Source organism: Polyodon spathula, chromosome 13 (genome assembly GCF_017654505.1).
Source record: "Polyodon spathula isolate WHYD16114869_AA chromosome 13, ASM1765450v1, whole genome shotgun sequence".
Taxonomy (NCBI): domain Eukaryota; kingdom Metazoa; phylum Chordata; class Actinopteri; order Acipenseriformes; family Polyodontidae; genus Polyodon; species Polyodon spathula.
The window spans coordinates 10,065,834-10,210,012 of record NC_054546.1 but is presented as its reverse complement, the minus strand read 5'-3'; the positions used below and the strand labels follow the sequence as shown (position 1 = coordinate 10,210,012).

At 36.1% G+C, this 144,179-nt stretch overlaps 5 protein-coding genes and 1 pseudogene across 5 annotated transcripts in view; 3 read left to right on the top strand and 3 right to left on the bottom strand.

Moving 5' to 3' along the window:
* Window positions 1–7,027, bottom strand: part of LOC121325609 (leucine-rich melanocyte differentiation-associated protein-like) — a 309,297-nt gene extending 302,270 nt beyond the window's left edge. Inside the window, exons 1-2 of the mRNA XM_041268416.1 lie at window positions 6,804–7,027; window positions 5,693–5,793 (exon numbers count right to left, since the gene is read on the bottom strand). Of these exons, the coding sequence (XP_041124350.1) occupies window positions 5,693–5,793; window positions 6,804–6,848 (146 nt within the window). The 5' untranslated portion in view covers window positions 6,849–7,027. The remainder of the gene's footprint in view (window positions 1–5,692; window positions 5,794–6,803) is intronic.
* Window positions 7,028–14,150: 7,123 nt separating this feature from the next.
* Window positions 14,151–17,782, top strand: LOC121326139 (zinc finger protein 503-like). The gene is made up of 2 exons (XM_041269321.1): window positions 14,151–15,114; window positions 15,740–17,782. Exons 1-2 carry the CDS (start codon window positions 14,860–14,862, stop codon window positions 17,177–17,179), a joined length of 1,695 nt encoding a protein of 564 aa, XP_041125255.1. The 5' UTR covers window positions 14,151–14,859; the 3' UTR covers window positions 17,180–17,782.
* Window positions 17,783–39,808: 22,026 nt separating this feature from the next.
* On the top strand, window positions 39,809–106,003 carry LOC121325880 (annotated as a pseudogene).
* A 7,272-nt stretch (window positions 106,004–113,275) lies between these two features.
* Window positions 113,276–118,931, bottom strand: LOC121325509 (neurofilament medium polypeptide-like). Its single transcript, XM_041268041.1, has 3 exons — window positions 117,892–118,931; window positions 117,376–117,500; window positions 113,276–116,444 (listed from the first exon to the last, which is right to left on the bottom strand). Exons 1-3 carry the CDS (start codon window positions 118,921–118,923, stop codon window positions 113,657–113,659), a joined length of 3,945 nt encoding a protein of 1,314 aa, XP_041123975.1. The 5' UTR covers window positions 118,924–118,931; the 3' UTR covers window positions 113,276–113,656.
* A 6,491-nt stretch (window positions 118,932–125,422) lies between these two features.
* Window positions 125,423–131,612, top strand: LOC121325487 (neurofilament medium polypeptide-like). Its single transcript, XM_041268001.1, has 3 exons — window positions 125,423–126,469; window positions 127,334–127,458; window positions 128,558–131,612. Exons 1-3 carry the CDS (start codon window positions 125,438–125,440, stop codon window positions 131,418–131,420), a joined length of 4,020 nt encoding a protein of 1,339 aa, XP_041123935.1. The 5' UTR covers window positions 125,423–125,437; the 3' UTR covers window positions 131,421–131,612.
* Window positions 131,613–135,279: 3,667 nt separating this feature from the next.
* Window positions 135,280–140,890, bottom strand: LOC121325888 (voltage-dependent anion-selective channel protein 2-like). Its single transcript, XM_041268966.1, has 9 exons — window positions 140,763–140,890; window positions 139,773–139,844; window positions 139,636–139,685; window positions 138,611–138,763; window positions 138,476–138,528; window positions 137,199–137,426; window positions 136,650–136,800; window positions 136,516–136,573; window positions 135,280–136,219 (listed from the first exon to the last, which is right to left on the bottom strand). Exons 2-9 carry the CDS (start codon window positions 139,837–139,839, stop codon window positions 136,128–136,130), a joined length of 852 nt encoding a protein of 283 aa, XP_041124900.1. The 5' UTR covers window positions 139,840–139,844; window positions 140,763–140,890; the 3' UTR covers window positions 135,280–136,127.
* Between the last annotated feature and the right edge of the window lie 3,289 nt (window positions 140,891–144,179).

Sequence of the window (144,179 nt, the reverse complement as noted above, 5' to 3'; positions counted from 1 at the left end):
GGCCGAATAATGCACATATTAAAATGCACTTAATGCAGAAATGTGTTTGTGCATGACAGGTGCATTAACACCAGCCAAAGACACTGATAAATAAGCATTTGCTATCGTTAAAATATTCTCCATTACAGAAGAATCTACTGCATTATAAAGTAAAACCACTTTTTAAAAAGCTCTAAATAGTAAGTGCATACTTCATTTTTAAAATATTCCAAACGTATTCCTTTTTTTTAGGCGATTTGGGCACATTAACATACAAAAGTAACACCACCTTGTTGTAAATATGAAAGTGAAATTCCAAATTTCATACTGAGTGCACATAAGAGAGTTTAAAGATAACTATAACAAACATAATGGGTCTGATTTTTGTTCTGTTTGCACCATTGTAAAGTTTGTCTTCTTTTTTTGACCTGGGGAACATTTTGTAAATGTTATAACACACATGTAACATTGTTAATTGAAGAGATTTTTACTACATTCTAAATAATGACTTATTAGTTTTTTTTTTTTACCATGCTATGTCTATGGTAGAGTCATGCTTGAAGCTACAAAGCTAAAAAGTAAAAACAGCGGAGTTTAGATAATAACTGAAATGTTCTCCATAAACACTGTAAAAATAATGACAATATTGTAGCACATCAAATTTAATACTTGGATTTTTCATATTTCATTTTTTAAATCGCTTCTTTCATCAAGTCATAAGATAAGTCACACAATTTCTATCCTCATCGGCGTCCACAACAAATTTCATTAAGCAGGATTTCTATATTTACTGCTTCCCATTCTTACTGACTGTGACAGTGAGGGCTGCAGTGGTGAGTGTGGTGACGTCACAGACCAGAAAGAAGTGCAACACAAACAGGTACGGAGCAGAAACTGCCTACGCAGTACATTTATTAAATTATAAATCAAAGAAACAAACAAAAGAAACAAAACACACAAAAGAAAGGGCATGTTGGCCAAACAAAACAAACACAAAACTATAAGTAATGTATATAATAACGAGTACCTTTTCCGCTGTGGTAGCATTAGTTCGTAATCTTTTTTTTTTTTTTTTTTTTAATTATCTCTCTTTGCCACTTAGCCCGGAGTGGGTCTTTTATATTTAAACAATTACCTCACTAAGGATCCAGCCACACTGTCACAGGCTTTTATCGTTAATAATAATAATAATAATAATAATAATAATAATAATAATATCGGATGGCTTTCATCCGTCCGTACATAAACACAAATAATAATACAAATAAATAATATATAATACACAAGGGGTGGGCACCCCTTCACACTCACTACCCTAACCCCCCCCCCCCCCCCCCACGCAGCACACATGCCCAGCAAGCAGCCACCTCCCCCCTTAAAATCCCAAAAAATCTAAGTCCATTGTCTGGGGTGGGAGCGAAGGTTTCCCCTGGCCTCCCAGTAGCAACTCCCATGGCATACTGGCAACTTCGCAGGCAGAGGCATGCAGGAAACCCCAGGCGAAGCAGAGCTGACTACACAGGTGAAGCAGAGCTGACTACACAGGCGAAGCAGAGCTGCCAACCCCAGGCACAGCACAGCTGGCGACCCCAGGTGGAACAGAGCTGACGACCCCAGACGCAACAGAGCTGATGAACCCAAGTGCAGCAGAGCTGTGTAGAAGCACGTCCCCGGGAGGCAGTGGATGCAGCGGACCGCCGGGAGGCGACGGCCCCAGTCTCCCCATAGCGGCGGCTCCAGACCTCCAGACAGCGGCGGGTAAACACAGCTCCAGGCTCTAAAAGGGAGAGACAGCGGCAGCTCCGGACCATCCGACAACGATATCTCCGGACCCTCGCAGGTGAACTCGGGAGGGGAGCCCCTGCCTATGAGGGCGGTAGCGGGAGCTCCACTTCTCCTTCTGGTGAAGGAATCAGGAACATGCGTGGTACAGGAGTTGGAGTTGGGCTCTCTGGCTGTGGCTGTGGCCGGGCTGGTTTCTGCCGTGCTCCCCTCAGCAGCCTATGTAATGGATGCTGAGGAATGCCAGAATCATGACCGGTTCCCTCATCTAGTGGAGCTCCAATTCTCCTTAGTGTGGTGCAGGCTCGGCAGCCCTCGGCAGTGCAGGGTTAGCAGCCCTAGTGGTGTGGGACAGGCAACCACAGGTGATGGCAGCAGCAGCCCCTCAGGAGGTGACAGCAGGCAGAAGGCAGGAACAATCGGCAGCACTTCCATGGAGGGGATGATAGGAGTAGCAAGCAATCCTCCTCCAGCCATAGGAAGGTGCAGGTGGTCGTCACTCCTTCCACCCAGGCACGGTGTTCCCACTCCTCCTCCTGTACAGCGGTGCAGCTGACCACCCAGTGGCCCTGTTCCCTGCAGGCAAGGCACAGGTTCTCAACCTCGAGAGCGTTGAGGCTGCCCTCCTGTCGTCCCTCCTCCTTTCCAGGCCAGGGGCAGTTGAGGATGGAATGGCCCCTCTCTTCACACAGCAGGCACCACCAGGCAGAAGTATTTGTCCCAGAAGCCCCTCCTGGTTGCTAGTTGCTTGTGCTGCTCTTGTCTGGGAGCTGAAAACTGGCGAGGTTGTTGCTGCTGCTGCCTTTTCCCATTTTTTTTTTCAGTTTAAAAAAAAAAAAAAAAAAACACTTTTCGAAAAAATAATTTAAAAAAACGCACTTTGTTGCTTCCTGGTCTGGCTCCTGGAGGCATTGTTTATCCCATTCAGGACACCATATGTGACAGTGACGGCTGCAGTGGTGAGTGTGGTGATGTCACGGACCAGAAAGAAGTGCAACACAAACAGGTATGGGGCTGAAACTGCCAAGGCAGTACATTTATTAAATTATAAATGAAAGAAACAAACAGTTTAAACAAACAAAACACACAAAAGAAATGACATGTTGGCCAAATGAAACAAGCACAAAGCTCTAAGTAATTTATACAATATCGGGTACCTTGTTCACTGTGGTAGTACTCGTTTGTAATCTTTTTTTTAATTCTCCTCACAACTCTCTTCGCCACTCTCAGCCCGGAGTGAGTCTTTTATATTGTGGCTGGAACCTTAATTACCCAATTAAACAATTATCTTATTAAGAATCCAGCTACATTCCAACAGGCTTTTATAAGACCTTTTTTTGACAGTCTCAAATAATAAATAATATCGGATGGCTTTCGTCCGTTCATACATCAAAACAAATAATAATACAAATAAATCATATATAATACACAAGAGGCGGGCACCCCATCACACTGACGCTCTGAAAAAAAGCACTCCTTATCGATGAACTCTGCCATCGCAGCAAAACAAACAAGCATTGTCTCAGCATGCCATGGGAATTCAAAGAACTGTTTCAGAAACTTCCCCAGACTAGGTGCTGTATCCTATTTTCAGCTTATTTAAACCCACGAGCACTAGCGTGAGCAATGCTACTTTCTTTTATTAAATTAAATATTTAAAAAAGGACAAAAAGTATATACTTTAAAATGATGATGTACACAAACCGTCACTATCATGGTGATATAAACTCAGAAATCAGTCCCACCAGTTTTTTTCTTGAATCTGTTTTACCTAATACACAATTTTCTACATTTTACACATCTCACTTTTGTACCGTAATTAATCAACCAATTTACTTATTTTTGTGTAAGCATGTTTTTCTTCTGATGAACTGCACACTACATCTTTTGTTATCTATAACAAAAACACTGCCTATTACACCAAGGATGGTCTAAATCTTATTGCAGTTATGCATTTGTTCTTCAAAGGGCAACTTACACTGGTAACTTGTTTACTGGTAAATAAACGTCACACTTCAAAATAGGCAAAAATGTTTTCTTCTCATCAAGCATTGTAGAACACTGGTTTAGAGCAAAAAAAAAAAAAACATTGCTGTGTAGCTAGCCCACAAATATCTTGTTTACCTTATCAAAAATGTATGAATATTATTATTCATGTACCCTGGGTCATTAATCAACTACAAACAATTATGATATGAAATAAACCCACATGAATGACAAATTATTGTAACAACTCGTGAAATCTTTGCCTCAAACCCACTTGGCTAGTGTTTGTCTTTTATTTGCTATTTTAAGCATATATGTTAGTAACATTTACTACCACAGCTATAAATATAATATTAGAGCAATCGGTATTTGAAAACGTAAAACATGATGTTGACATACTTCCACAATACAAACATATATCAACAGTTTATGATATGTTAAATAACTAATTTATCCCAATTGGATAAGTGATGCTTTAGATATAAGTCAAAATAAAAGTGTGACCAGGAATGTTTATGTAACTTAGACCAAGCGGTAGCTGCAAGGCTGGTGATGGAAGAGGTGTTGAATTGAAATGATCATGAATGTATGGAAAACTGCGTTATATTTAAATGTTACAAGTTTATTGAGAGAGTTAAACAGTATATCATGTATTAGGGCTGTACCTGTTCCTCCTCATTTAAATACGTTTTGGAGAAGCGGTTACAACAGAAGTTGATTATAAAAATGTGCAGGAAGCTTTTGCAATAGCAAGTTATGACAGCAGTTTCTCAAGCAGTTACAAATAACTAAAAATGAAATGCAAATTTCAACATTTAATTGTGCTTTTATCTTATATCTATTTACTAATAATTAAAACTATCTGCGTATTTATCTATGAGTCATTTACAATGTCCTAGGCTAATATTGTATTTTTAAATAATAGATTAAAAAAAGAAACTATACAGGCACTTAAACATCTATGGGGTATTGTAGAACATATGAATACTGTCACCACGCAGATAACCTGAGCAGTTTTTAGTCTTCTTCTACCCCCTCCAAGCCCCCTGCGTTAATTAAACCAATTATAAAAGATGAATCCTCTGCAACCGAGTGAAACAGACAGACCTACTCAAAATTGATTTAAAGCGTCTAGATAATACAGTGTAAATTCATTGTTAAGTATGGTATATATCCAACCTCTTTCAGTCGTTACAAATGTAAAAAGCCTGAGTAATGTAACTTAGTACAGCAACCACAATATACATTAGACTACAGAAAACATTCACTGTGAAAATCCTTTTCTTAGCTAAATATGAATTCTTTATCTTTCTGAAGTGTGTCATTACATTTATTAAGGTAGTATTTTTAACAGGAGTACTGAACTTTTGACAAACCAAATTGAAACATATTTTTTTACAGGAGTTTAGTCAGGTAAGCAGCAGGTAATTTGACGATATTCCTGTTACATTTGAAAGGGTTCAAAAACACAGTCTTATACCTGCTGATTCCCATCATTAAAAAAGAAAATCTTCAAAGAGGGTAAATGCTCCAGCTGATTTTTCCCATTGAAAGGTGCAGAGTTGGTATAGCATTTGGAAAAAAAAAACATGGAGGGACAATAGGTTGTAAAAATTAACATAACAAGGTATCAAAGAAAAGCTCAGTTCAACAGGTTTTGTTGCGAAAGAATTGGGCGTCAACTACATAAACCAATCTACATCTGAAATACAGTATCTTAGCCATAGTGTTTGTATTTTTTGTAACATTAGAACACTAACAAAAAATGACAGATCTAATTATAAAGCTTCTCCGTTTGTGATGTAAGCTCTCACTCAAAGCTTTACTTCATATTATGTATGTGTCTGTTTGTTTATTTGTTTGTATGGTTGTGTGTTTGTTTGTTTATTTGCCAAGACACAAAGATGGCTTCAGAATTACGGGGTGTTTTATATTGATTTCCTACCTCAGTAGGTTGAAGCTAAGATCCAGTCTCTTGGCGAATCCCCCATACTGCTCTCCTATAAATGCTGGAATTTCTTCACAATCTTGCCCAATGTAAGAAACCTACAAGAATAATGTATTTTTAAAATGTGCTAAAAAAAAACAAGTATGTCAGCAACATGCATTCCCTTGCACTGCTGTAAATACACAATTAAAGCAATCACCATCGTCAAAAGGTGAATGAGTATGACTTACGTCTACTGTATGACAAAACTTGAGTTTGACAAAGATTAAAACATGGTATTTTTTTTTTTTTTACAAGTTGTATATCTATTGGCCAAAAAAAATAAAAATTCTACATATTGGTAGAAAAAAGTTAGACATGCATATAGACTGATGGAGAGGTGGACAGACAGACAGCCTCAATATACCCCCAGATTATAATCCTATCAAAGAACTGCCCTAGCACCAAGGATATGCATCCCCAGTGAGGTATAATAAAACCTACAAGTGTTCTAGAAGAACTGGGCATTATGTTTGAATCATTGACCTAAATACTGTTGTGTGTGTCTGGTTCTATTTATATGCACTGATATTTGTGTAGATGTATTGGTTTATTGTATTAATTTCCATGTTTTTACATGAATGTCGTGTCTGCATTGATGTGTAAACATTGTATTATTTCTTCTAGTTACGTATCTTAAAATGGCTTAAAGAAGCGCAGAATAATCAAACTGACACTAAATCCATTGCATCTCACTAACAATAACACACATACTGATACAGGTGAGTGTTCAAAAATGTGATACCCGTCTAGACTTAGGGAAGGTTTCTAATAGGATACTGTTGTTTCTTATTCTTCATAGAACAGTACAGAATTGTATAGTGAGACTCCATGCAGCACTATATTTCTTATTTCTTATCATTTAATTATCAAGTTGCAAACTTGCAACCGAGTCACCTGACGTTGCACAAGCACAGTGACAGAAAGTAGCCTACTCGTCGGTACAGCACCATTACTTATGGCAAGCGGTTTTTACTAATAAAATCACGACTCGTGAGACGCTACAAACTTAAGTCTCACCCGTGCCACACAAAGCTAATGTTCAGTGCTTGGAATAGTTCACACTTACTTGAGTTCCATTCATCACGACCCTTGACTCGCTGCCTGCCATCATTGTGTAAGGACAATTCGGAACAGCTGTGGGAGAAATTTGGGAAAGTTGCAGGCAAACTGCTCTATTTTAAAAGTATGAGACAAAACTAGGCTTTCCCTATGTCATTTTAAATGAAGAGGTCTTATGCTTTTTCATGCTACCGCTGAATGTGTTTCGCTTCTTCCGCACTCACCAGTCAGCTGATCTCCTGCGGAAGCACACGCTACTACTGAATTTACAGACACACTAATAAAATATCTGATGTTTGCTCACAGCTTAGGCATGCGTTGATGTTGTTGCTTTTTGTCAAAAAGAACTATCAGTTGTGTCATATTGAATCAGCTTATCACAGCTACACTTTGACTGACCAGTTTGTTTAAACTCCTGTAGTCATATAAGTGCAAGCTTACTCCTCCGAAACATGCCTGCGATTACACCACTCAGACTGTAGCCAAACAGAGTTTATATTAAACGTTCAATTGTATTGTAATATGTGCACCACTCGTATGACTTACTAATCAGTTTAATGTTTGTTTGTGGGTTTTTCAATCTTTTGTTCTCAGTTGCGCAGAACGTTGCTTTTTTCTAAAATGAAAATGGTTATTTGTTATAAAGATCGCATTACATTTATTAATAGTCTGTGTCTTCTATGTGTACTTTCAGGTGTCATTAATGGAAACATGTGGCAGTTTAACAGTATCTCTTCCTGCCGTGTAAAACTATAATTTACCTTAAGGCTTTACAATTAACTAAAGTAAAGATGATTTCAGACCCCGATGAGCAGTATTTACAGCCTGTGTGTGACGTCATTAAGACACCTCCCTTAACGGAAGTCTTTTGCTGAAATGGTTGCCATCTGCTCTCAGGTCTGCGGCGCAGAAACAGATTATTTGACTGTTATTTGTATAAATGCTTGTTGTTTGTAAATTACCCGTACTGGCCCTAAAAGGAATACATTCACTTGGGTGGTGTTTTTTGTTCATCCTTCTGTTTAACACCGGAATATAGTAACTATAGCCTATGTTTTCCAGGTAATGTAGTTTAACTAACTTGTATTTCTTAATACTTTACATTTAGTTTGGTTTTCTCTTCGTCATATTTTCTTAAAATACCGGTAGTCGTTCATGTTAAGACTAGAAGTATTTGCGTATTGAATAGTTGGACAATATAGCCTTGGATATCACAGCGGGTCATAAACAGTGGCGCTTGTAGCATGTACAATGTTTTACATGTTTTAAACTATGTTGAGGTTTAATAGATAGGCTATAGCGTTCATTTTTGTTGGCTATGTGAATGACTGGTTATTCAAAGCCGAATATATATATATATATATATCACTATATATATATATATATATATATATATATATATATATAAAAGTAGCCTAATATGTGCAGTGGGGATTTGTTTTTTAATAATTTGGTCTTTTTAACAAGCAGGGCTAACTCACAAGTTATAGACATTTGTTTTTTTCGCAGTTTAGACTTTATTTATCATTTAGATTGTTTGTTTGTGATGAGAAACTGTTCACATTTGTTACTATAATAATATAAAACATTATTTTATCATAACTATTAAAACCATGATAAAAAAAAGAGAACGTAGGCTACTGAAAGTATACTATTGTGTAACATTTTGTGAAAATGACCAAAAGCGTGTGACTGCATTAGTTGGTTTGATTAAAACTGACTTTCTATATTTTATGTACAATTTTCCGATTTTAAAATACTCCAAAATGGGGCGCTTATCCAGTACAAATGGCTGAAGCATTTGTAACACACATGGTACTTCTGTGCTGTAAATAATTATATTTGCATGTGGGGAGTGATTCATAAACATGTCATTGGCATGAAATATAGGTAGGCATTTCAAACCTTCTATTTAAATATCGTGAATTATGGCCACGAAAAATGTGTTCCCATTTAAGGGTAATACCGAGTATTTGGTGTCTGGTATAGAAACCCATCCATCATGCAGACAATAAAGAGAGTTTTTGCCTGACGTTGGAAATTTATGGTTGCCCTTCTCTGCCCTAATAACTCAAGCACTGTGTCAGTCTTTGACAGGCTTTGCAGAAAACAGCAACCCTGTTATCAATCAAAAAACCTTTTTGCATATTTCTAGCTTACCCTGATCAGCAAGACATCCTTTTAATGTTTGAATTATATTATAAACCGGTTTTGGTACTTTTGAAGTCTTTCTGAAAGTGATATATCCCTTTTTGCGAGGAGTGCAGGTTGGTTGTGTTTCCCTCTATTTCTGAAATACAACTGTATGAAAACATTTCATTCACTTTATAAATCGAGGCAGCTTTGAAAGTCAAATGCAGTATTTAATTAATAAGATCCTACCCCCCCCCCCCCCCCCCCCCACCCCACGGGACTTTATTTCACTGCCATACTTTTTTACGCTCAAAGTGCACAACTTAAAAACTGAACAGCGTTGCATTACATTTAATATTAACTTGTAGAGAAAATATTTCAACCTGAACAAAAAATGCATTCAACAACACCTCTGCCGATTGCGTTGTAATGATTACCGATGTGTTTAGGAATACTTTAAGAAGTTAGGAATGGAATTACAAAAACAAATTGAATCCATTCATATAGAACATCAACAAACGAAATATAAACTATATTTGTATGCATATAAACTATGCATATTATTTGACGCTACCGGCAATTTTACTTTACATAATAACCTCTAGTCGTTTTATACAATACAAAAAGTCAGATATAAACTAGTCGGAGGATAGAATGGCTAAATCTTACAAACAGCATAGCCTACCTGATGGACAGGTACATTAGGGGATTTGCGGCCCCATAAACTAGCCTGGTTCAATTTGAAAAATATGCAATTTACAAGAGGTCTATATCAAACAATACACTAATTATTGTGTAGGCCTAGTTTTTTGAATAATGAAATTATTTTGAAAAAAAATGGGCCTTTAATTACGATGAATAAAGTAATTATAGGCAATTATATCGCATTTTGTATACAGTTTAAACGTTTTGAAAATACCTGTATTGGTATTGCCTAAATGAAACTAAACTGAATCAAACTAAACTGAATCGTTAGAGCTAGCACTATATATATATATATATATATATATATATATATATATATATATATATAATTGTGGTGATTCTATAAACATTTTACAGTATTGTAAGATCTGATTTCCAATTTAAAATAGAACAATCTGTGTCGAGTTATATACAGAGTAGGCTAAGGTACCTCGCAGTTATCTGAAGCCGTTGCTTAACCGTAGAGGCCAAATATGTCATGGTTGGTTTACTTAAACCATTAAAACTTTGTTTAAAAAAAAGGAAAGTCTGTTTTCAATTGAATGTGGACGAGTGGCTATCGATGTGTTTAAAAACATGCCATTTCAATTTCATAAAGATTCGACAAACAAATTCAACTTGTGTAAACTTGTGATGACTCTTCTTTTATTTTTTAATAGTTCCATAATCCTTTCCAGTGATTGTCCACTCCAGGGTTTTTCACTTTCCCGGTTGACCTGTCAAGCCGATTACCGTAGAGAGAGATTAATAGGGGAGGCGGGCTGCAATAATAATCGTTTTGTTTGATGTGACAACTTTGATAGGCGTTGATTTACTTACAAACTGATAGGCTTTTAATTGAGCGCCTCCATCCAGCTTCAGATGAAAGGAAAACCGCATTGAAAGGCTGCCCGATTGCCCCGGAGCCTCAATACTGATTAGCCATCTCAACAGTGAAGAGTTCAAGGCATTTTAAAACTTCTTTTCTCAAAGATCTGGCGGCCTTTTCATTTTTAAAGAAAATAAATCATTTCCATTGTGTGCAAATAAAATCGACTTGACATCCCTGTCAACAGCTGGTAGGTGAAATAAAGTTTAGGTAGGGGTTGTTAATTATATTTGCTTGCCGCTCTTCCATTAATAAAATTGACAGCTTCGGTGTTTAAAATATATTGAATACTTTTTTAAAACGTGTTTTGCTAAAATGTTATCAACCTGTTAGCCTAGATCCGCAGACTCATACATTTCTAGCAAACATTTATCAAAAGAAAATACATGTAAATGATGCACTTGTAACACTGGAAGGTCATTTTAGAAAAAAAAAAAAAGTGTATCGAACGAAAAAAGCAGCCTTTGTGGACTTCAACAATTGTTTTCAAAAAACAAGCTGTAAGTTAACAATATATAAATCGATATATATATATATATATATATATATATATATATATATATATATATATATATTTTTTTTTTTTTAAAAAAGCGACGTTTGTGTATTTTCGATATTAAGATGTTTAACTTATTAGTGGTCCAATCAAAACAACGCTGTTAATACGAAAACATCATGCCATAACAATACATATCGCAGTATGTCAATGACGCCCTTTCGGTATTGCCACTGTTTGTGATGGTTTGGGTTCCATTTATTTTGAAAGTGATATAAGAATTTCAAAACTCTTCCCACACTAAACTCCTCCTATATACAATGAATCTTTTAGTCTTTCACAACAGGAGGCAGGACAAATACAACTAGAAAACAGATAGCAGCCTCTCTGGTCCTGTAAAGAAAACAGCTGTTCAAAGCACTTTAATGCAAATGAACTCGAATGAAGGTTTCAGCTTCTTTTTCGGGTTTCACTGCATTTAATCAATCAATATGACTAGTCATTAGAGAAAAAGAAAACGGATGGGTTATGCAGATAAAATCAAACGCACTGCACAACTATGAAATCTCTCTCTCTCTCTCTCTCTCTCTCTCTCTCTCTCTCTCTCTCTCTCTCTCTCTCTCTCACACACACACACACACACACACACACACACACACACATATATTTGTGTGTGTGTGTGCATGTATGTATGTGTAATGAAAATGTGAAGGTTATAGAGCCGCCGATTGAAAGATCGGTCCCTTTTGACTCTAGGCCGGGATTTATATCCGACCCCTCAGCACTTTCCATGTTCCCTCACTTGTCAAATGTGTTTTTATCTCCAAGTGACCTTTTGTTAATCTAGATTGTGTGGGCAACCAAGTTGAGCCGGAAACAAAAGCAAAGATTGATTAACACATACAATTGCTTGTGAAAAGAAGGGGGGAAATAAAACTGCTGAAGTAAAAATAATCTCCAGCCTCCAGGTTTACAGATCTACTGCATTCTTTTTTTTTTTCTAATCATTTCCACTTCTAGCCATCACTGCCGTGGATTGCAAAATATACTTACTAAATGCAAGTGTGCTTTATTTATGATACACCGATACAGAAAGAACGCTGTAATTAGGCGGTTAGTGTTATTTTCAGGTACAGGGATAAAACGTGTTACGCAGCGCACTGCGCTCGCTTAAATAACGTGTAAACAACTTTTTTTTTTTTTCTTTTTACAGAAATTGATTGTCTGTTTCTAGTTTGTTTGCAAAAAAAAAAAAAGTATAATTAAGTTAACATGTTTGTGTTTTTACTATAAACCTTATGGCTTTATAGGTTCATATGGAGGCCGCTAAATCTCACGATATAAAATAATCTCGGGATAGAAATAAAACGTAGACTGTACTGTGTGCAAAGAAAATGTACCAACACATAAACTCCCGCAGAGAATTACATGTATCAACTTTTTCCAACACTTTTTGTGACTCATGGTGGAAAACATTCCATTAACTAAGTTATCAGGTATATATTTCTTACTACTGATAACAATGGAATGAATAACCTATTAGTTATATATATATATATATATATATATATATATATATAGAGAGAGAGAGAGAGAGAGAGAGAGAGAGAGAGAGAGAGAGAGAGAGAGAGAGAGAGAGAAAATAATCGAGAGTAGTGTCCATTACTGTTGTATTATGTCATTGCAGTCACTCAGGTGAAACAGTGTCTTGTAATTTGCCCAAACATCAATATTTTTCAACAAAACTTTCAGGAAGTATTGTAACGTCATTCGGGTCACAGAGTAACACATTTTTATCCATGTATATCTAAGCAGAATAAATAATAAAAATACACAAAAATAAAAACGAAATTTTTAGTGAATTTTTATAGGAAAAGTCAAATACAGCAAAAAAAAAAAAAAACTGAACTGGTCTTGGGGGAGCATCCCGCTTGGTCCTGTAAGGGTTAAATGCCACTTATGCACTGCTGCACACACTCATTAGAAAATGATGTACCTCCTTTTCAATTTCGCATTAGCACAACACGCATCATTTCGCAATTGATTGCACATGTACCAAAATATGACAAAGTACCACTTGCTGACATTACACAAGTGATATTTTGGTAGGTGCACTACTTTCTGACAATGTACCTCTTTCAAACACTACATCTGTACTGCAAAAACTGTAACTTAATGTCATTAACTAGAACAGGCCTGACTGGAAAAAGATCAAGACTCACGTACGGCTTCGGTCTTATTTTCGACACTTCGAGGCGTGGCTGATTAACTAATGGCCTAACAAAAAAAACTATAATAATAATAATAATAATAATAATAATAATAAAGCTTTGTTGTTAGTATTGGAACAAATCGATATAAATATTTGTTAGGTTTCATTTGAAAATAAAGGCGGTATATATACATCGTTCGCGTAAACCGCAGCCCGTCTACTTCTTTGTTGCCATACAAATTGAATTTACTCTGAGAACGATTTAGTTCCTTAAATTGAATGGATCTTTCAAAAGAGCCGTCTTTTTCCTCTCTCTCTCTCTCTCTTTTTCTTCCAGTCACACCAGGCTTGTAATCAGCAACAAAAGCTGACATAAATGAAGGGCGGATTGACAGGGCCTGACAAATAACTGATTGATTGCGGTCGACTAGAATTGACAGTTGACTGAGGGGTGGAGATAGAAATAGAAGGGAGGGAGGTGCATATAATATTGAAAACATGTGACATTCACATCCCTCGATCTCTGCATTGGCCCTCTTCTGTCAACGCAGGCCTGATTGGAGACAAAAAGGTTGATCTTTTGTTTGGTGTACTTTTTTTTTTCTTTTAAATCCCAAGAAGGCAGCTGTTGTATCTAGACTTCTGCAGAGCATTCCAGTTATATATAAGCCTATGGGGGTGGAGTGGTCTCAATACTGGAACCCGAGCACGCTATTGGAAATTATCTGGAGCTGTGTGAAACCGAGTACTCTGTGAGAGTATTATAATAGTTCAAAAATCATGTTTACACTGATCCCATTAAATGCATTTAACCTTATTATCCATATATTTGTTTACTTTAATAATACCGAGGTCTTGTGTTTAGCACGGTTGCATTGAACTTTGCTTAAAATAAATACCAGTTTGTTTGTTTGTTTTTAAATAGTATTACTTTGTAGCTAATGGTAATGCTATAAAAAAAAAAAAAAGAATGTATAGCCTGGAATGGCATATTTGGAAAATATATTGGCAATGTACTAGCAACCTAACTCATTGATACCAAGGAAGCGCTGTAAAGATAAGGTTGGCTACAATACAAATAAATATATAACCTAGGTTATGTTTTAATAAGATTCAGAAACAAACGCGTGTGTGTAGTTGCTATGCATGCTCTCACGACTGTTCGTAGCTGTTTACAATTAGAGGTTGTTAAGGCGTATATAAGAAACAAAATATTAAATCCAGCCTCCCCCTAGCGAACAAAATAGAAGTTTACAAAAAAGGAACGTCACATCCCCTTGACCCTCCAATCACCTCTGGGTCCCATTTGATTGGAAGGCGGCAAAGGCTTTAATCTCAGACTAATTCAGCTGCTTTTGAAGTGACTGTTTTCTGCCAGATCTCGGGGTGGAAGAACTACTTCGCGGATCTGTGAAGACACGCAGAGACAACAGAGCTTCTGGTGCAGCAAGAGCTTTAAACTGATAGTCGCACATCTGCCGCCTGACTGTACGCTTCTACCTAAGGATTACACCGATTTTGTTGATCTGGGACTGGTCGTACTCTTATAATTTAAAATAAAAGGAACATCTGATTTTTTTTTTTAATTTTTTTTATTTTTTAATGAATCTGATAAATGCATTTTCAACAATTTCTATGAGAATTGGGTCATGATCACATCGCCCTCGGTCTCAGCTCTAAGAAATAGTAATAATCAAACCTGGGAGAGCAGCGGATCTTTGAATAACAGCTCCGCGACAAATCTCAACAAGCCCTTTCTCCACTCCGTTCCTCCTTCGGATCCAATAAGGCAAGCTAATCGCCTTCCCATCAAGGTGTTGAAAATGCTTACGGCACGGACAGGACACATTCTGCACCCAGAGTATCTCCAGCCCCTGCCGTCTACACCCGTTAGCCCAATCGAGGTGAGGATTTTAAATTACAGTCTATCAAAATATGATTGTACAAAAAATTTAAATGATCTAGATAAAAAAAAAAAAAAAAATGCTGACTATTTCTATAAACTGGTAATAGTCTACATACAATTGAAAATGCGATATATATATATATATATATATATATATATATATATATATATATATATATATATATATATATATATATATATATATATATATATATATATATATATATGCCGGAACCCAAATTTGCAAAATGGTCATTGCATTATAACCATCCAAACTGTTTATAAAATTTGTAACTGTACATCACAGGAATACAAGAAATTAAATCAGCCAATTATAAGAGTTGGAAAGTGTAAAATGTTTTATTTTGTTGTGTAGTTCAAGGCATTGCGCTGTAGTGTCTGTGAGTAAGATGGTTTGTGCTCCCGTTTCTTCTCAACATTCCACTTGTGTAGCCATTTTCTCGGAATTATTAAATGCATAAATTAATTAATTAATGCGTTTGATCTATTTGAACCCTGTGTTTTCGACGATGTGAAAACTATTTTTTTTAAAATATATTGCATATTGTATTAAGCACGTTCTTCTTAAACTAATTTATACTATTTTTGCTTGTTTCTCGAAGCTTGATGCCAAGAAAAGTCCACTGGCCCTTTTGGCTCAAACTTGCTCGCAAATCGGAAAACCAGACCCTCCAGCCTCTTCTAAACTCTCCTCAGTAACATCTAATGGATCTAGTGACAAAGACTCCAAATCCGGTCCATTGAAACTGAGTGACATAGGAGTGGAAGACAAATCGAGTTTCAAACCATACTCAAAACTATCTGAGAAGAAGGACTCCGGGGTTTCCAGTGGAGAGAAATCTGGTTTCCGCGTGCCTAGCGCCACCTGCCAGCCATTTACTCCAAGGACAGGCAGTCCCAGCTCCAGCACTTCTGCATCCCCGCTGCCATCAGAGGGCAAACCAGGAGACAGTCAAGACAAGAAAGACTCCGAATCTAATAAAAATAGCACATCTGAGGGGTCTGGAGCCTCTAGCATCAGCCACAGCAGGATAAGTGTGAGTTGTGCTGGAATAAATGTAGAGGTCAACCAACACCAGGATACTAATTCGGGGTCAAAATCTGCAACTTCAGACTCTTTATCAGTATCTTCAGCCTCATCTGCATCAGTACTTGGATCTGGTCTTGTAGCTCCTGTTTCACCATATAAACCAGGACAGACTGTTTTTCCACTTCCACCGGCTGGCATGTCATACCCTGGGTCTTTGGCCGGGGCCTATGCTGGCTATCCACATCAGTTCCTGCACCACGGAGTGACTTTAGACCCAACCAAGTCCAACAGCCTAGTCAATGCCCAGCTTGCCAGTTCACTAGGCTGCAGTAAGGCAGGATCTAGCCCCTTAGCTGGAGCCTCACCACCTTCAATGATGTCTGCTAGTATTTGTAGAGACCCTTACTGCTTGAGCTACCACTGTGCAAGTCACCTGACTGGGGCTGCCAGTGCACAGTGTGCACACGACTCTGCAGCTGTAGCAGCTCTTAAATCTGGATACCCGCTGGTATACCAAACGCACCCATTGCACAGCGTCCACTCCTCCCCACCATCATTTGCTGGGCACCCCTTATACCCTTACGGCTTCATGCTCCCCAACGATCCCCTGCCACACGTCTGCAACTGGGTGTCGGCCAATGGACCTTGTGACAAGCGTTTTTCCTCCTCTGAAGAACTCCTGAACCACCTGCGAACCCACACAGCTTTCACTGGAACAGAAAAGCTCATATCCGGTTACCCAAGCTCATCATCTTTAGCCAGTGCAGCAGCAGCAGCTATGGCTTGCCACATGCACATGCCCCCAACAGGAGCCCCTGGGAGCCCCAGCACATTAGCACTCAGGAGCCCACACCATGCTTTGGGACTGAGCAGTCGCTACCACCCTTATTCAAAGAGCCCCTTACCAACTGGTGCACCAGTGCCAGTACCTGCGGCCACAGGACCATATTACTCTCCATACGCACTGTACGGACAAAGACTGACCACAGCATCTGCACTGGGATATCAGTAAAACAAAAAAGACTAACAAATTTATATAAAGAAAATACAAATATAAAGACTTTTATATTACTGTCCACTTAAGGACTGGATCCGTGGACACTGTATTTATTTATGTTAGCTTCAAGCAGGACAATAAAAACGAAAAAATAAATCTCAAAAGTGCATTACTTTAAAACTGAGCTCTATAAATAAAGTGAAACGCCCATGGTAGAATATTAATGAAAAATGAGGGGTTTTCTTTTCGATGTTTATTTGAAATTGCTATGATTGTATTGTACGTTCCTATTTAATGTCTCCTTGGAAGAAAATAATAATTTACATGCATGTCTGTTACTAAAATCCCAACTTGTCATTTATAATTTTAAATTGCAGTTATTTTTAAGGTGTATACCATGGAGAGAGAATTGGTATTTTTTTGTATGTATTCTGAAAAAAAAAAAAAAAAGAAACGGTTCTATTCCAAAAAATAAACTATCGTCTTTGATTTCTTGCGTTGCACTAAACATACCGGTTTCACAATGTAAGGAAGGTTTGTGGTATCATTTATGTAAGCTGGTGTGAAATTCTTCTGGGTATAACATAACTAAAACGGACATTATGAAATAAACTAAACTTGTTATTTAGTTATTTAGTTATATATTTTGACGGCAGGCTGGTGAGATTATTATTATTATTTAAAACATTTTATAAACACAAACGGGAATTGTAGTTTTTAAAAAAAATTGTAGAAATCTGAACGCTAGTTAATAGGTAGGGCGGCTAAATCTTTTTTTATTATTATTATTTTTTTATTTTTTATTTTTTTATATATATAGGCTGTCTGAATATTTTGATATACCAAGAAAGTGAAGAGTCAATAATAAATACTAATACGACAGTGTGTGGATTTCTTGTGAACAGTAAGTTCTGTAGACGTGCGTTTAATAAGCTTTTTACGCATATTGAAATACTAAACCTTTAAGAATCAATGTAAATTTTACGTCTTGAATTATTATGGTGTTAAGGGGTACTTTTATACTTCTATTTTCACCGTTTATAGTACATTATTTTACTTATGTTGCATTTTTTATTTAAAAAAAAAAAGTAAATTAATGTATGCGTTATTAGTCTTCATCTGTGCAAATATGTTGCACATTTGCCATTGGTTCAATATGTTAAATGTGCAAGATTCAATGATAAATATTGCATTTTGAAACGAAAGAACATTTTTAAATAATATGGAGGGTGGTATAACCCACACTGAACAACGAACGCACCATTTTCTTCATCAAACAATAAAGTGGCCTACTTTGTAATGTTTAAAAATACGTCTAAATCGGGGTATTGAGAGAAGACAAGACAGAAAACAAAACGTTAAAGAAGCTGAAAATATGTTTTTAAATCATGACTGGGGACAGTCGGTACCAGTCATTCTCATTAAAGGATTAGCCTATACAGCGAAAGAATAACAGCGTTTAGAGTGAACACGGTGACAAGGCAGTAGGCTAGAACCATGCTGTAGGAGAAATGAATTCAGAACGTGTAAATTGAAAACATACTTGTTGTAAATTTAAAGCAGAGCTATCGTTCCTTTTTTTAGCCCAGTGTGACACACATTTTTCGTTTTAAAACCAAATAATGTCCGATTTGCGAGTGTTATTTTCTGATGTATAACCCGAACATTGAGTTGTCAATGGCAATTACCCGTTAAAAATAACTTTTTATATCGCAATAAAAAAAAATAAAATAAAAAAAGCTGTGTGTAGGCAAAGTGCTTACCTTTCTGAATACAATATATGATCCAGTGTGTTTTTCTGCTACTTTCAATTTTCATATTGCGCCATCAAAGTGAACACATAACATTGCAGTGTTTTTTAAATATGGTTTTGTGTCAGGACACAAAGGCTAAGATGAGTTTCAGACGGTAATGCGTGATTATGTCTTCACAATTTGACGAGATCAAATTCATACTTTAAGTTTATAAGAGGCCTATAAACAAAACAAAATGTTGTTTTTTTTTTTAACCCTTCATCTTCTGGTGTATCTATTCAACAGGGAATGCGTTTTGATTAAAAGTCAATGGTTGAATTATAATGATAGTTAATAATTATGATTTTAAAATATGATGGCAGCCTATGGTCAATGTCACCTAACAGAAATGATTTCACATTAAAACTACTCAAGAAGACGAGCAGAAGGAGAAGAACCGTGCCAAAACATCTGCAGATTAACCAAAAAACGAGAGTGGACAAGCATATACATTTAATAAAGAAAAACATTCACCACGCAAATATCAAACCCCGACACACATTCATTCATAGATATATAACCAATTAATATAATATTTTAATGAACCGAACCTAAATGAGTGAGATTTCAAGATGCAAATAACATCAAACTTGTTTTGTTAAAACCAACACACTTGGCCTATTCAAAAGGTGCGATGTGTTAATTGTATTTATTTCGTGCAGTGACTCCATGCAAAAGTCCAAAAAAGCCGACATGTATTATTATTATTATTATTATTATTATTATTATTATTATTATTATTATTATTATTATTATTATTATTATTATTTGAAGAGAATATGGTTTGATTTGATTTATAGGCATATTTAATGGGACTTTATTCAGGAGCTTGGGGACGCTGCGTATTATGTATGTATGTATTTTTTTTATTTATATCAAACTTAAACCTAAACATTTTTTAATTAAGTATAGTAGGGAAGCAAATACGTTTTTAGCAGTGTAAATGTCTTTTTGGCTAAATATACCGTATATATTTGCAGTTACTGGTATTGAAATAAAGAATAGATCCACATTTTATTTGTTTAGATAAAATAACATTATTGGGCTTATTGGGCCACATATATATATATATATATATATATATATATATATATATATATATATATATATATATATATATATATATAATCACGTGCGCTTGCCCTTAAATGCAACCCTCATCGAAATAAAATACTATTTTAAGAATACATTAAAACAAAAACAAATCCATTACATTTTCACGGAGTCCAACGGGGACTGTTTTATAATTTAAAATATAGAAATATAGTCTTTTGACTTATTATGAATTTTATGTCAACAGTTCCAATATTTCCTACGTTCTTCTACATCGACACTGGCAGGGTGTTAATGAATGTACACCATCCTTTTTTTTTTTTCTTTACAAAAGAAACCCAACCAGATCAACACCTTTTCAACACATTCATGTTTCACACATTTTTAAGGGGCAGGAATACTCAGGGATGTATAAAAAAGTGTTTTACTATACAAGAGTAGTAATCATTATAGCTAGTTTAATACAAACTATAAGTAAAACGCTTAGAAACGGTTTACACAGCTCTTTTGTCGGGCGTAGTTTACACTTAAATGCCTTATGTTGCCTTTGCTTTGTGTAACTAATTTGCCATACTTCATACAGTTCTCATATGTTTGTTTAAGAGCCATATACACTGTAAAACAATATATTTTCAATTAAAAAATACATGCATTAAATCGTGACTATTAAAACGGTTTAAAATGTATGAATTTGGCTGTACCAGAGTCTAAAATCAACAGTCCAATTTGAATGATCGTTTAGATTTTTTTTTTATTTTATTTTAAATATAACTGACACAAACAGTGATTTGCAGCGACACTTCCTCAGAAATGCAAGCCCCCATCATCTTTTTCTGTGGCAGTTTGAAAAGCGAATTCTTCCCACTTTGAATGCTTAAAAAAAAAAAAAAAGCCATGGTGTATTTTCTCATCTTCTGATGAACTAAAGACAACCTGACAGTCCTGTCATCTGTCTCAACGTCACTTCAAGAAAAGGAATGATAACAGATCTGCATAAAGATGCCTGCCGAAATACTACATGTCAAAAAACGACTGCAGCATAAAGGAGGAGAAAATTAATCTAACTGCTCCTCACATATTGTACATGAAAGCAATCTTTTTAAAAGGGTTCAAGAAACAATCTAGATTTTAGTTTGTGTTTCTATGCCTTTTACCATCGACTCTTGGTAGCACTGTAAACCTAGTTTTCATTAAAAAAAAAAAAAAAAAAAAAAAAACCTTATTTAAAGTCCCGTTAAAAAAATCGTTATTTCTTGTTTATGTCGATTGTCTTAAATTTGGCAATGAGTAGTTACAACAGTCTCTACCAAAGGGACTTTTGCTGAAAATAACGATACCTGTACATCGAGTGGAGAAAAACAAAATCATTTAATGCTAATTGATGGCTCTGTTTTTCAAGTTTGCTCTTTTCCCCTAACATATCATGAGCAAACTGAGGTCCTATGAGTCGCTAGAAGGCGCTGCCACGTCTTTTCTAATGAATACAGTATATAGCTTGCTTCGTGTTCTCTCTACTCGATTGCAAGCCATTATGTTTTTTTCTTTGTCTGTACTTACACACATAAACTTTTTTTCTAAACAAGACTACAATCCCGTCGCTTTTACGTCCAATACTCAGATAATGTGATTGTTCAAATCATAAACTGACACACCTGATAAAGCTTCTCATTTGTTGCAGTGGATTATTTAATCCAGTCACATTAAAACTAGGCAAATTACACCATGCACCCTTAAAGCATAATGACACAAACATTACTAGATAAATAAGTAACCTCCCTGCTAAAAAAAATAATAATAATCCAGCAACGACCAGCACAGATGTATGCTGGCCAGAACTGATGGTTACACTATGTAACACAATTTTTGTTCTTGGGTAGTAAGTGTTATTTCCTAATTGCTTATGACTCAAAAGTATAGAAAATGGCTATTATTCCCCACAAACTTTGGACAGTGATATTTCAAACTATCACTATTTCCAATGGGAAAATGGGAAAATGTGTGTCTTTTCGTTCACATAAAGTCAGAAAAAAACAACATATGAATCCAAATTAACATGTATTTATACTAAAGTAATACAAAGATGATTACAAAAGATTTAGAAGTGAGTAGTTTTTCGAGATTTACGATTATACTGTATTTACAGTATAATTGTAAATCTCGAAAAACTACTCACTTCTAAATCTTTTGTAGTCATCTTTGTATTATTATTTACAGTATAATTGTAAATCTCGAAAAACTACTCACTTCTAAATCTTTTGTAGTCATCTTTGTATTACTTTAGTATAAATACATGTTAATTTGGATTCATATGTTGTTTTTTTCTGACTTTATGTGAACGAAAAGACACACATTTTTCCATTTTCCCATTGGAAATAGTGATATTTTGAAATATCACTGTCCTGGTCACAAAAGCAAAGTTTGTGGGGAATAATAGCCATGTTCTATACTTTTGAGGCATAAGCAATTAGGAAATAACACTTACTACCCAGGAACAAAACTTTTTTTTTTTTTTTTTTTGTTACACAGTGTTATCAATTGTCCTGCTGGATAAGCATTTGGTTCAGATGGTCGCAGCGAAAACAGGTCCATTAAAAAAAATCCTGCTACAGTAAAATAAAAAAATTAAAAAATTCTATACTCCTTAATGAATCTATTTGCTTCAGGCCTTGTCTGGGATTTGATATTACTGCTGAATACCCAGTAAGAGGTCAGTAAATTGTTCCAGTTTTCAACTGGTGAACTCATCTTTGTGGTCTTCTTAATCGATAACAAGATATTAGATATATTTAATAGTCATTTTCAAATTCTAAATTATATACTATAGAATTAAAATGATATGTATCTGATATAAAAAGATTAGAACCATCAATGGCCAAACTTGTTATCTTTAAATATAAATAAGATACTGTGTTGTGGAAAAGGCATAAACTATATATATTATAATGGGATCCCTGTCAATGTGCTTGTTGTATGATCCCTAGTAATATGATAATTGTAAAATATATATATTCTTCCAGGAGAAACATGGAAGTTGCCTATATTAAAGATGAGAAATATGACTAATATTATCTTTTTTTAATTAAAGGCAAAATAGTTGCTGTACTTCTGCCTGAATTTCCAGGCGCTGTAGGAACATAACTTCAACAGATATCCATTCCTAACATTGTAATGATAACCTTTATTACTTGTTTACTTTTCACTGAACTTTTTCCCACTCTGTCATAACCTTTAGACAACCTCACACAGTGTCTTACCAAAAAATGAGGTATGGGTTGCCTTGCCTGGAGATGCCTGGCCAAGTTCATCCCATCTACTGGATTGAGATCTGTCAATTGGGAGGGGTGTGAAACCCCAGCTGTGCTCTTAAAACCAGTCCCTGACCCCTCTGGATCAATGAATAGGGCCTTTGTTATCTTGGTAATACAAATTCCTGTCAAGACAGAAATGATCCACTGCAGGCAAACTACATCTGCTGTGATATTCAGGTTAGTAACCTTGGAGTGACCTGCAGACAAGGCTTCGGAAGATACATGGTCCTTGATAACTGAGGAGACCATCCAGCATTTTGAAAACTTTAAGATCTTTCTCATTTAAAGAAAAAAATTCCAAGCCACCCTCTGTATTACAGTACTGTTAATACAACTGCAGTTTTTTTTTTACCATCATGGCCCAACATCTGTCCACTGGTAGTTTCCTACAAATGTCATTATTGCGGCTCATCTAAGCAATTTCTTCATTTATTTTATTTTAAAGTACATATAAAATATAATCAATCAATTACAAAATGTTTTGGGTAGTATTGCAATAGCCTGTTTACATACATAATTCTGCTACTGCACTACTACTACTAGAAATAACAATAATCAAATAATAGAAATGGTCTGGCCATTACAAAAAGAACATAGACATCATAGGAAGTTAATAGATATAGAACATTTTCTCAGAAAAAAAAATTTAAATCATTAATTCTGAGTTAATGCTATTTATTAATGAAGCATTTCAGCGACTATTAGCATATTAATGAAGGGGTTCATGAGAAATTACCAAATGCAAGAGTCAACTTTGGGGTGCCTTTGGAAAATTGTTGCACGCACTGAACTTTTTTTAAAAAATGTAAGTAAGACACATGTATTTGTAATTATATACATGAATGGTTTGTAATTGACTGCTAAATACAAATATAATTGCTGTGCTATTTAAACCTAGTTGTTACTAATGTTATTAGTAACGATCAGCTCTGAGGAAGTTTGAACGTATTGTAGAATAAATAATTGTCTCCATCTGATTCCTGAAGATTTCAATACATCTTATTTTGCATGCATCTTAATCTGTAAAGTGTTATACACTTGCCCAACCAAAGAGTTCACAAGAACACAGCCTTGTACCTTGTAGAAAGGATCTACTGTACATACTGACATATCCAAAGCAATTTTCTCGCAATCGTACATGCTTCATATTGAGTAACTTTATGGGCGTATGCATTGTTATCCTAACTGTTTTACATTACTAACACCCTTCACTTAATGACTGCAATGTTTTCACTATTAGACTATATCATGTGTAACAACTCTTTCTGTATCTTAAGTAATGTTTTACAGTGATCCATTATATAAACAACGCAGACTAGTAGCAATTCTCTTGTGGCTTTAGGTGTTTTACATAGATGCTGATCTCTTCAGATGGAAATAAAAGAACAACAACTAAAATGAATAAACCTGTTAGAAGTGTAACATCCTAGCCCCAGGCAAAATTGAAAACAGAGTGGCTAATACAGTACTGCTGTCGAAATAAAAATAGACTTGGTTAATAGGTTGTGTCAATAAGTGGTATTAAGCAAAATGAATAGACATTGTTAATGCTAAAGTAAATGGTACTTTATTATTTTCTAAAACTTACCATTTGCATTGGATGTATGTTAATGGGCAATTAAAATTACTGTTCTGTTTTTACAGTTAAAAAACACAAGAGGATGAACATGTGTCACATGTATTAGGCTGATGCTACTTGCTGACCACTACAGTTCAAGATATCAAAGGTTAAGTGAGGGGCAGATTATATGGCACTGATGGAGTTCTTGTGAGAGCTTTTGCAAAGAACCTAAGTCTCATCTAATATTTAAGGGGAAAACAATCTTCTTCCAGTCATTTAGCATTGTTAAAATGACATAATTGAGGATAAATCAAAGTCACTTTGGTGAAGTGTTATGCTAGTGCTCTGAGACATGATATTTAGACAAGCGGCCGAGGACTATCACCATGGCTTCACAACAATCCAACGCCTGCCATAGCACATGATAAAAGAGATACTAGATTTAATGGGTATTTCATTCTAAAATAAAACCAATATTTGCTCTGCAGTGCTTTTAACAGTGTGTCTATAATTTAATGTGTTTTGTAGAGTTAGGCAGTTTGTTTCTTTGTTGACTAATTTCTACTAATTAAAATCACACAGATTTATCACTAAACAATGAGATTTTATTACTTTTAGAATATAAATTGATGTTGGCTATTACTACATTTCATTCATGTGTATTACCTCATTAATCATTGGGCATCTGACATCATTTTAAGCATATGCTAGCTTTTTTTTTTTTTTTTTGTCCTGACTTGTAAATGAAATATGTAAATATATTCTTTTTGATTTATGAGCTGTATAAAAAGAGAGATGGATAAACAAGGTATACTCATTTTCTGAACATCTAAACAGTGTATTACTGTCCAAACAAAAATGTGTTTTCTATAAAAATTTCTTTTGTATTGGGTTGTCTTTGGTTCTTGCAATCTTCATGTTCCACACTGTAACACTGCAGTTGCAACTTCGACGTTTTTTTTTTTTTAATGATATAAACAGTCACAATGTTGCAGGTAGATTTGCAATAGTGGATTTAAGTATTTTTCTTCAACTTCTGCATCTTTCTAATTTCTAATAAAAAAAACACTGAATGCAAAGCTTAAATTATAAGGCAATTTGTAACACCTAATCACTCAAACGCCTTTTTAATTTCAATTAGAATATGCAGACTGATTCCTTTGCATTTTTTCAGCAGTTCCTCAAGATTATCTTATTTAATATATCCCATTGTATAGTTCATATATAATGTCTGACCCTTGCAAAAACTAGAATGCTAAAACGCATAGCAACAATCTTAAACAATGATTTATTATGACACAGGATGTGGGACAATTCCACAGCTTCTGTGATTGCAGTAATGAAGCTGTAAACCAAATGGCTTGAAATGAAGCAAGGCTTTACAATTTAATCAGCTCATAAACAGATCTACTGCATCAAGCAAATGACATTATTATCCATCCGAAGTAAATCATGCTAATCTCAGGAGATAAAATCAACATCATTAATGGTCACATGTCATATTCATCAACACTAAACCACCCCCTTTGACAGATTAATCCTAACTGCAGCTCCCACGATGTATGGTAATGGAGCCTGTAGCTAACAATTCACTCCATAACAAGGCAGCCCAGAACCTTGTAGAGCTTTTACATGGACATTTTTTTTCATTGATTTACAAATTTTAAGTGCTCATCAAGGTGATATACAAGTGGAAAAATGACATTTGGAAAGCTGTGTCATTCAAAAATGCAATTCTCGTGACAATTTTCTGGTGCTTTGAAACCTAATTGAGGTCGTTCAGTGATGGCTTGGGATAATTCTCTGTACTAGGATATGTCTATACTTAGTTAATTTACCCATTTTAGCTTTGGAAGTGGAATATATTACAGATATTTTATCTTTAACTAGATTTTGCCAAGCACCTGAACATATAAATATTGTATTGGTATTGTAGGAAATAAGAAATGATAAGCAAAGGGAAAGATATTATACATCTTACTGTTTAGTTGTGTATTTCTATGTTTTAGGCACAACAGTAGACATGTGTTATATATCTGTATATATATATATATATATTATATATATAGATATATATCTATGATATATATATATATATATATATATATATATATATAGTACTGTGCAAAAGTAAGCATGCTTTCAAAGATAGACATGTTAATAGTTACATTTATCAATTAACAAAATGCAAAGTGAGTGAACAGAAGAAAAATCTACATCAAATCAATATTTGGTGTGACCACCCTTTGCCTTCAAAACATCATCAATTCTTCTAGGTACACTTGCACACAGTTTTTGAAGGAACTCGGCAGGTAGGTTGGCCCAAACATCTTGGAGAACTAACCACAGTTCTTCTGTGGATTTAGGCAGCCTCAGTTGCTTCTCTCTCTTCATGTAATCCCAGACAGACTCAATGATGTTGAGATCAGGGCTCTGTGGGGGCCATACCATCACTTCCAGGACTCCTTGTTCTTCTTTACACTGAAGATAGTTCTTAATGATATTCGCTGTATATTTGGGGTCGTTGTCATGCTGCAGAATAAATTTGGGGCCAATCAGATGCCTACCTGATGGTATTGCATGATGGATAATTATCTGCCTGTACTTCTCAGCATTGAGGAGACCATTAATTCTGACCAAATCCCCAACTCCATTTGCAGAAATGCAACCCCAAACTTGCAAGGAACCTCCACCATGCTTCACTGTTGCCTGCAGACACTCATTCGTGTACCGCTCTCCAGCCCTTCGGCAAACAAACTGCCTTCTGCTACAGCCAAATATTTCAAATTTTGACTCATCAGTCCAGAGCACCTGCTGCCATTTTTTCTGCACCCCAGTTCCTGTGTTTTCGTGCATAGTTGAGTCGCTTGGCCTTGTTTCCACATTGGAGGTATGGCTTTTTGGCCGCAAGTCTTCCATGAAGGCCACTTCTGACCAGACTTCTCCGGACAGTAGATGGGTGTACCAGGGTCCCACTGTTTTCTGCCAATTCTGAGCTGTTGGCATTGCTAGACATCTTCTGATTGCGAAGGGAAGTAAGCATGATGTGTCTTTCATCTGCTGTAGTAAGTTTCCTTGGCTGACCACTGAGTCTACGGTCCTCAACGTTGTCCGTTTCTTTGTGCTTCTTCAAAAGAGCTTGGACAGCACATCTGGAAACCCCTGTCTGCCTTGAAATTTCTGCCTGGGAGAGACCTTGCTGATGCAGTATAACTACCTTGTGTCTTGTTGCTGTGCTCAGTCTTGCCAAGGTGTATGACTTTTGACAGTAAACTGTCTTCAGCAACCTCACCTTGTATGCTGAGTTTGGCTGTTCCTCACACAGTTTTATTCCACATACACAGCTGTTTCTGTTTCAGTTAATGATTGTGTTTCAACCTACATATTGAATTGATGATCATTAGCACCTGTTTGGTATAATTGTTTAATCATACACCTGACTATATGCCTACAAAATCCCTGACTTTGTGCAAGTGTACCTAGAAGAATTGATGCTGTTTTGAAGGCAAAGGGTGGTCACACCAAATATGGATTTGATGTAGATTTTTCTTCTGTTCACTCACTTTGCATTTTGTTAATTGATAAATATAAACTATTAACATGTCTATTTTTGAAAGCATTCTTACTTTACAGCATTTTTTCACACGTGCCTAAAACTATATATATATATATATATATATATATATATATATATATATATATATATATATAGATAGATATAGAGATATATAGATATAGATAGATATAGATATATAGATATAGTTTGCTATATGCTTCATCCCATTTTTATTTGTCCAAAATGTTCTTTTGGTTTACTTAATAGGTCAAATCTTTTAAAAAAGAATATACTTTTTATTTAACATTATATTGACTCTTTATGCAGGTTTTAAAAGCATCCACTATTCAAAATGTCTTTTTTTTTGAGCTATCAAATGCTGCTGACTGACATAATGACTGACTAGCAACATGCCGCATTGCCTGAGTGGGTGCAAAAAATATCTGCAACCTTTGTAGATCTAAGCAGTATGAGCTAAGCCCAGAAAAGATAATGCATTCAAGTGATTTATGAGAGCTACATTTATCAAGTTGATACCAGCTATTCAACTATTACAAACAACCACACTACAGTGGTAATTTATTTAAGTCAGTTCCTCCACTTTTTTCCAGAGTTTTAAATTGTCCTATAAGCTATTTCCATGCTGAATATCTAACTTGATTAAAATATGGGGTGAAACATTAATAGCATACACGTACACATGTTTTTATATTTTCCATTAAATACTTGTAAACAATTTATGAAAACAAAAATGTTAAGCATCTCATGATGAAACTAATGGATATGACCAAGAGATTAATGGGCCCATATTTACAGCAAGAGTGCTGCAGGGCATCTGTGGTTTCAGTAAATTATTATTGTTTAATGCATGTTGGTTTTAACTGTGAATCTACTGTGTAATTTACCTTCAGTTATGTATGTTTATTCTTTTTTCTTTTTTTTTTTTTTAGTGTGTCTAATTATTTTACCTCTGATGTTCTCACCAATATGGAATGTTCAATCATCTCTTCCCCTCACTGCAGCAATTCCCCACACAGCTCAGGACACCTGAAGGTCTCTGAACCCAGGACTGAGCCAGCTTCCTCTTTTACACCCAGTAACTCGAGAGTGGATGTCGGCAGCTACTGACCTCTAGAGGGCAAAGGCCAGCTCTACAGGTGTCTGCCTTTGAGCTCACCGGGAGCCTGGCCAGCAGAATTAGTTGTAGGGCTATGAGGAGAAACCGTCCTTGATGATTTTGCCTCCCTAACCTTAGGGAACACCAGAGACAATCAATCAATCAGTCAATCTTTATTTTTATATAGCACCATTCACAAAAATATGCCTCAAAGTGCTGAATAAGATAAAATAAAACAAAAAAAGTATTTTTTTCTAAGAAGAAATACAGAAATGAAAATACTTAAAATCAATACAAACAAGTAATAAATATATAAGCATAAATATGTAAGTAAATAAGTAAATTAAAGAACACTAAAAACAAGTGATTCAAATAAATATAATTTACAGAATTGTAAAGGATATTGTAAAAAAATAAATATAATTTACAGGACTGTGAACGCTCTGTCATAAAAGTAAGTTTTAAGTCTTTCTTTAAAAACAGCACAGAGGAAGCCTTCCTCACAGATGGTGGCAAGCTATTCCACAGTTTAGGGGCTCTGTAAGAGAATGCTCTGCCACCTGTATTTTCTTTTTCTGAATCCTTGGAATGTTAAGCAAGGCTGCACCCTGTGATCTAAGAGGCCAACTAGGAAAATATGAAGTCAGAAGTTCTTTTAAGTATAGGGAACCACAGTTAAGGAAAGCTTTATATGTCACAAGCAGGATCTTAAAATTAATCCTGAAACGAACAGGAAGCCAATGCAAGTCTCTCCGCATCAAACTGAGAGAAAATACGGCTAAGTTTAGCAATATTTCATAAATGAAAAAAAGGACATCTTAGTGACATTTCTGATATATTGCTCAAAGGAAAGATCTCGATTGAAAATAACAGCTACATTTCTAATTTCAGACTTCCAATTAGAGGGGAAGCCACTAAGATTAGGTCAGATAACTTTATGTTACTTCAGCAATTAAAGGGTCCCAAAAGCATTATCTCAGTTTTATCAGAATTTAGAATCCAAACAAATTTTGACATCCATTTTTTTATGTCGCCCAGACAACTAGTCAGTGCACATACAGCTAAGTTGTCTCCTGGTTTAAATGACAAATATAGCTGAGTGTCATCGGGGTAGCAATGGAAGCTTATCACTTAACTTGGAGCAATATCCACCAAAGGCAACATATACAGTGTGAAAAGACGTTCCCTTTGGAATCCCCAGAAAGACTGACAACTTTGCATAGCCAGGATGCAAACATGCACTGTATAACTCACCCTGCAACCACATGGCTGTGCTTTTACCAGATGAGCCACTGTGTTTTCTTTTAACTAGCGGAAACAATATGCAGTACATAGCTCATTGTGAGTGGAAGGCAACTATATTATTAGCAGCTGCAAACACAATCCCAATCTAGTAACCTTATTTATTTTTGTTTTAGTTACTAAATGCTCTTTGCTTTTAGTAAACTTGAATTCTTCCAATAAATAAAACCTGACTATTTGCTGTATCAAGGCTCAATTTGTGTGTTAACATGCTCATAACCCTGTGAGATGTTTAAATCAACAATGGGTTCTGTGTTGATACAGTAAGATTGTAATTTGCTGAACTGACATTGATCAGTTTGTTAACTTTTCTTCATAAACAAAGTAATTGCAGAAAGTTTCTGTACATAACTCAGAGTAAACTTTACCCTTCATCAACTTCTTCACGCCACGTTACTGCACTGATGGTTAATAAACACGTTAATTAGACTTATAAAGTTTCAATGTGAAAAAACAGTTACCATGCTTGTTATTTATGCAAATGATGGGTGGGTGACATCGCCAGACCAGGAAATACATAGGCTCAGTACTGCGGAGTAAGATACAAATGCTCTCGATCTTTATTAAATCAATTATACAAACCAAACTCAAACAGAACAGCACGGTGGCCAAAATAAACAAACCCAATAAGCCAACCAATATTGTGCTGGTCTAAATACAGCACGAGTAGCAGCTGTTGCTGTAAAATTCTTTCTCCTCTCCAATTAACCATTTGAAGATGGTCGCATTCTGCACATGTTATTTTTGGCTGGGGAGATAATTGCTTGCTTCCCTGCCAACCTAAAACCACACTAATAATAATATAAAATAGATTTATGTAATAACAATAATAATAAAAAAATGCAAATAACCATAGGGGCAGGGCGTACCCCATCACAGTCACAAAAAAACAGAACAGGAGATGCTAAATAAAACACAAAATATATTACAATACAAAAATGGTAAAGAAGCCGCATTTATTATGTTACCTTCAAAAATCTGTGTATGCCTGCAATTGTAAGTCTAATCTTGTTTATAGGATACACTGCTGATAAATACAAATTATATTAATGAAAAAACAACATGCCCATCCCTCACTGTGTGGAAAGTCTTGCAACAAATAAAGCAATCATCTTAAAAAGATAATCCATTAACTATCAACTATTTCTTCATTGTTCCCTTTGGCACTTATGTTCAGGGACTGTGGGTTAATAAATGATGTGAGGTATTCCGGAACACCTTGTTAATAATTCATAAGATGGGTCTTTTGTTTCAAGAGAGAGCTATTAAAGTCCATTGTCTCTTTTGAAGAATCTGAAGTTGCACAAAGTCACACAATGTTAAAATGATCCTTTCTTTTTTTGTTTGGACAATAACACTAAAAGCATGCATTGTTTATTACATATACATATTTGACACTACTACTAATACTACTACTACTACTTCTAATAATAAGAACACTTATTATCTATGAAGCAGATCTTTTATACAGACATAAAATACATATTTTTGTTGCCTCAACTAAGAGGATAACGATCAATGGGTGACCTCCATTCCTGCTGTCAAGCTGTTCACCTCTTTGCTTCCTCCAAACGTAATCATCGATACCAATCTATTAAACTTTAGATGGGCCTATCCTGGGAAGGCTCTGCATAGACTTGTATGGCGTCTGACCAGTAGGGGTTGTTGGAGTGTGATGAGGCAAACTATCCACAGATTACTTTCTTCCCTCACGCTGCAGGAGTGCAAATGCTGATTCAGTGGTTCCTGTGAAACCACAGCCGAGATTAGCAACAGAGCGTGAGTGAGTTTGAACTACATTTCCATGGATCATAGCATGCAATAGGTTTACAATACAGGTGGAGAAAAAAGATCTTCCATCCTTAAAAATGTTTTTTGATCTAATAAATGGCAAGACATTGGTCAGAAAGAAAAAAAAAATATCTATTTAGCTTTTTAATCCCAAGGTTCTGGTACAGGAAATGAAAGAAATGCTTGAAATTATACAGTACATTAAATATTAATAATGTATTCTAAGAGTGAAGAAACTGTGTGTCAATGTGTATATGGCAGCCTGTGCTATAAGCCTCTTTGCCATAACACTATATATATATATATATATATATATATATATATATATATATATATATTATATATATATATATATATATATATAAAACATGGAAATAAAGGCACTTGATGCTACTATTCATGTCAACTGGGTTGTTTGGACTCTATATTTTATCCTTTACTGGCCTTGGACAGTAACGTTTTTCTTTTCTGCAGCAAAGTTGCTCATGGTGTATTGGACTCTTTTAATTTGCTGCTTTCAGAGAAGTAACAATGTAAAATGACATAATGATGTATGGCACCTTCTACAAGAATCAGATGCAAGATGCCAAAACCTTTGGGAATTAAATAATCTCTGGAGCACTATTGTACAATTGTCCTAACTGGATCATTCTTAATTAGCTTCAATTAATTACTTGTGACAGCATGCTGAAATATCAAATACATAGGAAAGAAAATGCTCTAAAATTTCTAGCTATTATGAAAACATACCAGCAATGAAACAACGTGGCAGGCATTTGAGCTACACAACCACCTTTAAACCAGATAATGCCAGTTTATACACTGCATTTTACTAATGTTTTACATATTAAAGCTAATTTATATTTAATGTTTTTTAATTGTTTTTTGTTTTTTTTTCGAAGTCAGATTCCCTCTTGGCTAGTAGTGGTATTTTATATACAAGTCTAGGAAAGAATACATTTGTACAATACATGTGTGCTGTAGTAAACTTCCATAGGTGGATGGATATCATTTATTTTTTATAAACATTTGTATTAAAGATAATACGAGCTAAAGCATACAGAGTGGTTAGCAATGAACAAGTACAGCAAAGTTTCATGTTAAGAATATAACCAAGGCATGTAGTAATGCTAAAAAAAAAAAACCATAACATTCCATGACTGATGTTTCAACTAGAAGTTTTTCTCAAATCTTAGATTGAAGACATTCAAAAACTTCTATGCAAATCTTGAAAAAGGGAATACCTAATGCCCTAAGCCTAACCCAAATGGTTGTTAAAGAAACATGTGTGCTTAGACTGAAATTGGTTCTCTACTGATGTGCATTATTAAGCCCTGTTTTGACCAAAAGAGAGAATTGATAAATGACATTTGATCCAGTAATTGGCTGACATTTGTATAGTCAATAACACCCTCCACATTCAGTGGGGACAATATAATAACCAGAACAACATAGTATATTGCGGTTTAGTTGATTTCTAAACATAATATTAATTATTTCATCATAAAAAGGCATTATCATCAAAGAAATTATAGCTCCTTTTATTCAAATGTTTACATTTGTCAACACAAATGCCACTTTAGAGTGAATGAGGTCATGTTATGTGCTCTGATATCCATTCAAGGGTGTATAAACACATCCATTGTGTGTCTCACTAAAATGTATTTAGTGTTTTATTTCATAAAGCTGCCAGTCACCTGTATTTGCTATTCCATAAGTTTTAAGCTAATATTTGACGTGACCTGTTGAAAAGGCAGGCAATAAAGCCATGCATTTCAAGTATTATCTATATACTTACTAAATGAGTAACCTGTTGCCATGGCTTCAGTACAGTTTGGCTTTTACAGTGGACGTGAAACTGCCATAATTGGAATTTTAAAATGTTTTGTTTCTGTTAAAAAAACTATTTTCTTGTACATATGAATGTCTTTTCCATCAGGAGTTAAACTTAATTAATGTATTATTTATTTCCCAGTAGTTCTGTTTATGTCCATTTACACATCCATCCTGTCCATGCATGTAGTAAGACATTTTTCCTTAGAACATATTAATATTGAATACATGCTTGAAACTGGTTGCACAGAAATCAAATCAGAACTTTGACAACTCGCTAATCGCTCTTAACAAAACTGTACTTAATAGAGTTTTCTTTGTATGAGTAGAAGAAACAAGATACTTACAAAATAAAAGAAAACGCTATTAAATACAGTTTTGTTAAGTGCGATTAGCGGGTTATCAAAGTTTTGATTTGATCCCAGCCATTATGTGTTCACTGGACTGTGTCTTAGTACAAATGTAACATGCTGACACATATGCACTGTACTTATATACGGAGTGGTTTTGGTGGCCAAGGTTCACTGAAACTTCAATCTGGAGAGAGGTCTCTGGGTTGGGCCAATGTGGGCATTCTAGCATAAGAACCTTGCATGGATCAAGATTATGTTCATGTAATTATATAATAACTGTAATGTATTTGCATTTTAGAATATTGGCCCATATTTCCCCCTATGGGCAAATCACAGCCAAAATACCCCTTCCAATAGTAAATGTATTACATGGGCAATTTGCCCACAGTGACAAATAGGAACTATTATTTTTATTACAATCATACTACAATAAAATAATACAGTCAATAAACAATACATGCAAGATAAATATTTTTAAGCATCTAACTTGTACAGTATTTTCATCATCCTGTAAACTAGCTGTTACATTGTAGAATTAAAATCCCTTTTTTAGACCAATGATATTCTATCATTTTACTAATAATAAGCAGAAATATATTATTGGAGACAGATGATCAATCTTATCCTCATTAAGCAGTTTTGAATAGAGTGCAATTTAAAATAAAGACTCTTATAGGCCGTGAAGAACAAATCAATTTCACAGCAGAAACGTTTATGTCTTCATTAGCAAACTTTCTTTGTTTTAACCAAGGCTGATATAAAGATGATTCATTTAAACTTAACTTTCAACATGCTTTCGGTTTTTATTTTTGGTCAATACAGGCCAACTTGTTTCTTTAGTGTGCTATTAGATTTTAATAAGAGAAGTAGGTAACCCTAATCTAAGTTAAATGTAATGTAATGACTTCATAATAAGTAACAATGTTAAAATCAGATTCTGGAATCCTTACCCCTAATTTTTTCACTGAACAAACACCCACAAATATGGTTGTTATGTTCACCTCATACAAGAAGATAAGATGTATATGTCTTCTTTTATCAACAATAGTGTGCAAAAGAAAATTATGGATACCTAAGTAAACAAGTCTTCTTTTGTGGTTCAGTATTATAAGAACACAATTCTAGAAAATACTAAATACACACTCAAAAAGAGGAACATTGTGGACAAGATGGCATTCTAATTAGGGAAGTGAATGTTGGGATAAAAGACAAATACCATCATTTGCTCCTTATTCATCAATAAAGGCATATCCAGGTCTTCAAAGGATGCGATGTTCAATTTGCAGCCATCACAGATCCAAGGGCTCATACAAGGAATAACCTGTAAACTTGCCTTGTAAAATACTGCAAGTCAGTGCAATAAAATGCAGGTCACCACAGATTCATTTTCTGCATTTACTATACAAGGATAAGATTTTGGACATAAAGTGAACTATATTACCTAGAGTATTTAACTGTGGCATCATTAGTCAAAGCCAAAACAGTTACACCATTTCTTTTTTACAAAACAACATGTAGAAATAATGGCAATATTGGCCTTTTGTGGACATCATTTCTCTGTTTCTGGAAGACACTGCAAACAGCCACTTATCAAAATGTGACCGATGTTTTTTTATCCAAACTCCCACACCTAACTGACCTTATCCTGAAAGTTTTGTACCTATATTATCATATTGTTAATTTCAGTGTAGGCTTCTTTTTCTTACACTGTACACATCATTATGCATCGCCCCCTCCTGTCAACCTTTAATATGCATTCATTCAATTTCATTGTTATCCTTCTCATTTACACTAACACTCTTCATAGTGATGATTTCTTCACAACTGTATTTCCAAGGCCACAGAAACAGTGAGCGTTTTCCTACATGCAGTGTATTTTCACAAACCCGGCTTCCTTATCATAAAATTAACACATATTTTTAAGCACTTGCAGTTATTGATTTTTAAGTCAACTTTTAAGCTGAGTATGATTTGAACCAACTGGGAAACACAGGAGGACGTAGATAAAGGCAGCCACAGGGGGTAATAAAAATGTTAAATTATAGTAGCTTTTTAAAATGTTAATTTAAGGCTGATTTGAAAGGCGACTCATCTGTTATAATTGTGGATTGCGTGCAGTCAATCAAAGTTAATTCCCAGGGAAGCAGGGAAGCTTATACATTCAGAAATACCGTATACATGGACACTATTTATGTTTACTTTGCAACAAGCTGACAAACCTTGACAACAGGGATTTTTTTGACACGTGGGAAATGTTTTAGTTTGGAGCTATCAACAAAATCCATCACAACCATGGCTACTCAATGTTTAGTATGACACCATTCTGAGGTAATGTATTATACATTCTGAGACACTATATTATGTTGACCGCAGCATTTTTGATTACACATTGAATCATAATATTCACATTTCACTGTTGTGTATTTGTTATTCCATCTTCTTTGTTTACCTCATGAGTTATTAGCATTAGTGACATTCTAAGTGGGGATAGATTGTGACAACACTCTACGATGTAAGAACAACAGTTATTTTTTTAAATTTTTTTAATTTAGTCGTTGCCAATAATTTTTTATTTTCTCCCAATTTGAAATGGTCAATTATTATTTATGCTCAGCTCACCGCTACTACCTCTGCGCTGACTCGGGAGCGGCGAAGACGAACACACGCTGTCCTCTGAAACGTGTGCCATCAGCCGACCGCTTCTTTACCCACTACAGATTCACCATACAGCCACCCAGGAGCTACAGCGTGGAAGGACAACGCAGCTTCCGGGCGGCTAGCAGGCAAGCCCGCATGTGCCCAGGCAGACTACAGGGGTCGCTGGTGCACGGTGATCCGAGGACACCCTGGCCGACCTAGCGCCTCCCCCCCGGCAACACTCAGCCAATTGAGCACTGCCTCCTGGGAACTCCCGTCCACTGTCGGCTGTGGAATAGCCCACTCGAACTGGTGACGTCCAGGCTATAGGCCGCATCCTGCACTCACTCAACAGTTATTAGTAATAGTAGCATTCTTGGTTAAGAGACATTGGGTCGCCTTCCAGCTCCACCCCCATACTCTCCCATTGAGACAATTACAGTTTCCTTTCTTTTGCAAACTTAACCATTATGAGATTTCAAATAAATTCCACCCCGTTGCATGGGAGTTCAGAGGTTTAACTGTAGTAAGTACTGACCAACATATAGTTACAAGTTAAATTTAGATTTATAACAAGTCAGCCCTTTATTGCTATGATTAGACCACCACATTTGTAAAAAAATTTTCACAAAGTTCACAAAGTTTGAAACATTTCGGTCATCAACAATATTCCTTAACAAATAAGAGTACAACAATACAACAGTTTAGCATTTTGAGCAGCATTGCAAAACCAGTCCACTATTTTGCAGCTCTTAATACATGTTATTGTGCTATTACTGTAATGCTTGCGAAGTTGTTGAAAGATTGATTAATCTCTAGGATTTCTGCAGGTCTTATTTTTTGCCAAATGTATTCTGGCATAATGTTTTACGTACTTCTGTGAAAGCTCAAATTCACATAACGCAATCAAAATTAATTTATTAAATTGCTTCCTTCAGTGTTTAGGTTTTCACATATGGTAGCTTTTACTTTTAGGAATATAAAAGTGTGTTTAGCTTGTTATCAGAATAATCCAAATAAAAATGCATCTTATTTTCCACATACTGTACGTCACCTAGCTGAACTAAAAAAAGATGACACTTGGAAGAAGTCTCTGGTTTAAAAAAAAAAAAAAAAAAAAAAAAAAAAAAAAAGTTAAGACGATGCCCTTATTATAAACACACATAGACTATTACTTTTTTCATGTTACAGGAGAGAGTGTGCAGACAGTATATAAGCCACCTAATTGGAAAAATTGGAGACTTGATCTGTCAACTTGATGGCATCTGAGAGCATTCATCTCTCTAGTTTATCACTGGGTCTCCACCAAAACGCAAACACTGAAAATTATTTCATGCCACATTATTTGCATTTCATCCAGTCATTATTAAGATTGTAGCCGAAGGGTGTAATAAATGTTTAATGGCATGCAAACCAACGTAATGGAATGTAAATTTCAAAGTATGTCCATACATTTATTATCTAGAAGAATAACATACATTATTTAAGCTGTGATGTACAATGACAAGAAAAGCAAGTAGTGCAGTATATTTGAACACATTTAGCATGTCTCTATGACTAAATCTGCAACAATATTTTACAGAATGAATCGTTGATGTAATTTTGTGGTTATATTGTTTGAGCAATATAGGACCAGGGACAGTTAATTTAATTATTTTGCTTTTGAGATTTCAGAGAAATTACCTAGCACCTAGACACCCACATGTAAAGGTAATTGAGTACTCAAAATACTTCTCTATTGCCTAATGTATTGAAAAGCAATTCAAATTAAGAAATGTACTTATAACCTTATAGCACAGTACTCAATAGTAGTTTTATCTCCTGCACAGGATGAATATATACTGTATATAATCCTGTCGGTAATACATCCTAAGTCATAAATAACATTTTCACGTTACTAATGCCTGTAATGTGTAACACATTATTGACCGTTTGTATTTTTTCTTATCCTTGGGATATGTGTATTACTTCCATACAAGTGCCTTGCTTGCATAAGAATAGTTTAAATACACAATCATTTCCTCAACAGATTGGAGAAACAATATCTTTCAAATGAATCTTGAATCAAAGGCATTAATAAGTAGGTAACACTTAATTAACTTCAGGATTTAAAGCTGTTGTCAAATGGAAAAAAAGAAGACAGGAAAAATAACACGTGGCATTTTGTCCAAGGAATGGATCAATTGAAATACTCTCTGGTATGATGTAATTGCTCTCAATTTCATAAAAAAGGATTTATTGAAAATCAGATACAAGGTTATGGGCTGCAATGACAGCAATAGAAAAATGTTAAATTTACTGTCTGCTTTTATAGGATTTTTGAAATAATTGTTGCGGAACATGACGGTAAGTTAGCCGTTATAAACCTGTCCTCCATATAAATTACCTAATCAAGGGATCCCAGCGGTTATATAAATGAATACAGTCATTTTTCTTTAGCGGTCTGTTTGAGAGTATAAACCTAGGACAATGGCCATATACTTTGCTGGAAGGGAACTTACATAACTGTTTACAGAGTCATAAGAAAATAGATGACTTTTTGCATGCTCTATCAACTGTGAAATGTACATTTAATCATCCCCAGGAACCCTTTGGTTTATTTGTGTTTTATCAAGGATTTACATTTTCAAACAACCAGTATATTAATCATTACTTCATCAACTCATTCCAGTGACAAGCAGAATTAACCTTTTTAAAGTGATATGTTAAATTGGTGTGCTTTCCATTGCCAAAGCAATTATGAACTTCATCCACTTGCCTTCACCTGGCCCAGTTAGGATGAATTAGAAGGACATGGACTGTATTTATTTATAGTTCTCTGAGTACAACTATTAGGTACAAAGTTATACCTTTAGGGGATATAGGTATAATTTGTTACTCCAGTTAATTCAGCGATTTAACATTGCAAATCACAATCTATAATATGAATAACATGAATGGCCTGAGACAAAACATAGGCCCCTGATGCACAATAACTGAATGGTGATTGTCACGGATAGCTTGTGTAGTGATGTCAGACCAGGAAATGCTGGACACAGTGTGGTGAGTGAAATGCGCTGCTGCGCAGATTTATTACACAAAACAAATGATTTTAAACACAAAAAACTATACTTTGTAAAACAAAATAGCGCGATGGCTGAAACAAACAGACACACAAAACAATGATACAAATAAGTACCATGCTGAGCTGTTTCAGTATGAGTATCAATTGTTATTATTTTAAAGTTCTACCTCCTTCTCTCATCCATTCTCTATTGTGAACACCAACCCCAGTGGGAAATTTGAGCTCCTTTTAAGCAGTTGTGCCGGGACTTGATTGCTAATCATTCAATCTGGCCCTGGTACATCCACATGCCCAGATACCGATCATAATTTTAAATCACCCGTGCTACATAACCCACAATATACAATAAACCAAATACACCCAAGGGCAGGGGGTACCCCATCTCAGTGACATAAAGTGTTTTGGAAGAAATGTATAACAAACAGTACCTGAACAACTTTATTTTTATTTACAGGAATTAGTCATAATCAGCAAGATATGTTTTGTTAATTGAGATCCCTGTAATAAAAATAACAAGTCAAGTCTTTTTTTAAAAGAACAACGTTTGCCTTTATCATCTTCAGTTTGATACACAGAACACTTTCACTTTCATGTCAACAATAAATCCTTCAGAAAAATACAAAGTGTAAGTTTATCACCATGGATGAGGAACACGTTACTTTAAACAAGATTAATGGGTCACTCAGGCATTTACATTCTCATGCATTTTTATGACTATGCCATGAAGCAAATTTGATATATCAGTAACAAGACAAATGATGGGTTTAAATCTTTGGCAGCTGCACTTCTGAATTTAAACAGTCTTTCTCTTGATGACACTTTTTTTTTTACTTTTTTCTATATTTTCTGAAATCCTCAGACACTTTTTCTTGTGATGCTTTTGTTCAGATGAAAGAGGACTTTTCAGTGTTGTACAGCGAACATTTTCTCTGACATCTCGCAGTCCTAAATGAATACCTAAAAAGTTGGCTCAACTTTACATGAGATGTTAGCCAGCAGGCATAAAGGCTTTCCTTTTTATTATATGCACACAGAGCTCTCTTGCAACTTGTTTTACATCCCTGCATTGAACAGTTTTATTGATGTATTTCTATAATATGAATGACTACAGCAAAGTTTGACATTTACCAAAGCAGCTTCTTTCTATTCGCAAGTTTAAAATGTATATATTGAGGACCTGCACATGTGCGGAGAAACAAAATCATAGTTGCATAAAATATATTTACTGTCACTTCACGGATCCACGACAGTAAATGAAGCTGTCTGAAAGTTTGGAGTGATAACACTGAAGAATTGCCTTCCCCTAACAGATTTGCAAGTTGCGTTGGATGTAACTAAGGAAAAACCTCAACAGATTCATTTATCTTTTTGGACAGGTAGACTGACATTTTTACCCATCTAGGCTCCAGATTAAAAATGTACTTGTCATAGCCTGGTGGATGGATTATTTTGGATCCTTCCATTTTCGCACCACAATTTAAAATGGTTGAGGCTCTTAGTCATGTATGTGCAAGGTTGCTGCTTGCAGCAGGGTGATGCATTACCTAGTGTTCCTGTTTCAAATAAATGACCATTTGTATTAAATGTACCTTTGACCATCCTTTGGAATTTGTAAGTTTTACAACACAAAAAACATTACCGGACTAATATCTTACGTGTGTTGTAATAAAAGGTTATTTTTTAACATGACTTTCCTACTTCTTACTGAAGAAAAGCTTGTTTTTGAGGTTGCAGTCCAAAATAAATAAAATTCAAATAAACCATGAGATTGAAACAGTGCTGCAGAAGGATAAAGAACAAAAAAACACAAAAGGTGTAAGAAAAATCTCACAGAAGAACAAAAGAAAACAAATGCCGAACAATATTGCAGAAGGAAACATGCAAACAACAATATATCTGATAAATCTAACCAATCTGAAATTACTGCTACTTAAAAAAAAAAAAAAAGAAAAAAAGAAAAAAAACCTCAGTAGATTTATGCTGCTTTTGTTATTGCTAATTAAAAAAAAATAACATCAAGTTTAATTTAAAGCCATTTCTTTCTAGACAACACAAGAAAAGACCAGTCGGGAGAGTTGAACAGTGGTCCCTTGTGTGGCATGGCTAGACAATGCCTATAATTTACACACTATTGACCATGAAAGGCAATCCTGGCCTGTTCTGAAGTCCATCATGGAAAGAAAACTTTTGTCTTGAAATGCCGTGCGTGGAGTTGACTGTTCATGGCTCTTATGATTAATGACTTATGGCCTCATTGTGTAGAAGCCGCTAATTAGCTGCAGACTGATTAAAGACGTGGCATGCAAACTTGTGCTGATAACCTGAACTTTCCCTCCCCAGAAGAAACTTGGCATGTGGAAGCTTTTACTGACAAATTTGTAAGAAACAGGCCAGCGTTGAGTAAGACAAATGTACTTTCAAACAACAGTATACAGGTTTTAATTTAACACTATGTAATATATGACATGCTGGCATTGTGTTACTTTTCTGTTCATAGCATAGTTTTAAAAGCAATCCAAATTCCCCCGTGATTTATTTAAAATGGCAGTTGGCATATTGCTGTACCACATATTATGTATTGGCTTGCTGTTTACCCATGATCTTTTCATTAGTAATTGTTTTAAGCACAGTAATCTTTTTTTTTAATTATTACCAAGTGGAAATAGTAAACAAAAGTAATTTTCATTTAGCAAGCATTTGCTAGAAATGCTGTGTTTTTTTTTTGTTTGTTTTTTTAAATGTAATTTGGAAATTTAATTCATTACAATACAATACATACAAAATCATATATGATACCATAGTGGCTTTCATTTTCAAGCATATGAAGGTGCTTTACATACATTCTGGCTAGACTTACTACTGGAGTCAATAACTCACAAAGTACCTATTCCAGTACCCAGAGGTATATTTTGATACCAATAACACACACACACACACACACACACACACACACACACACACACACACACACACACACACACATACCTAATTCCCCCGCCTCCTCAAACAGTTTGTCTAAAAACAAGTACAGCAATGTAAATGTACTTATGTAATACTGGAACTGGAATTTTATGTGCTATGAAATACAGTACTCTGTGCACAGGCTTATTCTTTTTTACTGCACTGTGAGTTTCAGACTAGTTCCCTATTGTAAAGGCTACACGAGGCAATTGCTCATTAACTAGTTGAGAAGTGAAATCTGAATTACAGCATCAGGAGCAAAAAGGGTATTATGAGTGAAAATGGAGTAGGTCTTTAGATTTAGAAGTATGAAGTCATTGCCTCGTAAACTGAAAGTTCCACTAAGTCTCTTTTTTTTTTTTTTTTTTTTTTTTTTTTTTTTTTTTAAGTGGTATTCATCATCAACATGAATCACAAAAACGGTAGTCTGGTTTTTCTGTTTTTTAGAAAAAAAATTGTTAATAAATAAAACTGATAGACCAACGCATGAAGGATTTACGCTGTCTAATCAGTGCACAGAATGGTAGAATAACTGAGGTGGAATGTTAGGGTAGGAGATTAAAAAGCTAAATGTCTGATTGATATGAGTTGAATATCCACTGGATAAATTATAATTATTGTCGTTACAAAATATACAAGCAATAGGCATTTTAAGATAAATTATTATTACTTAAACACACTGCATGTAGTTTTCCACAAGTAATATGTGTTACAATGTAATGAACTGCTCATTGTTAACAATCACCAACACCTGTAACAGCAACTAAATAGACACTTTTTAATTGACACGTAAACAAAAATATGACCAATAATTCCATATGGCCCATTTCACAAAAAAACGATTTTCACTAATGCTGGATTACCATACCCAAGGCAAATTAAGGCAGTCCGATCTAAATTCTAAAATGTTGTTAATACAATTATATATTTGTTTTCTTGCAAAAACAAACACACTGAAAATTCACAGTGCTGTGCAAGTTTCTGTGGTTTTGGAAAAAAAAAAAAAAAAAATATATATATATATATATATATATATATATATATATATATATATATATATATATATATATATATATATATATGCTATGCTATGTACTCTGATACCAACCAAACTGGACTGTTTTTGATACAGATATAAAAGGCTAGTTCATGTAGCTACCAGTTTGGCAACTAAGAGAACAGGAACAAGGAGCTGAGAACCTCGGCACATTTCTACTGGGGAGAGAAACTGAGAAACTTCCACACCCCCTCAGGGTGAACCTTGGCTTCCAGACGCATGACCACTGAGATGTGCTGCAGCTACGCTGTGTGCTTTATCACCACCCTCCCTATAATTAGGTTTGTTAACATACTGCCGCGTACGTAGTCATGTTGACTGGGAACTTAATCAAGTTACTATTGAGTTCTTGCATGCTTTGCCCGAGGTGACGGTTTTAGTTGCAGTTATAGCTCTGACCTATGTGAGGAAATTAGCTCTGGTCACAAGTTTATATTTTTTCTTCCATGTGAAAATATTCAGCAACAGTGACAATGATGAAAAAAAGTAGGAAACCAAATGTTCTACATTTGTATAAAACATGAAAAATGTAGCAAGGATTCAGAGTGGTACAACATGCGCTATGCTGGCTGGCAGTCCATTAGGCGTGATAGACATTTCACTTACCTAAGTCAAATATAACAGCCTAGTATTCATTAATATAAGGAGGGGGTTGCAGAATCAAGCCTACCATCTGGTTAAAACGACAGAATAATCTACAACTCATGATTAGGTCTAAGGAGTGGAATTTCACTTTAATCTTTTTCAGTGCTCGAAATTTCCATCTGCGCGGTACGGCACCTCGTTTTTCTTCAAGACAAATGTGCTGTTTTTCATGTTCCAAAATTAGATCAGAAGAAAACGATTAATCATGTCATGGCCTGGGAAAGGAAACAAAGATCTGATTTTATTTCTTTCTTTTTCTTCTTCTTTGCCCTGGCTGTGTGCTTGTTCCATCTTTCCCCCGCTTCATTTCTTTTAGCCTAACTTCAAAGATAGAAGACACAAGCTAGGGTGTTAAATATGAAATGAGGATGTGTCTTCAATTAGCATAGCCATTTTTCTTCCGTACTGTGCCCCCTGGCACCCAACAACAGATGGTGACCTGTTTGTATGTGACACCGTAACCAAATCTAAACTCAAGGAAGCAAGTCACCGGGCTGCAAATTAGTGAGACCACACAACTGTCAGGTGGCCGTCTCCTTTGACAGTTGTAGGCCATTACGGGAACATTGATGTTTTCACAGCGTGACAAAAAGGAATCCTTTTTACAGAAGACCTGTCTGTCAGCTGGCTCTCAAGTCATAACAAATCTCTGGCACTCAGCTGAGGCTGAACATTTGGAGCGTCAGGAGGAAGATAAATGACCTGCAGGGCTTTGAAGTGCCTTGGCAGTTCAGATGGGTCTGTGGTGCTGACAGAGAAATATACACAACAGCATAACCAATAATGAGAACATTAAACATTCCTGCCTTCTGACAGGCTGACAGAAAAACCTAGCCTGACATCAATCATCTTCTGAGACATAACCTTGACAATTAGTCCCCTCTCTGATACTCAGAGTAACCTCTTTGCCTTTGCTATCCAACATAATCTCGCTTCTGGGGTGGGGAAGAAGTAGTAAAAAAGAAACATGTTTTTGTATTTTAGACAGACAAGGATGCAAACACATACTGTTTACATATGCAGGTTCTGTGTGTTTTCTTTTACATTTTATTATTGCTCTGTAAATGTAGCATATATACTCTCCAACTGACACTGAAGCAAATACATTTTATTACTTTTGCACATATATTATAATTCTATACTTATATAACCCTTGGTTATACTTAAAAAAAAATCATAATGGCCACGTCAGAAATTGTAAAATGCAAACACAGGCTGTATTTATTATTACAGAAAATTATTAAAACAGCAGACATCGGTTCCTTTTTATGAATGTATAGTACTAATGGAAGCCAGTCTTGAGTCGAGCAGAGTCAGTGTAACACACTGCATTGAATATAAAATTAACAAACCAGTGAACTGAAATAACAAGGAAATAATAATAATAAAAAAATCAAACTGTCCAACACTACGCTTTAAGTGCTCAAAAATAAATAAAATAATTTAGTGACAAAAATAGTGGCAACCGCCCTCTTCTTATTTCAGGATATTTATACAATATGAAGGTTTAAAAGAGCAGAAAATGCCAGGACCCTTGTTAAAGCAGTCCATCCAGATCACCTGTATCTGGTTTAAATAACCGCGCTTAATTGTCGAGCCCGCCCCCGTCCCCCCATTAAGCTGAAATAGATAGAACGTTAAAACTGTTTACCTGGCTACACTTACTATTTATGTGTGATATAACTACTGGTGTTTTAGCAACCGGAAGTGAGTCCAGCATAGCAAAAATATCAGCCTGAGAGATATATAGAAGTCTAGTAGAGTTCAGAAATCAAAACTGTATCCTGCATATATTTTAAGTGCCTAGCCGTTTGGAATATGTGCATTAATGATGCCCTTTAGGCATTTTGGAACTGTATAAATATTTCTGTTTGAGTTGCCCCTTGTGTTTCAGCACAAGTGAGTCCAAGGCCCAGGAAGCTTGATGTGCTACAAAATAGAGAATGTCATTAGCTCTAACAATACTTTCTAACAAGGTAACTAGTATTTTAGGCCTTGGTTAATGGTCATGCAATTTTATATTCATTACATAATGATTTTAATCCTGTTACAGAATTTGTAATATGCTTTATTTTTAAAATATATTTTATCCCAATATATAAAAAATCGAGGATAAAAACAATAAAGACAAAATCTTTATAGAAATTCTTACCTTTCATTTACATTTTTTTTTTTAACTAAATCAATATTATTTGGCATTTCTATGGAAAAATATAGTTCCTGAATATCTGGATTTACGGAAATGGGATGAAAGAAAGGCACATTCAGTTTATTTTTTTTTTATCAGGATTTTGGACAATGGGCAATTCAGGCAGAGTGACCTACCCTTCACAGGTTTCTGATTTTTTAGAGAAAAAAATGCATACAATAGTAAATACTGTTCATTATTCACACACTTTTAATTACTGCCTGCTTTTTACCAGCTTCCCTTGTGTTCAAAGCATTAACTAAGCTAAAGTAAACCAGCAAATACAAGCTGACCGCCAACATGCATGTGTTCTCACATTTGCACATCACACAACTTGCTCTGTTCTTGCTGAATGTTTAGTTACAGTATGAAAAATGAGTTATGTGGAATAAAGACATTTCCCCTTTGATTAGCACATTTGCAAAAGGTATGTCAAGGATGTGAGGCAAGGGGTATGGGAAACCTTTCAAGAAAGTATTTTTTACTTGCTTATTGGAAGAGCAATAAATATCAAGCCGACAGGCCCTTCTCACAGTTACAAAGCCTACCTGTAACTAAACTGGATAATTAGCAGGCTTGAAGATGATATATGACTTTCATTACCCTTTGGGACTGCAGACTAAATGAGGACAGGGCTAATTGCCGTGCAAAGCAGTTTGGCATGAATTAAAAAAAAAATGCAGGCAACGTCTCCAGCCAAAAAAAGGGCCCTGGTTGGTTTCTGCCACAGGAGTTCACTTGGTGTCCATAAATCATAGGCTGCTTACAGCTGAAACTGCACTGAGTCCTCAACATGCAATAGGCTGAGTGACAGATTCCATCCTGACTACATTAGACTCTCAGTTCAAAAGTAGTGTTTTTTTTTTTGTTTTTTTTCCTACCACATCTTGTACTTAACTGAAAATTAAACCCAGATGGCCCAGGCTGGACCGCAACGTAAAACAAAAGCTTGATCACGTGACTATCCGGAATGTCCATCTGTAAAAAAAAAAAAAAAAAAAAGAAAAGAAAGAAATATAAGCAGTATTGTAGACTAGTGAAGTATTATCAGGGTTTGCTTTCTTCTGAGTGCCCATCGTGGTAATGCTCAAAACGATGAGGTTAAATCTGTTGGCATCCAGAACAACGACAAAGCACTTGTCTCTCACTGACAATTCATATTAACCCAGTTCTTAACTTGTCACAGTGGATTCATTCCACTTTGAATTGTTCAGCCTTAAGTAACTGAGTGCAAAATGTCCACAAGGGTGTGTAGTAAATCTGAACATTGTGGCTAAAATAATTTACCTTACAAATAAATCTTAGCGTATTTAGCATTGTTTGTTTCTTAGCACTACCACAACATACTGATACAATACTGCACATTTTGAATTGCATGTACTATTGCATTTACCTCATCTATTTAAACAAGGTGTGACGTTCAGTTGTTCCTGTTTATTAAATTTAGACTTTAATGTTAAATTTGCTCTTGCTTTTTACCTCCCAACACAAACCAAGAACGCATGAATGCATGGTTTTAGTAATTAGATTCAAAAGGTTTTCCCATTGAGGATGCTGATGTGGTTACCAGTCTCTCTAGCAATAAAAATGAATTCTCTGTTGGGGAGTACACTGTCGTAAAAAAACAAAAACAAAAACCTCTTCATTATAAAAACCCAGAACAACACCTCCAAATCAGTAAGTTAATGGTTGTCTGTTGACATTTTATTAAAGATTTACAATAAAATATCCACGAAAAACAACAAGAAGACACATTTTGTGTCTTGTGGTGGCCATTTTTCATATTTCTTGTTTCATTTTTATGATTGTTTACTAGTGAATTGACTGTTGTAATGTTGCTTGTGACAGAAGGAATTAATTAACAAGCAGTAGTTTGAAAAAGTGTTTCCCAACAGTGCAGCCATGAGCAGTGCAGGTGTGTTTGGTCAGTGGAGAGGTCTGTCATTTCTTTCCTGTTTGCCTGTATAAGATGGTAGTGGGAATCTAGCAGGCCTTAGGGAAGTGAAGAGAATAGCTCAAACTGAGAAATAAAAGAGGAAGTAAAATCAATCTGCTGCAGATAGATCCCAGAAGAGTAGAGCTGGAGGCGGAAGGGGGGGGGGGGGGGGGGGCTGTTAACTTTCCACCCATTACTGTTTTTAAATACCAGAGAAAATCATTAAAATTAAATTGGTTTTGGCTTTTGCATCTAGTTGTATCTCAGGCTTTCACTTACTGCTGCACACAAGTAATATCTTTAGATGACCTGAGCTGGAAATAGGTTGAAAATCAGTTTGTATGTTCACATACTTAGTAGAATTTTCTCATTTCCATTTCATTCAGAGCCAATCAAAATCAGATTAACTTTCTGAGAAATATGTCAAAGTCAAATTTCATGGGAGTTTTACCACATAACATTGCTTTATAATAACAGTCTGATATGTTTTCAATTTTTTACAGCTTTGTGCAGGCTTCACATGATTGGATATTTCATCAAATACATCAAAAGACCAAACATTTTATGGGAATTGTAGGGATTGTGGGGGTGGGGTGTGAGTGGCTGTGCAGTATATGCTATTTGTTAGAACTCCTAACACTTTAATGACAATTACTTTTCATATCATTTGGGGTGTTCAGAACCCAAATATTTTAGTTTTTCTTAGTTTTATTTAATGTATTTATTTATTTTTTAACCAGCTGTTGATTCTAATAGGATTTTGGTTTTTAAAAACACATTAAGTCTCAACTTTTTTTGTTATTTTATGAATAAGACCATGCAACACGAATACACCCAAATTCTACACCTTTAACGTTTAATTTATTTTATATAAAATATTAACAAGATATTTTATTGAGAAAAAAAACATAGCCTACATATATATAGCCTATATAATATATGTATATATATACAGTCTATATATATATATATATAATATATATATATATATATATATATATATATATATATATATATATGTTTTGCTTTTGTTTTTTATTTAGTTTTTTACCTTGTTGTGAATTGTAGTCCCTTTTTAATCCAATCTGGGGTTATGTCCACACCAGTCTATTTCACCCCTTATGAAATGACTTGCCATATGCATACAACAGACTGCTTGTTCCAGATGACAGTTCAATTGTCTCCGATATTTATTTATCGCCACTGAAATGGGCCATTATGAAAATAGATTATGCTTTTGCTGAAAGTAACTAATCATATCTGTCTCACTGTCTACAAATTAATTCTATGTGTCACAACATGCATTTCCTGTATATATTGTCCAAAAACATCTAAGCTGGTTAGTTGCCACTATGAGATATAAAATAAAAAGTAACACTGCTAAATAAACATAGATGGAATACATGTTGTATGGACTACATTATTATTACTAATAATGTAGTTATGTTCCTACTAACGATATTACTACTAACTAACAATAATAATAATAATAATAATAATAATAATAATAATAATAATAATAATAATAATAATAATAATAATGTACAGTATGTAATCATTAAGCAGGTACATTGTAGAAGTTCACATAGTTACTTTGCCCTTTGTTTAATTTTAACCTTGTCATGAAATGAAGAACGTCTGGTTAAGCACTCTGAGAGGTACTGAATTGTGTATGCAAAACAGATTCCTCTGACATTGTTTGCTGTACTGTGTGAAAATGTCTTACGGCTAAAAGTAAATGACAATGCATGTAAACACTTGACTGGTACCCATAGGAAAATGCTTCTTTTAATCTGAAATATATCTCTGGGCATCAAAGTGTTATCTCTGACAGCTTACAACCCTTACGGAAATAACCTATAGAAAGTCCTATAGTAAATTGGTCAAGTCCTACAGAATATCCTTTAGGATTTCTTTAAAACCTTTCTAATCCTATATAGTGCCCTATAGTACTACTGTAGGGAGACCCTTTTGAGTACTATAAGAGGATATTTTTTTTTAAAAGAATCCTTTAGGATTTCTCTGAAAACTTTTTTAGTCCCATAATGTCCTATAGTACCATTATAGGATCCTATAGGACATTTCTGTAAGGGCTCAGTGTTTTCTTACTTTGCTTCCTTTTAATTCGCAGGGCCTCTGTCCTAATAACTAACTGGAGTCTTAGTAACAGCATAGAACACAAAGCAGCGTGAAAATTCTGTTAATTTTAAGGTGAATGCAAAGTGTTAACTAAATGAGGGGTCTGTCTGCTTCTGACTGGAGTGTCAATGTTTGAGGGTCAAGGATTTGCTATTTTTCCAAGCTAATGACACTCTGTACTCAGCCAAGCCTGACAGGTCATAACCCCAACCATCCCAAAGTAAAGGACCTATAAAATACTCACAAAACAATCTGAACATTCCCGGTGATTTCTTCAACCAGAGTCTTAATTAGGTTCTTCTATTCATCCTCCCTCTTGTACAACAAAAGCTGGCATGCGAGTGAACTGTATAGGAAATCTCTCACCTATTATTAATTAAACCTCCATCTTGTATTTTTTGTGATCTTGTTATGATTTAGCACACATAAAAATAGCTATAAGTAAAAACACGATTTCTTTACATTTAAGTTAATATCTCTTTGGTTCACATGTCCTAATAGCAATGCCACAGCATTACAATAGAAACCATTTTAATAGCACATAGAAGAGGAGTATAGAAGAGGATAGTCTATTCTGTCATTCAGAAGAGGATATATATATATATATATCTATATATATTATCCTATATATATATAGATATATAGGAGAGAAGAGAGATGAGGACTAGGAGAGAGAGAAGGAGAGACGAGCAGAGCAGAGAGGAGATGAGACGAGATATTGAATGTTTTGTCATTTTGGCAAAGCAGCTCCAAGTGTAAAATAATAATAATTTTTTAGGCCATGAAAATCATCAGTATTACTTTCACATGACTTTATCTATCTTGAAATATTTCTTAATATCTTATTTATTTAGTCAAGCCTTTTGGAATGTGCGATGGGATTTTAGGTAAGAAAAGAAGCAAAAATACTTGTGGAACACTGTGACATACAAGAACAAGACAGCTGGTCTACTTAGGTATAAACTATTGATGGAACTAGAATTTTGCGTTTGTTTTCTTTCAGCCTCCATACAGTAGGTATCCTTTTATTGACTTTTGTTTTCACACATACATACCTGGAGGTTTCATTGGTTTCATTAGGTCCCACTGCAACCACACAACAAACCAAGTCAAGAGCACAGAAAAGATCCATCAAACCCCAGGCTGTGATGTTGAACAGTGATATAGCAAAATTATTCCTACAGATTTCATGCTACTAAAAGCCTACTAAAGAACAATACCCTTTGTTGGCATGGAAAAGAGATACATAATGACAGTCAAATATATGCATATAGTGCACTTCCTCAAGAGAATAATCAGAGGCTATTTTTCTTGGTCAATCCCCATTAAACTGATTAATAACTTGGCACAAAATGTACAAGCAGTTCTATTTGCCATATTTATAGACCTTTCCCATGGGGATGTCATTGTTAACACTGTGATGAGTATGGGGTCTCTTCCCTGCTGTTGCTATCAGAAAAAGTACAGGACCTCACTAGAGATGGAACAGAAGGAAGAGCCAACAGAATCTATATTCCCTTCAAAACACTTACCATTTAATAGCTATTTATACATTGCATGTTTACTCTTGTTGAAGACAATAGTTTCCCTCTCTAGAGAAACATTTGTCTTGGATATATCCACTCCTAAGACTGTTGTCTCACTTCACTTGATGTGCCCTGTAATTATTGCTTAAATTTACTTTTTCTAAACCCTCTCTCTCTCTTTGGCAACTATACCCTCCAACATTATTCAAAATCCTTTTTTTTCTATAACACCATTTTGTACTTATGTTATTTCTGCTCAGAGAGGCTTCTTTATCTTGGCTTCCATCTGTATAGCATAAAATCATCTTAATTGCAGAAGTCACTTTTTTGTTGCACAGAAAAGCAGTGTTATTCTGAATGTGTATGCAGTCAGATGCAAGGAAATAAAATAGGTCATTCATGGCAGATTTTTTGCACTACTCACTGTTTGCCTTGGACAAAAACAGGCCTCAACTATAGCCAAACGGAAAACTTAAGAGAACACAGGACATTTTAAACGCTGGCAAAAACACAACAATATCACAAGAATAGTGCATAAATAAACCTCAGAACAACACAGCCAGAATTAGTAGACAACAATTAGTATCTGCTTTCTGGTTATATTTTTTAATAAAAAAAAAAGTGGCATTCAAAATCAAAGTTGACAGGTGCCAATAAATCAAGTGAAATCCTAAATCGATATCAAATACCAGGGAAATTATGACAAATGGCATAGCAGCCATAAACACAAACACAACTCAGCAGGTCATTCATTTCATGGTCATGCAAAATAAACAGACACTTTTTTTATTTCGCCCTAATAAATTTCTAAAGTCTCAAAGAATAGTCCATCTGCTTCGAATAATTTTTAATTTCCTATTCTGTCTCATTCCCATTAGCTATTCCACTGAGATATTTGCTAAATTCTTTCATTTACCTCCTCCCATCTGTATTCAATTACTCTATTCCCAAACAGAGTTAGTTTTTGTTTCTCCTAAGAGTAGTGAAAAATATCCCCACCTGTACCTTAAGCAAACGTTCTGTGGGTTTTATTATCTGTTAGACTCTATGAGTCATTCTAATTCGATTGCATGTGCTGAAAGACAAGGAGGACAATCTGGTTTTGATGTTTTCTGGCTATGGTGAGAAACAACTGCCCTACTCTCATAGCTGATCTATTAACTTGCTAAATGCCTCAACAGATGTTCCAAAATCAGCAGGGATTCAGAGTTTATCCTCATGACTGGGATTTCTTGTAAGCCTGAAATATTCAAACAACCAGAGTTCAGAGGCCAACAATGTGCTTAGTTCTAGATTTAAGTAAATTATATTTTTAAAAACAAATCTCTAGTTTATTATGTATATTGCAATACAAATAGGGGTGTGTTGCAGGGCTGATTTGACAATTCATGCTCTTTAAACAAGTTTTGTTGCACATTATAAATGTAAGTACTGTATCTCCTACAGCAATCCTGACGATGTTTGTACAGGCATGTTCAGGTCAACCTAGCTTACACAATGCAAATGTAACAGGCATATAAAAAGTAATAAAAATAAATAAATAATACAAATATATTTTGATGGTATCACCCTTGAATCGTTAAATTCAGAAACAGATAAACCACAGTTAACACATCTGAGGTAATTACAGTATAATTACTATCGTGCTTTAATTGTTAAGACCTGGTGGACAACTAGATAATACAATACTAATAATACAAATAAAAGCCTCAAGACCCAATTTTGTTATATCAGAAAAATGACTTAATACCTTTTGGTATTTACAGAGGCAGAGAAGAAAATTAATAAGAAGTCTCTATCATGCAAGCATTATGTGTCTTATATGTGTAACTGAACACCTGTAAGAATATAACTCATTATAGGCCCCTGACATTTAAGTCCTTTCTCTTCAGCAGTAAATTTGCATTATCTTTTCTATTCAAAGAATATCTGGCATTAGGTCAATAGCTTGATAATCACACCTAAAAAAAAAATACAAGTTGACATATTGTCAATTTTTCCATGTACTACTGAGCTGAGTATTTCACAATATACATATACGTGACTAATAAGTGAGTCTCATTTCTTAGGTAAAATGCAGGTACTCAATAACATATATGTATGTTACAATACCAAACTTACTGGCTCTGTCACAGGCTCCATCTGCAGTCTGCAATCCAAAGTTAAACACAGATCTTGAGCTCCTTAGGGCTAACAATGGGGCTGATTTCCAAAAATCAAAGTAGAAATTCAGAACCTGCATTCTCCTCATTACAGTTTACCATCTTTAAGTCTTTCAGCTGATGTTAATGTTGGCTGGATCGAAGACATGTCTCAAGAGGATTACACCGATAGTACAATGTCTGTTTAATATGGATATTGGATCTTTTTCACAGATAATTGCAATTGCAACACAAAATAACTCTGACTACCATATTCTTCCTTTCCAGGATAAGTAGTATACTCTACCAGAATCATCTGGAATGACTTCATGTAAGACTTCTCTTCAAAAGAGAAGTAAAACATATGTTTACAAAGTCTGCAAAAATGCATCTCCTGCTGCATTCTGTTGTTACTGTATTAAAAATGTATACAGCAGAATGTTCGCAGAGTTAACCTCAGTTAACTCAACTGATGGATAACTCGACACCTTCACTTCTCTCGGCATTGTCGTTTCACATGACTAACTGGAAACGGATCGTTAATTCACTCATTCATGCGCAACTGCCACGTGCAATGGGTTACAGTGTCAGTATAATGAGTGAGAAGCGAAAAATCTGTTCAATTGGCTTTAAAACTCAGTTTATACGGGATAAGAAGCTTGTCAGCAGAACTTTCAAAGCGCATGTTTTTGCATGCAAATCAATCGGCAATGTCTGATTTCTATGTGAAACTGTAAGTTGTTTATTATTGTTTTAATTCTGTATAATGGACATTTGTTAGACAAATCACACAATACAAGCCAATACCTAAAGATATAGTCAACAGTTAGTGCACAGTTTGTGGTTGGATTGTTTTCATTAAAATAATGCTGTAGTTATTTTATTAATTTTTATTTCAAAGTTTATGAGTTGTAATCATTCACTGTAGTTCTTTTAATCATTTTCCTAAGGACATTTAACTAAAAAATAAACTTGTAGATACTGTAATACTGTAAACATGTGAGTTTTGTTACTTATATGCATGTTAATGCCATGGCTCATGTGCCCCATGGGTAACTCGACACCTTGGATAAGTCAGCACTAAATGGCATGCCCCTGGGGTGTGGAGTTAACCGAGGTTAAGTGTATTTTCAAAATATAACCCAAAACTTTTTATATGATTGTATTAACATATAAAATACTAAGCATTAGGTTTTCTATTTCTATTTTGTAATAAATCTGACCCAACTTTAAACATATTGTGTACGACCTCTTGTGAAAACAAATCTTATATAAAATAGCATGTATTATTGTTACTTAGAAAGAAAAAGTAAAGCAAAAGAATAATCACAGACGAAAACAAAACCTGAGTAGAATGGAGTGTGATATATCTTCAATCAGTACTTGAAGAGCAAAAGTCGGTTAGATAACTGCCTCTGTAAGTTTAGAAGATGTTGGCGGGATCTTGTGCTTCTCTGGTGTATGCCCCTCCATCATACCTGATCTTATAAAGGAAACTTCTAAACTTGGTAGGTGGCACTCATACACATCATATGACGTATTTTAGTGTGCTATAATGTTTGGTGCAAGTGCTGACACTTGTTTTATAAATAATTTCAAGAGTTATTGATGTCAGATTTGTATAATGCAAAACTACACCTTAAGCACGCATTGCTTCTGGTCACTGCACATCTTGCCCCTATTCAGTCATCTGCGTCAAGCGACAGTACAAGATGCCTTCCGTCTCAGTTGATCAATCCTAGGCCACTGTAACCTACCAAAGGTATGGACACAATGTAGGGACGTGGTATCCTTTACAGTTAACTACTCAGATGACCACATATGCTTCAAACTACATAAATAGACTTGAAATATTTGAGACTGTGACAGGAGTGAAAGGAGTCCTTCTTGTAATTCACCCTCGCAACTACTGGCAGTGCTGTGCAGGAAGGACCGAGACCGAGGAGAAATGCTGAGTCAGGGTTGGGGCAGAAGCCGCAGTGGTAGCGGCCATCTTAACTTGGGGCAGGACCTCATGGTCGAGCCCCATTATTGCAATCGGCTGTGCTGAGCTCGACGATTGGCTGAGGTGGGGCAGTGCACTGATTGCAGGGGTGGAGCTCGGCACTATTTAAGCTGTGGGGTTCTGCCATTCAGTCTCCCTATCCTGAACTGAGATGATTGTTCTGCATAAGCTCTGTGAGTTTGTTTTTTTTTTGTGGTTTTTATACCCAGACTGAGGATTCTCAGGCCGGCTGCCTCCGAGCCCGGACTTCACCTGTGATCCTTGGCATCTCCAACAACTACCATTCCTGCTTGAGAAAGGGAGCCCAAGCCACATGCTGTTCTTGGTGGATTGTTTGTTTTTCATTTCAAGCCTCTGCTTACCATAGCTGGTAAGAGAGGCAGCTTTTTTGTTCATTGCAAATTGTGTGGAAACCCACTGCCTGGGACTTTGTATTTCTGGGTGTGCTATAAATAAAAATCCAACCCCAACTACGTTTTTCCAGTCACATCACTTCCTCCCATAAACCACCACAGAGACCTACAGCATATTCATTTTGACAGTCTTCTACTTGTACCTGGTATCTAGTCGCTTCATGTCTTGCAGTTCAAACTCATTGTAATGATCTAGCTACAATTAGACCATATGGTCTATAACAAACGTACCAAAATGAAGCAGTTTATCTATTGTGTTGTATTATAAATATTTGCATATTCTGAATTAAAGTAAAAAAAGCAACTGAAGAACCAAAAAAAGGGTGCACAGTAATAATGTTAATAAAATGAATTACATATTGGTTAGTACTCCTTTAAAGACTGGACATGCTGTCATAAATCCCTTGCAAATGAATGCAACAATGAACAGAGAAATAGCTAGAGTTCTGTCTGCTATCAATAAAGCAGACATGTGACTGTTATTTCCTCTGGCGTGACTCAATTACCCATAGATACAGAGGTCATATAATGTGGGATTTGTAAGCAATTTACATACTTGAACATGGGTCAGATGATAGTCATATTGCACATGTGCTGCAGTCATTTTCACCTGAATAAAAACATCCCCTAACCGTAAGTCCCATATTAATGTTCCTAATCTACCCTAGTATTGTAGATCAGATTTTTACACCTATTGGATTAGACCCCAATGTCTTAAAAAATAAATAAATAAATAAATAATTGATAATACCATGTGGCAAAGTGGTTAATGAACAGACAGACAATTATAATCCAGATGCAAAGTTTGTTTAATGCTAGTTTTGTGTCCAGTGCCTGACGACGAAACAAACAGTAAACAATAATGGAGGTGAGTAATACAGCAGCGTGTATTACTTAATTTATAATCCCCGGGTTTGCCCCTCAAATAACAGTCCTGTTTTTATTATACACCCACACAAAACACATACACAAGTCTGTTAGTGCGTGAATTAGTGCTAGTGGTGCAAATACTGTTATTTGTGATACAAGTGCAGTGCTGTTCCAGGTTTGTGCTGGCCTCTGGTGACAGCGCCGGAACGTGTTAGCTGTCTAGTGATAACAAGCAACAAATAGACAGAACAAACAAACACAGGTTCTTCCGGGTCACTTTTCATAAACCAAACAAAGGAAAACAAAGGAACCAATAACATCGCTTCGACCCATATTTATATTGCCACTCATGACCACTTGGTAAAGAAGCTGCTCCTCCAATCCACGGCTGCCACATCATTTCCCTTCTGGGTCAATGAGTTAGTGTACCGAAGCTCCGTCTCTTTTCTACCTTTTAACCCTCGGAATGAAGTGTCAGGCCAAGTAGTCCAGAGTACTCTGTTCCCATTACTTAGCGCCCTCACAGGCCGGGAAGGAGATTTACCACCAAGAATCATTGTCTTTCTGTCACATACTGTTACACATAACTTCCCAAAATCAAGGCCAACACTCTTCTTTTATCAGCATACGTATGCTTCCACACAGCATAACATCTTACAAATAATAATAATAAGCATAACATCTTACAATAATAATAATAATATTTGAAGTAACGGTAATTAAACAGTAAAAGTAACTACTGGTTCTTAAAAGAACAGACATTATTTACATCCAAATTCCAATTATTTACACATGTTTTACATAAAATGTGTTAAAAACAATTATAACCTAAAATGAGGTTCTCTGCATGCCTCCAGATAAGACCTCCCTCATACAAATCCAGCAGGGGCAAAAACAGCTGTCATCTTCAGGAATTTTATGTCTCAAAGAGATTCCCATTACAAAGGGAAATATAGTTTTTTACTGCAACTTTACATGCCAAATGCACATGTTGCACCAGCAAAGTCTACAATCTTTGCACCTTTTACCGAAAAAGAAAGACACATAGACCTGTTTAATAAGATATAATTGAAAACAACATCAGCACCAGCTGAGACTATTAAGACTACCACATGCCTTTTTCCTATTCAATTCCAAACCACTTTTCCAAGGCTACAAATATGACAGCCCTGACTGCCACAAGTATATAGCCAACTGGTCAGAAAGATTATTTACTGCTTACACAAACTTACTCAGCAGGATTTCCAATACATTTGTGCGTTCACTCACACGAAGCAGTGGTACATGATGCTAAGAGGTATTAAAGATGGGGCCAGCGTGGCGAATGACAGCAATAAATGTTTAAAGCGGTAGTTATCACTTTTCAAAGGGGCCTCCCTGTCAATGTTGCAGATCTAAAATCAATAAAATAGATTTATGGGCTCTGGGAGATTATCCCAGCCTGGATCTTTTGCATTGCGTTCTTAATTTTTTCCACATAAAAGAAAATGACCATCATAAAAAGACACATAGAAACTGATATCTACTCTGCACTAATCCTCAAGCGTTTTCTGACACCTTTTTTAATTTTCAGTTTTCAAGGTTTGCACTATTAATCATTCAGTAGAATGTAAAAAAAAAAAAAAAAAACCTTCAGGCTTTGCAACCTTTATACATGTTCAGAGTAACACAATATTTCTATATACATGCAGGGCTTAACAACGTTATAGGATTTGCACACTGTACTTGGCTAAAAGTGGAACTAAAAGTAATCAACATAGACTGAGCACTCGTTTACTTCACCCTAATAACTGAAATCCATGTCAATGCAATAGATTATTTGGGAATGTTTACAGAGTTTGTATTGTTGTTAAATTTAAACTTGAAATCATATGGAAATAAGTACAAGAAAATAGTATAAACATTAATGTATCAGTAAATTATCTCACAGCATTCTATTGCTCAGTTGCTAAACATGACTGGAAAACAAGAACAAACTTGGTCAACATGTTATTCGCCCTCCACTCTCAGGAACATCATCCTGTATATCATTGTATAGCCATCATGAAAATAGTTTATCATAGTTTTTTGTTATTTCTATAAACAAGAGATAGATCAAACAGATACCACAATAATATACGTATTTGATAATGACCACATACCAGTAAACTGTATGAAAAAGTCAAGGGAAAATACTTGCTTAATAAAAGTCACCCTCATGTTGCTTATTTTGCTCTGGTTTGTAAAGCTGTTGAGTGAACACACTGTCCAACACATTCTGGAGTGTGCTCAAGGGAAGATACACTGTGTGTTAGAGAGCAGGAACATAAACTGATAAAATATTTGAAACCATGCAGTGTTGTTTACCCATCATTACCACGGCCGTTTAATGGAAAGTTGATATAGCAAAAGAAATACTGTACAGGGGTTTGCTGAAAAACAAACAGGAACACCTGGTGGCATAACACAGTCTTTAGGGTCATATTGTGAAACATCAATTATTTTTGCGGTGTCTTGGACCTCCTAACAGAGTGTCCTCTATTGCGTCTGTAAGATACTCTTTTGACAGAAACGTTAGGTTACTTACCGTAACCCTGGTTCCCTGAAAAAGAAGATGACCACCAAAACATTATGTATGGGATATGCCTGCCTATTGGTAGGTATTCTCTGAGCTCTCTATACCAGAGCTTCTGATAGGCTCCTTCCTGTGATGACACCCAGGTCAGAGGCCGGAAGGCGATGCGATGCAACCCTGGGGACCGGAGGCCACCCTGGTGGTTGACATACGCCTCCACTGATGTGTTGTCCGTTCGGACCAGCACATGATTTCCATGCAGCGTCAGAAAAAAGTGCTGGAGAACCAGGAAAACAGCCTGCAGCTCCAGCATATTTATGTGCAGTGCTATTGAACAGCCTAACCAGGTGCCGCGGACTCCTCTGCCTTCCTAGACCGCCCCTCAACCCAAGTTGGAGGCATCCGTCGTCACCACTTGGCGAGATAACACCACTCCCATCCTCACGCCCTCGCGAAGGGGAACTGAGGGGGCATCCTCCACCATCGCAGGGCTGCGGCCACATGTAAGTCACTGTCAGCCTAATACATCAGGACGGGGCTCCCCATTACACGCTTGTATTATGGTAGCGATTACATGTCAGGATTCTACTTGCATAATGAACATTTGTAATTTATGTGTTACATATTGCAGGTATTTCAAATATGTTTTGTCTGACAGCTGTAGGTTTATCAGAAATAGTTTAGCTGGGTCTTGTATGAGATTTGATTTACAAACTGACTAGAAAATTTTAAAAAAATGAAAAAAAGTCAAATTTATGTGATCCTGTAGACCTATGTGTAAGCTGCATGAGAGCTTTGTGAAAATACTGAACTTATGGGAAAGCAGAAGATTCATAGTGACTTGACAATAGAGGAGTTTCAAACGTGGCTGCATTGACCAACATGTCTATCAAGTCTCCTGGGTGTTCTGTGAATGGCAATGTATGAACAAAACCACCACTGGAAAACACAACTCTGGTTGCAAGCAGGTCATTGTGGTACGATTCTGCAGATACTGTATGTACAACATCTTCTGACAAGCAACAAATATGCTACAAGGGCCAAAGTCATAGAAACAATGGATCTGATGTAACAGAAGTGGAGGCTGGGCATGAACTGGCGACCCTGCATACCGCAAGTGAGCATCTTAACCATAATGCAAGAGCTGGGCTCTGCATTCGTGGTTTTAAAGCTTTGAACCTCATCTCATCTCACCGACTGGGGACACACAACACTGCCTGTTTCATTGGCACGCCTGTTTTCATGCAAACAATGTTCTGGAAGCTGGGAGCTACCTTGTTTGCTGGTAAGGCTAGTCTCGTATTCTTTGTCCAATCCGTGTATTTTTTTTTTCTATGGTGTACATTATGTTTGTATTCAAAAATAATGCCAGTAAATTGGGAATAAAATTAAATGGCTCATCAAAATTCAGAATGGTCATTATTGACATGAATGTCTATTTATTTTAAGATTAATACCGGCCATAACAATCCAGTAAAGTCATTATCATCAGGATAATTAATCCCCAGTGGTAAACTGAATGAAACAAATAGGATGTTTCACACATTCGCTTAAGTGTTTTTCAGGTAACATATAGCACTGCAGAGTATAATATTCCACTAGCCTTTATAAAATGTTGCCCACATTCATATTACATTTTATATTATATATGTGCCAGTATTTCTAATTGCATTCATCACAAACCCCACTTAAGTTCCTTAAGTATATTTATTATCATACTAACTAGGTCTAAATTATTAAACCTTAATGACGCAAGCTCCAAGAATATGTTGCCCTTTATTTTCTCCACACAGAATCAATGTTATACATTAGCAGTATAAATTAAGTAATACTTTACCATGGCATGCTGCTGCCTTCAATTCGTTCACCAAGGAAGACGTATATTCACAGCTGAAAGCTCCCTCTGGCCTCTTGGGGAAGGATGATATAGTTCATTTAATGAAAGAGCTTGGGGCTGGTAATGGCTTAAATGATACATCTGAGGTAAAGAAAATGCAGGAAAGATTAGACAAAACAGGATCGTTGAAAGCACTATACGTATCATTTTCATGTCCACTGCATGTATTTTGTATAGCTTGGAACTAATCATCAGTCATGCTACAATTAGCATAACAGTTTAAACTTGAATACAGTGTTTAATTTGCTGTATTTATCACACAATTATCTATGGGTCATTCCACACTTCCTCACACAAGGGTGTTGCCTGTCTGTGAATAAATAAAATACAGAGTCCATGAGAATATTTCATATTCCAGTCTCCAATCCTATTTACATTTTAAATGAATTCCAAAAGACTTTGTCCAAGTGTATAACAGCTACAATGAAAGGTTACATCACAGAAAAACAACCACTGAAGACCACCAAATGAAACCTACCTCAAATTACAGCTCCTAACAGTTACCCATTCATTCTGATTTCTAAGTATGAAAAAGGTGTCTCACACTTTGATAACCACGATTAGAAGAACAAATTCTAATGTCACACTTTCAGTATTTTTAATTAAAGCAGGCCCATATCTCAGAATTAGGGGTTTCAAAAGCATTATTTTCTTAATTAATATATTTTAAAAACATACAGCACTACTGTATTCTTCTTCTTCTTTTGAAAGTTTTTTTTTTTTGATGTTTTTTAAATAGGAATCGATCTGAATGTCCTTACACTCCATGTAATTTACCAACACAACAAACACAATGCAACAGAGCTGTTGAATACCTCCCTATCTTGGGCTGGTGAGTTAGAAAATTGAACAGATCAGGACAGACCAAAGTGAAAAGGGAATGAGTGGTTAGATATCTGGTGGACCTATAATGTGCAGGAGCCTCACCCATCCGTCAGGGCCTGCGTGGATGCTTGAAAATGTATTATTTGTTATGTTTTTAACTTCTAGTGCAGAGGTTTTGTTTTTTTTATTCGTTTGTTTGTTTTTTTTTAAAAGATCTACCGCAATGTCTTACCAAGGTTTTGGGTTATCTTGTGCAACCTCCCATTGTCTTTTCTCTAGCATCCCTCTATCTTGACATACGTGTTCTGAGCACATGGGCAAGGTATTTATCCACTCAGATCAACATGTTTTGTAGCAACTGCTGAGAAAGGTCTAACATGACGATAAAGTCTTTTTTTTTCATTAAAGGGACAGGCGATTAAAGTAAACTCCAATTCCACCTTATATAGAGTAAAAATAGAGGCATAGATGGACATTTACGTCTCCTAATCTTGCTTGGCTTAGTAGAAAATCAACTAATTGATCATTAGCCAGCCCCTAGTTACTAGGATTGATTTCCTACATCCCTAAATACAAAGCAGGCAGTCAAGGACATTCTCCCTGGTCAAATAATGACAACAGTCTTTTAAAACGGATGGGCTGTACAATATTTTTTAAAATGTTTACAGACTGGCTTCTATGATGATTTACCAGCTGATGACACTCTGATAGATTCTCATTGTTTAGATAGGACACTGTAGCTGCAGTTCAATTGACAGAAATTAATTATTTATCATAATTTCATATGATCAGCAAGGTTTCAAGCAATCATTGGCCAAGTGAAGTCTATGCCATATCTATAAGTCATTTTGTTTTATAGCCCTTTAGAATCTGCTGAGAAAGGCTGCATAGGGACTGTGGCTTTTTGTTGAAATTAAAATGTCAGAGAAAAAGAAATAGAACAAAACAGGGAATCTGCAATTAATTACAAGGCCATAAAAATTCAATAATCATGAGGCAATGCTGCTTTCCGAACAGCGCTATCTGATTGAAGCTAACAGGAATAGAATGCATTCATCTTTTCAAATTAGTTTTTTAATCTAACAAGGATATATATGGATGTGTGGTCTTTTAGTGTTTGGCTAGGGTTCCTGTTTAAGTTGCGAGTATTGTGCTGGGCACACAGAGCTTGTGAGCATGCCCAGACCTGACATGTTCATTCTATTACTAAATCCCGTGAGGGTCCCCTCTCCTAGATCATCTGTCTCTTTTATAGAAATAAAGAGAAATCTAAATTGTACCGTACAAATGAAGAAATTAGTCGAAATGGCAATCCAATAAGGTGGAAAGCAAGATGAATAGTTATGGGAAGCACTGAGTTGTGCTGATCTAATTCCTATCCACAATACGTCACGTCTACGACAACGCGTTGATTATGTTGTTGTTTTTTTTTTTTTTTTTACAAGATATCGATATTCTAAACAAAAATAGTACATCATTTCAGTGTCCTTCTCAGTGTTGGTGGCATATCTGTTGATGGTCACAATATGGAAGTCCCAGGAGCTTATTTAGGTCTAGCGGTTTTACATGACATAATAAATACTCAAACTACTAGATTTTTATTTTATTGTACCAGTCAATGTAATATCAAGCAGCATTTCAGTCTATTTGGCAAAAAAAAAATAGTTGGGGATTTGCATTACAAATATTACTCCCTTATCGACTATTTTAACTTTTCAAATTATTGTTACTATTAACTTTACTTACAATGCACATTCCATGCTTTAGTTCATATATTTACGCCAAAAACAAAGGAAGTGATTAGGTTGCAGAAATCCATTATATAATACTATGTTCTCTTTTGGTCAAAACACTCAGTTAAAATTTTGTTAAAATAAAAATCAAAACACACTAACTGTCATTAATAGCTAAACCATGACCAGATAGGCCAAAACTGCTTATCTTAATTTTATTTGGATTATTGTTTCATGTTTGATATTATAAATACCTTTACATACCTAGACAAATCTTGACAAAACTTTACGACTTGGTTACCCCATCAATAATCACTCATAACTATCCACAGAGCAATATTTTTTACTGTGAACAAAGATGACATCAATCAATATCTGGTTGCACATACTGTATGTTTGTAATACCACACCATCTGTTAATATAAAAAGGCCTTAATACTTTGTGTTTTATTGATTTCACACAAGCTCATTTTTATATTGTCCATCTGTTTTATTTAAATTTCCGTGTTCCACATTCCATACATCAAAATGCATTTTGTGAAATATTTATTTTTAAACAGGTGCACACTTTGCTTTGCAAAAAGAAAATGGATTGCATTAATTTGAAGTCAAATTTCATGTTGCTGAAAATTAAAAAGATTCTTTGTTAGTTTTATTATGCCAGGCCTAAACGAGGTACAGTACATAAAACAATGCTCAGCTCATTAAACAGAAACGTATGAAATGCCCCATTACAGGTTTTAAAGTATCTTGATTGAACCTAGTATTGTGTACCTGGTGTTCCAGATCATAAAATTGTGATCTAAAATTTCTGACAACATATTTCCTGATGGAGCATTATAGTTCCTTCATTAACAAAGTTTGACAATAAAGTCACAAGGTTTGGATAAATATTACAATTGGATTATGTTTGGCAGACCTACATTTTTTTTTTTTTTTACTATTATTATTTTTATATAATATTTATAAAGGATAGGTAGGTATTCCCTACGGTATAACGGGTTATTGTATTTCATGTATGCAACTTACACTCAAAATCAAAAGAGACTGCTGGATGATCAGCTGGTTTTATTTCAATTTCCTGATATTAAATGTAACATTTTTATTTACATAATCACTAATTACATACATTACAGTACCCATCCATGAGTCAGTATGGTGGAAAAATGTAGTTTCCTAATATTTTTTGTAGTGTAATCTACAGTACGAGAGTGATTGACTAGATGAAGTAAACTACTTTGATCTCTTCAGTTCTGATCACATGTCCTATTGATGTTTGTTGTTAAGTTAACCCGTTCGTTAAGATAATACTATGTTGTTTTTCATCCATCCTGCTGTATATTAAAGGGGACTGGGTTGATACAGGATACAGCAAATGATTGATGGAATGCTGTGAGATGAAAGCAAGGCTAGAATGTCATGGACACATCTAAACTGAACATATTGATGCCTAGTAATTGTTTTCTGAAACTACAACATCAGCATGATACACAGAAATGTGCCAATTACAAGTAAGCGCCCTGTGAAGTGTTGATTTAGCAATGCTCATTTTAAATGTAGCATCTTTTTGCCTGCAGATCTTAGTATAGCTGTTGTCTAAATCATTAAAGTATGACCCTCCAAGAATTTGGATAAAAGGCACTGTATTGTATGAATCAGAAATGTAAAGGGTGCCACAATGCAGATTTTGATGGACATCTGTTTCTCCTCATGGGAATCGTTATATATTCATGCTTCAGGATACAGTTGTTGTTGTTGTTGTTGTTTACGGCACAATTAGAAAATAATTGAATCAAAGCCAAACAGTATTTCTGATGTGTATCTTCCTTATCCTTGCTCCTTTAGGTTCCCTTTGCTTTTGCAATGAAAAAAGAAGGGACGCCTCAAGCCTCAATGTATTGATTACATTTCGTCAATGTAATATACGTTATATAGATATATATATCTATATATACCGAATATCTATACCAGGATATTATATATAATATATATAATTTAAATAAAAATAACTGGCCCCCTTTCTGTCTCTGTGTATATGTTACGATACCAGTTAATACCCTGCACACAGCAGCCCCTTTTAATCAGGCTTACTATCATGCCTGGACTGAGAGTTAGTGTTGTCTGCGTCAGTGATTTAATATTAGGTAGCATGCCATGCATTATACCCTTGAGAAAACAAGATTTTGCTTTGCAGTGATCTCCCACTCATTTCTTTACATGTAAGCCATAAATATTGTAAGTGTACAATTGTGAATTGTTTCATGTAATTGTTTATCCACTCTCCTTTTGGACATGCTTGGCAATATTCTTGATAAATGAGTAGTATATGGTTTGAAAACCAGAACCGTTTCTGTGACCTGTAAACTATGTTACACTAAAAGTGATAAATGCAAAGATTTGAACCCAAATTGAAACTCATCCTATCCCCACATCCCTATTCCCACACTCTTTGCTATCATATGTCAATTGTTGTGTTCATTATACCCTGGGTAAGACTACAACCCAAACACACAAAAGCTAACCATTATAACCCTAACATTAAAAAACTTCAAACATTCAATCAAATTTAAAAAGGTAAAACTCCCATCGTTTCTTGTAAGTTTTACCTAATAAATAGGACAGACAAGTCTTTAAACCCTCTTAATTTATCTACACGGCCAGCACAACATCGTAGTTGGCAACCCTAAAAGAAAAGTCTGTACCGAAGTGTCCCTTGCTTCAGAGGTCATGACTCTCTTTCAGAAACCAGAAGCAAAGCAATAAATTGTGAACGTGTGACTAAAGATTGGTCAGCTGGTAGAATGGCAATTAATCAGCTCTTACCCAAGAGGTAAAATAGGGACATGACTGTCATTGTATAATTGGGCCTCAATAAAGATGTTACACGGCATCCACAGTTTTGACAGCTAGGTCCTTCCGGAAGCCATGCTTGTTAATACAATTCTTATGGTCAGAAGAGGCCATGACAAATCCACCTGGATGTTAGGTGACAGGTGGCAGACCTAACAGAGACTTCCTACTAGGCTCAGTGTATTTTGGCAGTGGTCCAGTCTTCGTTAGATGAGCGATAATCTTTCTGAAACAAGATGAAGCCTGCTCTTAAGGAGCAGACACTTTTAAAGTCAGGTAATCTTTTCTTATTGGACATTCTTGAACATGAGATAATCTTTACATCTCTGGAAGCTTATCCTGGTGAGTTAAAGTGTTTAAGTTTTAAATAAATAATAAAATAAATAAATAAATGTATGCAGCTTTGGCATCCATGATTATATTTACTATGATAACAATAGGTTATTCCTCTTCAGCCAAAGCTGTGTCACCTTCACAATGATTCCACTGAGCACACAGAATATCACACCCCCTGCACCTCTATAAATGCGCAGAGCACTTGAATGCAATTGAGATGTATTAAAATGAATTCTTAACAATAATGTTCTGTGCATTTGTGTCACACAAATACTTTTGTAATTGGTAGATTTTTTTATGTTTAAGAACATTTTAATTATGTATCAGCATTATATTTAGGTAACTTCTTTTTTTTTTAGAAATTCCAGTTAATGCAATGTGCCTACAGTGGTGAATGTCTAGAAATAAAACCCAGCGGAGTTAAATATAGTAAAGAAAATGCCTCATCCACATATTGATGTATTGCTGCAGTCTCACAGAGAGCACCAGTGAAATCCTCATACATGCTAAAATATGTTCCCTTTCAATTTGAAGACGACCAATAACCACTACTTTTGGGATATGCCTGCCACAGGTCAGGTATTTACTAAGCATTTTATGTGAGAGCTGCTGATAGGCCCCCCCCCGGGGAGTGACGTCCTCGGTCTCGCCTACCGAGGGAGTAAGTAGCCACTCCGGGGAGATCACATTCTCTTTTGCTTCTCACAATCAGGTAGGTAAGGTAGGTATAAGTAATCTCTCCAGTTGCGTGATTGATTCTTGTGAAAGAGCTCTCACTTTTTCTGCTAATTCTCCCACAATTTATTGCTGGAAGCTGGCTTGCCGCTTCCCTGGAATCGAAAACTGTGCTTCTGAGGACTGAGCTTTAAATGCTGCGCGCCGTTAAAAAAATCTTTATTTACTTTCAACAGCCTGCATTGCTTGGCATCTGCTGTCTGTTTGTTCCTCTGATTTTTACAACTGCATATATATATTTTTTTAATTATAATATACACAAAGAGAGAAAAGAGAGACGCTTCCTCCACCGGGGCCTAGCTCTGCCACACCCACTGTTGAGTCGACTCTGCTGGGCTGACTTGGCTTCCCCACTTGGTGTGTGCGGCCTAAAAAAAATGTTTTAAAAATGTTATATACACTATCCTTCAACGACGTGTGCTTCCACCTCTGGATCTGAATCAGCCCACTTTAGAGTAGATTTGCGTATATTGACCACCCACCTCGGGGCATAGGTCTAGCCTTGTTTCAACAGGGATCCACAGTACAATTGGTGTTGTGTCAGAAACTATTGGGTCTGATAGCCGCAGCTTCATCAGCTATCTGGGCTACTCTGCATACATTCACCAGGTTCAACCGACTCAATGTGGTAAATCCCTCTATACCATCACTAGGCACAAGGGTCCTTGAGGTTGCATGCTGACAAAGATTAGTTTGGTGGTAGAGAGACGTCTCTCATCATGCTCCATGTGACGGCTTTGATATACTTTACCAAAAGTATTGGTTGTTGGTCGTCTTTGAATTGAAAGGGAATGATTGGTTTACGGATGTAACCCCGGTTCCCTGAAAGAGAACAAAAAACCTTGTGAGGTCGCATCACTCGCATTTGCGAGTTCAATGCAAAAGAGAACGGGATCTACTTATTCCCTCGGTAGGCAGGAACAGGGACGTCAGTCCCCAGAGGGGCCTTTCGGCCTAAGTATTTGTTGTTGGTCATCTTCTCTTTCAGGGATTCGTTTTGCAAGCAGTACTCTAATCAGCCTCCAGCCAGCTGCACATAAATTCTACTCGTGTCTGTACATGCGGTCAAAGCTAGAAGAATAAATATACCGTAGCTATGTATACACCCAACTCAAATGATTAATGTGCACACGCAGCAAATGCACCTTTGCACACAAAACCAGGTCTAGTATTTGCAAGCAGACACATGCACAAAAATAAAGAGCAGCACATTAAACCACTCTTTTAATAAGGGTACAGGATAGGACAGAACACTATTTCTGATTGCTTTTGAAACAAATACTTTTTTGTGTGTTCTTTTAATTTTAGGAGTAACTGCTATTGCTCAGAAGAACCTCACTGTTAATTAAAGAGCCACCGTTGTGCAACATTTATATACAATATATATCATATCATATCATACTATGTATATAAGTATTCTGTTTATAGGTTTTATACATTTGTCTTAACTCAAAGATAAAGCTACATACATTTGCAATAAGTATTTGATCTAGTTTATTAATGAAATATCTGTCTAAATGTCTTTCTTTTCCCACCACATGTCTCTTTTCTGGCAATTCTTCATCTTGGCATATGTGGTATGAGCACATTGATTTAGGAATGTGTACTGGTTAATACAATACTACATAGTATCTGTTTAATAAACAATTATAATATTTAATCATAGCAGGTTTATGTACATGTTTTTAAAAATACTTTAGGCATACTGTATAAAAGTTACATTTAATTGTAATTTTTGTAATGAGAAGAGATGCATTACTGACTTGTCTGTAACTAGACATACAAATATTTGATATAAATGTTGCTTATATCTGGGGACTGAGAGCAAAGTGAATTTGACCCTAAGTATTTGCAATTTTTTTTTTTTTTTAATTTTTTTTTTTATAATAGCTTGTTTTTTCAATGTAAATAATAATAGTTATTCAGTATTATGCCTACACTTTTACATACTTGTGAATATACATTATTGAAACCCTTAAAATACTGGTGTAAATAAATAATATAGAGGGCAGCCTGAATTAAATTCTTGAAAAACGAGTTTCTGTTGGGATGAAACTGAATCACAATATTCCACTGGGTGGCAGGGTTAAGCTGACCCGTTGCAGTAGACAAAGCAGATCCCCTGAAGATGGGCATACCTGCTAATTTTAGATTATTAGACTCAGAGCTTAATTGAAACGTAAGATAAATCTCATTGAGTAAGAGAACCATACAAGCCACTTAACTATTTTAGTCCATTGAATGCTTTGGTATTTGTGATCATTGGTAATTGGAATTAAGCTGCGTTCATCACCTGTTTCCCTTGTCCCCTAAAACAGGCCGTAAACAGCAGTAACACCCCCCCACTGTAATAAACTTCCTGGCGTTAGTCACACTGCACCTACTATTTATTCTCTGGCACTTAACAATCAAGGTCGAATACTCACTTTTCAACTTCAAAGTATGAAGAGCAAATCATTTTCCAAACAATATTTCAGCAGCTGAAACCGTTTCATTCTATTTCAAGTCTTCTTTGAAAAAAGCACACAAAACAAAACAGGAATGGAAAATTTTTTCTTCTAGGTTTCCAGTGCAGAATTATGAACACAATTTATTTTCTATTAATGGTGTTCTTATGTGGCACCCGTTACTATTAAGTATTATTTACTTTTTACATAAATATTGTAGTAATAATAATAATAATAATAATAATAATAATAATAATATAATAATAATAATAATAATAATAATAATAATAAAACAGCCGACCTAGCTGATTTTCTATCTGTTTTTAAAGCTTCTTTAATTTGTGGGTGTTATAGTCAGGATTGTAGTCTACTCAATGTTCTTGCTGCATCTTTTGTGTTCAAAATCAGTTTTTACCTTTTGTTAAGGGTTTTCTTACATTTTACTAGATGCATTGTAATCTCACAAATGTTGTGTTTATTTAGCACAGTGGGGGCAAGGAAACTCTCCAAAGTAAATATATTCTGCAAAATAAAAAAGGTGGCAATTTGTAACAACAGCTGCATCATACAATATTGTTGCTATTGTTCTTTTAATAGAACTAGTGCTGCAGATCAATCAGCTGTCACTATTGACTGTTTCAATACCACCATATATACTGCCCATGGCATTTTTATAAACAACAGCATTTTATTGCCATCAACAACAATAAAACATGGTGGCATTTATATTGTGCTATTGTGCTGTTTCCTTAAGAGATACAGGAGTGCTGGACGTTGATTTACAGTTATTGACATCTAACCAACCTAAGACAAGGCTGTTATTGAAGGAATGGGAATCAATAAAAAAGCTTGTTTTGTTTTAAAATCTGGGTACATATTATAGGACAATGAACAGATACCAAATTAAAATATTATGCAGATTCAGAGGGTATAAAGTACTCCTTTAAATAGACCCAACTGTGACAAAATGATTTGTTATCATTTGAATTCCGTGGATACAATAGCAGGGCTGAAGCATGGTATCAATTTACCAAATAAAACAGCTGAGTGGAAAAAAGAGTGTCTAAATGTACAGCCTCATGAATACACTGGACATGTGTTTGTGATGACACTTCTCTTACAGATTATCTTCGCCTATGCTTGTGAGATGAAGTAGTCTGATAAAGGCTCTACAACTGCTTCCCCAGACTGGTTCTTCTGTACATTCGTTAATATTTGCATGGGAACTGTGAGGTTTTGTACCTGTCTAGCAGTTACCAAATGGCTCGAAGTGAAAAGATCGCAGAGAAGTGACCAAAAGGCACCATGGAGATGAACCATCATGGGGACAAAGAAATAGACGGCGAAGTCCAAGCCCATATATGTATTTCGCCAACCTGATACTTGGTTTTTGTGAACCACTAATTTTTCCAAACATGTTTGTCAATCATTTTCCGGGATAGAATGTACCCCAGTTAAACACCAGAAGATGCTGATGTGGGATCAGATTACACTTTCCTTCCTGTCTATAAGTCAATAAGTGGTACTGGGTTGGCTTGGCAGTGGCATATCTTATTTACAGGACTTTAGTTGCGCTTGACATTTATCAATAGCTCTAGGTCTTGAACTTTGTGGAAACTGCACCGAAACATTCAATATGAAAGGTTTATACTTAGCTTTGCCAAGGCATCATCACAAGTCTTTTGCTGGATTTCATGCTAAAGTAAACTGCTTCCACTGGGCCAAGAAATGGGAGGGGGAAAGTGGGCCATGACAACAACTGGATAACCTCGGACCGGGTCCAGACAAGTCATCCTTTTGCTAGCTAATTGTTTGGTACATTTGACACAAATATCACTAACCAGTATGGAGGAGCTTATGTTTTTAAGTGCAAGAGCAGCCTTAATTTGTGAGGATGTTAATCTGTTGAGCATTCAGTGCTCAGCAGTAGTATTGTGGCTGGAGGGGATGGGGGTGTTCAGTGGGCCGATCTGTAAACAGAGACAGCAACATGACTGGAATCCCAGCGTAAACTATGGCCTCTGGGTTTTCTGTTATAGTAGAACAGGAAGCCATTGGAAATGCATCCAAGACTTCAAGGATGTCTCTATTGTGCAGTCTTATTGAAGGTCAAGCAGCCTTTCATATGGTTGAAATGTATTTAGATTTCTAATCCACTGACAAAAGCATAGCGATTGAGGCATAATACCATTCATTATGTACTTCTGAAATCATTACAAAAACACATTTTGGCAAATCTTTAAACTATTCTTCATGTATTTCAAAAGTAAACCAGTTCCGTGAAAGAGGACTGTATTTTTATATCCCTGTACATGTCCCAATTATTTAGTAACTACAATGACTTGCCCACCCCTCCATATAATACTTACTGTCTCAGAAATAAACAAAAACAGTGTCTCCGACATTCATGATATACAGAGTAAACAGCATTTCAGATGAACAACTAATAATTGTGTAAGCCTGTTCAGTAGCACCTACAGTATTCTGGCATTGTAAAACAAGAAAGGGAATGGAAACACAGCTATATTCTTGCAGGGAAAACAAACAACAGTTTGACATTTCTTTACAAAAAAAATCCATTACATTAAAGAAAAGGTATATTTTCATTTCACACTGGGGTGTTTTTATCATATTTTTTATTTATATCGACTAGCAGACATACAGGTATAATTTCTTATACTATTATTCTATTATTTTAAATCTAAACTTTACATGTCACCTATCATGTTTAATACACTTGATCACACCCAACACGATTAATACATTGATCATATAAGTATATAATTATATATTATATATATTATATATATATATCCTAATATTCCATATATATATATATCTATATATATAATATATATATATTGATATTATTATATATATATATAGATATTTATATTAATATTATATATATATATATATATATATATATATATATATATATATAGATCCAAATATAATATCGTGGAAAAATCAATGTGTATTGAAAACTAGCAAGAAGAAGAGATGACTTTTAAAATTAATCTTTCATAAGACTTAACACAATAGCTATAGACTGCATTCGGCAAACAGGCATCGAACCTGAAAAATCTATTTTTGTTTCAGCAAGAGGACAATGTCAAATGTAATACTCCTCTCATTAAACTAAAGGTCATTGTAAATCAAAGGGTACAAAAACATGTAAGAAACTGCTGTCCCCATACATTAGCTTAAAAAACCAATGATGTTCAAGTCCTCTTAGCTAGAAATGGTAGATTGCAACCATTTTCTGAAAGTTTTCTCTGATTCAAATTAACCCTGGGTGAATTAATTAATTACAAAGCTGGCTCAGAATCAAAGGTAAATATGATTTCATTATAGTCCCTGTGTCTTTGTTAAGGAGCCAACTGTCAGGAATTAATAAGGCATTGAAGCTGATTTTAAGAAGCCCCAGGCTCCTGCTTATTTGAACCATGCTTCAAAAAACAAGAATACACAGGTAGAAGGTGGGACACAACACTGTTCCTCCTTTCTGCTTAAATTAACCTCTAGAGCAGGGCAGATGCTTGTAAAGCTCAGGGTTTTTGAGGTTTTGTCTTACCATCTTTTTTTAAAGCAAGTAGACTTTTTAGAATGTGAAATGGCACAGCTCCCACTCAAATACTAAACCCCAGACAAGACTTCTTTACAAAGCCCATATGTATCTTAACATTAGTTAAATAGAGGTTAAATAACAAAATAACAACATTATAAACTCTGCTTTCCAGTCTTCTATTTGAACAGTTAAATTAACCAATAAAAATTTGCCCTTTCTTATTTAATTGTTGGTTGGATTTTATATTTTTTTAATTAATACATTTTTTAAAATGTAGTTGTATCCAATTTTTTACCCCGGTTTTCTCCCCAATTTAGTGTGCCCAATTATTATCTGTATCCTCGGCTCACCGCTCGCACCCCCCCGCCGACTCAGGGAACGGAGGTTGGAGCACGCGTCCTCCAAAACGTGCTCCTGCCAATCCATCATTTTTCGTACTGCGGATCCACAGCGAGGCCACCAGACCTATAGTGCCGGAGGACAACACTGATCTGAAGGCTCCACTGCAGAACCACAGGCGCCCTACTGGCCACATGGGTCACTGATGCACGGTGAGCCGTGGATTCCCCTGCCGAACTATGCCTTCCCTATCCAGGCAGCGCTTGGCCAATTGTGTGCCACCCCCTAGGAGCTCACGGTCACGGTCGGCTATGACATAGCCTGGACTTGAACCTGCAATCCCCAGGCTATAGGGCACATCCACATGGAGCACCTTGGCTGGATGCACCACTCGGGAATCCAATATATTTTAATTATATTGGATTCATATTGTGACTTTTTTAAACATAAAGCTACCCACTTATAAACCCTCACTATCATAATCATGAGCACAATAGATGAGCTCCATTTGAACCCTATTTACACATTTCAGCTCATAATAACCCCATTCAGAAGTAGATCAGAATTCTCTATTAATTTTCAACATAAAGGATTCATTTTAATTGCACTGCAGCCATCCCCAGGACCAAATATATGTTTTTCAATATTGTGGTGGCTTATTACAGGTTAAAAAATGGACTGCATTCTATGACATCATCAGTATGCATTGTGTGCAGTTAAAATAAAATTCCTCCATCAACAGGATGCTCAGACTTTTTGGTCCCGCTTTGGTATTTATAGTGACCGAAACACTGGAATGGTTTTTAATCCAATTAAAAGAAGTGTTTAGATCCATTAGAGAAGCTACAATTTCTTGGTAAATATAAGTATAATCCTGAATAATATAATTAACTTTTTTTTTTTTTTTTTAAACAAGGAAACCAATGCAGAGTTTAATAAATATATCATATTGGACTATTTTGCAAAAAAAAAAAAAATCAATAGACTAAGGACAAAAAACCTACAGCCAATTATCTTACTACACTGATTTAGGTAAAGAGGTAAAGAGGACGACATTAAATTACTGTAAATCTCTATCTACGACATTGAGGGTTGTTTATGGCAGTTTTAAAGGTGGTTCTTAGACAGAATGTCTATAGCTGTTACAGGACTCGCAATTTATAGCTTTATTACCCTTTGTCTAAAAGAGCAGAGAGACATAACAGCAGAGATAGCAGAGTGAAAAAAGCTAGTGCCATCAATGCAAGCGACAGTATATTTGTGGCCGGTTTCTAGTTTAGAAGCAGTGCTCTATTTTTGTGCATCATTATGAAAGAAGCAAGATTCAATTTTCAAACTTATCTGTGAACTTAGCAGCTTTTAATTCTACATTCACAAACATGACTTCCCTAAATGAAAGCAGAGGTCATAAGGAGGACTGAAAACAGCTTCTAAGTTATGGAGTCATGAGTACCTGTCACAAGCTTATCTGTAATTATCGTTGCCAGTCATAGACAGATTTACTAACATAGGCTAGATCAGCCAAAGCATCTTTCTTTTAATAAGCACCAGCGACACGTAGTGGACATCAACTGTGAATAAAGTATCCTTTTGTATTGCAGGCAATACAGTGCAGCTGCAATAAAGACCCTGATTAGCCAATGTTACTTTCCCATGTCAGGATGTGAGTGGTGCGTAAGCAGTCAAATGTCCAAACAGAAGGTTTAAATGTACAATGGTCCGTTTTATTTACAAACAAACAGCCCCCTATAACAGCAATGGTACAGGGGTTTGAGAATGGAGGGTTTTTAATCCCAAACAAAAAGGTTAAATAAATAATAAATACACTGTTCAATTATCCACCAAGTGCACAGAAAGGTGCTCCGGGGTGGTGGTGGTGCTGTGCTGTGCAGAGGTACTGCTGTCTGTGGGTAGTTGTGCTGGCTCTGTGGCGGCAGCTCCCAGGTCCCACTCATCTACAAAAACAAAAACAACAACACCGAACTGGCACGTTAGTTTCAGCGTAAGGGGCCGTACTCACATAGCTGAGTCCCCTTGTACTGCCAAACTCCTCCCTGCGATCAGCACGGTGCCATGATCTATCCAATCACTGCGTACCCAAGATGGCCGACTTCCGGTTCTGTCCTACTATCGAGTCGGCCCATCCCTGTGAAAGCATAACACCAACCTTACTTGCGCCGTCCCTGGTCTGGAGGTAGAACTGCAGCTCAGATTCCTTCTCTCACCATCACAGGCTGGCAACTAGGAACTAAGCTTCTGAACTCAGGTCAAACCACTTTCAATAAATAAAAACTCTATTTAAAGGAACTGAAATAAAAGACACGCAGAATGATGACAAACATAATATAAAGGTAAGGGGACAATCCTTGAAAATGTAATTTGAATCTGCTTATGCTTTTATACATTGTACATGGATGGTTTAACTAAAATACACTGAGGTAAGTAGCTGAAGCAGCTGGATTGGTAGGTTAACATGATGATTACCAGTCTATTGCACTCACAGCAGCATTAAAATGTTTCTAAACAGCGCATGTAATGGTTCTTTGAGGCTACGACTGGAGAAAGAGGAAAGGCTGTGCATTTAGACTGCAGGCCTCCAGCTCTGTATAGCACTTCTTGAATATATATTAACTATAATCTTAAGGGTGTTTGAAATAAGTATTTAGTCAGGCAATGTGACAAGTTTAATAAATAGCATTTCCTCTAAGTTTTTAAGGCAAATGCATATTGTGGAGATCACTGCATGAGTTTCCTATCTAAATGTACAGATCATTTGTTGCAACAATGTGTTATTGCAACTTGGTAACTAGACACAGCAGCTTATTACAGCCGAGTGAGCAATGTGCCAATAAAAACGAAAGAAATAAATTAGTATAGTATGGCAGCACATGTGTCTTTACAATTAATAAATTCCACTCCATCAAACTGTGATTTAATTATTCATTGTGTATATGGCTGCCATGAATCATTCAAGCACTTTATTAGCTTAATGGGGAAAATAGAATTGAGGCATATCACAATGATTTAAATGAACACTTCCCAAATCTAGATAGTAGTAGTATGAGAAGAGTTATTGACCTATCACAGCTGAACATGGGGTTTGTTGCTAATGGCAATAGCAATTTCTAATTATGGTTTAATAATTGACAAATAAAGCTGAAACTGCTCTTATTTTTTCTGTACTAGTTAACAAGCAGTGAAATGTCTTCTTCATGCTGCTGCAAGTATGTGTAAATATTGGGGTTCCCTAACATCGTTCACCTGGTAAAAGCATGCTGTTTCTCCTCCTCACACTACAGTAGACACCTACAGGACTGACCTTTGTCCTCCAGAGGCCAGTAGCTTGTAGACATTTTCTATCGAGTTCCTGAGTGTAAGAGAGGAAATTGGTTTAGGGGGAAATTGCTGCAGTGAGGGAACTTCATTTGACATTCTAAATTGGGGAGAAAATCAGAGTATAACAATTGGGCATTCTAAATTAAAAAGAAACAAATAAATAAAAATGTATGTAAATAAATGAATTGTAAACAGATTCATAGAATTTTAAATACCATACATTATTCAGTAGAGTTAAGAGCTGGTCTAGTTGTGGAAATGTTTCATATCTCACATGTGGAAATTCTAAAGTTAAAACAATGAAAAACAACACGACAAGAGATGACAACATACACAAATGAATACGTTTTCTTTTTATTTTTGTGTTTATCTGCTTCTGTTTTGTTTGGTAGCCTTTTGAGTTGTTGGTGTCACCTGTCTTCAATCAAGCACTCTCCAAGGACACAGCAGTGAATGACCTACCTGCATGATCTACCTGCCTAACAGTCAGATCCAGAGTACTGTATTTTAAACTGAACCAATCACACATTCTAACTGAGCAATCTAATAATGTCTTTTCTTTTATGACCAACTCAAAACCTAAAAAAAAAAGAAGAGCAATAATCCATCCTGCATAACTCCCTGCTCATTGTTCTGATTGATACAGCTTGCTCAATATCTGAATTGGAAGGCTGGGTAATTGTGCATACTGATACACACCTTGAAAGATGTCACAGTTATCCATTATCTCTGACTGCAAGTAAACCGCTCAGTAGCCACCTCTTGGGATGTCTGGCTTTAAAGATGAGGGGGTCTTACCATATTGTTGCTTCTACCATTCCATGCATTAGGTACTATACTATTATATTATATATCACGTCATAATGTATGTCACACCTATGATCTACTTTCAGGGTATGGCTTTACTTATTCCACTAATTAGTTGAAACTGAATCCAGATACCAACAATAGTTACTTTTTGTCAAGCTCCTCCGTCAGGAGAGAGGATATTGTCCTGGGAGGTCCATGTCAGATACAGTACTGGAAAAGGTTAACTGGGATTTCCATTAAGTATTTACTTTTCAGTACCATCAGCACTGTACCAAAGTTTGACATCTACACAACGCTGTTTTTTTCAGCCTATGGTAGTTGGTTGTGTCACCTCTCCCCTGTCACATGAATTGCACTTCACACACACCAAAGGAATGATGGATGTGCTTGTTGTAGTTAGGTGGTTAAGCCACTTCACTAACAATGTAAGTGTATGCATCCCAGAGAGGCAAAGAACTGGAGCAAGCTGACTTTGAGGCACTTACTGCTGATACAACAGCAGTCCTTGACAGGCACAGGCTGTTAATAACCATGTGAAGGCTCCACAGTCTTCCAAGGGGGATGGTGATAAGCATCTCTTAATGAGGATTCATGGTAAACACACAAGACACAAAAAGGTAATCTTAAAAAAAGACAATTCTGTCGCAAATTGTTTGCAGTCAAGTCAAATGCATTGCTGGTACTTAGTACTATAGTTTATAACATTAAAATAGATCCCAATATGCAAAAAATACAGTGTCACGATACTAAAATGAACTGTTCTGTCATTTTTATTCTGCATTGTGCAAAAGCATAGGTAAGGTGCCCTTGTGATTATTTACTTGTGGTTTATATATATAGCACAAAATATATCTTTTGAGTTTACAATGTACTTTTCTTTCTGGGTACTTTTAAGGGAAATCTTTTGATTAAAGTTGGATTAAAGCAGAATGATGCATTTTCTTTAACTGGTATATTTAGACATAAATCAAAATGCCCAGTAATTTTATTACATGAAGCACCACTTCAGTGCAGGCACACAAGGTCAGACAGAAATCGTTTACACCTAATGGCTTGTCCGATCTGTGCTTGTTATTAGGACAAGCAAGGTTATATTAAAAGAAGGGCATTAGGTATAGGCACAATGTATTCACTATATTGTTATTGGATCAAGGCTTTACCCACTTAGGAAACTCACAAATGTTGACAGTTCCCTCATTTTAGAAATGAATCTGTTTCACAGGTATGGAACCCCTGCACTTTCTGCGATTTCTATTCAATCACTAGCACTCTTTTTGCACTGCGTAGCATGTGCTAATACTAGGCTGTGTAAGCCCTCAATTTAAAGTCAGTGGAACAACTTTATGAATAATATTCTCCAGATTTTCAGTCACCGGAAAGACCAGCTAAAAAGCCACATCTTGTTTCTAGATGGTACTTGCATGACATCAATGAACACGCAGTGGATGTGGCTTGTTAAAAGGTGTATAGGGGCAACACTGAGAAACTAAAATCTTCATTCACTATGTCGGCCTGCCTCGCCCATATTTACCTAAGAGTCTATATAAGAGTAAACCACTTAAAGATAATGTATTTATCATTTGTTTAGAAATAAAAAAAAATGACCTAATATCTAATTGAGGGTAGCTGTCAGTGAAATTAGCACGGTCTTCATCTTCATCAAGGGGAGATTGTTTTTTTAAATATTTTATAGAGAAACATTTTTAAACCCTCCACAGATGTTGTGACAGAAATAACAAGTGTGATTATGTGGTTGAGTGCTGTTGAGCAGACCTGTCATCTTGACACTTTTTAATGCTGTCATCAGCTCAGTTGTCATGGCTGCTGCATGCTTTTTCCTGCACAATCCTGTCAGTCAAGGTAAATGAGTTGTGGGTTAAAGAGGAAGACTTGGCAGACTTGTGCAAGTTCAGCTGTGTTTTAAATGAAGCAGGATTTGAAATAATTTTCTTCATATAATATCTGAATAGAATCCAACCAAGGTAATTTGTTTAAAAATAAATAAATAAATAAATAACAATAAATTTCCCATAGAACTGATCATGATTGAAACAATACAGGCACAAGGATGGAGTCTTCTGCTTTAGTGTAAAATCGTTGAATTGTATTATTAAATGTAAAATAGTTGTTTTAATAAGAACTGTATTTAACAGGAGTGTAAAAAAACAAAAAAACTTTTCAGACTACCGGTTTCAAAAGTGCTTAAATGATGTGATAATTCAGACAGCATTGCAGATCTTCTTCATTAAACTGCTTTCCTAACCTTTCAGTTTTACTTCTGTAAAATTAATGCCTCAAATGGAGCTCAAGACTTATACCTTTAAATATTCATAATTTTGTATTGTTGCATGATAACATAGTACTAGATTTCCACTATTTCCTAAAAGGTAAAACATGATTGATCAGCACCCTGATATGTATCAGTGTATTTTATTACGTAATTGTGCTATATATTCAATTGTGATCAGAAGACAAAATGATCAATACTTTGCCAGAGATTCTGACAGGCCTCTCATAACTGTCAAGTTGTTATCATGGAAGCTAGGGACGTACACTACAAATATTAAGTAGGTCATGGAGGTCACTGTCAAATGGGTAAACCAGCCATACACAATAATTGCGGGACTTGTTTTTCCTTCAGTCTCTGGGTTCAAGGAATACAGTTCTCATGTTAATAGAACCAATTATTATAATGGATATAGTTTAGTACTGTATTGTCCATTGAATTATCCAAGTGAATGATCACCATTGGTATAGCTGACCAAATCATTGTTTTAACAAACAAGACAACATATATGGACTGTTGTTATAGTCAAAATTGGAAGACTATTTCCACGTCAGATTTAAATAAAAAGTGTAAATCTAATAGGCAGAGCTTGTAAGTGTTTGGTTCCACTAGAGTAAAGTCAAAGTCCATGTGGCAAATAATCTATCTACAGTGTCTTCTTATCAGCAAACAGAAAACACAGTTGTTTGTATAGTATGTGCCAGGTATTATTCAACAAGAGGAGGCTGAAACTTTGTGTTAATTCAATTCATGTAGCTTACTTTCATAGCCATATAGCCCTAATCCAACATCTGTCATGATCTCAGCAATGTAGTGAGTTAGTGGTGGGTTGTTTGTATATGCAAGATTACCTGCAGCTGATATCTGCCAAGCCTGCTCAAGTTCCAGTTGTGTGTCAAGAGACTATCGCAAGAAGCTAGGATGCAGCCTCATTTAAAAATGTCAGTATCAAACTATTCACTTGTAGTAATCCTGTGTTTATTTTTTAATAAATGAAAACAGTATGTTTTTTTTTTGTTTGTTTTGTTTTTTGTTTTTAAAATCAGATTTTGGTTGTTTTGTAAACAATGGCTTAGCAATGCTATTGAGACACTTTCTGGCATCTGGAAGAAAAAAAAACAGAAAAAAGTAGCAATATTTATCAGAAATAGAAGTCTCTCGATAGATGGGTTAATGTATTATCTTTGGATTACTGTAATATGTGTCTGATAGGTTTTCTGCTATCTGAAATGCGAGCCTCAGGCATTCTCTCCACTGTTGGGCCTCTGCATCGACAAGTCCCTCAAGGAAGGTGCCTCCACTCACCCAGACTGTCTTAAGTTTGTCTTGAACCAGCAGCTGGAGGAAGTCTTGGTCTTGTGGGATTTACTTCAGCCTGGAGGGTGGATGTCAGATAGGTCAGCCAGCCATTCATCAGCTGGTATGAAGGAAAGAAAGTTGACTGCTGGTAAGAAATGGAATGGCCTGGATTCGTACAGAGGTCGATAACCTCCTTGACTGAGTATAGCTACTGTCTATGGGAAAACAAATCCATCATGTTATTTACTATCTTTTTAGTTTTTTAATATACCAGAAATCATACCTGTTGTATCTATTTTGAGGAGCTGCTGGGACTCTTTTAAATGAAAAAGGCACAATAACATTTCCAAGGTATAGAGCTATCCAGCCTCATCCTATTTGACATTGACTATTGTTTGTTTATATTTCTTGTAAAGCCTCCAGCTATATTTCTGCACACTGGATGCATAATGCTGGTTCTATATACATCGTCTGTACAGGAAAATATCAGAAATGAAAACTCAAAGTGATAAATATTTGCATTAACTGTAGTAACATATCATATCAGCCAAATGACTTGTGATTTCCTATACAGCTTATACAAATCCTAGACCATCCTTGAAAAAGACTTGTAGTCAAAATGGTTGTCAGAATTTTACTGTTAAGAAACATGACTGAAGAGGATAAGAGATTCGTTATTCAATATGCAAGTTTTATACTAGCCGATAAGCATCATGTATTTTGTTTGAAAGTGTCATTAAGAAAACGTGTTAAAACTATGGGTTGCACCAGTCTTGTAATAAGAGGCTCAATTGTACACTACAATAATAGGGATTGTTGGTATTTTAAAAATAGTTACTTCCTAGAAGGATTACCTTGTTTGGAACATTATGTGTAACATATTTATTTCCATGTCACAGAGACGGCCGAAGTGGGCGGCGTCAGAACCAGGAAAGGTAATGAAATACACAAACACAGGACGGATGAAATGAAATGATGAAGACGCCTGTTGGCGCCGGTTTAATACAAAATAAAAGGTTTAACAAACACGAAAAACACAGGACACGGCACTCTACGCCAAAATAAATAGACAAACAAAAACAGACTACTACTACTAATTTCCTCCGTCTCCAATCCCGTTCTCCGCTCACCGAACACCCAACCACCAGTATGTGAAAACGTGCATCTATATATACTATTGTGCTGGGATTCAATTACCAATTAATTATTCACTTGAATCCCAGCACGTGAATTAATAAAGTGCAATTCCCCGTGCTCACATATTACTACATTTTACTTGCACGTGAAGTGCTGTGCAATCCTCGTGCCTAAATACACATATACATTTTAAACACTCGTGTTACACAGACCCGTTTATATCCCGTGTACCAATGTCTATACACCAACATTTAAACACACCACACGCAACACATAACAGATAATATACACAGGGGCGGGCACTTTGTCACATATACCCCCCCCTGTGCAAAGCACACATGGCCTCAAAGGCCACCTCCCCCCTTAAAAGCCCAAAAGTCCCGCCCAAAGTCCTTGGCCAGGACCAGAGGCTTCCAGGGGCCCACAGGTCGTAATGCTGTCAGCAGGGTAGCATTCTCCTGCCAGGGTAGTCCTAGCAGCGGAAAGGCTGCTTGGGGTGTGGTCTCCTGACCTTCCCCCTCCTTCGGCGCCGGCAGCTCCCCTTGGTGGGGCTTCAACCACCGTTCTTCCTGCAGGGAAGAAACTGCAGAGGGAGCAGGTCTCCGGACCTCCCCCACGATCTCCGGCGGAGAAACTGCTGCTGGGGTTGGCGGTCTCCAGACCTCCTCCCCCTCCTCCGGCAGCGACTGCTGCTGGGGTTGGCGGTCTCCAGACCTCCTCCCCCTCCTCCGGCAGCGAAACTGCTGCTGGGGTTGGCGGTCTCCAGACCTCCTCCCCCTCCTCCGGCAGCGAAACTGCTGCTGGGGTTGGCGGTCTCCAGACCTCCTCCCCCTCCTCCGGCAGCGAAACTGCTGCTGGGGTTGGCGGTCTCCAGACCTCCTCCCCCTCCTCCGGCAGCGAAACTGCTGCTGGGGTTGGCGTTCTCCAGACCTCCTCCCCCTTCTCCGGCAGCGAAACTGCTGCTGGGGTTGGCGGTCTCCAGACCTCCTCCCCCTATCTCCGGCAGCGAAACTGCTGCTGGTGTTGGCGGTCTCCAGACCTCCTCCCCTTCCTCCGGCAGCGAAACTGCTGCTGGGGTTGGCGGTCTCCAGACCTCCTCCCCCTTCTTCGTGGCCGGCAGCTCCCCTTCGTGGGGTTCCGGCCACAGTACTTCCGGCTGTGATGCGGAGCGGCGGGCAACCCCAGGCGATGCAGAGCGGCGGGCAACCCCAGGCGATGCAGAGCGGCGGGCAACCCCAGGCGATGCAGAGCGGCGGGCAACCCCAGGCGATGCAGAGCGGCGGGCAACCCCAGGCGATGCAGAGCGGCGGGCAACCCCAGGCGATGCAGAGCGGCGGGCAACCCCAGGCGATGCAGAGCGGCGGGCAACCCCAGGCGATGCAGAGCGGCGGGCAACCCCAGGCGATGCAGAGGCATCCTTGGGCGAAGCGAGGCTGGCATCCTTGGGCGAAGCGAGGCTGGCATCCTTGGGCGAAGCGAGGCTGGCATCCTTGGGCGAAGCGAGGCTGGCATCCTTGGGCGAAGCGAGGCTGGCATCCTTGGGCGAAGCGAGGCTGGCATCCTTGGGCGAAGCGAGGCTGGCATCCTTGGGCGAAGCGAGGCTGGCATCCTTGGGCGAAGCGAGGCTGGCAGTCAGGACAAGCTGGGGTGCGGGTGTTGGCCCTCTTTTCGGCCACTGCAGCCGGGAGGTTCTTCCCCGTGCTTCCCTCAGCAGCCTATGCAAGGGCTGCTGAGGACCGCCAGCATCTAGTCCTGGCCCTTGTGGTGCAGGGAGAGGCAGCTCCTGCTCCTCTCCCCCTGATGGAGGTGGAGGCAGAGGAAGCTCCAGCTCCTCTCCTCGTGATGGTGGGGGAAGTGATACCAGCAGGCATTCACCCTCTGCTGGTGGGGGAAGTGATACCAGCAGGCATTCACCCTCTGCTGGTGGGGGAAGTGATACCAGCAGGCATTCACCCTCTGCTGGTGGACAGGGACCCAGCAGGCATTCACCCTCTGCTGGTGGACAGGGACCCAGCAGGCATTCACCCTCTGCTGGTGGGGGAAGTGATACCAGCAGGCATTCACCCTCTGCTGGTGGGGGAAGTGATACCAGCAGGCATTCACCCTCTGCTGGTGGACAGGGACCCAGCAGGCATTCACCCTCTGCTGGTGGACAGGGACCCAGCAGGCATTCACCCTCTGCTGGTGGCGGAGGCAGAGGCAGCTCCTGCTGCTCTGCTCCTGCCGGTGGAGGTGGCGGAGGCAGAGGCAGCTCCTGCTGCTCTGCCCCTGCCGGTGGAGGTGGCGGAGGCAGAGGCAGCTCCTGCTGCTCTGCCCCTGCCGGTGGAGGTGGCGGAGGCAGAGGCAGCTCCTGCTGCTCTGCCCCTGCCGGTGGAGGTGGCGGAGGCAGAGGCAGCTCCTGCTGCTCTCCCCCTGCCGGTGGAGGTGGCGGAGGCAGAGGCAGCTCCTGCTGCTCTCCCCCTGCCGGTGGAGGTGGCGGAGGCAGAGGCAGCTCCTGCTGCTCTGCCCCTGCCGGTGGAGGTGGCGGAGGCAGAGGCAGCTCCTGCTGCTCTGCTCCTGCCGGTGGAGGTGGCGGAGGCAGAGGCAGCTCCTGCTGCTCTGCTCCTGCCCGTGGAGGTAGGAGCGGCGTGTAGTCTCCTGGTGGTGGAGGTGGGAGCGGTGTGTAGTCTCCCCTTGATACAGGGGACTGGTGCGGCTCTCCCTCACTTGCAGGGGACTGGTGCGGCTCTTCCTCCCTTGCAGGAGACTGGTGCGGCTGTGGAGACAGCGGTGGGACCTCTGCCTTCCTCTTCCCTTTTCCCCTTCTCTGCCACCTCCTCACCTTCCTCTCCTGCGGCAGTTCCTCCTCTCCTTCCTGGTAGGGGCAGCGCACCACCGGGTGCCCAAACTCCCCACAGGCAAGGCACCAGCCCTGGTCCTCCAGACCACCGAGGAACTCCTCCAGGTCCTGGCAGCCATCTCTCCAGTCCCAGCCTTCCATGTTTTATTTTTTTTTTTGTTGTTGCTGTGGTTTTTTTTTTTTTTTTTTTGTTGACAAAACACCTCTCCTGGTCTGACGCTTGGAGGCGCTGTTATCCCACGCAGGACACCACGTGTCACAGAGACGGCCGAAGTGGGCGGCGTCAGAACCAGGAAAGTAATGCAATACACAAAACACAGGACGGATGAAATGAAATGATGAAGACGCCTGTTGGCGCCGGTTTATTACAAAATAAAAGGTTTAAACAAACACGAAAAACACAGGACACGGCACTCTACGCCAAAATAAATAGACAAACAAAAACAGACTACTACTACTAATTTCCTCCGTCTCCAATCCCGTTCTCCGCTCACCGAACACCCAACCGCCAGTATGTGACAACGTGCATCTATATATACTATTGTGCTGGGATTCAATTACCAATTAATTATTCACTTGAATCCCAGCACGTGAATTAATAAAGTGCAATTCCCTGTGCTCACATATTATTACTTTTTACTTGCACGTGAAGTGCTGTGCAATCCTCGTGCCTAAATACACATATACATTTTTAAACACTCGTGTTACACAGACCCGTTTATATCCCGTGTACCAATGACTATACACCAACATTTAAACACACCACACACAACACATAACAGATAATATACACAGGGGAGGGCACTTTGTCACAATGCCTATCTACATGTTTTGCAAGAGCAGTTGTTGCAGACTCTAAAGTGTTTTGATTACTTCCTGATTTCTAGACAGCCACACAGAAGCATGATAAAAGCACAGCAACTTTACAAAATATATAATTAAAAGAATTGAGATAAGTCAGCAATACAGCAGGTTTACATGGACGATATTTTGATAATTAAAAAAAAAAACAATGAAGTTTATATTCTGTTGTCTTTTTGACTTTTTATATAAAATTAATTATAAACAAACTGCCACTGAATTATATACAGGATTTAGTTTATTGATTAAAAAAATAAATAAATAAAAAAGATTATGGTGGCAGCTGTATTATCTCCTAATTACACAAACCTGGGAAGTATTATCCATAGCTCCACTGCCATTACTAACTGCTTTATTTGGCAATAGAGTTAGAAACTAAAATATCAAGAGTAATCTCTAATGTGGGAGTCAGTTTGGTTTTCAGGTCATTACTGGTTGACACATCAATGTGATTTTAGAATCCGAAGTGGAATAGTGAGGCAGTGTAGCCTAATGGTTGCATAAAGTATTAGAAAACTGAATAGTTTTGGATCTGTCCTCAGCCTCAGACACTAAATGTTTCTGAAAAAATGTCAGTTTTTAACTTTATAAAAAGGTGCCAGTGCCTATCATATCAGTAGTCTCAAAACATGGGCATTATGTTTAAAGTTTGAATAATACAGTCATGATGTGCCCAATTCCATAACATTCATATTTGTATTGATCTGCATACAATCTGACAGGAAAAAAAATGACTAGGCTTCCTGCGATAATAATGGGAATGTCAGAAGTGTCAATGTGGTGGCATGCAGAGCTGGAAACAAACAGCATTGTTTGGTCTTTGTGTATAAATAGTATTAATGCAATCTTTCAAAAGGTAATTAGTGATTTTGTACAGCTAAAAAAATCATCACATGATGGAAATGCCATATCAGTTTGTTCACAATTCAAGTTTGTAGTGGCAACAATTTTGATATGAAATGAATATTGTGTTATGCTGCTGTAGTGAAGTCTTATAATTAAGAAGTTTATGTCATAATTTAAAAATAAAAGTAATGTACTAACATTGGGTATAGTTGACTGACTTCTAGTGCAACATATACATTAATCTGGTTGGGCGATATTTTTTAAATTCTAGAATAGAGATTTATCTTTCCATTGGTAAATGTATCCAGTTAATTAATTTACATAAAACAAGCTAGACTACTGAACTCAAACTACTTAATGTGTAAAACAGTATCACTGTATTGTTCATCAAACATAGGTTTAGAAAGAAAAAGAAACATTAACAGTACAGTACCCTGAAGTTGAAGTTGAGATGTTGAAAAAAGGCAGACCGTCCTCAACTTTTCAAACAACTGAAGGTTATCTGCCAATGGGAATGTACTGTCAATCATCTCCCCTACTTCCTCCCTGTTTCTTTCCAGAATAATTAGCTTCTCCAGAATTGTTTGCATGTGTAAACTGTTTTGACTTTATGTCTGGCAGATTAATTGATCCAGCATGATTCATTATCATATAACCCTTGTTGTATAAACCAGATTACTTATTGTTAAACAACTTTCACCCATCTATAAACATTTTTTAAAAAATGTATATAAAATCTGTCTGTTCAATATTTATAAATATTAGAAATATATACAGTAGACATTCCAACTCTACTTTCTGTGCCTTAGTGATCACAGGTTGGTGGTAAAGAATGACTGAGATATTTCTATGAAAATTAAACTACTATTTTGTTAGAGGACAAATACATAATTGAGCTGTTACAAAAAAAAACATACTGTTATATATAAAATACCATATTTTTATCCATGTACTTTATGATTTAATGTAAGTATATAAGAAAAAGGGTGTTTAAAAAAAAATTTCAACAATTACTTTAAACAGTAAACACCAGGGAACATTAAATGCATAAAGGCTGTGTTAAATGGATTACAATCTGCAGAAACAGCTGCCTTGTAGCTATTAAAACTGAACTAGATTAAACGCATAGCAGTGGGAAGTGCTATTATGCAACTATTTCTTTGACAACAGTACCATCTGCTGCCTAAAATGTTTATAATGTTTTTATATACGACTATATTGAATTTCAAATTTTAACACAGATTGAAAGCAGATATTTCTGACTTGATATAAAGCTTATTATGTTTTATGAATTATGGTACATGCTGTTGTTTGCTAAAGTAGACCAAAGGGGAAAACAAGCAATGAATTTAGAGTGGCATCAGATATAGACAGCGATGCTGTTAACACATCTTGATGACATACCTTGACATTTTCACAAAAATGTAAACAAGAAATGCGAAGATTATGAACAACCACTTTATGATCACTGACCTGGGTAGAAGTACAGTTTGAGACAGAGCACACAACTTTTAATAGATTATACAGGGTTATCTGAATCATGTATTACATGGGTGAAAAAAAAATTTAAAAAAATTGTGCCAAACGCCAGTTTCAACCTTGTGGCTGGCTTCTTCAAAACTGAGATGAAGCTGTCTGAAAAACATTAAAGTGAAATACAGTACCTAATAGCTAACCAGGGTACACTACTTGTTTATCTCCTTCTTAACCCTCGTAGATGCAGAGGAGCAAGCGTTATTGTGCTAAACAGGTCACTTACTGCCTGACCTCTGTGAGAAGTTGAAAGTATTGCTATGCTGAAAGTTGAATTGGAGTGTTGCTATCAAATCAAAGGTGCCAATAATGGGAAAAAATAGGTATTTCTTCTACTGTCAGCTTTCAGACCGTCACTGCAGACACAAGAGGTATCAGACAGTCAAGTATGACAAAATACCAGAGCACCGGCAAGTAGAACTAGTAATTATGGTAACGGACAGCAATATTGCAAAATAACTTCTGTTTTCATTTTTATATATAAGTTATTGAGCATATGTGTTAGATATGTATTAAAATGTGTTTTCTACAGTTTTCATTTTTAAACTTTACACCTCAATGTATAATATAATATCCTATTACTAGATAATATTCTCATCCTTTCTAAGTCAGTTCTTTAGAAATGGAAGTGTTTTCCTGACAGGTGATTCAACAGTGTTGCTTCACAAACAACACGACAAAAAGGTGTTAATGTTATGTATCTCAGTCGTTATACTTACACTTTAACTTTGCTGTTACTGAACACAGACTCTAGGTTTTAATTGATTAACACATGAGTCATTGAAGTTTGCTTTAATTATAATTGTGATAAATAATTAATCAAATCTGCTTAAAGCCAATAGAACTAAGAACTAAATTCTTGGAATGTAATTTCTAAGTAAATAAATGTAACTACCATGAGTAATCACATGGGACTACTTATTGGTAAAAGTGATGATTTTCTATTTTTTTGCAGCGTTGTTTTCTATTTGAGGCAAGGATGCATCTACAGCATTGAAGCAGAAGGCTTTGACAATTGTTTTGACGGTGCATAAATGTGACACAGTGACAGTCCCGAGCAACAAAGAACAAGCAGGCAGAGACACACAGGGAAATGAGTGCTGGGAAGAGGGATAGAGGAGTGCATTTTACAGATGGCAAGCTGCATCTTTTCATTGGTGTACAGACATAAGAAGCAGTTCTGGGACTGGGTCCTGTCCACAAAATCTGCTCAGAAATAGTCGGTACTTGGCACAAGTAGAAAAAACAATTAGTGTCACCTAGGGAGCCCTATGCTGTTGGAAGAGATAATGCCAGAACAGTGCTATACTCTTACAAAGAACTTTACTTTGTATTCTGCAAAATTATATACACATCACTTCTGATGATCACACAAATTACAAAGTTTTCTTTCTCATAAAGAGTTTAAATTCACAATCCTACACCTGCACTGTTCTAGTATATACCATATATCCTGAACAGCATCCTCCTTCCAAATTATAAGACAAGAGATCAGATTCTCCTGTTTTAAATCCTGCAAAACAAACATACAAACACACATTTACTATTAGCTAACCAGTATTTAATGTTAGCAAACCTAAATCTTAGGTATTGTCACTATGATTAAAAAATATATCCTTAATGAAACTGGATGATTGAAAGTAAAATTATGTTTCAGTAAAATTGCAGCGAATATGATCTGTGGAAAGAAATCTAGTGCAAAGAATAACAAATCAGATCTGTAACTCACATGTATACACCGCACTTAAATAATGTACAAAACTCCATATATACAGTATGTCAAACAACAGAAGTTACCAGGGATAGGGAATAGCAATGTTAAACCATATAACCCTTTAATTCTTTTGATGAATCTTACTGCTTAGATACTGCTGTCACTAATACAGGTTACGACATATAGTAAAACTGAGTGGTTGCAATAATTATGCCTTTTCTTCCGTTTATATAAGAAGTTACCAGGGATTACGGAATAGCCATGTTAAACCATATAACCCTTTAATTCTTTTTTTAACATACTGTTTAGTTACTGCTGTCACTAACACAGGTTACAGCAGATAGTAAAACTGAGTGGTTGCAATAATTCTGCCTTTCCTTATAAAGGTTTACCACAGTATTTCTGCACACACATTTGTACTTTTACCATGCTTTTGCCATGGTTATACAATGTATTTACAATAGTTTAACCTAGTTTGAATTGTTTTTTTTTTTTGTTTTGTTTTTGTTTTAATATGCTTTACCATACTTAACTGATTTCCAATGCTTACCTATGCTTTACCATAATTTTACTTTGCTATACTTTACTATGGGAAACTTTTATAGAGGATAGAAAAGATAAACCAAACTGATTGGGTTGCTATCAATGTTCCTCATACTGGCCCATTGTACTTAAAACAATGGGCATTTTTCAATGTAATAAGAGCAATGGAATGGACTAATATAACTGTAAATGAAAGATTGGGCACACTCTTTGACAGCCTGAAGATTTGGGGCGGAAACTAATCCCTTCTAACAATTCCTGATTCTATCCATTACTTTGGAAAGAAACTCGTCTGTTCTATGACTTCATTTAATTCCTTCTGTTGCTGTATTCCCTTTACGTGTTACCCATATGACTGCTCTCTGATCTCCACCTTTATCTTCTCTTCTTAACTTTGATTCTGCTCATTTATCTCCCTAATCCCTGCAGCTATTTCCTCTCTCTGTTGGATCTTGCCTTTAAACTCTTTCCAACTTAATCCTAAAACCTTTTTTCCAGATATCCTTTTTCCTAAACTGGCAATAATTCTGACACGTGAATCAGAACATCCCAGCTGAAAAAAGCGCCTTACCTTTGTAACAAGGAAAAGAATCTAAACTCCTAAACTCAGTTATGTACCATATGACAAACTGTGGTCACTGCTGTGCTACAATACATTCTATAGTCACATACATATCTACTATATATACACAATAGACTAAGTTTGTTTAAACATGTGGTTTTCTGTAAAATATCCACACCCTTTTCCTTGTGTCTACTGTATCACTATTCCAACATAACCCGGTTCATTTGGTATTACACTCTGCTGAGAGGCATGACAAATAGACCCTTGTGAAACCTTTTTACCGTACACATTACTGTCTCAAACGTGGACATCACCAGAAGTGAGTTACTGAAATGATATACAACATTCTCTCAAAAGTAATTATCCATTAGGAAAGCTGTGTGACACCAACAGTAACTTTATTAAAGTCACAGTAACACTGTGTGGCGGGAGTGCACAATACTTCCTGTTGCAGTTCGCCCTCCCAACCACTCTGGTGGCTCTCCAGCACCGCCAGTGGTTGGGAGGGCGAACTACAACAGGAACTCCTTGCACTCCTGTCACACACTGAAATAAAACTTTTTATTGTACTGTAATTTAAATTTTTACCAATTTAAAAGTACTGTGCATTTTACTGAAAATATGCTTGCAAGCAAACTTTTAAAAAGTTTTTTCAGAACGGTTGACAAAGTGTTTGCGAGAATGTTGAAATCTGCAGCAAAATCTTTCTTTTTCTTGTATGGTGGTGCATTATCCACCACTTTCAACACCTCCATTTTTGTCTGCAAGAATAATGCACGTTTTTTAGGCTGGTCGCTTTTTAGTAGTCCCAAAACAGCACTAAAATACAGTTAATACATTTCTCAATATCCTTTACACTCAGCTATTCAAACTATGGCAATTTGTTTTATTCAACAAATTACTCCAAAATAATTTGCATAATCAAGTTAAGTGAACTTAGTAATGTATAATAAGCGACTGCTAAAGTTGGCCAGGAAATAATATCAGGAAGTACATTTTATCGAAGTTCATCATAATGAGAATTTACTGTAGTTTATAAATTTAAAAAAATGGTATAACAAAAATAAATCCCAATCTAATTTTCTACAGTAACATTTTTAAAGTACAATTTTAACCCAAGATCAGATATTTGCTGAACAGTTTTAGACGGCCTTTATATTAGTTTATAAATAGGGTACTTTATAGTTTAACTGTTAGTGAAAAAAAAAAAACTGCAATTGTTGTGTTTGTTGTTAACACAGGTAATTATCAAAAAAAAGTGTGACCATATATATATATATATATATATAAAATTTATTGCCTGTAATTACTGTTGGAAGTCGGCTTTACACTTCCCCGGAATCAGAAACTCCGCTTCTGATGAATGAGCTAACACTACGCAACTGTGCCACGTTTTATTTCTTATTTCTTTTTTTAACAGCTACATGGGTTGCGATTGTAGTCTGCATTTCTAACCTTACAGAGCTTGTTGTTTTAAGTTTTTTCCTCTGCTATTTGCGGCTTTTAAAAAAAAAAAAAAGGAGACTAGCGATTCCTCCACCGGGACCCAGCTCTGCTGTAGCCCGCTGTTGAGTCGACGAGCTTGTCTCAGCCTGCCTTCTTGGCACACTGAAAAAAATAAAGCCCTTTTCCAAAGTACTGTCTATAGCCCATACTCCACCCTGCTGCAAGCTACACGCTGCACGGTCCTGCGATGACACGTAGTTCCGACTCCCCTCCTCTGTAAGCTATGTGCTGCACTGGTTGGGTGACTGCGCTTGGTCCAGACTAGACGCCCCTGCCCAATACCCATGTTGCTTGGTGCCCTCTGTGTCCCAGAGCCTCGGTGCCTTAGTGCTTCTGCTCCCTCGGTGCTTCGCCCCAGCACGTCAAGAGATATCAAGATTCCACCCTTGCACGTCCTGTGGGAGGATGCTCCCTCCACAAGACAAACACCTACCTTGTGCACGGTGCCTGGGCATGCAGCACGCCTCCTCCGCCTTTAGGAATGAGACATTCTGGAGTTCACGAGCGAGGAGGAACAAGATGCTATTTCAATCACAGCATCCTGGGATGGTGAGAGAGGTCCAAGAACTGACGCAGGAGACAGGCCCCAGCTCAGAGGTCACCTCAGAGGCTGATGTTAACCCTCCCTCAAGCTCAGTTCGGGCCCTTATGAAGTGAGCCTCCAAATTCCTCCAGGTTACCTGTATGGCAGTGTCTGAACAATGCCGCTCCATTTTCTGTACGACGCAGGCCACCCCTTCGAATTGAAAAGGAACTTTAGGTTACTTACCATAACCCTGGTTCACTGAAAGAGAAGATGACCACCAAACATTGCGAGGTCGCATCACTCGCATTTGCGGGTTAGATGATAAACAGGAAGTGAACTCCGTGGAGTGACTATTTGTTCCCTCGGAAGGCAGGACCAAGCACATCACCGAGCATATCGGCAGCTCTGATATAAAAATACACAGTAAATACCTGAGCTGTGGCAGGAATATCCCAAAAGTATTGGTCGGTGGTTGTCTTCTCTTTCAAGGAACCAGGGTTACATTTGTATTGTACTGCAGTACAATTCCAGTATTGTAGTATCTCACAGCTCTTGCCTGTCTGTTTTGCATCATTTAAGAAAACCATTAACTTGACCTTGACCTCAACAAGATCAACAGTCAGTCATTAATTATTTAAAAAAAACAAAAACAAATGTAAATTGTTCTTTGAACCATGCCAAAATGTTAGGCAGCTGTTTCTCTGATATTCCATTTTGCTAATAAAGTTTTTTTTTTTTTTTTTTTTTTTTTTAATATCCAGTCTAAATAATTACACAAGTTTGCATAATGCTGCATACTGTACACACAACAAGTTTGCATAATGCTGCATACTGTACACACAACAAGTTTGCATAATGCTGCATACTGTATTCCATTGATTTATTCTAGTTAATTACGCCGCATGTTAGAGCACAGTGTGACAAATTATAAAATATTGAAATATTCATTCGCCAGATTGTTATTTTTGTTTAAAAAAAAAAATCTAATAAAAATGCAATGTTTATACAGAACGGCAGATGGCAGTAAAGCTATACTCAGAAACTCAGTAATTCAGCAACAAGCGACCACACCGTTATTTTTTTTGTTATATAAGATACAGTTTTCAAATTTGGTAGTTTTTGGAGGTGTGCACTTTGTGTTACGTATTGTCATAATTACTCCGCTTTTTTTCAGCCAACAACTGCGAGCAGCAGCAGCCTGTAGCGTATTTCTGTCCAGATATTCAAATGGCATCAGGTAAGGAATGGCATGTTATGAAATCACATTAAATTAATGTGGTATTTTAGCGCTTTACAACGTAAATTATTATGGTTATATACTGTATATCACATACAAAATAATAATAATAATAATTTTCCGCCGACTAGGTCTGTGTCTAAGTTTTACATTATTATTATTATTATTATTATTATTATTATATTATTATTATTATTATTATTATTATTATTATTTGTATTACGGGTTCTCCATATAGCTGTTATTTCCTGTCGAAATAAAAGTGACTTAAAACAAACGTGTTACCATAGCAGTATTTCTGGCTGCTGTCACATGAGAACATCCTCCAGTACTTTGTGACTAGAGTCGTTTTCGCGGTTTCTTTAGCTAGCATATGTATCCAAATAAAGCCAGATAGTCCCAGCTGCCCTCGATGCTGTTTTTGATGTAGGATTATGGATAAGTTAAAAAAAAAAAAAAAAGATTTTAATGAAAGGTCAAACCTACTTTTATTATTTGTGTTTCATTGAGCAGAAGGTATTCAAATCTTTCAACCAATCATGATAAAAGTTATTAAAATGAAATGGGAGAAAAAGACCATTTCTTCAAGCTGCAGTCCACAATGCTTGTTCAGTTTTGTACTGGGGGAAAAATATGCATTTCGACAGTTTACTTTTGAGTGCTGTTGACTTTACATTGGCTTTCCAGCTTCTTTACATCCTGTTATAATCGCAGTTTTAGCTGTGAGCAAAAAGGCCTTGTGCCTTGACTTACTTATACTGCCTGCAATACCATGTTATAACAGTCATCTACATACAGGCTGATGTAAACCAAGAAAACAAACGCGTTTCTTAACAGAGCATCTCTTTCTGGACAAATCGGTTGTCTAGAGAAAGAGATGAGAAACAATGTGTCTCAGTAGCACTGATCCTTTTCAGTTGTAGATGGGAGTCAAAAACATAATTAAATTTAATTGTCAATTATAATTTAAAAAAATAGTAATAATCAAGACTCTACAAATATTACGATATTTGATTATTGTTCCAACCCTAATTAAACGTAGAAGTCCCATGCATTAAAACTCATCAGGCAGTAATGTTGAGTATTGCACAGAGTGATAAAGGGCTCTACAGTATATACTATAGATATTCTTGGTTGCGCAACCAACATTTTAGGGCTCAGTTGTCAAAAGCAAACTGCTGTGTTGGGAAACTAGAGAAGACATTAGTTTAGCAACATATTCTGTCCGCCAAAGCAGTTTTCACATAGATACAAGGGCATCCAAATAGTACTTCTGCTGGCCAATATTACTGAAAGTATTCTGCCGTTTCAGTAATATTCCCTGCTGTACAAACAAATGATGGTCAATAATGTAATCTTTTGTTCTGTAAATATTAGATTTGCATTTTTGGTTCAAAGGAAACCATTCAGCATTTTGAAATTGAGTTTTGTTATTTTCCTGCATGATTTCATATTTGTTTTCTACAAATCCCAAGTTTCTACAAATGGCTGCAGTGCAACAAAGTTTTCAAGCATGATTTAATATACGAGGGACCATCTATTGTGTGTGTGTGTGAAGTATTTTAAAATGCCAAGAGTTAGACAACAAAAAACACATCACAAGCTCTGACTGTAGAAACAAGTTGAAGAAAGTCTGATTTAACTTAATATAAATGGCCCTTCAATTGACAACCTGCCAGTTCAAAAGATGTAGAAAAATAGCATGTCTTGACAGACAAGGTTGCTCAAGTGAAACAAGTGCTTTGCATGTTAAGGCAAATAGGGAAATCGCACGTTCATAATGGAAGAAACATAAACAATATTTTGTAAGGTATTATTTACAAAAGGGCACTAAACATTATGGTGCACCATAATTGCAATTAGTGTGCATGTTCATGATTTTCGTATTTACTGTTGCCATTGAAGTTATTATCGCACGAAATAGTGGCCATATTCTGGCGCACACTTATTGTGCCACACTATGGATATGTGATTGGTATTTGTAATGCATAATAATGTATTTAAATGAGGCACCCCGCTCTGAATAATGAGATGCTCTTTATTCACCCCGTATTTACTAAGGGGTGATAATTGTAATTGCACCTTTCAGTTAGTTTGGAAACCAGACTTTATCCACTGAAAGGCATTCTGTTTAACCAACTGTTCTTGGCTGAAATCTATCTAACATCATGGAGGTTATATTAAGCATAAATAAACGTGAATTAATGTTATAATTTCTTAGATTTTATTTTTATAGTTCATTACACTGATACAAATAATAGAGTGGTTAAATAAAACACTGGACCAAACAAGCTATTATAATTTAAAACAACCTCTTCCACTAGAATTTGTATCTCCTTTGTGTGCAGTTTTAGTTTGCGTTGCCTGTCTGTCCCCTGTGGAAGGCTGCGTCTGTTTATCGCTCATTTTCGGTCAATGTAAGCCACCTCCACCTTTCACAGTAAGCTACTGACCAAAAGATACGCCTGGACTGCTGGGGCTTTTTATATCATGGTGGTCATGGGTAAGTCTTGGATATTATCGTGCACATTAAATTATCACTCACAATACATATAGTGTGCACGCTATGGTATTTAAATTAGCCAGATGCTCATTAATTAATGCGTTCCCTGTTAGTAAATGGGCAGGTAAATTTAGATTTATGGTGCCCGTTGGGCTGACCACTTAATGTGCACATTACAGCTACATTTAGGGCCCTTTCGTAAATGAGCCCTAGTGACTGATAAAACTAACCAGAAAATTATTTCAATGGCAAAGCTAACATTGAACCAGCAGAGGGTGCCAATGGATAATACATAGATAATACATAATGCATAGATCTCAAGGTCACTACTTCTTTTTGCTTATGCAATTTTTATGGGCAAATATTCCAACTTCTTCGAAACGAAGGCAATGCCCTTTTCTGTAGAAGCAGTTAATGTAATGTACAAAGGGAAAGACTCCATATATATATATATATATATATATATATATATATATATATATATATATATATATATATATATATGCTCTCAAAAGTATTCACCTCCTTGGACTTTTCCACATTTAATTGTGTTACAACATGGAATCAAAATGGATTTCATTATTTTCTGTTTTATATTTGTAATTAATTTAGAACAATCTGTAGATTTTTTTTTTTCACCTTGACATTATGGACAACAAAAACAGTCTTCACAAAAGGAAAATAGCAAAGAGGGATGATTTGCTGCTTTATAGGACTTTTAGCTGGATTTCTAACTGATGACCATATCCTTCAATTTTGCAGCATACACTTGAACATCCTGAAAACCGGATGATGGTGGCTTGTGAACAAGCTCAGCTGATGGCCAACCTTGCCAAACTCATTAAAGCAAAGTTGGTAGGTACAAGCGTGGTTGTGACTGATCTGTGTCAGGGTACATTATTGACAACACAGGAGTATACCGGCTTTCTAATTTGCCTAGGTCTAAATTATAAAATAGTTACATAGAGATATAGTGTGAAAACAAATCTTAATTTGGTACTGACTGGTAATACTGACTTGCACATTATACTTTGTTAGAAATGCTTAAGATAAAATGTGCCTCATTTTCACAGAGGGTACCGCCCCATAGTTTAGAGCACTTGGCAAAACATGTTTGTTTTTTGTAACTGCTTTGTCTTTTCAGGGGTATGTACAGGGTACAGTGCTTTAAACCTGGCTCTTGCATTGCTGGCTGATGGCAAGGTTGTTGCTTGTGATGTCAGTGAAGAGTTTACCAGTAAAGGACTTTACCACATAAAGGGGCTGATGTAAGGATACGTGCAAAGCGATTTGCGGCTGCAAAATACCCGTATTGCAGCCAAAATCAGAGTTTTGCACATGCAAGCCAAGTTTAGCAGTCGTAAAGCGGGACTTTAAAAAAGCCACTAAAAATGTGGCGTATGTAAAGAATGTTTTTCCCCTGCCGTTCTGCACCTGCCATCAAATTGGCACTTTGCCATCATTAATCCATTTAAATTATATTGAAATGTATTCAAATGAAGAAAAGAGCATGGAATTGGGCTGGGATCTGGAATACTAAGCAGACGCACACATTGTAATGAGATGTAAGGATTTGGCCTTGCACTTGGGCAATTTGCTGACTCTCCAAAAACTTTGCACCCCCTCTGACAAGGTGCAAACCATTGTAGGAGCAAGTAACGAAGAGCTGCATAAAAGCACACACCTGCAGAGACCTGTCATTGGCCTCAGGATGTCTGCTATAGTATACTTCCTGAGCTTCAATTTATAGCTTCAATTTCTAATTATGTAAGAAATTTCCAATTTGTATCTGATTAACTATGTAGATTCTTTTATTTATACAGTAAATCAACATATGCACTTATTATTAAACAACTGACAACAAATAAACACAATTAAGGTTCTCAATGCAAATCTGTACCATCTTATAGTGATACAAGCTATGTGATAGCTGTGCTTGTGAAGGGAGTAATTGTACAGCGAATCTTACTTGTATGAAGTTTATATAATAAAGAATAATTAAAGCAATGTAGCGCAACAGGGTATATGCATTGGGACTGCCATATTCCAATCATATAAAGACTATGAGGTATTTTATAATTATGAACAACTAACACGAATACTGTAGGTTTAAAGAGAACCATGGTGATGTCCTGAGAAATCACTGCGGCTATGACATTACATAACCTATTGAAATGAATAGAAGAACGATCCTTGCCATTGTATAATATAGATCAGGGGTCTCCAGTCCTGGGCCTGGAGGGTCGGTGTCCCTTCTGGTTTTTGTTCCAACTGTACCCTAAATTAATTTATTGGACCAGTTAAATTTTTACCTACAGAGTGTGTGTGTGTGTTTTTTTTTTTGTCATTGATTGTAATTTTTTTGTCAATATATATATATATATATATATATATATATATATATATATATATATATATATATATATATATATATATACACACTAGATAATGAACAACTACCTTAAGCAAAGCTTATTTTATAGAGCCATATTTTCTTCCTACTTTTAGCTAAATGGTGGTTAAAAAGCTTGTCAAGTAGAACGTAGATGCTTCTGTAAATGCTACACACTGAGAGACAAAACCAATTACGCTCAAGATTATTCCCCTGACCTTGCAGGGAAAAATGACCCCACTCCTGTAAACTAAGCCATACAGTCTTGACTGCAAGAGAGTAAATCGTTTCACCCTGACAGATAGTATGTATATCACTGCAAACTTGTGCTGGGGCAATGTTAAAGTGAAAGGAAAACAAATGGAGAAAAACACCCTTTTTTGTGCTGATTTCAAGCAGAATTATTCCCCTTGATGTTACATAAAAATATATATTTCATAATGAAGTATATAGGTTTACTGTCTGGGGGTGGTAAAGCTGACAATTTGATCAAATAACAGTAGATACAGTTATAGATGAAATTCTTAGTTATCTGTGAACCATGGCGTGTGAGCTGCACACTAAAATCCATACAGAACTTAAGGGGCATTCAGAGCAGCTTGAGGAAGTTCCTAATTGATTAGGAATGTATACAGCAGGATTCAGTGAGGGAAATGGTCTATGTAGAAACGTCAGCCACTTTGTCACAAGTCAAAACAAGGAACACAAACCTTTTGATGTCTAACCCTCCCCTTTTAGATAGATAGCTGATGCACTGTATTGTCTTCGTCTGATTTGGCTATGGAACAGTTAAAACGTTGTTTTTGCTTTTTGTAAGTGTAAGCTGTTATCGTAGGATAAAGAGGAGTATACTTGGCCTGCTATAACTACAATAGCTTTAACATTGTCCATTTTGTCATGCCCATATTGTTTTACGACTTTCCTCTAAGTGAAGTCTCCTCTAAATGAGTTATTTTTAACTTGAGCTGTCACTTCATTTTGTGAAGCCTTTTTAGATAGCACTGCTATCTAAATTCTCCAACATTATGCCATTAAGGCTCCAGTTTGTAAATCAAATTTCAGTCACCTTGCTTGTGCTTATTGTGTTGCCTGAGCCTGCAATGCCCTTCACAGTGCTCTAAAACTCCTAGGACTAAGTGGTAATTTAAGAACTAATTTGCTGTGTCATTTGAATACAGACTGCACAAATATTCTGTTTATATATATTAATCCGAAACCTGCTGCGAGTCAAATTCGCATGCACCTGCTCTACCTGCAACAGTAAGGGTTTATTATTAATTCAGTCTCTCTATTCAGCAACAGACATTTAACAAGGGCTTTGCCTTTATTTTAGATAGAGATTTTTCTAATACCTCTAGCAGTCCCATTAAATATTTAAAGAAATACTGTGGGGTGCTGCAAAAAAAATCATGTATATATGTGTCACAAAGTGCAAATGCGTTGGCAGGCATGGTTCCCTAGAGGCCTGTGTTCAGAAGCAAGGAACCTTCACCTTTTGTGTTTCTGAATTTCTGCCTTCTTGACATTTTGTATATGATTGAAAAAATCAATAGACAATTGATGACAAAAGCAAGGTTAAAACGGTGCCCTTTCACAGCCCTGTCCTGTCTTTTTTTTTATTATTATTATTTTTATTTTATTTTTTTGAGAAATTTAATTAAAAAATTCACCACACTGAATTATTCAAGTATGAGAAGTCCCCTTCACTGTAGTTACCTGTTCTTGTAGTCTGGAGTTGAACATAAAATTGACCTGAGGATACAGCCAGCTCTACAAGTAAGTAAAAAAAAAAAACAGCTGCAAAACACAATCATGCCACAACCGTATTGCAATGAAAAAGAAATCAGAATTCTACATGTAAGGGTTTAGAATAGTATTACCACAGTATTCTGCTAATGCACGCATCCCTCTTTAAAACGTTGTATAAAAAACACCCTTACATACTGTAGACCTTTACTACAGTTTACATGCAAGGAACTTCTACATACAAACGACATCCCTGTTTTAGAAATAGCTGTTAATTCAGAATAATGCTACTAATCAATATTGTTTTTCTAATGCAAGAATAGGTGTCACACTAATAACACTATGTAACACAATTTTTGTTCCTGGGTAGTAAGTGTTATTTCCTAATTGCTTATGTATCACCAAAAAAAAAAAAAAATTGTTACATGGTGTAATATGCTCAGCAGAGTTCAAAACTTTACGAAATACACTGATACATAAAGCTGCAACAAACTTTATAGCCAATCATATAACCAAAATAAAGTGTGGAAATCATTTTTACTCAGTCAATAAATAGAGCAATATTTTATTTATTTATTTATTTAAGTAAAAACTTCTTGTTGACAATACAAGCATCACAAATCAATTGCACTGCTAGTGGTTTTAAGTGTTACTCATCTGGAGGACCAAAATTAAGAAAATTGGGAGAAGATTATTCACCATTAACTCTGACACCTATCCCAACATGTTTAAACTTGGGGGATCTCAACTGTTCATTTTTAACAGCTAGATACTAGAAGACTGCACTCTTCAACTTTATCAAGCAAGGCTTGATTCAGTTCAGACCCAGATGTTTTCTGGGCTAAGGACCAAAAACCCATTTTCCACCCATTGTGTAAAATGTATAATGCAATCTCAAATTGTTTGTGTGTTGCATGTCTTTCAACTTTTCTTTCTGGTTTTACAGGTGAGCTTGTGGCCGCTGGTGAAGCTGAAACCTTTGACTTTGCCTTTATAGATGCTGACAAAGCTAATTATGACCAATATTACAAGAAGTGTCTACTGCTACTTAGGAAAGGAGGAATTATAGCCATTGATAATGTGAGTATGGTCCTCCAAGCCACGTCTTTACACTTACCGCCTATGCAGATGTAAATCCCATTTCAAGTGTTTCCATGCCAGCTACTTCCTTTAGCGTTCATGTATCACTTCACTCCTTCTTCACTTGGGGTGCTTGTGTCTTGAGAAGCTTGTGGTAAGATTACTTGGAAGAGGCAGGGAAACAGGTGGAATAAGTTATGGGATGAAATTACTGTGATACAGTATGTCTGCGCCACAAGAATTTACATTTTTCTGAAACTTGCATTGGCTATTGCAAGACACCTACAACTAAGTAAACATTCTGTTGACATTTAAAGGAATACTTTATACTCTGAATATGTTTATTATTATGGGAGTATTCTGTTAAGGTATGCACAATATTGCTAAATAAACCTCTGGACTGGCTAGCCTGCATCTTTTTGAAAATCTCACTGGATGCAAAAAAATGTATGCAAGCCAGCTTAAGGCAGTAACTACAAAGATGCAGAGTTAGCTACCAGTTGATTTCCAACAGGCAATTTTGGGGAACATGTTTTTAATATAAACCAATGTTGGCAAGCAGTTATCACTGGGTGTATTAGCACTGTACACATGTGTTGGAGACTTAAGTACTTGAGAGTGTGTACTGTTGAATTCTTTATTCTATACAGAGCCCTTACATAAGACTACATAGAATGAATGGGGCGTCATCCTTCATATAGAATAATTATATTCTAGGCAAACCATGATGTAAACTTTGAAGATAGTCATGACAAGTTGCAATACAGGGAAGACACGTGGATGGCTGCAGTAGTTGCCCCCGTTCAACCCCTCCTGTTTTTGTCTTTCAGGTGCTTTGGGGAAGAAAAGTGCTGAACCCAGAGAAGGGCGACAACGACACCCAGTGCATTCACAAGCTGAATGAGAAAATTCATAGAGATACCAGGGTCAATATCGCATGATAACAGTAGGAGATGGGTTAACCTTGGCATTCAAGATCTAACCTATTATAGATGTTAAAAGCATGCAGGTCAGATCCATTGTTTTAAGGACCGAGAACAGTTTGGAAGTACAGTAGGGGAACACTTTAAAATAATGACTGCAACTACTTAATGCATTCTCTGTGTTTATGTGTACTAACACATTTCATAACAACATATTTCAGTGGATATCTTTGTGACCATTATTTTAAAGTGTTAATAGATATTGTATGTCTTTAGGAATTTATGACAGTTTTAATTGTTACTGCCATATACTGCCAGCGATGAAAATAATTGTCAAGTGTTGTAGTGATTTTTATACAGCAAAGATTTAACACTAGTTTATAGTTTTAATTGGTTGTTGCAACTAACAAGATGCCTTTCATACGAATTACTGTAACCTTGCCTAAAACTACCAGGAACAAGTCATTTTGTACCTTGTTACTTTTAGAATGCAAATGGAGCTTAATAAAATCAATGAAGCATTTAATGGTGTCTGGATTAGTGCATTAGACCCACTGCACATATTGCTAACAAAATCATTCCATAACTTTCACCTGTCATGTACTTCCATTTGCTGTGTATCACCCATAGATGGAGTTCTGAGAGAACTCTCTTTGCACGCAGTACTTTCAGCTAGTCTTTCACTTCCTTTGGTCATTTTACCTGGAGTGAAATTATCCTCATTCATTCAATGCCTTCGTTCCTGTAATTAACCTAATCAAATCAAACCTATATCAGGTTGAATACAGTGATACAGCTCTTTTTCTCATTTCCATTTGACTGTTTACACACTATTCATTCTAGGGATTCTTGTTTTTTCCAGTGAGTGGATATAGAAACCGGCCAATGCAACAAACTAGAATTCATTTTCTTAATGGTTGCTGGTAATATCTTTTTTTTTTTTTTTTAAATCTGTAAGGCCAATATGGACATTACCTAATAATAATATATATATATATATATTATATATATATTCTAGCCTATATATATATATATATATATATATATATATATATATATATATATATATATATAAAATCAGGCAGACTTGAATTCGTTGAATGTTTCTTTTGTACAAATATGTATTTCCATAATGTAACCCAATGTGTTAATGCTTCAAACTCAAATGCGTGATGACTACATGTCATGTAATAGACCATGTTGTCACCTATTCCACAAAGCCACAATTAATTTGGTAGACCTTTCCATGGCACCTCAAACCATGTTTTCATAAAGACCTTGTTTTTGTGTTATTGTTAATGTGCTTGTGTTACGGATATTTTTTCGAAAGGCCCGTTTTAGTTACACACATTTTATAACAGTCCACTTAAAAAAAATAGGTAAGTGGCTGGTTTCTCAGACCCTGATTAGGACTAATCTTGGACTACCCTACCCAAGGTGACATTAGATAATCCAACATTAGTGCTAATCAGGGTCTGTGAACCAGTCGAAGGTGTTGTGATTAAACGCAGCCAACATTTTAATGTACCATATAATTTCCGGTACACTGAGAAAGGCTTTCAGTTTCTGTTTTACTGAAGTAATTAAACATCCGATATATCCTCCAGGGGAAACATTGCACGCTCAACGGTTGTGATAGATCTTGCTCTGGTGGGTTTATTTGTCAGATTTGACACTATACCCCTGGAACAAATCAGATATTGAGCTGTCTTTCTTCTCAGGCTATTTGAAGGTGAGCCCTCCCCACATTCTGAAAATAGGACACAGTATGCATGTCATAGCTGTGAGTTATTAGGGTAATTGACTAGATGTGACCTGTTTCTGTTCCACTATGCATTGTTCAATTCATCATTGTGCTGCATTTTGACTATTCTGTGACATTCACACATATGATCTTTCTGAAATATGCTTCAGTCGCCTGGTTTTGCAGAATCATGTAGTTAACCCTTGTTTTTCTTTTTCATTACTTTTTGTTTTTCTTTCTAATATTGGGTAACACTTATAGTTTCTGCAGGACAGTACATTTAGGATAATCAGTTCATTACAAAATGAATGGTATTATTATTATTATTATTATTATTATTATTATTATTATTATTATTATTATTTTTAAAATAATGGTATGTTTACATAGACGAGACATAGTCATGTTACATTCGTATTTTAAAATTAGTTTATTTTATGTGCTCAAATTAATGTAATTTGTTTTACTATTCACTTTTTGATACAAAAAACAGATGGAAAAAGGTTAGCATATGGTAATGAAGCCATGTATGAATATCTCTTGAGACCTATGTTTTCATTTGATTTGGGTTTCAAGTAAAATTAGTTTACTGGTCTCAACTGAATTGCAGTCTGCTATGTGGAAATCATATTTCTAGCAGTTTTTAAAGTTATTAAATGTCTTAAACTGGGCTGCAAATAAAGTAAATGTGGCACAAAAGCATTGTGCGCCAAATGTAAATATTGCGTTAATACATTTTAATTGAATTGATTACAACTTCTTTGCATGTTTTCGTGTCTCCACTCTCTTTTTATTACATGCTCAATATTGCTAATACTTTGTTGTTGTATTTACTTAAGCAGCAGCACATGTGTACACCTTTTTCGTATATGTGTGTGTGTGTGTGTGTCATATTCACCAAGGTTACATTTTTAAATAATGTGATGCCCAGATTGCTGTTCCAAGAATAGCTTGCATGTAGCAGCAATTCCAAGGCAAAGTTACTAGAGCCTGAGCCTCTTGCCAATTGAAATACATGGTTTATGAATATTGCAACTGTCTACACTATATACACTATCCATCATTCAAAACCACACATCATTTAACATGTTGAGTATTAAAGGTTTATGTTTACCATATGTCTTGTATTGGTCCGTTACTTGTAAGTTGCAGAAACTCTAAACAGTAAATGTCCTATTTCAATATTCAGCATTGTAGATATAACATTAAAAAATGAAGTTATATATATTTTCAGATCCCCCTATTAGTAATAGTTTTCTAACCAGAAACTTAAAAGGGATATGTATGTTAGTTAAAAGAGAAAAAACTTTAATGTGATGAATGTCAGTGTGAACTGTTGTTTTTATTTATTTTTATTTTTAGCATTGAAAGTCCAGAATTAAAGTTAAAAAGCTTACAAACAGAAAGGTTTTCATCATAATATAAAAATTAGATTTTAAATCCTTGGTGATCAATTCATTAATATATGTAGTTTGTTATTATTTCCCATAGGATATATTAAAACTCCAAAGTCCAAAATATTTTCTCCCTTTGTAAAGCTTTAATATATTTTGAACTAGCAGTTGTATGTGCCTTCGCCAACATAATATTTTTGACTTCTATGTTTTAGGTTTTTATTATGTAATTGAACTAGGAAAACAGCTTTATAATAAATATTGACTACAGTGGTGCCATTAAGTGCTATGAAAAATTATCCTTTTTTTTTTGGTAATGAATGTGGTATGTGCCCTTTATTATTATTGCAGTAAAAAAACAAGAAAATACACAATATGAATGGAAATGTTTTTAGAGGACACTAACTGTTATCTGGACCATATAGGGAATGTTTGAATCAGGACATTGTGCAACAAAAGTCACAAATCATATGCCAAATGTTTATGGACACTCAAATGAACCATACATTTCCTCTTGAGGAATCTTTGCTTGAAAGTGTCCCACAGTCAGTAGCAACAACACCATGATCTCTACCCACACATGAAGCATTACATCTATGTTCAGTGTGTGAGACTGATAAATGCACATGTAAGCAAAATTATTACCAGGAATTCTGCCATTCACACCTACTGTCTGAAATATTTCACATCGGCAGCATTGGATTTTCCTCTATTGGTGTGTGAGATTGCACTACAATTTCTTTCCTCCAATCTGGATTTTTGAAGTATCTTTTCATGCATTCCAAGGTACAGAACCCTAAAGTTAGTAGATCTATATAAATTCTTGAGACCTATAAAAAAATCAAATCAAGTCTGTTCACATGTTTTACTTGGGGGTGTGTATAGAAGAGCCATACTCATAACAAGAACAAAACATCCTGCTTAGTGTTTTTATTCATACACAGTATAGCTAAGTGTAATTTAAGTAGCATGTACTGTAATTATTTAATACAACCTACAATGAATAAGTGTACCACGAAATAAAGAACTTGTGGATGGCAGTCGTTTCCATGACAACCCCAAAAGTATTCTGCTTCAGTGTTATGATACGTTAGTTTCAATATTACTTTTCAATGAGTCGACTGTCTCCCCGCAGGGACAAATTCATGAATTCAGCTGTATTGAATTGTATTAATGGATTAGATTTACATTAGCTGCAACAACTGATTTGGTTTTAACATAAATCCTTGACTGTATGCATCTAACCAAAGCGTCAGTCTTTTTTCATCAACAAAATGTGTATAAACTAGCTAAGCTTAACTTTCACGGTAAAATGAAGACACTTGCGAACATGAAACGTTTCTTTTACAATGTGTTGTTACCTGTTAAGTCTACTATTGCCCACATTCCTTTTTTTACTTGCTGAACAAAAATTTAATTGATAACTGTATAAAAGTGCGCTTCGACTTGTTTGCTACCACTTTTCATGACACGAACCTTCTCAAAAGCATTTTTATTGGATAAAATATGTTTTAATACATACTGTATACATAGTTTAATGCCCACACATTAACAAGAGAAACATAAATAATTTTGTTTGCATGAATTCACTATAAACTCAATAATGAATGTTAGTTAAATACAAAATATAATTTAAATCACTCACACATAGTGGTCCAATTTTATTGATTTAAACTAAATACTGCCTCCTTCAAACCAGCTCAAAAGCAGAGCTCTTGTTACTGTTTTTATTATGTCCAGTGAGCAAGGAGTTAATTACATGCTGTATATGATAAAGGTCTGTGGTATTTAGACGTGCTGCTGTTTATATTATACAGTAGTAGCTCTAAATAGCTTAAAAACCTCCATTAACTCTGTATTATCCATCCTGGTGTGCTCCCTGGGGTGATTTGACTCCATTAATTAGATTTATTAAAAGCAGCGCAACAATGCAAACTGCAAAATGCAAACAAAATATTCCTTGCAGTGAAAGTAAAACTAGGTACAAATAAAGGTACTGGGCACTCATACAACCAACTGGCTTATGTGAAGCACCTGCAGGGGTTAAATGAAGAAGCAATACAAGATCTAGAAAAAGATGAAGAAATTACAAGGAAGGACCACGGAGATGAATTTGAGAAGCTGGTCATTGTTACTTATGGAAAGTTCGCTTGGGTGTACTATCACATGGGTGAGCTCACCGAAGCCCAGAGCTACCTGGAGAAGCTGGAAGACATTTGCAGGAGATTATCCATCACAGCTTCCCGCTACACTGTCGTTCACCCTAAAGTGTATGGGGAAAAGGCCTTATTAAGGTTCTCCCGAAAACATAGCGAGAGAGCCAAAGAATGTTTCAGAAAAGCCCTCAAGGAAGAACCAGCTGAGAACGAGTGGGACGCTGGGTTCACCATTGCACTGTATCGCCCTGGGGTTTCTGAGTCAGGTGACCCAGCTGCACTGCAACAGCTAAGACGTGCACTAGAGCTTAACCCAGCAGACACAATGATTATGGCAATGTAAACAGGAAAAGGAAGCTCTGGAGTATATCGAGAAAGCTCAAAAGATGTTAGAAAACCCCCAGGTAATTCACTTCGTGGCAAAGTTTTACAAAGAGCTGGGATCTTTAGATATATCCTTGGAAATTTCTCACTTTGAAATAATAGCGAAGCAGAAACCATTTACACATATCCTCAGATGGATTTGGCACAAATGTATGCACAATCCAGAAACATCGAAAAGGGAGAAGAAACATTTCAGGCTTTATTTGTTATTCCTGATATGAAGCCAGAAGAGATACAAGCCCTGCATCGACATGGAAATTTCCGTTTCAATTACAACAAATCGAGTTGGATGTTATCAAACACTACAAAAAAGGTTAAAAATACAACATCCTTCTAAGGAACGTGAAATGTGGCGAAGCCTTTGTCATTCTGGAGTTTATTCATAAAATGAAAGCCATCAAGTTCTGTAAGAAGATGTTGCAATTTGACTGTCAGAATGCTCTCTCCCTCCTGATGAAGAGGCTGAATTAGTCTTTCCCTTAACTGAGCATTTTGAATTTACACTGGTGACTAAACTATGCACACATGTAAATTCTAGTGTCTAGATCACTATCTCTATACACAATTCTTCAACTTAATTTAAAAAAAACAAAAAAAACATTAGCTATAGGAGGGTGTTGTCAGTTGGGTATAAAAAGTGCTGTTCTTGTTTGTCACTACAGAGACTCACATGAACTGTTACATGTTTAATTTCTTCACAGTGGGCTTTATTCCCATATCTGAATTAAATAACATTTTTGGTCCTGTTGATTCTGTTTCATGAATATCAAACTTTATATTTTTTTAAAAATGTACTTCTCTGTTAACAAGCTCAAAATGCACCAATGCAATGTCAAGTGTAATGTGGAGAAACTACTCTTGTAAGATGAGGGAATGCTGAACTGAGAAATAATGCAATGTATCAAAACTGAAATATTATGACGTTGAAATCTGGTTCAGTTAATAAACTTTGTATTACCTTTTTGTTTATTAACAATATAAATCTTTACATAGGGAAAGGGGGAAATTAACTGAACACCGTTTAAATGACATTAGTGTATTTAAATTGCATTGTCTATTATACAAGTCTGATTAACAAATAGAGTTATTACATGGCATATAATATATGTACACCTATACACTATACAGAGTACTTTGCAATTGTTAACTATAAATAAATAATTATAAAAAATAAATAAAAAGGGCTCCTATGTGCACATTTTATTCTTATTCCTTCCTTATTGTTTGTAACTGAGGCTTGCTTACAAAAATTATCCTTATAATCTGGATCTTGCAGGGAACTGCATTTCCCTCACAAACATAATTCCTGATATTTCAAGAGTTAATGGCTTGCAATATGTACCAAATCACATTGGACAGCTGCAGAATGTCATACTGGAAGTACAGGTAAAAGACAGCAGTTATGGAAAACCCTATATAGAGTAGTCATAGAATACCTTTAAAAATATCTGCTGTAAATGTTCACTGTTGTAATTGACACATAACTTGAACTGTCCTTTCTCTGCATTATAACTGGGTCACAACTGCTAAGTCTCTGTTTTTTTTTTCTTTTTAGACATAGAGTTTCTGATAAATTATGTTACTAATAATAAAATCAGATGTCATTTATAATAAAAACCAACCTACAAATTAATGAGTCTGATTCTCAAAATATCCATTAATAAATTGCTTCATTATCACTGCAGCCAAATTACGGCATGGTGAGGTTATTTCATTATGCCATTGTGATAAATGTTTCCATTACCTCACTATGACAATCATAGTTCTCATGTCAACACTGTTTTATCTCAAAAAACCTAAACAGGCGTGCAAAACGCAATTCTTCAAAGACCATTTCAGACCAGGTCGTTGTTCAAAGCAGGCTCTAAATTAACCAACAGACCCTTAACAATGAACTTACCCTTACCCTCACAGTCCTGGAGGGCCATTGCACTGGTTTAACTGGTTAAATGCTACAATGAAATACTTCAGGGTCTGAATAGAGTTTTAATTGGTTGACTTAAACATTTAGAACAGGTTTGGAACAGAGTTACAGTACTAACAACCTGGATGGAATAAAGGCCAGGACTGGCATGAATTTCAAGGTCCAGAATTGTGCACCACTGCATTAAACTGCTTCTGAAGATAACAAAAACTAATAGACAATGACATTCTCTACAAATTTCATTTATTCTTATATCCAGAAAGCATTACTGTAGATATCATTCATGGGCATTGCTACACTTAAGTTTTTCAGACAGTCAATTCAGAGCTAGAACTCATTCAAATTTAATTACATAGCTCCATTCATTCAAATTTGCAAAGCTTGACAGCCTATTTAAGACTCATTTAAAGTTCAAATTTAACTACATAGAACCGTACATTCAAATCTAGCAAGCTTAATTGTCTGTTCAGTACATTATACAATTTCATGCATTAAGAATTTTACTTTTTAAATCGTTTTTGGAAGACTTTTTTTTTTTTCTTTAACACATACATACATTTTGCCACATTGTTTATACCCTGAACGAATAGCTTGTCACATGCATTTTTAAGTTCTATCTTTAAGTGTTTTTTTTTTCATATTACTTTTTGTTGTCAATATCTTGCATTGCATCATTTTTTTGAGGTTTTGAGTTCTTCTTGTGTTGCTTTTGTCTTGTCTACCTGACTCTCCTTTGCAGGCACTTTTGTCTCCTCTGTGTCGATTGTCTCCTCCTTGCTGAAGTTTTCACTTTCATCATGACCATTCTCTTGTGTTCTGGGTGTGACTTTTCCTTCTGTCACCTTTTTCTCTGGCTCTATCTTTTCCTCCACGTCATCTATCAAGAGTTTGTTCTCTTTTACAGAGGTTTCCTTTGGAGACAGTCTTTCCTCCTTCAATGTTTTCTCTTCTTTGGAATTACTGATCTTTTCATCTGCTTCAGTATCTGGGCTCTCTGGACATTCTTGTACTTTCTTTTTTTGTGGAATCAACTGTGTCTCCTTTAAGTCCTCTGTCTTTTCCATTTCAGAGCTGTCAGCAGGTTTCGCCTTTTCTGGAGACATCTCTTGTGGTTTTGTTTCCAAGTCAGTGTGAGTTTCTGTGCTCTCCTTCAGCACAGATTTTAATTGTCTTGCCCCCTCTGTGTCCGCTGTAGATTGATAGTCTTTCTTGGAAAGTGTTTCATCTATTCTTTCACTTCGTACTGAAATGCTGTCCTCTTTCTTTTCCTCTTTTGGAGACAGTGCTAATTCAGGCTTTTGATATTCCTCTGAATCTGCTTCTTTCTCTTCCTCTAGAACTTTGTCTGTTTTAAACTCTTCATCATCTAGGGTTGCTTTCTCTTTGGCTCTGTCAGATGTCAAAGCAACATCTACTGATTTCACTTCATTTACCATCTCCTCTTTTTGAATGTCCTTGGTTTCTACTTTGATTTCTGTTGTTGCTTTCTCTTTAGGTTTGTCAGACTTCAGAGAAACATTTTCTTCTGATTTCTCCAGGCTCACAGTCTCCTCTTTCTGAAGATCTTTGACTTCTACTTTGATGTCTGTTGATTCTTTCTCTTCATGTTTGACAGACTTCATCACATCTTCAAGCATCAATTGGCTTACTGTCTCCATTTTTGGGAGGTCTTTAACTTCCACTTTGATGTCTGTGAATACTTTCTTTTCAGTTTTTTCAGATTTTAAAGTGTCCTCTTCTGTGGACTTTAATTCTTCTGGTTTGATATCGGGGATTGTTTTCTCTTCAGGCTTGCCAGGCTTCGAAGCAACATCTTCTGATTGCAACTGGCTCATCATCTCTTTCTGAAGGTCTTTCAGTTCCACCTTAATACCTGCCTGTACTTTCTCTTCAGGTGTGTGTGGTTTTGAATCATCCTTTTCTTCAGATTTTGTCTGGGTAACATCTATAGTCTTCTCAGATTTTAAATAGACTTCTTCTGATTTTAATTTGTGAACAGTCTCCTCTTCTGGATTGTCTTCTTGTGGTGCTTCAATATCTGATGTTGCTTTCTCTTCAGTCTTCTCAGATTCTGAAGCATCCTCTTCTTCTGATTTTGATTGGCTCACCTCCTCTTTCCGAATATCATTGGATTCCACTTTGACATATGTGGTTGTTTTAGCTTCAGTTTTGTTAGGTTCTGAATACTGTTCTTCTGATTTTAATTCACACACAGTCTCCTCTTTTGGAATGTCTTCTTGTGCTGCTTCAATATCTGGGGTTCTTTTCTCTTCAATCTTCTCAGGTTTTGAAACCTTTTCTTCTTCTACTGATTTTAATTCACATACAGGATCTTCTTTTGGAATGTCTTCTTGTGCTGCTTCAATATCTGTGGTTGCTTTCTCTTCAGTTTTTTCAGGTTCTGAAGCACCCTCTTCTGATTTTGACTGGCTCACCACCTCCTCTTTCAGAATATCCTTGGAATCCACTTTGACATCTGTGGTTATTTTATCTTCAGTTTTGTCAGGTTCTTCTGATTCCGATGGACTGGCCATCTCCTTCGGTTTCATGGTATCATGTTCCTCGGTGTGTTCATGGATTACTGTCTCTGCTGTCTTTTCCTCAAGAGGGCTTTTCTCTTCTGGCTTAATTTCCTCCTTCTCTGCAGTGACATTTTTCTCTTGAGGTTTATCTTCTTTCTTTGTTATAGAACGCAACTCTTTGTGGTCTTCTGTTTTTTCTACATGTTTTTCTTTGGTTTTGTCATCTGAAGTCTGTTCTTTTTTTGGCTCTTCACTTTCATCTATTTCTGGTGTCATTTCACTGGGTAGTGATTTTGGTTCTCCGAAAGGTTCATCTTCTGTTTCTGTTTCTGCTACATCTGTAAGTTCCTTTGTGATTTCTTCCACAATAGTTTTCTTCACACCCTCAAAGGCTTGTATTTTATCAGTGCTCTCTTCTTTTACTTCTTTCTTCTCCTTGGTGTCTTCTGCATCACTCATATCATCTTGGGACGTTTCTTTCTCTTCTACCGCTTCAGATGTAACTTCAGCTTCAACTGCATCTATGTCACCTTTTTTAACTGCAGTTTCCTCCTCATACCCAGGTTTAGCTGAGGTCTCTTCTTGTTCATCTTCTTTGTGTTTCTCTGCTTCTACAGTGTCCACTTCCTGTGCATCCTCTTGAGCCTCTCTAATGTCAGTTGTTGTTTCCACCTTATCCTCTGGACTCTCCTTTTCCATCCTTTCTTCTTCACTCATTATTTCCTCTGTATAGGTGTTGTCAATCTCCACTTCTTTGGTTGTTTCTGTGATGATCTCCTCAACAAACTTGTATTGTGGCTCCACCTTCTTAGTGGCAGTTTTCTCCCTAGTGAAACTTGGCAGAGTGTAGATAGAGGATTGTCTGTACTCATGTGGTGCTGGAACATGGCCTGCAGCAACTGAAGTCAATCTTGTTTCCTCACCTTCCAAAAGTTTCCTGAGAAAAGAAATGGAATTGCTAAGGTGTGGACATAAGTTTTTTATATTTAAAAATGATGTCCTCACTGTATAACATACTGCATTAGATATCAATGGTCAATATAGTAAAATATATATTGACTTAAGACTTAAGATTTTTGGAACTGATAAATATGGGCAAAAGTTAAAGATACTATTGAAAGAAAAAATAACAACTGTTTGTAGAAAGAGTATGCATTAAGTACCTTGAGATAAGCTTATCAAAGAGTTGGATAGTTAGGTGCCTGCAGCAGTAGATATGAAATCATGATTATAGAATAAGTTACATGCCATCAGTTGTTTGTTATCACACAATTGCCCAAGACAGAAAAACAGTAAATCAAACTAGTAACTGTCACCGTATACCTATAGCATAAGCTTACTTATACCAAAAACCACTAATTTCAAAGTAAGGGTTTTGAATGACAGGAGCTGTACCTGGCAAATTAAAGTGACAGTCGGTGCAGGTCTTGATGATTGGCAGCCATTTAAATGAATGAGAGCATTCTAGCATTGCTTCAGTCAATGATGTCAGAACAGGGTGAAAGTGACAGTGACAGTAAAACTGCAGTACTAACAGAGTACTGAGATGACTGACAGCGACCCCTGGCCATTCAGAGCAGAACATAAACTGGACAGACAGTAAGTATAAAAACTCCACAAACTAGAGACGATTTCTAAATGATTACTGATTAGAAAATAAAAAAATAGTGAGGGGTTTTACCAGTGTTTTTCCTATATAAATTTTGTTTAACAAGCTTTAGCGATTAATATCAGAAAGTAGCAAGCCTATTGATAACTATTTAAAAAGGGGATTGATAATAAATGCATAAGCAGAGACAACCAAAATAAAGGAATCAGTAATTCTACAAAGAAAAACATTGTAGATCATATAACCAATATAAAAGTACCTGTAGGAAGCAATCTCTACGTCTAGGGCCAGTTTGACATTCAGAAGATCCTGGTACCCCCTCAAATGACCAGCCATATCATACTGTGTGTGTTTAAGCTCATGCTCCAGCTGTTGGATAGCATTCTGCAAACATATAAGCATTTGATCAGGTGTCCACAACGTGCAAATGTGATCTCAATAAAAATAAAAAAATAAAATAAATAAAAAGTCCAAAGGCGTAATAGTTAAAACAACCTAACTATAAAAAAAATGCTACTACAGAAGAAATGCATTCTTTGCTGTATTAGTTGGTAAACGTGGTAAATAATGATCTACAAGGAAACAGCAATAGATATTGACAGCGGCACACACACTACACATGCCTTTAGCATATCATAAATTCCACATCAACAACAGAAGTTAGATAAATAGAATATGTGTACTATTGTTTTTAAGAGTTAAACAAACGAGACAATAATACATAGAAATACAAAACAATAACAAGTGATCTACATGCATATAAACAAGATATTACCTGGTAATGACTGATTTCCGCATCGTGCCTCTCTTCAAGCGCACCGATTTGCTTCTCTAAAGATTCTCTCGTGCTTTTAACTGTTTCCAGCTCTATGGTTTTTGACTGCAGTTGGCGTCTGTGCTCATGGATGTGTTTTCTTCTGACTTGGAGAGCTTCATTATTCACTTCAGCAGCTTTTGTCAGCTTAGCTACCCTGGTCCTGAAACATTCCTCTGCTTGTTGCATGTTGGTACTGGTGTGCCCTTCAAGCTGGCTTCTGATTTCCCTCAAAGCCGCAGTAATGTCTGACTTTCCATAATCTTTCATATCAACAGTAACTTGCGCATCGCCGATTTGGGCCATCATTTCCGATACCTCTTCTTGGTGTTTTTTCTTTAAGAAAAGCATTTCTTCCATCAGAGAGTGTGCTTTTTTGTCCAGTTCCAGTCTGGAGAGGTGTGCGTCATTAATATCTTTCTTCACTGTCATAATGCTGGCCTCAGTGTCTGATCTACTGCGAGCTTCCTCTTCATATCTCCCCCTCAAAAGGTGAATATCTTCCTCCAAATGATGATGCTCGAGCTCAATCTGAGCCTTTTGAGAGGTAATATTACTGACAAGCTCTCTTAGATCTTTGATTTCAGGATCGAAAACTTCAGACAGCGAGGACAGGGAAACTTGCTTTTGCCTCAGTTCCTGAATCTCATTTTCCAAAATGTTGTTCTGGCTTTCAAGATGACGAACCTTTTCGATAAAGCCTGCAAAGCGATCGTTAAGCCCCTGCAGAAGCTGCTTCTCGTTTATATTCGGCAATTTAAATTGGTTTACAAGGTCTGTGCTATCCGTGGATCTGAGAACAGAAGACCTGTACTCTTTTTTAAGCATCAGGCTGTTCTGTTTGAATGACGCAGACGACCCAGTGCTGAGGGGGCTCCTGGAAAACAGTATCCCTGCAGAGGACGATCCGAGGTTTTTAGGATGAAATCGAAGGAAGTCACTTTGTGCACTCCTGTGTGGAGAGCTCGTGAGATATTCCATGCTATAACTCATCTTCGAGACTACACAACTGGTGTGCCAGTGTTCAGAATGAGTGCTGTGGCTTTGCTTTTATACGTACTCGGGAGCTTGCGTTGCAGAATGGAACTGCCCAAAGTGCTGAAACAGATCAGCTGTAGACTTGGTAGTGAGCCAGCTCCACGCGTTTACAAGAAAACTGTAGATCCAAACAATAATGTAGTCAAACGTTTAACAAGACCTTATAATAATAATAACTATAACATTATCACATAGTGTGCAGTAAATTAAAAGAGAATTCTAGCAAAGCCATGAAAAAAGTTAAATTGTTAATAATGTATTTTGTATATAGTTCAGAAGGTGTTTTTTTTTTTTATTTTTATTTATTTTTTGGTTGTTTCTTTGATGTTTTTTGTTGTATTTGGGAGTATGTAATGTGTTGATACTAAGATGTTAGACAGCTTTTTGAGTCTTCCAGTCCTGGTTTTGTCAATTACAGATGGTGCTTCTCTGACCTTGTTAATTATGCTTCACAGAGATTTAGCGTATGGAAGTGTAGGACTAAGGTTTATGGAATTATTTGATTACCTATATAATCCTTTTAAGCAAATTGTATTACCGTTCTATCAGTGCTTTCTTTATAATCGTGTCTTATTATAAGATGCTTTTGCACATGCCTTTTCCAACATAATCATTCATTCATATTCCTTAAAAATGCAATCACGTTCTCTAATTCTTGGCCCCTAATGAGAACTTATTTGCAATAATGCTTTTTTTGATTGTTTTTTGGGGGTTTTTTTGTATCAAGAAAGGCTGTCTAATCTTGCTAGCACTCCAGGAGGTGTTTAGAAGTTGACTGGTTGCAATATCAACACTACATTCTAGTTTAGTGAGATAAGTACATCAAAATCCCTTTTCAAAGCTTTCATATAGTGGATGTTATCTCAGGCACGACGGTTAGCATATTTCCCCTTTGATTCACTATACTGAAAGTGCAGCACTGTGGGTTTCTCTGAGATTTTCCTAATTTTATAATTTTAACAAAAAGTTAAAAGCACTAGCATACAATGAGTTTGTAAACTTGTGAGCTGTCACTCATATATAGAATGGGATTCTAAACTTTTGCTTCTCGAGTAAACTCCACTGCATTTCTTTTATTTTATTGCTATGCACATCTGAGCTGTTTCTTACTAGTTTTGGAAAATGAACAGTTTTCCACTTCGATAAAAATGTTGCAAACTTTATATTGGAACAAAGGCTTAGTAAATATGAAACGACTGGATTTCTTGTGATCAGTTCTCGTACTTCACCAATCTGCAAAAAGAAAAATAAGGCTGCTAAAACAGATAAAGACTGCTCTTTAGAACTTTATATAATATATAGATATATATATATATATATATCTTATATATATATAGATATATCTATATATATATAATATATATATTATATATATCTAGGGTGTCTCCTAGATAGATTAAATAACACAAGTGGGTTCATCCGTTACCATGCTCATGGTAGACCAAGCATTCGTAAAGCAGTTTGAAACTTTTTTTTTTTTTTGTATGCAGAGTTCTCCATCACATAAAGATGAAAAGAGCATAAGCAGCAGTCTAATGTGTGCATTGGAACACTTTACATAATGATGCATTATAAATAAAGACAGATTCCTAATAGGGTGTTTAAGGTAATCTGGCAGAATTGATTTGCTTACAGTGCTAAATGGACAGAACGCTTAATGAGCTGGATGGATCCCAACAGTGCCAGGTTCGGACGTGTCTTTGTTCTTAGTTTAATTTTGCTCATTAAGGTTAAGGCCCACTTGTTAAATTTAGGGATAGTATATATTGTTTCAGAGACAACATATTTTAACATTATGAGTTGCATACAAACTTTTTTCAGTATGAAAAGAGACAGTCGACTTCAGATGGGAATGTCCTCCAGAGCTTCAATAGAAATTGTTTAAATACTTTGTTTAAAATAAATATTTTCCAAAGACAGTGAAGAAAAGTTCACAAAAGATTACCACAGCATAAAGACAATGACTTTGAGACTCCATGAACAGATTTAAATAAAGTTAAATGTAAAATTAGAATGTACATAAGCACTATTACTATATTATATATATATATATATATATATATATATATATATATATATATATATATATATATATATATATATATATATATATATATAACTATATAACATATTATTTGTTATTATTCATTTATAAACTGCTGCATTACATGTTTTATAAATGCTTTGATCACCAATTTATAGAAATATGAAACTCACTCTGTAGATGCCATTGCCATCTTTCCAAGGGAAAGGGACAGATATTAGTTTCTAATCTATCTGTGTGTGATTCATAGCCTCTTCAACAATACGTAATTTGTGCAGTTTGCTGTGAGGCTTGTTAGTGGAAGCATTTCCATATAGTTCAAATTAACATTCTAGACAGCATCTTAGTGTAAAATTGCATAGCAACATCTGCACAGACTGTTCTCAGATATGCATTAAACCTGTCATAGATAGCTTGTGTAAATTGTATTCTGAAAATGAATCTGTGCTTTTTGCCATAAGTCATAAGAATACAGTCAGCAGTTTTGCACATGTTGTTAGATATCACACAGTGTTATGAAATCCCCCGGCTAATATAATATCTAAAGCTTTTGCATATGAGTGTGTTTCACAGCAGCAGAGAGTACAGTGGCTACCGACAGTGCTGTTTGGTTTGTCAGAATGGTCTGAGTCCGAAGTTTCTCAGCGTGATGGAGCAGCTCTCAAGACACTTGTCAGCAAGAAAGTTAAAACTAAATTCTAATTGCATGAACAAAGATGGCTTCTTCTCAGTGTTTCTGTTTGAACACTGTCTGAGTCTTAAAAATATCTAGATTTAAAATAATATCGAATATAATGTCAGCTGTCAGAATATTACCCAGAAACTATTAGCAAGTTTCACATTTAAAAAATGAATGCCAATAAAGGCTTAGGAAACAGAACTCCACTTTCCACATACTGGTATCCTAGTTTGTGGTATGCCAATATAGAACATTTATTTATATTTTTTTGTATAAGACATTGCAGCTATTTAATTAGCTATATTAGAGTTATATACCACTTCTCTACAGTTACTTAGTGTTGAAGGTCAAATATATTATTGTATAATATTATAACCTTGGTGTGACTCAAGAGAGGGACTGAGGGCTAATGTTTCCTAAACAAAATGAAGCCCCTATTGATACCCAGTCTGAGCAATCCCATTCAGCCATTGCACCATTCTAATGAACAGTACACTACACTTTTGATAGTAGACATTATTTATCTATTAAAAAATAATAATAATGGTTTGTCGATACTGATATATCTTTTTGTTGGGTCATGTTTGTATCAATAAACTTGTTAATGTTAAGAAAATAAAGTAATAATAACAATCATATATTTAAGTATAGTTTAAGTATAGTTATCTACCAATTCATTTTGTTTTTTATTTTGTTTTGTTTTTGTTTTTATTATTCTTTATTAACAATAATTTACTGGCTCTTAAAATGTATATTGTGTGACATCCCTAATCCAATAATTGTTATTGATTGCCAATCTTTACTATAAGTGTATTCATCTGTACCATCTTGTGGGAATTTTAATACAACTGTAGTCACAGTAGTGATGAGTACTTTCACTGAGTAAGCTTTTTCATTGAAATTATATACATCTTGCACTGTCCAGTTCACTGCTTTTTGATTGCTGTTATTAACAGAAGCATTTAATAAAACCTAATGCATAGAACAAAAACTCAAGCATCTTAGACATATTCCCACCTAACAGAGTGATACATGAGAACTGCATTTTATCTGCAGTGTATCGGCGTTTGCTGCAATCCCAGAGGAGCAGCAGTGAAGCAGCACCGGAAATATACCCAGCCTAACCACTACTAACAGGTTTGACCGTCTCTCTATTAGATTGAGGTAAATGATAATGGCGTAGTACCGTAAAGAATATAGTAATACATTTTGACACTACCTAAATAATGGCCGATCAATTAGTTTCATAATGTGTTATTTTACAATGTGCCTTAAGCCAGCCTTGTAGAGGCCACTGGGTGGGAGACCAGTTTGGTCTCTATAATCATCTCATATTTTTTACTTTGATTAAACTGATCCCCAGGCCAAACTTATATTTATTCTACTGTAGTTTTTCTAATGTCCACTGAGGATTAGAAAAATAATAATATTCAAACCCAGGCTTCTAGAGGTGAAAGGCTACCTTGAAAGAGCCCTAATGATCAACAGAGTAGCCCAGTCAGAACTAGTAGTTTTATGTTCTGTAATGTTGGATGTTAGGCAAATGTATGTTTTCTACCCTGTTAAATTAATATAATTCCTTTGAAAAACTGTGGGTATCCAGTAAGAAACAAGTAAATGTGTGTTCAAATTCCCAAGACTTGCAGGACAGCAGCTCATTAACAATTTGGGGAATTTTCAGCTGGCTGTAAAAAGATATAAATCAATCATAAAAATGATCATCCTGAGTAAAATGAAATATCTGATGCAATGTGTCTTTTTTAAAACCAAAAAAAAAAACTGCACTGTATTTATTGGTTGTGTGTGAGTGACAGCAGTAAATTCAATAAAATCCTGAGAGGTTTGCTGCGATCCTTTCTAAACAATGTGCAATTCTATAAAGATTAGAGCTAAATTTTTAATGTGGTAGCTAACATACTCCAAATGCTGTGTGTGACAAAACCTGCACCAAAAACTGAATTTCATTACCACTTAAGGATTGATACGGAGGGATGCAGAACCAGCAGGGTGTTCCTGTACTTAGGGAATTATAATAAAATACACTTACATAATTATACATACTATCCATAATTATTTCCACTATTTTTAATGGCATATATTCTTGTGTGGGTTTTGTTTTATTGTGAAATGTATTTATAGTGCACTTGCCTTTATTACTGTCTAAAGAGTATTCTCAAAGGGATGTGTTTAAAGTCAGTTGCACCACATATCCATCTGCATCATAAAACCAGTCTGTAAACCTCAATCTAATCTTGCTTTATTATTAAAAGGCAGCCCGTTCCATCTACAGTCTACAATCCAGTATGCAGTGTGCTAGACATTACACATAAATCAAAGATCACCTGTACATTTCACTATGTGTATACTGAGATTTATAAATGCATTCAGTTCTGTATAATGTTATTCACAGCCTTCAAGTTCAGCCTGCATATATATGTAGTGGACATTTATCAGGTACCTTCCACCATCACTGTGAGCTGGAGAGATCGAGTTCTGCCAGCCTGCAATCCTAACTAGGTTTAATCTCAATCTGCTGTTGAAGGAAGCTAACTAGTCTCATTTCAAGATGATTTCAAGTAAATCCCAGTGGTAGATGGGAATGTAGCTTTAGAGCCTCTATGGCAAGCACTAGCTTAAAAAGTGAATACAACAATATATAGGGAGCTTAAATCTGTTGAGCTATAAAATGTTTTCAAACTAAACTATAGAACAATCTTACCTGATCGATATGACCAGTTAAACTGCATTACCAGTGTCACAAATACCACTTGTGTGTTGTAAAATACACACACATTGTAATTTAAAATTTAGATACAGTACATATTTGGATTGGTAGCCCAAGAATCACACAATGAGAGTATGTAATTACTTAGAAATGCATTTTGGAATCTGCTTGAGGATCTGGGGATGGACCAGTAATTGGATTTAAATTATTTTACTGTCAGGGATATATCAAAGGAGTGTTGAGAAAAAAAATTCAACCTTGCATTTCAAACTTTCAAACCAAAACAGAAACATGAACACAATGTGTCAGACACTCTTAAATGTTTTTCAGGTAATTTCCCTTTCTTTGTTAGTTTTTCTTTTCGTTTAGAAAATGTGTACAATGTTTTAATAAAAAGAACAATACAATCAGATGATTCGCATGAAAAGTATTCACGCACATCTTAGTATCAACACATTACATACTCCCAAATACAAACAAAAATAAAAAAACACCTTCTGGACGATTTATTTCGTTGTCCAGAATACTAGACGAACTGGGAGAATGTTACGGTTAGGATGAAGATGCTAAATTATGACTATTAGATTTAAAACAATATCAAACATGGTTAAAAAAAATATGGGTAGTTTAATTAAAACACAAAATTGAAAACATCTGTAATTGAAAATATATGGATGGACGAAGCTAATTCAGATACAACTGTATTAAAAATATATATTATGAACAACATTTTACGTGGTTTTGCTGGAATTATATTTTAAATTACTGCACAGTATTTGATAGTGTTATAGTTAGTATTATATTACTATAAGGTGGTGCTTGTTAAAAGTTGGACTACATTATTGTCTGGATCTACAGTTATCTTGCAAACGCGTGGAGCTGGCTCAGTACCAAGTCTACATCTGATCTGTTTCAGCACTTTGGGCAGTTCCATTCTGCAACGCAAGCTCCCAAGTGCGTATAAAAGCAAAGCCACAGCACTCATTCTGAACACTGGCACAGCAGTTGTGTAGTCTCGAAGATGAGTTACAGCATGGAATATCTCACGAGCTCTCCACACAGGAGTGCACAAAGTGACTTCCTCCGATTTCAGTCTAAAAACCTCGGATCGTCCTCTGCAGTGATGCTGTTTTCCAGGAGCCCCCTCAGCACTGGGTCGTCTGCGTCATTCAAACAGAACAGCCTGATGCTTAAAAAAGAGTACAGGTCTTCTGTTCTCAGATCCATGGATAGCACAGACCTTGTAAACCAATTTAAATTGCCGAATATAAACGAGAAGCAGCTTCTGCAGGGGCTTAACGATCGCTTTGCAGGCTTTATCGAAAAGGTTCGTCATCTTGAAAGCCAGAACAACATTTTGGAAAATGAGATTCAGGAACTGAGGCAAAAGCAAGTTTCCCTGTCCTCGCTGTCTGAAGTTTTCGATCCTGAAATCAAAGATCTAAGAGAGCTTCTCAGTAACATTACCTCTCAAAAGGCTCAGATTGAGCTCGAGCATCATCATTTGGAGGAAGATATTCACCTTTTGAGGGGGAGATATGAAGAGGAAGCTCGCAGTAGATCAGACACCGAGGCCAGCATTATGAGACTGAAGAAAGATATTAATGACGCACACCTCTCCAAACTGGAACTGGACAAAAAAGCGCACTCTCTGATGGAAGAAATACTTTTCTTGAAGAAAAATCACCAAGAAGAGGTATCGGAAATGATGGCCCAAATCCACGATGCGCAAGTTACTGTTGATATGAAAGATTCGGGAAAGTCAGACATCACTGCGGCTTTGAGGGAAATCAGAAGCCAGCTTGACGGTCACACCAATACCAACATGCAACAAGCAGAGGAATGTTTCAGGGCCAGGGTAGCTAAACTGACAAAAGCTGCTGAAGTGAATAATGAAGCTCTCCAAGTCAGAAGAGAACACATCCACGAGCACAGACGCCAACTGCAGTCAAAAACCATAGAGCTGGAAACAGTTAAAAGTACCAGAGAATCTTTACAGAAGCAACTCGGTGCGCTTGAAGAGAGGCACGATGCGGAAATCAGTCATTACCAGGTAATATCTTGTTTATATGCATGTAGATCACTTGTTATTGTTTTGTATTTCTATTTATTATTGACTCGTTTGTTTAACGCACAGTTTAACTCTTAAAAACAATGATACACATATTCTATTTATCTAACTTATGTTGTTGATGTAGAATTCATAATATGCTAAAGGGATGTGTAGTGTGTGTGTCGCTGTCAATATCTATTGCTGTTTCTTGTAGATCATTATTTATCACGTTTACCAAATAATACAGCAAAGAATGCATTTTTTCTGTAGTAGCATTTTTTTTTTTTTTTTTTTTTTTTAAGTTAGGTTGTTTTAACTATTACGCCTTTGGACATTTTCTTTCTTTATTTATTTATTTATTATTGAGATCACATTTCCAAATTGGACACAAATTACCGTTTTTAAATACAATTACCTTCTAAACGAACGTAACACAGCTATAAGCTATTTAGAAACCCCTAAACCACTGACTTCATGGGGTGCGTTTTTCATTTCTGATCGAATTGTACTAATGGGAATTTGATTTACAGTAAATTCTAGCTTACTGGTATTCTGTTTTACATCAATCAGCTGTAATATTGATGTAGAATTGACTTGTCTTAATGATTGATACTTTTGTGAATGATTGATATATTTTTAATGTCAGCTCAGTGGAAGGGCGTGTGTCTGTGAATTTTTATTATATGGATTTATAGGAAAAGCCTGTCAATTGGTACTTTAAAATTGAGTCAATAAAATGAATACTGTTTACCAATATTACTCAATCAATAGATTTGCATTTCCATAAATAGACTCAATTAGTGATTGTCCCTGCACTAATCTGACAGTGTTACAACGCCTGATCAAATGCTTATATGTTTGCAGAATGCTATCCAACAGCTGGAGCATGAGCTTAAACACACACAGTATGATATGGCTGGTCACCTGAGGGGGTACCAGGATCTTCTGAATGTCAAACTGGCCCTAGATGTGGAGATTGCTTCCTACAGGTACTTTCATATTGATTATATGATCTACAATGTGTTTCTTTGTGGAATTACTGATTCATTTATTTTGGTTGTCTCTGCTTATGCATGTATTATAAATCCCCTTTTTAAAATAGTTACCAATGTTGCCAGCTTAGCAACACAAGCTTTAAAAAGAGTTGGTGGTGCATTACAAAACTCTGGGTACAAGAGAACAGTCTTCATATCTATTCACAAAGCTGTCACCCTGGGTGGCTTGTAAAGATCACATATATTGTTGTCTTTCATTATAGTGGTGGGGGTTTCCTTTTATATACCATTGGGACTTGTCAAGCAAAAGTAATTTATTTGTCACATGCATTTTTAAGTTCTATCTTTAACTTTGTCTTACCATATTGCATTTTGCTTTCACTGTCTTGCATTGTATCTTTTATATGCATAAATAGACAAAATACACACCCAATGAGACATTCCAGTCATTCTGCATTTCTACAGCGTACACCAGTGACAGTATATTTCCCCAATATTTTGCTTATATATATATATATATATATATATATATATATATATATATATATATATATATATATATATATATATATATATATATAAAATCAACACTTTGTGAAACCTGTTGAAGTAAGTACAAATGTTTGCAAATCTTTATGGAAACTACTTTGATAGTATAGCAGGAAAACACTTTGTGATTGATATATATATATATAGTTATATATATAATATATATATATATATATAGACAATTGATGGCATGGTATCTATTCTTTAATTCATGATTTAATATAAATTGCTTTTATTGCTGCTAGCGCCTAACTATCCAACTCTTTTGAAAGTTTATCTCAGTTCCTTAATGCATACACTTTCTACAAACAGCACATACTATCATGTTATTTCTTCTTTCAATATTCAGTATGTGTCACTTTAACTTTTGCCCATATTTATCCATTCCAAAACTTCAAATCTTGTAATTTATGTTTTACCTATATAAATATATATTTTACTATATTGACCATTGATATCTATTGCACTGTTATACAGTGAGGATATCATTTTTAAATATAAAAAACTTATTTCCACACCTTAGTAATTCCATTTCTTTTCTCAGGAAACTTTTGGAAGGTGAGGAAACAAGATTGACTTCAGTTGCTGCAGGCCATGTTCCAGCACCACATGAGTACAGACAATCCTCTATCTACACTCTGCCAAGTTTCACTAGGGAGAAAACTGCCGCTAAGAAGATGGAGCCACAGTACAAGTTTGTTGAGGAGATCATCACAGAAACAACCAAAGAAGTGGAGATTGACAACACTGATACAGAGGAAATAATGAGTGAAGGAGAAAGGATGGAAAAGGAGAGTCCAGAGGATGAGGTGGAAACAACAGCTGACAATCGAGAGGCTCAAGAGGATGCACAGGAAGTGGACACTGTAGAAGCAAAGAAACACAAAGAAGATGAACAAGAAGAGACCTCAGCTGAACCTGGGTATGAGGAGGAAACTGCAGTTAAAAAAGGTGACATAGATGCAGTTGAAGCTGAAGTTACATCTGAAGTGGTAGAAGAGAAAGAAACTTCCCAAGATGATATGAGTGATGCAGAAGACACCAAGGAGAAGAAAGAAGTAAAAGAAGAGAGCACTGATAAAATACAAGCCTTTGAGGAAGTGCAGAAAACTATTGTGGAAGAAACCACAAAGGAACCTACAGATGTAGCAGAAACAGAAACTAAAGCAGAGGCACCAGAAGATGAACCTTTAGGAGAACCAATATCACGGCCCAGTGAAATGACACAAGAAACAAATGAAAGTGAAGAGATACTGGTTTCAGATAACAAAACCAAAGAGGTAAAAGAAGTAGAAAAAACAGAAGACACAAAAGGGGAAAGTTCTGTAACAAAGAAAGAAGATAAATCTGAAGAGAAAAGTGTCACTGCAGAGAAGGAGGAAATTATGCCAGAAGAGAAAAGCCCTCTTGAGGAAAAGACAGCAGAGAAAGTAATACATGAACACACCGAGGAGCACGATACCATGAAACCGAAGGAGATGGCCAGTCCATCGGAATCAGAAGAACCTGACAAAACTGAAGATAAAATAACCACAGATGTTAAAGTGGATTCCAAAGATATTCTGAAGGAGGAGGTGGTGAGTCAGTCAAAATCAGAAGAAGAAGAGGGTGCTTCAGAACCTGAGAAGACTGAAGAGAAAGCAACCTCAGATATTGAAGCAGCACAAGAAGACATTCCAAAAGAAGATCCTGTAAGTGAATTAAAATCAGAAGAAGAAAAAAAGGCTTCAAAATCTGAGAAAGAGGTTACCATGCATTTCAAAGTTGAACACAAGGACCCTATAAAAGAGGAGCTGGTCACTCAGACAAAAACTGAAGAAAAGGATTCTTCAAAACCACACACACCTGAAGAGAAAGCACAGGCAGATATTAAGGTGGAACCAAAGGATGTGCAGAAAGAGGAGCCGATGAGCAAACAGCAATCAGAAGATGTTGCTTCGATGCCTGGCACACCTGAAGAGAAAATAAACCCAGATATTGAAGCAGCACAAGAAGACATTCCAAAAGAGGACACTCTGCACAAATTAAAATCAGAAGAGGAGAATTCAGAACCTGAAAAGTCTGTACAGAAGGTAACCACAGATGTCAAATTGGAACCCAAGAACCTCATTAAAGAAGTCGTCACCAAGTGGTCATCTGAAGAAAAGGATGCTTTAAAACCACACACACCTGAAGAGAAAGAAGATCTTCAAAAAGAGGAGTCGATGAGCCAACAGCAAACAGAAGATGTTGCTTCAAAGCTTGGCACACCTGAAAAGAAAACAACCCCAAGTATCAAAGCAGAAGAAGATGTGAAAGAAGAAACTTTGCGTGAATTAAGGTCAGGAGAAAAGGAAACTTTGAAACCTGAAAAGACTCAAATTAAAGTATTCATAGATGACAAGGTGGATGTTAAAGATCATCCAAATAAGGAGACAGTAAGCCAATTGATACTAGAAAATGTTTTGAAGGCTGTCAAACCTGAAGAGAAAGACTCAACAGACATCAAAGTAGAAGTCAAAGATCTTCTGAAAGAGGAGACAGTGAGCCTGGAGAAATCAGAAGAAAAAGTTTCTCTGAAGTCTGATAAACCTGAAGAGAAAGCAACAACAGAAATCAAAGTAGAAACCAAGGAAATTAAGAAAGAGGAGATGGTTAGGGAAGAGAAATCAGTAGATGTTGCTCTGAAGTCTGACAAACCCAAAGAGAAAGCAACCCCAGAAGATGAAGAGTTAAAAGCAGAGACATTTCTAGGGGAAGGGAAAGAAGCAGATTCAGAGGAAGACCAAAAGCCTGAATTAACACTGACTCCAAAAGGAGAAAAGAAAGAGGAAAGCATTACAGTATTAAGTGAAGGAAAAGATGAAAAACCTTCCAATAAACAAGAGAAATCTACAGAGGAGGAAAGGGAGGTAACATCTGAAGAGAAAGAGAGAACACAATCTGACACCAGTGTGGAAACAAAACCCCAGGAGATGCCATCAGAAAAGGATAGCTCAAAGATGGAGATGCCAGAGGATTCAAAGCAGAAGGAACTGATTGGAGAACAAGAGAAAGTGCAGGAAAGGTCAACAAGCCCAGATACTGATGCAGATAAAAAGAAGATTGGTGATTCCAAAGAAGAAAAAACATTGGAGGAGGAAGTGCCATCTCCAAAGGAAACTCCTGTAAAAGAGGACAAACTCTTCATAGATGACATGGAGGAAAAGATAAAGCCAGAGAAAAAGATGACAGAAGGAAAAGTCACATCCACCACACAAGAGAATGGTCATGATGAAAGTGAAGACTTGAGCAAGGAGGAGACAATCGACACAGAGGAGACAAAAGTGCCTGCAAAGGAGAGTCAGGTAGAAAAGACAAAAGCAACACAAGAAGAGCTCAAAACCTCTCAAACAGATACAATGCAAGACAGTGACAGCAAAAAGTAATATGGTAAATAAAAAAAAAAGGTTTAAAATAGAAAAAATGTATGTATTTGTGTAAAGAAATCATTTAAAGAATATGATTAGATTCCTGATGCATGACAATTGTATAATGTACCAAATATGATATCAAGCTTTGCAAATTTGAATGAAAGGAGATTAAATGTAAATGAGTTCCAGCTCTGTATTGGCTGTCTAAAAGACTTTCTAGGTACAAAAATAAATGTAATTTGCAGAGAATAACATTGTCCTTACATTTTGGTTGTCTTTAGTGAATAGATCAATTAAACAAAAGGTTTAAAAGATATCCCCTTTGGTCACTGTGTGTATAATGTAGAAAGTTAAGTTTACTATCAATGCTATGCTTTTTAATGCACAAAGTCTTGGCTGGTCAACTTCTCTTAACCCACAGAGTTCACAGAAACTGTTTTACAAATTCTATAAATGTAACTAAAAAAAAATAAAGAAAATATATTTAATGAAATCATTAAAAAAATGTGGCTTACATGGATTGTTGATTTGAAATAACATACAGAAAATCTAGAATGCTATCTTAAACTTTAACAAAAGGTAAATAGTTATGGCAAGCCAAATTATCACTTAGAGATATCTCGAAATGCATTTCAAGGTATCTTAAATTGAAGATATCTCAAACTAACTCGATTTCAAAATACCTCAAATTCAATTCGAGATATCTCAAATTGACTTCTTGTCCTGTTTGAGCTATCTCAAATTGACTTCCTGTGAAAATGCTTTATGTTTTGAATGGCCTTCCGCCCCATTTCAAGATATCTCAAACTAGACAGGAAGTCAGTTTGAGATATCTCAAAATTAGTTTGAAATATCTTGAAATCGAGTTAGTTTGAGATATCTGCAATTCAATTTAAGATATCTTGAAATGCATTTCGAGACACAGTATCACTAAATGATAATTTGGCTTGCCATAAATAGTTTAGTTAAACACTAGAGCTGTTACTGTTTATCAGCTTGGGATGATACACACACACACACACATTACAGTATTTTTTATCTTCAAGAAAAACAAACTGACACAAGCTAAAACAGCACAGGTCTGCCAGCAAGATACCAGTCAGTTAGATAAGAAAATGTATAGTTCAACTGTATAATATGTGTCTGTTAGAAGTCATACAAGCCCCACCAGTGCTGTAGATTCAGAATAATCTTTCAGTGTAATGAATAAGCTGGTGACTATGAAATGTATCAAGAGTATGAACAGAATAGTATAGAATAAAAATTAGCAATGAAGTGTTTCATCACAATGGGGTATTTACTGTCCTCAGACAGGTCTGCTAACACAGCATCACCCCGCAATGCAGCATTCGTGCAAATCCTCTTTCATTCATTCAGTTATTCTTTAATGGTTAGGGCTGCATTTCTTTTTTGTATTATTATTATAGTGATTTTAATTAGTGAGTCTTTGGTGAGTCTCAAAGTGCTTGATTCAGGGTTATTAAGCAAGATTATTGTATACTGTACATAGCTTTGTGTATATTACCCTTTTTTTCAGGTGATACGGAATTGTATCTAATTTAGCAAATTCTATTTAATTTCTAACCTAAATAGCTGCTAAATGTACATTGTCCTGTATACTAGCAAATGCAATTGTCTTACAATTTGTCCATTATGATTAATTTCGAGTTTCTTGAAAATGGATAGAAAAAAAAGGTTGCAGATACCACAGGTTCTCCAGCGAGTGGTCATACCAGCTATTGAAATCCTCATGAAAGCACCCATGTTAACTATGAATCTATAAAGATAGGTTGCAGGAACTGGCTTTATTTAGCCTGGAACAAAGACAAATTGGACAAAAGTACAGGCAAGTGTACAATACTCTTTACATAGAGTGGTAAAGGTATGTAATGTGTATCTAGACAAGATGTGGATGCTAAATCATTGGGTTCCTTCAAGTCCTGTCTTATTAAAGTTTTGAGATCAATCACCTACTACAAACCAGACAAACATTAATGAGCTAAATGTAACATTAAATGTCTTTTAGTAAGTAAAAAACGTTTCCTGTGTTGTAAGACCTACAATAACTAGTTTCTTCTACATACTGTATGAATCAGGTATAATTATGTTCTGTTATCATGGCAGTTGTTCTTAGTGATATTCTCAAATCTCAAAAACAAATTCTGCATAATATTTACGACTTTATGGATGCTCCAACCTTCCATAACCAGACCAGTAATCTGTCTAAGAACTGTGTCACTTTAGTCAACATTCAGCATGAATTTTGGCTGCATTGCTAAATGAATATCCTATAAACTGTCCCTTCTCCCATAGAAAATGCAGTAAAGTCCATGGGATATAGAGATTTCTTTCTTGAGTCTATTTTTTCTCACTGCTGCAGTAGCCACTATACTAAAGAAAAAATATTTCATTGTTACAACCAGGTGTAGGGAGAACTGCATTACTGAGTGATGACACCTAGTGGTAAAAACGTCAAATACATGAGGTTTCCAAGAATGCCCTTTTATTCATTATAATGTCTTGCTGACATCAGTCAACCAAGCATTTCCCAGTATTAACCAATGAGTAACAAACACATTGGTCAAATCACTTACAAAGATCATAGCAATGCCCTTAACAAATGTTGTGGCTGCAGGTGACTGTACAACTGAAATAAACATTTTATATCAAGTGCTTTTTTAAATGTATTTATTCAGATTTAATATTCAAATAAAACTAATCCAAAATGATAACGATCTTCATTAATTTATTTAACTATAAACATATATTGCTATACCATTTAACTTATTCATTTATTAAAATATCATTTTTATTATTCTAATTACTATTGCTACTACAGTAATTGTTGAAATGTTTAGGAAGACTGTCTGTATGCTGTGCATACATAAAGTTCAATTATGCAAGAATCACAAATATTTTCATTACCTATTTATTAACATACAAACAAAACAGAATCAAGGTATACAATAGGATCATTTAATAGAGCGTGTGGTGTTTATCATGAAATGTGATAGACATGAGATCAGCTATTACGTTAAAGCCATTTTCACAATGAGTGACATCTGAGCCTGAACGGTTTGTGAGACATGGTTAGTGTTTAAATCGTACAATGCCAATAAAACCTGGGTAACAACTAAAATGGAACTAGACTGAGTAGCCAGATTGGCTTGTATCAGAGACCAATGTCAAGGTCATTTATGCCAGTACTTTAAATGGTCTTTGAGATATATGGTCATGCTGCAATGGCACAAAACTGTTAATACTGTTGTGTTCCAAAAGTGAAGCAAATTTCTCAAAGCAATTGGTCTTTTTTTACCCAGAAAACAAAATGTCACATAACCACAATGAGACCCATAAGCAAGAGGTTTTCATAACACAAGAAATACAAAGCAGCTTATTTCAATAGATTTGAGATACAAACTGTTACTTTTAATTGTCCATCAGGATCCAATATAGATGTCAAAAAATTATGTCTATGCTAGCACAGCTTGACTTCCAAGATTATTACTCTTTAAACTTTATAAACTTACCTTGCAAAATGTTCAAAGCATTTCCTCACAGCTCCACCAGAAAGCCTTTTTCGAGGTTAGTTTGGTACAGCTTCTTACAAAGCAGACAAGTTGGGTCTGACTCTCTGCATTCTACAGTATGGGGGGGGGGGGGGGGGGGGGGGGGGGGGGGGGGGGGGGGGGGGGGGGGGGTTGGAGTTTACTCACCTCAATATGCTTCTAGCTATCACTATGACCCCAAAAAGTACCCTCCTCTAAGTCTCTAATATCCCCGTATTAATTTGATAGCAGTTATTTTTGTTGTTTATGTACAGCTGATGATCAGAACCAATTCATGTTTTAATAAATAATAAAAAAACAGTTCCTTGGGTTCAAAGCCTTTATTTGGAAGTTAAATACATGAGGACTCTTGACAGCAATGACATGGTAGTGGCAGTTATAGCTTTAGGGTTTGTCAAATTCATTTTTGATGCGAGATTCTGTTTTGCGTTTTGTTTTGTTTTTTGGTGTAAACTGAGTTTGTGTTTTGCATCTTGATCAGTAGTTCTATACTGATACTTTGTAAAAGCAAAAAAAGACCCTCCAATTGACCAAGCTTGACATATATTCCAATTATAAGTTACATTTAACAAGATATTTGTAATAACATCAGTTTAGTGTTATGGTTTTGATTTAAATTCCATTACTATCCCTGATAGTGGCACAGCAAATTGCAAGATGGGTTAAGCTTCCAATGCATGCGATTAAAAGTATAATTGTACAGCATTTAAATACAAAGAACTCTGCTAAAGTACTTCAAATCATACAAGGTAAAAGAGGAATATCAATTATTAAATATGCTGTAGTAAAACAAAAATACCGTGTTCTTCTCCCCCCCCCCCCCAATCTGTGTTCATCTGTATCCAACATATCAAATGTTTAACATGCACTCACAAAATGTCCATTTTTGATAAAGATGTATTTCATTAGGATGGCAGCACACAGACTCATTAAATACATGAAAATGTATAAAATGACTGCCCTACTACAGCCTTCTTTAATAACTATAACCCATTGTACTGAAACCAGCTTTCAGACTGCCTAGGAGTATTAAAAGGACCAGTTTTCTTGTTGTTTCAAACATCCCTTTCAGAAATCCCCCCGCTGGTCGTATGAACTGCATTTAAGGCCAAATCTTCCAATTTCCTCATTGCGCAAGCTATAGTTAAGCCTCTTATGCCTCCAACTCCAGGCCCAAACCCAGTTTGTGGCCACCAGCGTTGATGCTCTTCCCGTCAATCAAGGAAGACAGAGTAAGTTTTACACCTGTTAAATAATTCAAAAGTTAACATCTAGGAACTGGTAACAATGCTGTCACGTTTCAACAAATCAAATCCCCTTCCAGAATTTGGAGATTCCACATTAATGATGTGCCAACAAAAATGATTCATGGCAATCTACTGAGCACTCCTGAAGATAAATAAATTGAGACTTAAGTATGGAAAATAAAATGTCTAATTCCAGAATTGATACAAAAGTAGACAACCTAGACATCTAAGGGCAATCATTCAAAAAAAAACTACCACCCTGCCCTGTACGGTTAGCTATTAACATGGACATACCTGGCCTTAGGGTTTGAGTATATCCCACTCCAATTAGGCTGGAATTATTCACCTTCGCCTGAAAAACAAATCAAATACATGAATTACTGCTTTCACAATTTAGGGCTCAATGACCAATTAAAATCTTTACTTACGGAGATGGAAGCAGTAGAATCCAGCTGGTACTTTGCGGCAATGCCAAAACGAGTACTATTGCTGCCTGCAGTCCAAGCCAGATTGACTGCAGTTTCAAGCTTATCGCTCACTTTCTGGTAAATAGAACCTCCAAATTCAGAACCATCATTACTATAAATAAATAAATAAAAATAATAACTTGAGGTTAGTGCAAAAGGGTATTATGTTGAAATGACTTTCCTAAAATATATTAAACAAATGTTTTGAAAGCCCATATAGTCTGTACTTGTTATAAGTCTACTCAAAAGGAGGCAAGCACTACATTACTGTATTTAGTTTGTGTAGAAATCTACATCTCCTTCATAAAAGATCATTCTTTTAAAAATAAAAAGTACAAAGTCAACAGCGCAAGCTGGCTGTCATATGAGCTTTACCAAAAAGATCCAGTGCTTGAGACCTTGTTATGAAGTCTATGAATTTATCCTCAAGACATGCATTTACACATTTAACCCTGAACCTGTATTTTAAGCTTTTAACTGTTGAAACAGGACCCATATTCTGAGACTTACACATTGGTATGTAGCTGGAAGTCTCCAGTTTTGTACCCCACAGAGAAGTTGTTCCGAGTCATCTTCGACTTGGCGGTGTCAAAAGTCATCTGGTAGCCAGCAAGCCATCCCTCATAACCAACCACAGCAGCACCATGGATAGTTGGGCCAGCAAAGTCAAAGTCCACATCACAACCCAGATTGACAAACTCGCGCTTGTATGCAGTCTTGACTTTCCCACTCTTTTTGCTAGAAGGAAACATAGCAGGATTTTACTACCAAAGGGTATTTACAACTCAATGATTTCCACAAAATGTACTAAAGTTCCCAGACTCGCACAATCATACATGCTTTTCAAAATAAAATCTGGCATGAACGTATTTTCCTGCCCCAGTTCTCCCACCTAATTCCTGAATTCCCTGAGGCCGGTTTTTCAAAAAACTTTTATTCTGGATCAAAGTGATCCGGATTTTGTATTCCTGTATTTTGTGATAGAGACAACTTATCTAAATAGTTTTGATCTGGTTTTTCAGAAAATTTCACTGCTGGATTACATTTATCCAGATAACAAATAATCACGATTACAAAACCCAGTTTTTGAAGTAGGCTAGTTCTTTATTATTATTATTATTTTTATATTTAAATCATTTTTAATGTTAGTGCACATATAATGCATGCAAATAATGGTTATTTTATTTATGCCCACTTAGAAGAAATTAAACATAAATGTAATAAATATAAAACTTTTGAAAAAAGGGTGTGTTTTTAGACATCGGTCGGGAGTCAAGAATCTCTCAGGCGAGCTTTAAGGAGGCGTAAGTGAAGGCATATATGTATGCTTTTTTTTTTTTTTTAATTAAAGCTATACCACTAAATTCGCGTTTTCCTTTTGCATGGATACAAAACTTAAATATGTAAATACTATATTCTAATAATCGATTTGGACATATAACAGTGTTTGAATTGTCATAGCAAACACATCATTTAAAAGCTAAATCCACCTCCTCAGTAAAATCATAATAATCCTAGTATTTGATCAAAGTAATCCTGATCTCCTCTGACAAACCCAACTGCAACATTTAATCGCGATTAAAAGTGCGATCGGATTACCAAAACAAAATCCAGATCACTGTTATTCGATCGCATTTAGATGTTTTGAAAAACCCAACTGCACAATATAATCCAGATGAAAGAGCGGTAATCCTATTACCAAAGTTAAGAAAAACCGACCCTAGGTGTGCAAATACAGATCTAATGGATTTTATAAATTGATAAACGTTACAATTAGCATTTCTTACCCAGTATTTGGTGAGAAGGTAGTATCAAATGTCAGCTTCAAACCTTTGGCAATCTGTGTGAATATAGCAGTTTTAGTATTGGATCAAACAAATCTATATTAAAAAGGATTACTCAAATATAGTTTAAGTACACACCTGGTCTTCAATTGTGATTTCTGTTCCCAGAGTGTTATCAGTGTTCCACTTCTCTGTGAAGGTCAGACCATATTCAGACCACTTGTATTTAGTATCCAGACTTCCAATGACTTTGCTCGTGTCAGTGTTGGATGAGCCAGAAGTTGTGAATTCCTGTGAAGATGAGGAATAGCATCTTTATGCATTAAGTTTTAAAAATACTTGTGAACAGAGATACATGAATGAATGAATGAATAAAATAAATAAATAAATAAATAAATAGATAACTGGTGCGAGTAGGCATTAACAAAAACTACAAAAAGGTTTTAGTAACACGCTGTTTATTTACTTTAATGTTAGGTAAATTCATATGCAAATCCTGAAGGCTGCAAAGAACACACCTTTGCTTGTGTCCAAACAACTGATGTAAAAAAAATTCTGTTTGACAAATGTCTATATTCTTGCCAGCTGCTTTTAAAATGCAAGGTCCAACACAGGGAAAAATAAGTAAAGGTAGGATTAATTAGCGCAGGCATTAACATGAATTTTTCTAACACAAAATAGTTATAACACTGGATTACAGCAGATATGTGATCCAAAAGTTTGAGCTATCAAGTCTGTTAAATTGTTCAACACCTATAGCTGCATAAATGTAAGTAAGCTCCTAAAAGTAAGTTACCATACTCTTCTGAACAGTAATGTATGGCCTATAATTTACTCCATTTGAAATACAAAATGCATAATGTCTGGAAAGTTATACAACATGCTTTGGGTATATAAAATACATTTCAGGTAGTGTCTGTGTGTTCATCTCAGCATTAATACAAGTCAAAGCACAGACATGTCAATCCCAACTGGCAATAAGGCAATCCACAGCTTTATCAACCGCTATTATTAACTACAAATTTTCTACTCGATACATTCAAAGCTAGTGCACAATTCCAATTCATTCAGTCCTATATGTTTTACTCTTGGCAGAGAAAACAAGGTCAAGCATTTAACTTCAAGGCACTCAAGATTACAGAAAAAAAAAAAGGAAAGCTTACCACTCCACTGGCAGACTTGGTCTTTACTTCCAGTTTCACCACCCCAAATCCTAGCAAGAATGATATTAGATATTACAATTAAGTGAAACCCAAACATGATTTGACCGTTATTTAAAAAAAAAAAAAAAGTTACTTACCATATCCTTTGTTGAAAATGTCTCTAGAGGATTTACCCAGATCACCGTATGATGGAGGAACAGCCATTCTTCCTTTGAAATGACATTATACACAAATAAAAGAATATCTTTAAACGGTCTTACAAAAAACGAATGAAGACGTATCACATAAAACCTAAACATTTTTCTATTACAAACTTACATTATATTTATGGACACATAACGGTGATCGGAAAGAAGAATAAAAGACAGACGAGAGCAAACGAAAGTGACTTTTGCGAAAACAAGGTTAGCAAACGGGAGGCGGCCATCTTGGCATCAAAACTTCACCCTGACAGTCTTATTAACACAAAAACATAACATTTAACCGTGAATTTGAACTTGACAGACACGAGCTGCTCCTGCAAAACTGGTTTTGCCTAAACGTTTAATACAACACAAATTGGGCGTGGGCCAGATTTAAAAAAAAAAAAACGACCCTTAATTCATATATTGAATTATGGAAGACGTTAATCCAGATAACTATTAATAGTATATAACCATGTATAATGCAAACAAAGAACACGTTATCAACTTAAATGTACATGTTTGGCACCACAACAGACATACTGCCCCATGGTTACCACATATTTAAGTAGAAATATAAAATGTACTGGTTATTTAACCAAGTGCTTGAGAAATAAATACGGTAAACGAAAACTGTACTTCTACTCAGGTTTAAAGTTGCAATTACCGTCGTCACAATATTCAGCCGGTACCAGTATTCAGAGCTTGGCTTTAGTCAAATTAGTTTAACTTAAATATAAACAATAATTACACCACAAATGGCTAAATCAACAACGGTCTAAATGACAGAGCTATGCTCCCTCCTACTCAACTGTTCTGCACGTTTTCAATATCACATCTCAAAATCCAATGCCTTCCTAAAAATGGCATTTTTACTCAAACGTTTGAGAGAAAAGACATCTTTCATTTAGCCATTCACGTATGTCTACTACACAACCTGCATACCTGTGTCTGATCTTGAGGCGAGCTAGAAAGTAAGGTTTATTTGCTTTTCTTTTGCCGTTTCTGGCTGCACTGCCACAGTAAATCACTCCGGTTGGAGGGCGAAGTGAAGGAGAGACGCCTCTACCGGCAGCCCCATCATAACCTCAGAACGCAGGACCCCGTCTAGGAACACGTCCCATCGCCTGTCATATTGCTTTGTAAGTTAGTAGAACATAAACTTGAGCGATATTTAATCATTTACCCTCGCTTTTCTCGATCAACATTTACCTCCAATATTATAAAAAATTTGGACCAGTACATTTACATTTGTAACACATTCTAGGCAAAATTACAAATCCGCTCGGAAATTGATATCTGGTCCTGTTTAGAACACGCCTCCTACTTTCTGATTTAAAGAGGCATCGTCAAGATAGTCTAGTGGAGTGTCTTGTACACGTTATGTTAATCTCAGAACGTAAAACATTTGAATATATACAATATGTAGTCTTTTGTAATATGATGATATATCATGAAGAAAATGTGTAGCTACAGTTAATCACTGTTCATGTAATATGCACACTTCTACCCACAGCAGACACCATGCTCAAAAGTCCAAAATGAAGACTGAAGTGAAGCGTAACATTGTTCACACGTCAGTTAAAAGTGTAGTGCTGCCAAGTGATTTTACTCGTTTTCCACGGTACCTAGTGTTAACCCCATATTGTTTCTGGAAAAAGATGAGATCCCTTATTTTTTCATTATGTGTTTGTGCCATTATATTACTCCTTAGACTTAGAGGCTGCAGTTTCTTCTGATTGTCTTTATTGTTGTTACATCACTCTTCTGTGTTATATAAGTTGTATTGGCTTGCTCACAGCTTTAGAACAATCTCCAATGTGATTTGGGGATGGTTCTAAAACTGCATTTGCAGTAAAGTTGCTCAACTAGTTGCCTGGTGTAGTGTAGGTAGGGTTGCCACCTGGCCCCATAATTCCAGAACACTGAGACAGAACAGGATTTGTAAGTTGCCTTTAAACTGAAGGAAATAAACATGTGAATTGAGCCCTAAACCTTTGCTAAATTGATTCTGGTGATTAATTATCTTGAGGCAGCGTGACAATACAATAATAGCTTTTAACAAATGAACTAAATAAATAAGTACATCATCAATATTTATTTTATTAATAGTTTTAAATATATATATATTTTAAAATTTCTTTATAGTTTCTAATAGTATATCACCTTCTCCCACTGAAATCATTAATACTGAGCAGCTGTTCACTATTCCTGACACCAGACAACGTGAACACTGGATCAGTGTTGTTATTTAATTGGGATAGTCAATGTAAATTAGGGCTATATTTTACTAATTAATAGGATATAAATAGCATTTTTTAAATATTGAGAACTGAAATATCATTTTGTTCAAAATAAAAATAAATATCTTGAATAAACCTACACACGTTTATTCAAGATGCTTTTTTTTTATTTTGTAAGATTTGTATTATCACAATGATTTGGATAATTAAGAAGCAGTATAAATTAAGCAAGTGCTTAGTGCTCAGTTCACATGTTTATTGCTTTCAGTTTAAGGGCAACTTAAAAACCATGTCCCGTCCCAAAGTGTTCCGGAATTATGGGGCCAGGTGACAACCCTAAGTGTAGGGTTCTACTTTTAAGCAATCAGATACAGTATATCTACTTTTTGTTTCTCGTTTTGAAGGCTTTAATCTGCCCATCATTCAAAATCAGATCACTTGTGTATACTAGTACTACAATAGCAACTTTGTTGGGTAACTTTTCACACTTGTATTACCAAAACAATAAATAAAAAAAATAAATAAAAAAACATGGTCTGGGGTGAAATTAAGACACCCTGACATACATAATGGCTGATATTTAAAACAGACAAAAATAGGAAAAATAATAAAAGTAAATTTTTTATCGCAGCTGCCCTATCACAGTCTTAAAAGTAGCAACTTACAGAGATCAATGGTAACAGTGCCTTTAACAACAGGTTAGTCAGTTAAACCTTTAGGTGCATGAAATAGCTGCATTAAAAGGAACTTGCAGTAGTCCTCTTTTTTCTCACATTTTACAGTAAGGTTATTTATTTATTAAATACTTATGAAGACTTCATTAAAACAGCAGACTGTATTATGGTTTTATTTGCATTTAAATAAACAGCAGGTATACTTCACAAGCATCCAACCAACAGTTAATATATTAAAGTTTATAGAACTACTTTTTTTTTTTTTTTTTTTCCCCCCCTGTTTGGAGTATAGGCAAATTATTATAATGTAAGAATGTAGCTCATTGTACTATATCATCATATTGCTTTGCAATTAAGTTTGCATCCCAAAATGTATTAAATAGAGGTATTCTATAACCATCTGTTAGTATACTTACATCAGCATATGTGATTTTAATACTGAAGGTATTGTAGAACAATGTAAACATTGACAGATACAAATAGTGTTAAATCACACAAGTGCAGTTTAGTAAATAAGACAAAAAGGGAGCTATTACCTTCAACTTTACAAACAGCCCTATAATAACTACCATCAAAATGTTATTATTGCCCATTACTGTTTTGCCCTGGAACAAAAAAAAAGCTAAAAAAAAAAGTAAATAGCTTCAAGTGACATTTTCTTTACTGTCCTCTTGCTGTTTTTGACGTTTCCAATGATTCTGATTCTTGCTGCAGTTAGCCCAATCTTGTTTTTTCATTTCATTGTTTTATGTACAATCGTGTTAACCCTTTAAGGTTCAAGGGATATGTGTGTCTCACAAATAAAATGATGCTCTTTCTTATTTTTGCTATGAAAAAATCTACCGACAGGTTGAATCTAGTCATCCAAATTGACAGTTTCCTTCCGATACCTGAGTCTGTATTTTAAAATGTATTTTAAGAAGAAACCATTTAAACAACAGTTCAATTCCTTGTGTACCTTCAGGGGTTAAGCTGCTTTGACCTGAGCTTAACAGCAGCTCTTGAATAGCAGTTGACAAATTCTCCTTCAACACTGACACTTTTAAAACTGGCTAGACCAGCAATGTACAGGATTAGTTTTACAAGTCAGCATTTCGTGAAATTATTTGCCCATACACAATGCCTGATAACTTGATGGTGTTGGCTCTTAGAGACTGAAAAGCTACTCAATTTTGAAGAATGCTCTAGCAGTTTTTTTTGTTTTTTTTTTAAATCATACTTCTAAGCAATCTTATTCTCTCCTGACAGAGAAATATTTAACAAAAGATTGAAACTGTTTTTAGTGCATTGTTGTAAAGCTGTTCCTTTTCTAATTCCAAGTCTTATCACTTTTCATTTTAGTCAGAAATTAAACCGATACTATATATATAATAATTATATATATATATATATATATATATATATATATATATATATATATATATATATATATATATATATATATA

Coding starts and splice junctions, on each gene's coding strand:
- LOC121326139 (XM_041269321.1), top strand. CDS start 14,860: ATGATCACATCGCCCTCGGTCTCAGCTCTAAGAAATAGTAATAATCAA. Junction 15,115..15,739: donor CACCCGTTAGCCCAATCGAG/GTGAGGATTTTA, acceptor TGTTTCTCGAAG/CTTGATGCCAAGAAAAGTCC.
- LOC121325509 (XM_041268041.1), bottom strand. CDS start 118,923: ATGAGTTATAGCATGGAATATCTCACGAGCTCTCCACACAGGAGTGCA. Junction 117,501..117,891: donor CGGAAATCAGTCATTACCAG/GTAATATCTTGT, acceptor ATATGTTTGCAG/AATGCTATCCAACAGCTGGA. Junction 116,445..117,375: donor GTAGAGATTGCTTCCTACAG/GTACTTTTATAT, acceptor TTCTTTTCTCAG/GAAACTTTTGGAAGGTGAGG.
- LOC121325487 (XM_041268001.1), top strand. CDS start 125,438: ATGAGTTACAGCATGGAATATCTCACGAGCTCTCCACACAGGAGTGCA. Junction 126,470..127,333: donor CGGAAATCAGTCATTACCAG/GTAATATCTTGT, acceptor ATATGTTTGCAG/AATGCTATCCAACAGCTGGA. Junction 127,459..128,557: donor GTGGAGATTGCTTCCTACAG/GTACTTTCATAT, acceptor TTCTTTTCTCAG/GAAACTTTTGGAAGGTGAGG.
- LOC121325888 (XM_041268966.1), bottom strand. CDS start 139,839: ATGGCTGTTCCTCCATCATACGGTGATCTGGGTAAATCCTCTAGAGAC. Junction 138,529..138,610: donor AAATCACAATTGAAGACCAG/GTGTGTACTTAA, acceptor ATATTCACACAG/ATTGCCAAAGGTTTGAAGCT. Junction 136,801..137,198: donor TTCCAGCTACATACCAATGT/GTAAGTCTCAGA, acceptor ATTTATTTATAG/TAATGATGGTTCTGAATTTG.